General features: G+C 41.4%; 31 protein-coding genes across 31 annotated transcripts; 13 read left to right on the forward strand and 18 right to left on the reverse strand.

The window, feature by feature from the left end:
• Nucleotides 1-51,213: 51,213 nt before the first annotated feature.
• Nucleotides 51,214-51,950, forward strand: MCYG_07949 (uncharacterized protein; the record flags this gene model as incomplete). Its single annotated transcript, XM_002842820.1, has 3 exons — nt 51,214-51,276; nt 51,397-51,513; nt 51,546-51,950. 3 exons carry the CDS (start codon nt 51,214-51,216, stop codon nt 51,948-51,950), a joined length of 585 nt encoding a protein of 194 aa, XP_002842866.1.
• A 104-nt stretch (nt 51,951-52,054) lies between these two features.
• Nucleotides 52,055-52,928, reverse strand: MCYG_07950 (uncharacterized protein; the record flags this gene model as incomplete). The annotated part of the gene is made up of 3 exons (XM_002842821.1): nt 52,055-52,234; nt 52,292-52,648; nt 52,722-52,928. The coding sequence occupies 3 exons, from the start codon at nt 52,926-52,928 to the stop codon at nt 52,055-52,057; spliced, it is 744 nt and encodes a 247-aa protein (XP_002842867.1).
• Nucleotides 52,929-53,628: 700 nt separating this feature from the next.
• Nucleotides 53,629-54,414, forward strand: MCYG_07951 (uncharacterized protein; the record flags this gene model as incomplete). The annotated part of the gene is made up of 1 exon (XM_002842822.1): nt 53,629-54,414. The coding sequence occupies one exon, from the start codon at nt 53,629-53,631 to the stop codon at nt 54,412-54,414; it is 786 nt and encodes a 261-aa protein (XP_002842868.1).
• Nucleotides 54,415-55,526: 1,112 nt separating this feature from the next.
• On the forward strand, nt 55,527-57,245 carry MCYG_07952 (oligopeptide transporter; the record flags this gene model as incomplete). Its single annotated transcript, XM_002842823.1, has 3 exons — nt 55,527-55,817; nt 55,844-56,199; nt 56,252-57,245. The coding sequence occupies 3 exons, from the start codon at nt 55,527-55,529 to the stop codon at nt 57,243-57,245; spliced, it is 1,641 nt and encodes a 546-aa protein (XP_002842869.1).
• Nucleotides 57,246-57,943: 698 nt separating this feature from the next.
• Nucleotides 57,944-59,551, reverse strand: MCYG_07953 (conserved hypothetical protein; the record flags this gene model as incomplete). Its single annotated transcript, XM_002842824.1, has 2 exons — nt 57,944-59,050; nt 59,105-59,551. 2 exons carry the CDS (start codon nt 59,549-59,551, stop codon nt 57,944-57,946), a joined length of 1,554 nt encoding a protein of 517 aa, XP_002842870.1.
• Nucleotides 59,552-60,261: 710 nt separating this feature from the next.
• MCYG_07954 (uncharacterized protein) lies at nt 60,262-61,137 on the forward strand (the record flags this gene model as incomplete). Its single annotated transcript, XM_002842825.1, has 1 exon — nt 60,262-61,137. One exon carries the CDS (start codon nt 60,262-60,264, stop codon nt 61,135-61,137), a length of 876 nt encoding a protein of 291 aa, XP_002842871.1.
• Nucleotides 61,138-61,642: 505 nt separating this feature from the next.
• Nucleotides 61,643-62,084, reverse strand: MCYG_07955 (uncharacterized protein; the record flags this gene model as incomplete). The annotated part of the gene is made up of 2 exons (XM_002842826.1): nt 61,643-61,815; nt 61,844-62,084. 2 exons carry the CDS (start codon nt 62,082-62,084, stop codon nt 61,643-61,645), a joined length of 414 nt encoding a protein of 137 aa, XP_002842872.1.
• A 484-nt stretch (nt 62,085-62,568) lies between these two features.
• Nucleotides 62,569-62,972, reverse strand: MCYG_07956 (uncharacterized protein; the record flags this gene model as incomplete). Its single annotated transcript, XM_002842827.1, has 2 exons — nt 62,569-62,672; nt 62,723-62,972. The coding sequence occupies 2 exons, from the start codon at nt 62,970-62,972 to the stop codon at nt 62,569-62,571; spliced, it is 354 nt and encodes a 117-aa protein (XP_002842873.1).
• Nucleotides 62,973-63,434: 462 nt separating this feature from the next.
• MCYG_07957 (conserved hypothetical protein) lies at nt 63,435-64,091 on the forward strand (the record flags this gene model as incomplete). Its single annotated transcript, XM_002842828.1, has 3 exons — nt 63,435-63,599; nt 63,652-63,932; nt 63,983-64,091. The coding sequence occupies 3 exons, from the start codon at nt 63,435-63,437 to the stop codon at nt 64,089-64,091; spliced, it is 555 nt and encodes a 184-aa protein (XP_002842874.1).
• A 205-nt stretch (nt 64,092-64,296) lies between these two features.
• Nucleotides 64,297-65,106, reverse strand: MCYG_07958 (conserved hypothetical protein; the record flags this gene model as incomplete). Its single annotated transcript, XM_002842829.1, has 1 exon — nt 64,297-65,106. One exon carries the CDS (start codon nt 65,104-65,106, stop codon nt 64,297-64,299), a length of 810 nt encoding a protein of 269 aa, XP_002842875.1.
• Nucleotides 65,107-65,555: 449 nt separating this feature from the next.
• On the reverse strand, nt 65,556-71,632 carry MCYG_07959 (Ab1-133; the record flags this gene model as incomplete). Its single annotated transcript, XM_002842830.1, has 6 exons — nt 65,556-65,681; nt 65,746-67,185; nt 67,239-67,527; nt 67,702-69,525; nt 69,576-70,152; nt 70,267-71,632. The coding sequence occupies 6 exons, from the start codon at nt 71,630-71,632 to the stop codon at nt 65,556-65,558; spliced, it is 5,622 nt and encodes a 1,873-aa protein (XP_002842876.1).
• A 1,078-nt stretch (nt 71,633-72,710) lies between these two features.
• Nucleotides 72,711-73,750, reverse strand: MCYG_07960 (uncharacterized protein; the record flags this gene model as incomplete). The annotated part of the gene is made up of 3 exons (XM_002842831.1): nt 72,711-72,824; nt 72,856-73,140; nt 73,217-73,750. The coding sequence occupies 3 exons, from the start codon at nt 73,748-73,750 to the stop codon at nt 72,711-72,713; spliced, it is 933 nt and encodes a 310-aa protein (XP_002842877.1).
• Nucleotides 73,751-74,302: 552 nt separating this feature from the next.
• On the reverse strand, nt 74,303-75,681 carry MCYG_07961 (pen c 1; the record flags this gene model as incomplete). The annotated part of the gene is made up of 4 exons (XM_002842832.1): nt 74,303-74,544; nt 74,604-74,709; nt 74,761-75,303; nt 75,370-75,681. The coding sequence occupies 4 exons, from the start codon at nt 75,679-75,681 to the stop codon at nt 74,303-74,305; spliced, it is 1,203 nt and encodes a 400-aa protein (XP_002842878.1).
• A 566-nt stretch (nt 75,682-76,247) lies between these two features.
• On the reverse strand, nt 76,248-77,146 carry MCYG_07962 (conserved hypothetical protein; the record flags this gene model as incomplete). Its single annotated transcript, XM_002842833.1, has 3 exons — nt 76,248-76,331; nt 76,467-76,542; nt 76,797-77,146. The coding sequence occupies 3 exons, from the start codon at nt 77,144-77,146 to the stop codon at nt 76,248-76,250; spliced, it is 510 nt and encodes a 169-aa protein (XP_002842879.1).
• Nucleotides 77,147-77,834: 688 nt separating this feature from the next.
• On the reverse strand, nt 77,835-78,725 carry MCYG_07963 (V-SNARE; the record flags this gene model as incomplete). The annotated part of the gene is made up of 2 exons (XM_002842834.1): nt 77,835-78,468; nt 78,532-78,725. 2 exons carry the CDS (start codon nt 78,723-78,725, stop codon nt 77,835-77,837), a joined length of 828 nt encoding a protein of 275 aa, XP_002842880.1.
• Nucleotides 78,726-79,159: 434 nt separating this feature from the next.
• On the forward strand, nt 79,160-80,841 carry MCYG_07964 (TRAF-type zinc finger protein; the record flags this gene model as incomplete). The annotated part of the gene is made up of 4 exons (XM_002842835.1): nt 79,160-79,170; nt 79,397-79,913; nt 80,009-80,114; nt 80,138-80,841. 4 exons carry the CDS (start codon nt 79,160-79,162, stop codon nt 80,839-80,841), a joined length of 1,338 nt encoding a protein of 445 aa, XP_002842881.1.
• A 27-nt stretch (nt 80,842-80,868) lies between these two features.
• MCYG_07965 (uncharacterized protein) lies at nt 80,869-81,356 on the forward strand (the record flags this gene model as incomplete). The annotated part of the gene is made up of 3 exons (XM_002842836.1): nt 80,869-80,986; nt 81,014-81,143; nt 81,191-81,356. 3 exons carry the CDS (start codon nt 80,869-80,871, stop codon nt 81,354-81,356), a joined length of 414 nt encoding a protein of 137 aa, XP_002842882.1.
• A 63-nt stretch (nt 81,357-81,419) lies between these two features.
• On the reverse strand, nt 81,420-82,145 carry MCYG_07966 (uncharacterized protein; the record flags this gene model as incomplete). The annotated part of the gene is made up of 3 exons (XM_002842837.1): nt 81,420-81,708; nt 81,766-81,902; nt 81,957-82,145. The coding sequence occupies 3 exons, from the start codon at nt 82,143-82,145 to the stop codon at nt 81,420-81,422; spliced, it is 615 nt and encodes a 204-aa protein (XP_002842883.1).
• A 596-nt stretch (nt 82,146-82,741) lies between these two features.
• MCYG_07967 (HET-C domain-containing protein HetC) lies at nt 82,742-85,449 on the reverse strand (the record flags this gene model as incomplete). The annotated part of the gene is made up of 4 exons (XM_002842838.1): nt 82,742-84,740; nt 84,805-84,963; nt 85,053-85,200; nt 85,362-85,449. 4 exons carry the CDS (start codon nt 85,447-85,449, stop codon nt 82,742-82,744), a joined length of 2,394 nt encoding a protein of 797 aa, XP_002842884.1.
• Nucleotides 85,450-88,258: 2,809 nt separating this feature from the next.
• Nucleotides 88,259-89,354, forward strand: MCYG_07968 (uncharacterized protein; the record flags this gene model as incomplete). Its single annotated transcript, XM_002842839.1, has 4 exons — nt 88,259-88,411; nt 88,481-88,534; nt 88,593-88,625; nt 88,688-89,354. The coding sequence occupies 4 exons, from the start codon at nt 88,259-88,261 to the stop codon at nt 89,231-89,233; spliced, it is 786 nt and encodes a 261-aa protein (XP_002842885.1).
• A 374-nt stretch (nt 89,355-89,728) lies between these two features.
• On the forward strand, nt 89,729-90,987 carry MCYG_07969 (uncharacterized protein; the record flags this gene model as incomplete). Its single annotated transcript, XM_002842840.1, has 4 exons — nt 89,729-89,904; nt 89,967-90,099; nt 90,134-90,193; nt 90,262-90,987. The coding sequence occupies 4 exons, from the start codon at nt 89,729-89,731 to the stop codon at nt 90,985-90,987; spliced, it is 1,095 nt and encodes a 364-aa protein (XP_002842886.1).
• A 602-nt stretch (nt 90,988-91,589) lies between these two features.
• MCYG_07970 (ankyrin repeat protein) lies at nt 91,590-97,088 on the forward strand (the record flags this gene model as incomplete). The annotated part of the gene is made up of 6 exons (XM_002842841.1): nt 91,590-92,519; nt 92,575-92,820; nt 92,874-93,192; nt 93,247-94,984; nt 95,055-96,040; nt 96,124-97,088. 6 exons carry the CDS (start codon nt 91,590-91,592, stop codon nt 97,086-97,088), a joined length of 5,184 nt encoding a protein of 1,727 aa, XP_002842887.1.
• A 248-nt stretch (nt 97,089-97,336) lies between these two features.
• On the reverse strand, nt 97,337-100,586 carry MCYG_07971 (KapG; the record flags this gene model as incomplete). Its single annotated transcript, XM_002842842.1, has 3 exons — nt 97,337-99,128; nt 99,178-99,707; nt 99,804-100,586. 3 exons carry the CDS (start codon nt 100,584-100,586, stop codon nt 97,337-97,339), a joined length of 3,105 nt encoding a protein of 1,034 aa, XP_002842888.1.
• Nucleotides 100,587-100,947: 361 nt separating this feature from the next.
• MCYG_07972 (RevA) lies at nt 100,948-102,078 on the forward strand (the record flags this gene model as incomplete). Its single annotated transcript, XM_002842843.1, has 2 exons — nt 100,948-100,958; nt 101,247-102,078. 2 exons carry the CDS (start codon nt 100,948-100,950, stop codon nt 102,076-102,078), a joined length of 843 nt encoding a protein of 280 aa, XP_002842889.1.
• A 383-nt stretch (nt 102,079-102,461) lies between these two features.
• Nucleotides 102,462-105,197, reverse strand: MCYG_07973 (IBR domain containing protein; the record flags this gene model as incomplete). The annotated part of the gene is made up of 5 exons (XM_002842844.1): nt 102,462-103,368; nt 103,501-104,128; nt 104,183-104,457; nt 104,701-105,151; nt 105,182-105,197. The coding sequence occupies 5 exons, from the start codon at nt 105,195-105,197 to the stop codon at nt 102,462-102,464; spliced, it is 2,277 nt and encodes a 758-aa protein (XP_002842890.1).
• A 969-nt stretch (nt 105,198-106,166) lies between these two features.
• Nucleotides 106,167-107,080, forward strand: MCYG_07974 (conserved hypothetical protein; the record flags this gene model as incomplete). Its single annotated transcript, XM_002842845.1, has 6 exons — nt 106,167-106,212; nt 106,297-106,400; nt 106,438-106,510; nt 106,539-106,610; nt 106,710-106,774; nt 106,829-107,080. 6 exons carry the CDS (start codon nt 106,167-106,169, stop codon nt 107,078-107,080), a joined length of 612 nt encoding a protein of 203 aa, XP_002842891.1.
• Nucleotides 107,081-108,269: 1,189 nt separating this feature from the next.
• MCYG_07975 (conserved hypothetical protein) lies at nt 108,270-109,463 on the forward strand (the record flags this gene model as incomplete). Its single annotated transcript, XM_002842846.1, has 1 exon — nt 108,270-109,463. The coding sequence occupies one exon, from the start codon at nt 108,270-108,272 to the stop codon at nt 109,461-109,463; it is 1,194 nt and encodes a 397-aa protein (XP_002842892.1).
• A 444-nt stretch (nt 109,464-109,907) lies between these two features.
• MCYG_07976 (conserved hypothetical protein) lies at nt 109,908-111,099 on the reverse strand (the record flags this gene model as incomplete). Its single annotated transcript, XM_002842847.1, has 3 exons — nt 109,908-109,991; nt 110,042-110,208; nt 110,265-111,099. The coding sequence occupies 3 exons, from the start codon at nt 111,097-111,099 to the stop codon at nt 109,908-109,910; spliced, it is 1,086 nt and encodes a 361-aa protein (XP_002842893.1).
• Nucleotides 111,100-111,869: 770 nt separating this feature from the next.
• MCYG_07977 (mannan polymerase II complex ANP1 subunit) lies at nt 111,870-113,560 on the reverse strand (the record flags this gene model as incomplete). Its single annotated transcript, XM_002842848.1, has 3 exons — nt 111,870-112,313; nt 112,362-112,681; nt 112,738-113,560. 3 exons carry the CDS (start codon nt 113,558-113,560, stop codon nt 111,870-111,872), a joined length of 1,587 nt encoding a protein of 528 aa, XP_002842894.1.
• A 727-nt stretch (nt 113,561-114,287) lies between these two features.
• On the reverse strand, nt 114,288-115,583 carry MCYG_07978 (GU4 nucleic-binding protein 1; the record flags this gene model as incomplete). Its single annotated transcript, XM_002842849.1, has 1 exon — nt 114,288-115,583. The coding sequence occupies one exon, from the start codon at nt 115,581-115,583 to the stop codon at nt 114,288-114,290; it is 1,296 nt and encodes a 431-aa protein (XP_002842895.1).
• A 558-nt stretch (nt 115,584-116,141) lies between these two features.
• Nucleotides 116,142-117,623, reverse strand: MCYG_07979 (aspartyl protease 3; the record flags this gene model as incomplete). Its single annotated transcript, XM_002842850.1, has 3 exons — nt 116,142-116,269; nt 116,325-117,097; nt 117,232-117,623. 3 exons carry the CDS (start codon nt 117,621-117,623, stop codon nt 116,142-116,144), a joined length of 1,293 nt encoding a protein of 430 aa, XP_002842896.1.
• Between the last annotated feature and the right edge of the window lie 12,166 nt (nt 117,624-129,789).

Here is a 129,789-nt window from a genome sequence, read left to right on the forward strand (position 1 = left end):
TAGAGGAAAATAGATATAAAGGAAATTTTAGCCGTAGCCTTTAGCTACTTATATAGGAGAGTAAGGAGGGAGAAGGTATAAAAGGGAGACCTCGATAAGTAGAAGGTAGGGTACTATCTACGAATAATGTTAGAATCTATCTAGCGAAGACCTTACTAGATAACTTCTAGCGAGTCTATAGAATAAGGTATATAAGTACCAATAAGGCCGGTCTAGCGATACTATTACTAGACGGCTCCTAGCGAGTCTATAGAATAAGGTATATAAGTACCAATAAGGCCGATCTAGCGATACTATCACTAGACGGCCCCTATTAAGCCTACTATATAGAGTATACTATGCGCATAGGTAATAATAGAGCCTATCTATAGAAGTCTTTACTAGATAGCTCCTATTAAAATATTCGTAGCGAGTATAGTAGATATCGAGAAGGCTCTAAAGGTAAAGCTACGGATAGATTCTAGAACGAAGCTACTACTATAGTATTACGAGTACCTAGATATATTTAACTAGAAGGTAGTAGAAACGCTATCCCTATATAGATTAGGTATCGATTATAAGATCGAGCTAGTCGAATAGGACGAACGGGGAAATAAGCTAAAGATTCCCTAGGGCCCCCTCTATAATATATCTAGAGGCGAGCTATTAGTACTTCGGAAAACCCTTACGGAACTATTAGAGAAAGGGTTTATCCGCGTAAGTAACTTACCTGCGGCCGCCCCTATACTATTTACTAAGAAGCTAGGAGGAGGACTAAGGTTCTATATTAACTATAGGGGCCTAAATAAGATTACCCGAAAGGATAGATACTCTCTTCCTCTAATAAATAAGATACTATAGCGGATTTCGAAGGCGAAATAGTTTACTAAGCTTAATATAATTACTACCTTTTACTAGCTTCGGATAGCGGAAGGATCGGAATAGATAACGGCGTTTAAAATATAGTACGGCCTATATAAATAGCTTATAACTCTATTTAGTCTAACTAATATACCGAGTATATTCTAACGATATATTAACTAAGTACTATAGGACTTCCTAAACGAATTCGTATTAGCCTATATTAACGATATCTTAATTTTTATAGAAGGGCCCCTCGAGGAATATAGAGCGTAAGTAAAGAGAGTACTCTAGAAACTAAGAGAGGTAGAACTATCTATCGATATTAATAAAAGTAAATTTAAAGTTACTTCTACTAAGTATCTCGGGTTTATTATTAATACTAAAGAAGGAATTAAGATAGACTCTATAAAGGTTAACGCTATTCTAGACTAGTAAGTACTATAATCGGTAAAAAAGGTACGAGGGTTTCTAGGGTTCGTAAACTTTTATTAAAGATTTATAAAGGACTTCTTAAGGATAGCGGCCCCCTTAATAGAACTTACTAAGAAGGATACCGAGTTTAAGTAGATATTAGAGGCTAATACGGCCTTTAATAAACTTAAAAAGAAATTTATAGCCGAGTCTATCCTTTTATAATTTAACCCGAAATAGAAGACTATATTAGAAACTAACTCTTCTGAATATATAGTAAGAGGTACCTTAATATAGTATAATAATAAGGGCCTTCTTCGCCCCTATACCTTCTACTTAAAAAGGAACTCCTCGACCGAGTATAACTATAAGATTTATAATAAGGAACTACTCGTAGTTATTTAGTACTTAGAAGAATAGAAAATAGAACTTCTAGTAGTTAGCTCTTTTAGAATTCTAATAAACTATAAGAACTTAGAGTACTTTATAACGGTCTAATAGCTAATAGAGCGATAGATAAGATAGATAGAATTCCTAAGCTAGTTTAACTTTAAGATAATCTATCGGCTAGAGATTCTAAACTCGATAGTAGATACGCTCTCGCGGAGGGAGTAGAATATATCTAAAGATATATTAGACGAACGGTTGGCCTATAGAGAGATAAAACTACTAAAGGATAAATAGATTAATATAAGTAATAGTAGTAAAGAAGACCTCCCTAGTATTAGTATTAAGCTCTCCGCGAAGTCTAAAGTATATATACTACCTATAGCGCCTAATAGTAGGCTATTAAGGTACCCTAGTAATAGTATTATACCCTTTAGAACTAGAGGCTATTACTAGACTGGCCTTAAGACCGACGAACTACGGAGTATTTAGAAGAATATACGGAGAAATAACCCCGTTATACTAGTACTAGAATAAGCGGTATAGGAGAAGAGAGCGAGATTCTCCGTCTACCTCGGGGTAAAGGTATTAATAATAGAGTACTCTCTAGTACTAAATGGCGAACTACTCTAAAGAGGGAGGAGGTAGGTACCTAATAGCGAACTACTATAGATAAGAATAGTATAAAATACCTACGACTCTATACTTAGTAGCTACCTAGGAAGAGAGGTTATAACCGCCCTAGTAGGTAGATAATTCTACTAGCTAGGCTATATAAGAGATATTAGATAATTCCTATAGAACTACGCGACTTATAGAGCCTTAAACTCCTAGAAGAATCGAAGATAAGGATTACTTAAGCCTCTATCCGTACCGGATAGATTATAGAGTAAACTCTCTATAGACTTTATTATTAACCTCCTAAAGAGCTAGCGCTATACTACTCTATTAGTAATAATAGATAGGCTAAATAAAGAGGTTATACTAGAACCTTACGAGAAGATAGACGCCGATACCGTCGCTAAAATCTTTATTAGAACGATATATAGATAGCACGGACTACTATAGGCTATAATTACGGATTATAGAATATAGTTTACCGGAGTACTTTAGACTCGAATCTATTAAGTCCTAGAGATAAGGAGGTATCTATCGACCGTATAGTACCCGGAGATAGACGATTCTACTAAGAGGATAAACTAGATAGTAGAGGCCTACCTACGGAAGTATATAAACTACCTATAGGATGACTAGTATAACTAGCTCCCCTTAGTAGAGCTTGCGATTAATAACCGAGATACGGCGGCTACGGGCGTATCCTCCTTCTTCCTAGAGTATAGGTACTATCTAGACGTAGTAGATTTTCTAGAAGGCCTAACGGTAGGAGCTTCTAACTTAAGGAGCTCTATCTAATAAGCAGACGCCATCTTATATAAGCTAAAGTTAACTAGCGAATAGGTATAGGCTTTAATAGCGGCCGCCTAATAGGAGCAATAGGATTTTATAAATAGGTTTAGGGACCTAGGTACGTAGTACGAAGTAGGGGATTATATATAGCTAGATTTACGGAATATTAAGACGGACCGACCCTCTAAGAAGCTTGACGCGAAATACGGAAAGTTTAAAGTCTTAGAGAGAATTAGAAGCTATACTTACCGCTTAAATACCCCCGAGACGATATATAATATATTCTATATAAATCTACTCCGTCCTATAGCCTTAGATCTACTACCTTCGTAGCGAGTATAGGCCTAGCGACTATCTAGAATAGTTAGCAAGAACGGGGAGCCTAAAGAATTCGAGGTCGACTAGATAGTAAAGGAACGGACTAGAAAGGGATAATAATAGCTACTAGTAAAGTAGACGGGCTAGAATAAGCTAATCTAGGAACTAGCCTCGGCGCTATAGGAGACCGCCGCCCTCGACGCTTTTAAAGCGAGAACTAGAAGGGGGGCGTAATATAAGGGGTTAGACCCCTATTTCCTTCTTGGGTCACTACGCGCTCCGTAATTAACGAGGTAGTAAGGCCTATCTAGAGATACTATTACTAGACTCCCCCTTTTACTCTCGCGTACGTGACCCTTAATACGGTTATATAACCTCAACGCCTAGAGCTATAGCTCTATCCCCTATCACCGACTTCCTTCCTTTTCCCCTTTCTTCTTCTTCCCCATGTGTTTTGTCTTCGACTTACGGATACCCTTAGTTAGTTGAATAGAACTCTCTTCGGCCGTTAACAATAATAAAGAGTTCCTACTAAATATCTAGAAATTTATCTTCGAATACCTCGTTAACCTTAACTAGGTATTACTTCTAATTAAACTAGCCGGTAGATCTATATTCGGTATAAAGTCTTAATTTATTATACCCGGTATTAAGATTATAGGATAGATATATAATAGTAAAGGCTATAAGCTCGAAGCTAGTAAAGTTACGAAAATAGTTAATTAGCCGATTCTAAATAATATAGTCGAGCTCCGCGTATTTATTAAAATAGTAGTATACTTCTAAATACTAATATAGTATTTCTAGATTAAAGCGGAGCCTCTATATAGACTAATCCGGAAAAATATTAAATATATATAGGGAAAGGAGTAATAGTAGGTATTTAATACTATTAAGAAAGAACTTAGTATATTCCCGGCCGTAGTCTCTATTAACTATAATCTATAACTAAATAGTATTATAGTTATCGTTAATATAAATAAATACGGGTAGAGAGTAGTCCTAATATAACTAAGAGATAAGGTATAGTACTCTACTAGGTATAAATTCGGTATATAGTCTAATACTAAATAAGTATATAATACTAGTAAACGGGAATATTAAGCTATTCTTAAAGTATTTAAGAAGTTTAGGAACTAGCTATACGGGGTACCTTTTATACTAAAGATTAATATTTATATATTAGTAGCCTAATTAAATAGAACGGCTTCTAATCTACTAGGAGTACTTATTACTAGCTAGATTATATAGATTAGGCTCTTCGACTTTATAGTTAAATATATACCTAGAAAGAAGTATACTACTACTAATAGCCTATCGAGAAGAACTACCGGCGAGGGAGAGTAAGAGGCTAAAAAATAAGATATTAATAACTTTATAATTAATAAGCTAGACTATATAGTAGTTCGAGTCCTAGTAGGATAGATAGACTAATTAGAATACCTAAGAATATTATATAGCTCCTATAATAATAAATATAAATATATAGCCTAATACTTTACTATATTAGAATAGCTAAAAGGAATATATAGAAGAGACTATTATATATTTAGAAAGAAGGCTATAAAGTTCGTCCTCGAAGATATATACCTCTTCTATAGATCTAAATATAGAATACTAATACGTAGAGTAATATATAATAATACTAATAAATAGACGATACTTCGGTAACTATATAAGGAAATAAGTTACTAAGGTAGAGAAGGAATCTATTCCTATCTAGTAAAAAGATATTAGTAGCCTACTATATATAAAGACGTGTCCGTATATATACGCTCCTACTATAACTACTAAATAAGAGACCCGACCTAGGAAGCCGAGGCCCTATACCTAATATAGACTAGAGCTCTATAGAGAAAAATTAGAATCGACGTTATATATATACTAGCCGATAACGGTAAGAACTTCCTTATTACTATTAGATATAACTTCTCTAGATAGATTAAAGCTAAGGCCTTAGTAAAAGCTATATCTATAGTAATAGCTAAATTTATCTAGGAAGATATTATAACAAAATAGGGTATACCGACTATAATTATTATAGACAGCGGACTAGAAACGAGAGCTAATATAGAAACTTTACTAGTAAAATATATAATATATAGAATTACTATCTCGGTATATAACCCTTAGACTAATAGAATAATTAAAGTAGAATATAAGCCTATTATAAACGCATTATTAAAAATAATAAATAGAAAAGGTAAAGGATAGATAAACTACCTCCCTATAGTACTTATAGTCGACTAGGTAACTACTAAAAGATCTATAGGAATATTACTATACCGAGTTATTACTAGCTAGAAAGTAGTCCTACCGATCGATCTTAAGGTACCTATATAGATAGTATTACCGTAGAATAACGTTACTAATACTTCTAAACTTCTAGAAATACGAGCTAAGTAAATCGAATATTAAGATTAGGATATTAATAAGGCTACGTTCTATCTAGAACGAATAAGAAAAACGAATACTAAATAGTATAACGAATACTATTGAGTTCGTAATAAGTACCTAGTAGAGGATAAAATAGTCCTACTATATAATACCAAAGCTAGTAAAGATATATTAAAGTTTAAAAAGCTAAATTATAAATAGCTCGGTCTATACTATATCTACGAAGTCCTCTATAATAGAGTATATCGGCTAAAGGAAATAGACGGTACCCTTATTACTAAAACTTATAACGGTAACCGGCTTAAGAAATATTACTTCTAGCCTTATAATAAGTAACTTATTAAGCTCGAACTAGGCGAAGAAGATAATATCTACTAGTAAGAACGGGAATAAGGAAGAAGAACTAGAGTGGCTAGAAAGGAACTAATAAAAGCTATAAATAAGGAGACTATAGCGGATACTAAGGAAGAGGAGGAAACTAATAGTAAAGAAAATATCGGTAGTAATAACGTTAAAGAGACCGAAGAAGATAATAGTAAATAGATTCTAGATAAATAGAATATAGCCGTTATAATCTAACTAGTATATACTAGGGGCCGGTATAACAAAAAGGGGGGGAAGAGATATATATATAGATATAAAATACTACATCTATTTAAAAAATATAAAAAGCTTATATCCAATATTGACGGCAATTGCCGTAAGTATAACGGGAATTATCTATTTAAATATACTAACTTTTATATATTAAAAATTTTCCTATATTAAAAATTCTTCTTCTTTACGTATTTATATATTTATTCTAAGAACGCCGAAGTATATAGTAAAGATATAGTAAGCTCCGATTAGACGAATAAGTAGAATAATAGACGAAGTAGAAATATCTAGATAATAGAATAGAGAACTAGTACTAAAGGGGGAGAGATAGAACGTAGTAGGTAAAGTATTCTAGTCTTTCGAAGATGCGCTTTCCTATATTAAGTCTCTAAATTAGTAGAACTAGTACGTATAGTACTTTAGCCTACTAAATACCCTAATAGGTCTAAAGGAATAGAGTAAGAACCTTATCGCTAGACTCTTCTAATATATAGAAACTACCTAGTTCTAGACCTCTATTATTACTTAGAAGGAATATAAAGAGTAATAGGTAGAACCTAAGCGTATTATTCGAACTATTAAGAGCCGCGAAGCCGAGATAGTAAAAATAAAAGGACTCGTAGCTAAGAAATAGAGCTAGGAATAAACTAAAGTACTCTAGTAATTTATCTAATCTAAATAGATAGCCGAACGCGTTAGAAAGATAGTTAATAAAAATATAGGATTCAATAAAGTAAGAGAAAGGCTTAACTGGGCTATATTTAACTAAATAAATACTCTAGAAGTAGGCTACCGAAGGCTTATTAGTATTATATCTTTAGATATTAACAGACTTAACCTAGAGTAGAGCTTCGTCCCGCTAACGGCTAAGGAACTCGAATAGTCTAGTATTGAAATTAGACCTAATGGCTTTATTAGAAAGAAATAGAATACCTTAGAAGACGAACTAGGACTAGCTACCCTATTCTAGTAGAATAAGGCCGAGGCTAATACCTTTATACCTATTAACCGAAGAGTAAGATTAAGAAGTATATTAGCCTAACTACTAGATATAACGCCTATATAGTCCTACGGAAATAGAAGAGAATATACTAGAATAACTAGTAAACCCGCCCAAGCCTTAAACGCCGATAAAGAATAAGTTAAGCTTATAATAATTAAGGAACTAGGAGCCGTACTAGAAGACGACGTTCCTAGCGATAATATTAAAGTTCTGGGCGGGTTGGGCCGATAGTCGACCGACTAATCAGAGGCTATATTAATTAACTAGCGACTACTAGCTAATCCCGCCAGCTAATTAGAGCTAAGTATAAAAGACGATTCCTTGGCGGCCACTATTATCGAAGTAGACCTCGACTAGGAGATAGGAATATTAAATAATAATACTATAATAAAGAGCGCTAAATATATATATAGTTACTAGTAGGTTAGTAAGTCTTTACTCGCCGATATCTAGAACCCGAAGCCGCTAAATAATATTAAAGCCCTATAGCTACTAATAAGAATATATAAAGCCGCCGAATTAGGTTATATCTATTATATCTACCGAAAACTAATAGTATCAAAGCTCGGTCTCTAGACCCGCGGACTAAAAGATAATTAAATAACTAAACGATTAGGTACTATCTATAAATAGTATAATAATCTCGATAAGCTAAAGACTAACTATAAGACGTATATATAGTTTAGAAGAGATAGCTAGTCTATAAGACCTAAAGATACCCTAGGTATCTATATATACCCCCTAGGAAATATAGTAGTTAATATTACGTTCTAGAAAGGCTAGTCTAAGTTATTCCTTAAGGCTTACAATATCGATAAAGTAAAAATAAAGCCTAAGATTCTAGAAGAGACGTAGAGCCAAGATAGAAATATAGTTATCCCCGGCCTTATAAATTAGTAGAATATAAAATATAATAAACTATAGTATAACTATCTTATAAGTATTATAGAGAAAGTACGATTAGAATACGATATATATCTATAGTACTAGCGTCTTATTAACGAAAAATCTAACTACGACTAGCTTAGATTTATATACTTTTCCCTAGGCTAATAGCTTATACGTTAAGATATTATCTACTATATATAGTACGTTACCTTGCGCCTAGACTATATATATTAATTTATCTCGTATCCCTACTACGCTAAATATATCTAACTAGGAGACTCTACCGCTTTCCGCTATATTGATATTAATATACCTAATTTCCTCCGGAATAGAAGAGGTAGAAATATAATCTAAGGCTCCCTCTTACTAGATAACGAAGCCGCCTCTAACTATATAGAGATTATTCCTAGTATATACTGAATAATAGGCGACTAGTAGACTAGGGTAGAGAAATAAGGTCTTAATTTAGATAGCTTCGTTTATCGAATTACTAGTATAATATTTATTAAGAAGGACGCTTCGGACTTTAAGACTAACTAGATAGATATTCTATACTAAGTAGGAGATATCCGTATTACTGATCTAAAGCTCCCTTATAGTTCTAAAGGATCTACTAAGGCTATTAGACGGACTATACTACTATAGCTCGTAAAAATATAGGAAGATCACAAGAGCCTAGAGACTATTAAGGCCGGGACCTAGTTCTAACTATTAGTAGTATACCGAGACCTAATACTCGAATCTACCTTACTAAGTAGCCTTTCGAATAGATATATATTAGTCCTATATATATTTCTAGCTACTATTTAACTCTCTAGGTTAAGAGCTATCTCTAATACTTTAGTAGGACGAGTTAAATAGATAAATCTAGTAGTTACTACTAAATTACGCCTACTATTCTCTAGTAACTACGAGGTAATATAAGTATTTATCTTTAACTAGCGTCTAAATATAATAAAAGCCTTCTATAAAGCCTTCGAGGCTATAATTATAGCTAAGAATAAAATCTTTAGAAAGTTCTCCTATATTAAGGCTAGAGAGAATAGGACTCTTGGCGAGCTACCTACTCCGGCCGATATATTAGAAGAGCTACGCGAGATACTAACCTCTAATACTAATAGACCTCTATAATAGAATTACTACTAATATATTATATACCCGTACTTACCTATAGTTATATTAATTTTTCCTTATTCCTTATATTAACTTATAAGCTACCGCTAATATATATATATAAATACTAAAAGCTCCCCTACTATTTTTTTTCTTTCTATATTAAAAACTCTATTTTAACTACCGATTAGTATAACGTTATCTAATATTCTAATATATACTAGCCTCGCTAGCCGATTTAACTCGTTACTAATTATTACCTTCCCTTATATATAAGTCCTTTTTACTATATAAATTTCCTTTATTTAAAAAACGTTTACTCCTAGACCGAATATATAAGCCCAAGATTCCTATATATATGTTCCGTTAATATATACTAGGGGCCGGTATATTCGAAGGGGGGAGGTTATATAATAAAGAACTCGCTATACTCTCCGGGTTAACTATTATTCCGGTAATCGGAGTAGATATACTTTCTTCTACTTGGCCTCGGCCTACCTTTTTATATCCCATATATATATATAGATCTACTTACTACTTATTATTAATATATATATATTCGGGCTTATTCTTGAGCATTAAGTAGCGGCTACGCGGGCTTTAATATATTACAATCTGAAGCTAATAAAAGCTTAATACCGTGTTGCTCTATATTATACCGTTGATTTGTTGGAATATATATCAGATGTTGATGTTGATGTTGATGTTGATACCTATTTCACCACCCATCTCGACGAGCTATATCTATATGATATAGCGACACCATTTACACCACCTCACTAACTCTTCCGGATATATAGTAGAAGATACATTAATATAGTATAATAACGAGGGCCTTCTTCGCCCCTACGCCTTCTACTTAAAAAGGAACTCCCCGACCGAGTATAACTATAAGATTTATAATAAGGAACTACTCGTAGTTATCCGATACTTAGAAGAATAGAAAGTAGAACTTCTAGTAGTTAGCTCTTTTAGAATTCTAATAGACTATAAGAACTTGGAGTACTTTATAATAGTCCGACGGCTAATAGAGTAATAGATAAGATAGATAGAATTCCTAAACCGGTTTAATTTTAAGATAATCTATTAGCTAGGGATTCTAAACTCGATAGTAGACGTACTCTTATAGAGGGAGTAGAATATACCTAAAGATATATTAGACGAATAGTTAGTCTATAGAGAGATAAAACTATTAAAGGATAAATAGATTAATATAAGTAATAGTAGTAAAGAGGACCTCCCTAGTATTAGTATTAAGCTCTCCGCGAAGCCCGAAGTATATATACTACCTATAGCGCCTAATAGTAGACTATTAAGGTACTCTAGTAATAGTATTACGCCCTCTAGAACTAGAGGCTATTACTAGACTAGTCTTAAGATCGACGAACTATAGAGTATTTAGAAGAATATACGGAGAAATAACCTCGTTATACTAGTACTAGAATAAGTAGTACGGGAGAAGAGAGTAAGATTCCCTATCTACCTCGGGGTAAAGGTATCGATAATAGAGTACTCTCTAGTACTAAATGGCGAACTACTCTAGAGAGGGAGGAGGTAGATATCTAATAGCGAACTACTATAGATAAGAATAGTATAAGATGCCTATAACTCTATACTTAGTAGTTACCTAGGAAGAGAGGTTATAACCGCCCTAGTAGGTAGATAATTCTACTAGCTAGGCTACGCGAGAGATATTAGATAGTTCCTATAGAACTACGCGACCTATAGAGCCTTAAACTCCTAGAAGGACTAAAGATAAGGATTATTTAAGCCCCTATCTATACTAGATAGATTATAGAGTAAACTCTCTATAGACTTTATTATTAACCTTCTAAAGAGCTAGCGCTATACTACTTTATTAGTAATAATAGATAGGCCAAGTAAAGGGGTTATACTAGAACCTTATAAGAAGATAGACGCCGATACTATTACTAAGATCTTTATTAGGATAATATATAGGTAATACGGACTACTACGGGCTATAGTTATAGATCGCGGAATATAGTTTACTAGAGTACTTTAGACTTAGATCTATTAAGTCCTAGGGATAAGAAGGCGCCTATCGACTACGTAGTGCCCGAAGACGGACGATTCTACTAAGAGGATAAATTAGATAGTAGAGGCCTACCTATAGAAGTACGTAAACTACTTATAGGACGACTAGTACGACTAGCTCCCCTTAGTAGAGCTTGCGATTAATAACCGAGATATAGCGGCTACGGGCGTATCCCCCTTCTTTTTAGAGTATAGGTACTATCTAGATATAGTAGATTTTCCGGAAGACCTAACGGTAGGAGCTTCTAACTTAAGGAGCCCTATCTAACGAGCGGACGCTATCTTATATAAGCTAAAGTTAATTAGCGAATAGATATAGGCTTTAATAGCGGCCGCCTAATAGAAGTAATAGAATTTTATAAATAGATTTAGGGACCTAGGTATATAGTACGAAGTAGGGGATTATATATAGCTAGATTTATAGAATATTAAGATAGATCGACTCTCTAAGAAGCTTAATACAAAATATAGAAAGTTTAGAGTTTTAGAGAGGATCGGAAGCTACGCTTACCGCCTAGATACCCCTAAGACGATATATAATATATTCTATATAAATCTACTCCGTTCTATAGCCTTAGATCTACTACCTTTATAGTGAGTATAGGCCTAGCGACTATCTAGAATAGTTAGCGAGGACGGGGAGCCCGAAGAATTCGAGGTCGACTAAATAATAAAGGAACGGACTAGAAAGGGATAATAGTAGCTACTAGTAAAGTAGACGGGCTAGAATAAGCTAATCTAGGAACTAGCCTCGGCGCTATAGGAGACCGCTATCCTCGACGCTTTTAAAGTAAGAACTAGAAGGGGGGCGTAATATAAGGGGTTAGACCTCTATTCCCTTCTTAAGTTACCGCGCGCTCTTAGACTAGGGCCGAGTCCGGGTTTTTTACCCGGACCGGCCCGGTCCGACCCGGCCGGGTCGAGTCGGTATTAGGCTTTTTTTAGACTCGGTCCGACCCGGCGAGCCGGGTTAAGGCTTAGAACCCGGCCCGTCGAGTCGGGTTGAGGCTTAAAATATTCTAACTCTCTGAATAGGGAAGCTAAGTAAATAAGAATAGAATCTTTAGAAAGCTCTATTAATTCTCTATTAAATAAGGTTATTAATAGTTTAATACTATTTAAATTAAGCTCTCTAGCTAAATTTAAAAGAAAGTATACTATTTTTAGAACTATATCTTAATATAAAGCTAGAGCCTCTAATACTAATAATTTTAAAACGTAAATAGCCTTATTTTATAGAGAATTAATAGAGCTTTTAAATAATAATATTTTTATTCGCCTAGCCTTCCTATTTAGGAAGATATTACTATTAGTAATAGAAAGTTAAAAACCCGGGTTTTTTGCCCGACTCGATGTGAGGCCGTTAGGCTATAGGTACTGCAATACTAAAGAATATAGCAACTAATGGAATATAAGAAGGTAGAGTGCCGTTGATAATAGAACTAATCGCTGACTTCCTTATATTAGAAGCCGCGATATACTTCTTATATATAAAGGTATAGAATTAGAGCAAGGGCTAGTTACGTGGTTATTACCTAATATAATATATAACTAAGTATAACAGTTGCCTCCCCTTTTTATATAGTGATGTCCTTAGTACTAAATTTCAATATATTTATATATATATTGTGCCGTTATATCGAGCCTTATTAAAGATAATATTATCTTATAAGAAATAGCGTCGTATACTCTTATATACTAACGTAATAGGTTTATATAACGTCGATTAGGCTAATATTAGAATCTTTTAACGAAATTGACTATCTTCCTTATAACTCACGGGCAAGAAAGACTTTTTAACTTAGTTTTTTCGCTATATACCTCTACCTCTTCTCCTTCCTCTTCTTAGTTATTAATCACGTGCCTTCGGGCGTATTTTCTTCGTGTGTGCCTCCTCTACTACTATATCTAGCAATACCTCCACTACTATTAGGTATATAATTGAATTTACAAGATATAGTAATATATCTTGTAATATTCGATATATTAGCGATATTCTAGCGTTCTATATAGTCCCTATACCTTGGGATACCTTAAGATACCCTAAGATACCCTAAGATACCCTTTAATTTTATATTATTTTCGAGGATTAGAGCAAAATACGATATAGTAGCTATTATTATACGCAATATACTCTATATACTAATAGGAACTATAGGAATACCCTATATAAGCGGTATTTTTACTACTTTCGGGGCCTAGGCGCAGTCTATATACCTACTAGATATAAGAGCACTTATGCCCATTATCAACAGAGTGGCCGCAAGTACGAGCCGGTATATATTCTAGAGTATTTTATGGGTTTTGTTATAGGGAAGTATTTACTAATATTAGTCTAGATAGAGGATACTCCCGAGATATAGGAGTTTGTTAATCTACGGGTAGCATTATGGTCTCTAAAGGAGACGAATTCTAAGGTCTCTAATAACCTAGAGCGTCAGTTTTTGTAAGGGGTTGGACCCCTATTCCCTTCTTGAGTCACCGCGCGCTCCGTAATTAACGAGGCAGTAAGGCCTATCTGGAGATACTATCACTAGACTCCCCCTTTTACTCTTGCGTATGTGACCCTTAATACGATTACATGACCTTAACGCCTGGAGCTATAGCTCCATCCCCTATCACCGACTTCCTTCCTTTTCCCCTTTCTTCTTCTTCTTCCCTATGTGTTTTGTCTTCGACTTACGGATACCCTTAGTTAGTTAAATAGAACTCTCTTTGGCCGTTAATATTATAAAACACATCATTATATTGGTTATATTAGTTATATTGGATATATTGATCATATTGGATATATTGGTTATATTGAATATATTGGTTATATTGGATATATTGGTTACATTGGACACATTGGGTATATCGAGTACATAGAAGATATTAGAAATATTGGTATAGGAATATTAGAATAGAAGATTAGAACGTAATAGATATAGCGGAAGGCCAACGTCAGGGCTAGGAGAATAATAGAAATAGATAGTAGAATAGTAACTAGCTACCGAGTTAGTTAGGAGCTTTTCTAGAGTAGTAGAGTACCCTTATAGAGAGGCAGACGGAGTAGATTAGAACCTTAATAGCGTAGCTAGCTACGCTAAGAGAGAGAGTATAGAAGTAGGGGATACCCCTAATAGTATATCTTACCCCCTAAGCCTTACTAGCCCCCTTAATATAGATACTACTATACCCTAATCGACTAAAACCCGCCTTACTAAACGCGGAGAAGTTTAGTAGAGAAAGACTATTAGACTATCTATTATAGAGGATAGAAGTTAACGCTAAACTTATAGTAGATAGGGAGTTAATTAGAGGCTCTAGCTAGCGAGTATAGTATATTTTCTCCCAACTAGAAGGAGTAGTAGTAAGGAGAGTCCTTCTCTAGGTAGAGTATAATTAGTACGACCTAAGCTAGTTTATACTAGTATATTTCTATATTTACCTAGACTACCTTTTCGTCGACCTAGCTCGATAGGAGAAGGCTAGGCGGCGGGTATATACTATACGCTAAGGGAAGCGAGTACTAGTTAAGTTTCTTATAGAATTTAATTAAGTTATTATAGAAGTAGAAGGCTATACTTAGGACAATATAGCAAAGATAGGAGTACTATAGATAGCCCTAGACTCTAAGCTTCTAGAGTATATAATTAGAGTAGATACCCCCAAGTCCTATAAGGACTACTACTCCTTCCTTAGGCGAATAGATAATAAATCTAGAGAGATATAGCGAGTAGTCTAGGCCTAGCGCATCGGGCTCTAAGGTTATAGAGTATAGAGCTCTTAGAACTAGTAGCTCCGCGCTCTCGCCCTAGCGGTCCCTCGAGGGGACCCTATAGATATTAATAGTACCGCCTAGAAGCTAGCTCGCCGTACTAAGTAGGCGTCGCCTAAAGAGAGGGAAAAGTGTAGATAGAGCCGTAGATACCTACGCTATAGAGGCGTAGGCTACTTCGTCGTAGCTTGCCCTTACCTACTACTACGCCTAATAATATAGGTTATAGATATAACCCCGACGGCGTCGAGACTACTACTAGACCTAGAAGAGGAGAAGGATACTAACTACTCGAGCTAGAGAAAAGACTAGCTTCTATATTAAAGCGTATATAGGAGCCCCGAGAAGATATACTATAAGAATAGTAAAGGTTCTAGAAAGGAAAGATAGAAAGTCTATATATTATTATAGATACTATAGTAAATTAAACCGCTATAGCTAGAACTATAATAGATACTAGCTATAGAGCCTATAGAGTAATAATATTAGCCTTTACTAGGAAGTAGTATATTAAGTATATTCTAATTATACTACGTATATTCTCTAATATAAATAGACCGACGGGTAAGACGATAATAGAAGTAGGGTATATAACCCTAGATATTATAGGTAACTAATAGGAGCGTATATTTATATATATTCTGCCGCGGGTAGTAGGGTACAATATTATATTAGGAAGGGGTTAGATAGCGGATTAGGACGCCTTATTAGAAAAATAGACGAGGATATTGGTTTTTAATCGAATAAGGGTTAGAGTAGAGGTAGGGGATATATAGAGGAAAATAGATATAAAGGAAATTTTAGCTATAACCTTTAGCTACTTATATAGGAGAGTAAGGAGGGAGAAGGCGTAAAAGGGAGACCTCGATAAGTAGGAGGTAGAGTACTGTCCACGAATAACGTCAGAATCTATCTAGCGAAGACCTCACTAGATAGCTCCTAGTGAGTCTATAGGATAAAGTATATAAGCACTAATAAGGCCGGTCTAGCGATACTATTACTAGACGGCTCCTAGCGAGTCTATAGAATAAAGTATATAAGCACTAATAAGGCCGATCTGGCGATACTATTACTAGATAGCCCCTATCGAGCCCACTATATAGAGTACGCTATATATATAGATAATAATAGAGCCTATCTATAGAAGTCTTTACTAGATAGCTTCTATCGAAATATTCGTAGCGAGTATAGCGAATATTAAGAAGGCTCTAAAGGTAAAGCCACGGACGGATTCTAGAACGAAGCTACCGCCGTAGTATTATAAGTATCTAGACGTATTTAACCAGAAGGTAGCAGAAACGCTATCCCTATATAGACTAGGTATCGATTACGAGATCGAGCTAGTCGAATAGAATAAACGGGGAAATAAGCTAAAGATCCCCTAAAGCCCCCTCTATAATATATCTAGAGGCGAGCTATTAGTACTTTAGAAAACCCTTACGGAACTACTAGAGAAAGAGTTTATTCGCGTAAGTAACTTATCTACAGCCGCCCCTATACTATTTACTAAGAAGCTAGAAGGAGGACTAAGGTTCTATATTAACTATAGGGGCCTAAATAAGATCACCCGGAAGGATAGATACCTCCTTCTTCTAATAAATAAGATACTATAGCGGATTTCGAAGGTAAAATAGTTCACTAAGCTCGATATAATTACTACCTTTTATTAGCTTTAAATAGCGGAAGGATTAGAATAGATAACGACGTTTAGAATATAGTATAGCCTATACGAATAGCTCGTAACCCTATTTAGTCTAGCTAATATACTAAGTATATTCTAACGATATATTAACTAGATACTATAGGACTTCCTAGACGAATTTATATTAGCCTATATTAACGATATCTTAATTTTTATAGAAGGGCCCCTCGAGGAATATAGAGCGTAAATAAAGAGAGTACTTTAGAAACTAAGAGAGGTAGGACTATCTATCGATATTAATAAGAGCGAATTCGAAGTTACTTCTATTAAGTATCTTAGGTTTATTATTAATACTAAAGAAGGAATTAAGATAGACCTCGCGAAGATTAACGCTATTCTAGATTAATAAGTATTATAATTAGTAAAAGGGGTATAAGGGTTTCTAGAGTTCGTAAACTTTTATTAGAGATTTATAAAGGACTTCTTAAGGATAGCGGCCCCCTTAATAGAACTTACTAAAAAGGATACTAAGTTTAAGTAGACGTTAGAGGCTAATATAGCCTTTAATAAACTTAAGAAGAAATTTATAGCTAAGTCTACCCTTTTATAATTTAACTCGGAATAGAAGACTATAATAGAAACTAACTCTTCCGGATATATAGTAGGAGGCACCTTAATATAGTACGATAACGAGGGCCTTCTTCGCCTCTACGCCTTCTACTTAAAAAGGAACTCCTCGGTCGAGTATAACTACGAGATCTATAATAAGGAACTACTCGTAGTTATTCGGTACTTAGAAGAATAGAAAGTAGAACTCTTAGTAGTTAGCTCTTTTAGAATTCTAATAGACTATAAGAACTTGGAGTACTTTATAATAGTCCGACGGCTAATAGAGTAATAGATAAGATAGGTAGAATTCCTAAGCCGGTTTAACTTTAAGATAATCTATTAACTAGGGATTCTAAACTCGATAGTAGATACGCTCTCGTAGAGGGAGTAGAATATATTTAAAGATATATTAGACGAATAGTTAGCCTATAGAGAGATAAAACTACTAAAGGATAAATAGATTAATATAAGTAATAGTAGTAAAGAGAACCTCCCTAGTATTAGTATTAAGCTCTCCGCGAAGCCCGAAGTATATATACTACTTATAGCGCCTAATAGTAGGCTATTAAGGTACCCTAGTAATAGTATTACGCCCTCTAGAACTAGAGGCTATTACTAGACTAGCCTTAAGACCGACGAATTATAGAGTATTTAGAAGAATATACGGAGAAATAACCCTATTATACTAGTACTAGAATAAGTAATACGGGAGAAGAGAGCGAGGTTCTTTATCTACTTCGAGGTAAAGGTATCGATAATAGAGTACTCTCTAGTACTAAATAGCGAACTACTCTAGAGAGGGAGGAGGTAGATACCTAATAGCGAACCACTACGAATAAGAATAATATAAGATACCTACGACTCTATATTTAGTAGCTACCTAGGAAGAGAGGTTATAACCGCCCTAGTAGATAGATAATTCTACTAGCTAGGCTATACGAGAAATATTAGATAGTTCTTATAGAACTACGCGACCTATAGAGCCTTAAACTTCTAGAAGGACTAAAGATAAAGATTACTTAAGCCTCTACCTATACCGAATAGATTATAGAGTAAACTCTCTATAGATTTTATTACTAACCTCCCGAAGAGCTAGCGCTATACTACTCTATTAGTAATAACGGATAGGCTAAGTAAAGGGGTTATACTAGAATCTTACGAGAAGATAGACGCCAATACTATCGCTAAGATCTTTATTAGAACGATATATAGGCGGTACGGACTACTACAGGCTATAGTTATAGATCGCGGAATATAGTTTATCGGAGCGCTTTAGACTCGGATCTATTAAGTCCTAGAGATAAGAAGGCGCCTATTAACTACGTAGTACCCGGAGACAGACAATTCTACTAAGAGGATAAACTAGATAGTAGAGGCCTACCTACGGAAGTATATAAACTACCTATAGAACGACTAGTACGACTAGCTCCCCTTAGTAAAGCTCGTAATTAATAACTAAGATACGGCGGCTATAGGCGTATCCCCCTTCTTCCTAGAGTATAGGTACTATCTAGACGTAGTAGATTTTCCGGAAGACCTAACGGTAGAAGCTTCTAACTTAAGGAGCCCTATCTAACGAGCGGACGCTATCTTATATAAGCTAAAGTCAACTAGCGAATAAGTATAGGCTTTAATAGCGGCCGCCTAATAGAAGCAATAGGATTTTATAAATAGATTTAGGGACCTAGGCACGTAGTACGAAGTAGAGGATTATATATAGCTAGATTTGCGGAATATTAAGACGGATCGACCCTCTAAGAAGCTTGACGAAAAATATAGAAAGTTTAGAGTCTTAGAGAGGATCGGAAGCTACGCTTACCGCCTAGATACCCCCGAGACGATATATAATATATTCTATATAAATCTACTCCGTTCTATAGCCTTAGACCTACTACCTTCGTAGCGAGTATAGGTCTAGTAACTACCTAGAATAGTTAGCGAGGACGGGGAGCTCGAAGAATTTAAGGTCGACCAGATAGTAAAGGAATAGACTAGAAAGGGATAACGGTAGCTACTAGTAAAGTAGACGGGCTAGGATAAGCTAACCTAGGAACTAGCCTCGGCGCTATAGAAGACCGCCGCCCTTAACGCTTTCGAAGCAAGAACCAGAAGGGGGGCGTAATATAAGGGGTTAGACCCCTATTCCCTTCTCGAGTTACCGCGCGCTCTATAATTAACGAGGTAATAAGGCCTATCTGGAGATACTATTACTAGACTCCCCCTTTTACTCTTACATACGTGACCCTTAACACGGTTATATAACCTCAACGCCTGGAGCTATAGCTCCATCCCCTATCACCGACTTCCTTCCTTTTCCCCTTTCTTCTTCTTCTTCCCTATGTGTTTTGTCTTCGACTTACGGATACCCTTAGTTAGTTGAATAGAACTCTCTTCGGCCGTTAACAGTTTTTCCGGGCTTAGTGGGCGGTTCGGGAGCCCTATACGGCCTATAGGGCCCAGTCTACGAGGGTAGGTAGTCTGGCTCGAGCCAGTAATGCCCGAATAAAAGCGTTAATATAGGATAGGATATCCCTAGTCCCTCGCCTTAAGAGTAAGGATTTAAATCATTTTCTGGCGGCAAATACCCTATATTGGGGCCCTATCGACTAGGAGGGGCTAGAGGAGGAACAGTTGGTAAGGAAAGGTACCGAATAGTACGAGACTTTAGAGAAAGTAGCGGAGTAGGTAGTTTCCTTTATTTTTTCTTTTATTTCTTATTCCCTAAGTATATAAGGCGTTAATATCGGTTTGCTCGGGAGGTCCGGGCTAATTAGCCCCGGGCTTTAATATATAATAGTAATTTTTTTACGAGGAATGGTACTTTAGTAGCCTCGAGATAGCTTAAATCTAAGATAAGCAATAATTCTAAAAAGGCTATAATTCTTCTCTTTTTTTTTTTTTTTTTTGAGATATTCTTTATTTAGTAGCGTATTACAGTTTCCCGTACAGTAATTTCCGTAATTAGCTCCGATAGTCGCTTAAGAGATAGAGAAGCTAGTCTTTAATATTTAGTTATCGTCGCTTTTTACGAGCTAGAGCATTCGCTAGTCTCTCTACCTTCTATTACTTAAAAATCGCAAAAGCTTTAGTATCTTATATATATTCTAATAGCTCTAGAGTATCCTCTGAGGGGCCCTAGCCTTTCTAACGAATATAGTACCCGAGTACTTCCCCTTTTTTATTAACTTTCTTGCTTAGAATTTCTTCTATAAGCCATTCTTCTTCCCTATCTATAAGTTCCGGTCCCGGGGGTAGTGTTTTCCCCTCTCTTCTATAATATTTCTCTAATAAAGAGATATAAAAGACTAGGTAGATATTCTTATAGGCCGGTATAAGCTATAGCTTATAGAATTAGCTTCCCCAAGTTTCTATTATCTAAAATAGACCTAGGAACTTATAATTAAGCTTTCTAGTTGATCTAATTATTCGTAGATTTTTTCTATTTAATAGAACCTAATCGCCTATATTAAATTTGGTCGGTAAGTACTTTATATTATAATACTTTTTCTAGTCCTCTCTAGCCTTTTTAAGCCGTAATAGGAGTATTTATCTTATTTCGCTTAGCGACTTTGCGCGGTTTGCTACCTAGATAACTCGAGGTATTCCGGGAATATTTATATCGATTTATAGTTCTAGTAGATAGCCTATTAGAGATACTAATAGTGCTTTACCCGTAGACGTATAACTAGATTAGTTATAGATAAATTACACTATTAGTAACTAGCTTACTTAGTTATCCTAGTTAAAGTTAGTAAAATATCGTAGGTAATACTCTAGAGTTTAATTCTAACGCTTAGTCTAACTATCTATTTATGGATAGAAGGTAGTAGAAAGCCTTCTTTTTGCGCCTAGATAGAAGTATAGGGCTAACTAGAACTTACTAGTAAATAAGGTTCCTCTATTAGAAACTAGGTTAGCTAGCATACTAAAATAACTAATAACGTACTTGAATATTAGATATCCTAAGCCTTTAGTAGTAGTATCCTTTGTGTAAGGAATATATAGAGCTAGCTTAGTTAGAATATCTACTATTACAAGAATGGCGTCATAGGTTTTACCTTTATAGCTAGACGGTAGTAGACCCGTTATAAAATCTAGTATAATAGTCTTAAAGGGCTTACTTAGTAAAGGGATAGTACTAAGTTTACTATACTATTTATATCTTCTAGGCTTTACCTATTAGTAAACGTCGTAGGTCTATACGTAGTTTAAGATATTAGAAGATAAGCCTTACTAATAGTACTTATTTCTAATAGCCTTAGTAGTTTTCTTAACCCTAAAATAACCCCCCTATAGGTTATCGTAGTTAATACGTAGTATTTCCGCTATAAGCGCGGGCTAATAAGGAATATAAGCCTTCTTATCTCTACGTAAAATATCGTAGGAATTAATAGACTAGGAGTAACTATTAGTATTTAATACGCCCGAATTCCGTAATTCGCTCCTATATTCTAATATATAAGGGTCCTATAATTAAATCCTCTAGAGTATTAAATTAAAAGATTTAGGTATATTAGTATATACTATTTCGCCTACTAGAGCGCGTATAATTAGTAGGCGTAGTACGAGGTAGAGCCTAGGAAGACCTCTATTACTATTAGTAGTTCTTTAATACTATTTAGTATTAGAAAGGGAGTATATATCGCGATCTTGGGAAGGAACTACGTAATATACTACGGTACTAGATAGGCTAGACTTAGAATTAAGCGGCGAGGGGTTTTACTTATTAAGTACCTAAAGCTATCTTACTAGGGGCGTTATATCCTTATAGGCGTCTAATACCTACCCCTATTCTATAGAGTACCTTAATTTCTACTATAGGGTTAGTAGAAGGATTTCTCCGTTATAGAAATTAGTATAGTTAGCTTGGCGACTAGGTGCGTTAGCGGGGTTAGATTTCCCCGGGCGGTATAGTAAGACGAAGTTATAGGTACTAAGAGCCTCCGCCTATCTTCCCTACCTTCTATTAAGCGCTTTAGTCGTTATAAATTACTTTAGGTTAATATAGTTAGAGAAGACTTCTACTAGGTATTAGCTTCCTTCTAAGTAATAACGCTAGTATTTAAAAGATACTACTATAGCTAGGAGCTCCTAGTCGTAGGTATTATATCTATATTTGGCGTCTATTAATTTCCGTAACTAGAAGGTAACTAGGTACTAGAGCTTATTATCTTATAGCTATAATAGTATAGTAGATATTATAAAAGTAGATATATTAGATTTAATTCGGATATACTGGGCCGGATTAAAATATATAAGAAGTAGTGCGTATATAAAGTGCGTTTTAAGCTCTTAAAACGCGCGATTTACTTCCAGAGTCTACCGAAAAGGTAGTTTTTTCTCTCTTTTCTTATAGCCCTTTATTAGATTAAATATTAGTACTACGATACAAGAATAAGACCTTATAAATCGTCTATAGAAATTAGTAAACCCTAGAAATAATTAGACTTCCCTAATATTCTTCGGTATAAGCTATTCTAGAATCGTCGATATTTGGTTATATTCTATTTTAATACCCTATAGGCTTATAACGAAGCCTAGGAAGGATATTTTTATTTTTTTAAACTTATACTTAGAAGCTTTTATATATAGATATATCTTAGTAAGTCGCTTAAAAATAGTAGTGATATACGCACGATACTCCTTAAGTATATCTAAGAAGATAAGGATATTATCTAGATAGACTAGATAGAATTAGTTAAGGAGGTCTGCGAATACCTCGTTAATATAGGCCTAGAATATTGCTAGAGTATTTACGAGGCTAAAAGGTATTATATAATATTCGAAGTAGCTATAACGGGTATAAAATATAGTTTTCTAATAGTCTTCTACGCGAATTAGTATACGTATATAAGTATCTTTAAGATTAAGTTTAGAAAAGAATTTTACTAGTAATAGCTAGTCTAATATTTCGCTAATAAGAGGTAGTAGATATCGATTCTTAAGAGTAATCTTATTAAGGCCTCGATAGTCTATATATAGTCTTAGCCCGCCGTCTTTCTTCGGGACGAATAGAATAGGGGCACCGGCTAAGCTTTTTAAGGGTTAAATCTAGCCTTTATTAATTGCGTTAATAATATAGCCCCTAAGCGTTACTAACTCCTTTTAGGATAGATTATAAATCGGCATAAAGAGTAGCGTCTTCTCTAGTTCGAGGTCGATATAGTATTTAATATCTAGAGGTACTAGGGCGTTATCCGCGCTATTTTCCTTAAAAAGGTAAGTATATTACTAAATATAGCTAGATATAATAAGCTTTTTACTCCTATCGCTACTTAAAGTATTTTAAATACTCGAGATATTCGTACTTTAAAGTACGGGAGAGATATAGGTAAAATAGGTATTAGCTCTAGTTAGAACCTCTATAGTAGCGTCCTCTACTTCGATAATCTAAGCCTTATTTTCTTATATAGTTTGATATATAAAGGTACTATTATTCTAATCTATATCGGGATTAATTACTTTAAGCTATAGAAAGCCGAGAATTATATTATATCCTTCTAAAGATAGAAGTACCTAAAATTCATATATAGAAATACGCGAGTTACTACCTTAGTCTAGAGCGGCGATTAAAAGGGAGTATTTTCTAAAGTAATATATATAGCGGCCTTTAACTAATTTAATTAATTTAATAGTACTAGATATTAGTTCTAGTCTATTATCGGTAGCCTAGAACTACTATATATAGTTTACTTCGGCGCCGGAGTCTATAAGTATATTTATTAGTTTATTACCCTTAGGTATTTTAACCTATAGTAGTACTAGAAAGGATAGTAAAGATAAGTCCTATCGGCTAAAAGGTAAGTTAGCAGTCTTAGCGACGGCTAGAACTCGCCTTAAATATTTTTTATCTTTTTCGTATCTAGTAGACTTTCCGTCTTTTACTCCTTTTCTACCTACTATAGTCTATACTTTTTATTACTATAGCCCGGGCTATATAGCCGGTATCGTCCTTTCTATTCCTTTTAGTTATCGGACTTATTGGTATTATTATAGTCTTCCTATTTCCTTTTCTAGGGCTTTGATTTCGTATCTTTTTTAGGACGGGAACTCAACGTAGAGTATTTTGCGGAATCTCTATTACTAAAGCCGCGATTTGCTTCTATAGTCTAAGAGGTCGTCGTAGTTCCTTTTTAAAGTTTGTCCCTTTATTCCTTAAGGTTATCTTCTACCTTATCTAGTTAGTAGACTAGGTCCTCGTAGGTAAGGTCGTCGATATTAATAGTATATTTACTAAATTCGGCTCGAATAGAATCGAGTACTTTATTTAGTAGATACGACTTTCGGTATTCCTCTATATAGAGCGTTCTAAGGCGGCCCTTAAGAAGTTCTAAATACGTAGCGAAGTTATAGACTAACTAATATTTCTTTTACCTAGTATATAGATAGGAGCGGTCTACTTCGTTAGCGGATCGTTTCGGGTCCCCTATCTATATCTAGAGCTAGTAAACGAATTCGGTCTAGTTTAGTAAGCTTACTAGGTTCCTAGAATAAAGCTACTAGCGGCTTAGGAGCTAGTTATCGAAATATAGTACTACTTTTAGAACCTTTCTATTATTATAGCTATAGAAATAGGCGCTATAATATACGTAGATGTAAGGGGTTGGACCCCTATTCCCTTCTCGGGTCACCGCGCGCTCCGTAATCGACGAGGCAGCAAGGCCTGTCTGGAGATGCCATCACCAGACTCCCCCTTTTTACTCTCGCGCACGTGACCCTTAACACGGTTATATGACCTCAACGCCTGAAGCTATAGCTCTATCCCCCTTCACCGACTTCCTTCCTTTTCCCCTTTCTTCTTCTTCCCTATGTGTTTTATCTTCGACTTACGGATACCCTTAGTTAGTTGAATAGAACTCTCTTCGGCCGTTAACATTACAAAACACATCCTTATATTGGTCTTATTGGTTATATTGGTTACATTGGACACATTGGTCATATTGGATACATTGGTTATATTGGACACATTGGTTATATTGGACACATTGGTTATATTGGACACATTGGGTACATCGAGTACACAGAAGATATTGGAAACATTGGTATAGGAATATTGGAATAGAAGATTAGAACGCAATAGATACAGCGGAAGGCTAAGGTCAGGGCTAGGAGAATAATAGAAATAGATAGTAGAATAGTAACCAGCCACCGAGTTGGTTAGGAGCTTTTCTAGAGTAGCAGAGTACCCTTATAGAGAGGTAGACGGAGCAGATCAGAACCTTAATAGCGTAGCTAGCCACGCTAAGAGAGAGGGTATAGGAGTAGGGGACACCCCTAGTAGTATATCTCACCCCCTAAGCCTCACCGGCCCCCTCGATACAGACACTACCATACCCTGATCGGCCAAAACCCGCCTTACTAAACGCGGAGAAGTTTAGTAGAGAAAGACTATTAGACTATCTATTATAGAGGATAGAAGTTAACGCTAAACTTATAGTAGATAGGGAGTTAATTGGGGGCCCTAGCCAGCGAGTATAGTATATTTTCTCCCGACTAGAAGGAGTAGTAGCGAGGAGAGTCCTTCCCTAGGTAGAGCGCAACTAGTACGACCCAAGCTAGTTTACACTAGCATATTTCTATGCTTACCTGGACTACCTTTTCGTCGACCTAGCTCAGTAGGAGAAGGCTAGGCGGCGGGTATACACTATACGCCAAGGGAAGTGAGTACTAGCTGAGTTTCTTGTAGAATTTGATCAAGTTATTATAGAAGTAGGAGGCTATACTTGGGACGATATAGCAAAGATAGAAGCACTATAGATAGCCCTAGACCCTAAGCTCCTAGAGTATATGATTAGAGTAGATACCCCCGAGTCCTACGAGGACTACTACTTCCTCCTTAGGCGAACGGATAATAGGTCTAGAGAGGTATAGCGAGTAGCCTAGGCCTAGCGCATCGGGCTCTAAGGTTATAGAGCATAGAGCTCTTAGAACTAGCAGCCCCGCGCTCTCGCCCTAGCGGTCCCTCGAGGGGACCCTATGGATATTGATAGCACCGCCTAGAAGCCAGCTCGCTGTACTAAGTAGGCGTCGCCTAAAGAGAGGGAAAAGCGTAGGCAGGGCCGTAGGTGCCTACGCTACGGAGGCGTAGGCCACTTCATCGCAGCTTGCCCTTACCTGCCGCTACGCCCAACAACACAGGTCACAGATATAACCCCGGCGGCGTCGGGACCACCGCTAGACCTAGAAGAGGAGGAGGACGCCAACTACTTGGGCTAGGGAAAAGACTAGCTCCTATATTAAAGCGCATATAGGAGCCCCGAGAAGATATACTACAAGAATAGTAAAGGTTCTAGAAAGGAAAGATAGAAAGTCTATATATCGTTGTAGATACTATAGTAAATCAAACCACTATAGCTAGAACTATAATAGATACTAGCTATAGAGCCTATAGAGTAATAATATTAGCCTTTATTAGAAAGTAGCGTATTAAGCGTATTCTAATCATACCACGTATACTCTCCGGTATAAATAGACCGACGGGCGAGACGATAACAGAAGTAGGGTACATGACCCTAGATATCGCGGGCAACCGACAGGAGCGTATATTTATATATATCCTGCCGCGGGCAGCAGGGTACGACATTATATTAGAAAGAGGTTAGATAGCAGATCAGGACGCCTCATTAGAAAAACAGACGAGGACATTGGTTTTTAATCGGACAGGGGTTAGAGTAGAGGTAGGGGACATATAGAGGAAAATAGATATAAAGGAAATTTCAGCCGCAGCCTTTAGCTACTTATATAGGAGAGCAAGGAGGGAGAAGGCGCAAAAGGGAGACCTCGATAAGCAGGAGGCAGGATGCCGTCTACGAACAACGTTAGAATCTATCTGGCGAAGACCTTACTAGACGGCTCCCAGCGAGTCTATAGGACAAGGTACACAAGCACCAACAAGGCCGGTCTGGCGATGCCATCACCAGACGGCTCCCAGCGAGTCTATAGGACAAGGTGCACAAGCACCAACAAGGCCGGTCTGGCGATGCCATCACCAGACGGCCCCTATCGAGCCCACTACACAGAGTACGCTATACGCATAGGTAATAATAGAGCCTATCTGTAGAAGTCTCACCAGACAGCTCCTATCGAAATATTCGCAGCGAGCATAGCGGACATCGAGAAGGCTCTAAAGGTAAAGCCACAGACGGATCCCAGAACGAAGCTACCGCCGTAGTATTACAAGTACCTGGACGTGTTCGACCAGAAGGTAGCAGAAACGCTGTCCCCACATAGACCAGGCATCGATTACAAGATCGAGCTAGTCGAATAGGACAAACGGGGAAATAAGCTAAAGATCCTCTAGGGCCCCCTCTATAATATATCCAGAGGCGAGCTATTAGTACTTCGGAAAACCCTTACGGAACTACTAGAGAAAGGGTTTATCCGCGTAAGCAACTCACCTGCGGCCGCCCCTATACTATTTACCAAGAAGCCAGGAGGAGGACTAAGGTTCTGCATTAACTATAGGGGCCTAAACAAGATCACCCGGAAGGATAGATACCCCCTTCCTCTAATAAATAAGATACTATAGCGGATTTCGAAGGCGAAATAGTTCACTAAGCTCGATATAATTACTACCTTTTACTAGCTTCGGATAGCGGAAGGATCGGAATAGATAACGGCGTTTAGGACACAGTACGGCCTATACGAATAGCTCGTAACCCCATTTAGTCTAGCTAATACACTAAGCATATTCTAACGATATATCAACTAGGTACTACAGGACTTCCTGGACGAATTCGTATCAGCCTATATTAACGATATCTTGATTTTCATAGAAGGGCCCCTCGAGGAATATAGAGCGCAGGTAAAGAGAGTGCTCTAGAAACTAAGAGAGGCAGGACTATCTATCGATATTAATAAGAGTAAATTCGAAGTTACTTCTACTAAGTATCTCGGGTTTATTATCGATACTAAAGAAGGAATTAAGATAGACCCCGCGAAGGTTAACGCTATTCTAAATTAGTAAGTACCGTAATCGGTAAAAGGGGTACGAGGGTTCCTAGGGTTCGCAAACTTTTATCGGAGATTTATAAAGGACTTCTTAAGGATAGCAGCCCCCTTAACGGAACTTACTAAGAAGGATACCGAGTTTAAGTAGACGTTAGAGGCTGATGCGGCCTTTAATAAACTTAAGAAGAAATTTGTAGCCGAGCCTACCCTTTTATAATTTAACCCAGAATAGGAGACTATACTAGAAACTGACTCTTCCGGATATATAGTAGGAGGCACCTTAATATAGTACGATAACGAGGGCCTTCTTCGCCCCTACGCCTTCTACTTAAAAAGGAACTCCCCGGCCGAGTATAACTACGAGATCTATAATAAGGAACTACTCGTAGTTATCCGGTACTTAGAAAAATAGAAAGCGGAACTCCTAGTAGTTAGCTCTTTTAGAATTCTAATAAACTATAAGAACTTGGAGTACTTTATAACGGTCCGACGGCTAATAGAGCGATAGATAAAATAGGTAGAATTTCTAAATTGGTTTAACTTCAAGATAATCTATCGGCTAGAGATTCTAAACTTAATAGCAGACACGCTCTCGCGGAGGGAGTAGGATATACCTAAAGATATATTAGACGAACGGTTGGCCTATAGAGAGATAAAACTACTAAAGGATAAATAGATCGATATAAGTAATAGTAGTAAAGAGGACCTCCCTAGTATTAGTATTAAGCTCTCCGCGAAGCCCGAAGTATATATACTACCTATAGCGCCTAATAGTAGGCTATTAAGGTACCCTAGTAATAGTATTACGCCCTCTAGAACTAGAGGCTATTACTAGACTAGCCTTGAGACCGACGAACTACGGAGTATTTGGGAGAACGTACGGAGAAATGACCCCGTTATACTAGTACTGGAATAAGCGGTACGGGAGAAGAGAGCGAGGTTCCCTATCTACCTCGGGGTAAAGGTATCGATAACGGAGTACTCTCTAGCACCAAATGGTAAACTACTCTAGAGAGGGAGGAGGTAGATACCCGATAGCGAACTACTACGGACAAGAATAGTACAAGATACCCACGACTCTATGCTTAGTGGCCACCTAGGAAGAGAGGTTATAACTGCCCTAGTAGGTAGACAATTCTACTGGCCAGGCTACGCGAGAGATATTAGATAGTTCCTACAGAATTGCGCGACCTATAGAGCCTCAAACTCCTAGAAGGACTAAAGATAAGGATTACTTAAGCCCCTACCCGTACCGGATAGATTGTAGAGTAAACTCTCTATAGACTTTATTACTAACCTCCCGAAGAGCTAGCGCTGCACTACCTTATTAGTAATAATAGATAGGCTAAGTAAAGGGGTTATACTAGAACCTTATGAGAAGATAGACGCCGATACTATCGCTAAGATCTTTATTAGGACGATATATAGGCGGCATAGACTACTATAGGCTATAGTTACGAATTGTAGAACGTAGTTTACCGAAGCGCTTTAGACTCGGATCTATTAAGTCCTAGGGATAAGGAGGCGCCTATCGACTGCGTGGTACCCGGAGACGGACGGTTTCACTAAGAGGATAAACTAGATAGTAGAGGCCTACCTACGGAAGTACGTGAACTACCTATAGGACGACTAGTACGACTAGCTCCCCTTAATAGAGCTCGCGATTAATAACCAAGATACGGCGGCTACGGGCGTATCCCCCTTCTTCCTAGAGTATAGGTACTATCTAGACGTGGTGGATTTTCCGGAAGACCTGATAGTAGGAGCTTCTAACTCAAGGAGCCCTATCTAACGAGCGGACGCCATCTTATATAAGCTGAAGTCAACTGGCGAATAGGCATAGGCTTCAATAGCAGCCGCCCAACAGGAGCAACAGGATTTTATGAATAGGTTTAGGGACCTAGGCACGCAGTACGAAGTAGGGGATTATATATAGCTAGATTTGCGGAATATCAAGATAGACCGACCCTCTAAGAAGCTTGACGCGAAATACGGAAAGTTTAGAGTCTTAGAGAGGATTGGAAGCTACACTTATCGCCTAGATACCCCCGGGACGATATATAATGTATTCTATATAAATCTACTCCGTCCTATAGCCTTAGACCTACTACCTTCGCAGCGAGTACAGGCCTAGCGACTACCTAGGATAGTTGGCGAGGACGGGGAGCCCGAAGAATTCGAGGTCGACTAGATAGTAAAGGAACGGACTAGAAAGGGATAACGGTAGCTACTAGTGAAGTAGACGGGCTAGGACAAGCTAACCTAGGAACTAGCCTCGGCGCTATAGGAGACCGCCGCCCTTAACGCTTTCGAAGCGAGAACTAGAAGGGGGGCATAATATAAGGGGTTGGACCCCTATTCCCTTCTTAGGTCACCGCGCGCTCCGTAATCGACGAGGTAGTAAGGCCTATCTAGAGATACTATTACTAGACTCCCCCTTTTTACTCTCGCGTACGTGACTCTTAACACGATTATATAACCTTAACGCCTAAAGCTATAGCTCTATCCCCCTTTACCGACTTCCTTCCTTTTCCCCTTTCTTCTTCTTCCCTATGTGTTTTGTCTTCGACTTACGGATACCCTTAGTTAGTTGAATAGAACTCTCTTCGGCCGTTAACAGTAGAATACTTAAGCCTTAGCTAGAAATTCTTCGTATTCTTTAGTACTATTACCTTTAAACTTCTTATTAGATTTCCTTATTAAAGTAGAGACCGTAGTAGTTAACTTAGTAATATTAGTCTACTATATTAGTAGTTCCGCGATTCGTATAGGTATATTATATAATATAGTACTAGGTCTTACTAGTATTTAAATTATTTAATCTAGTATTTTGAGGCCTTCGAAAAGTAGTCTACGAGCGTTTTAGTTATATATAGTTACGTAATTTTAACTTAGACGGGTAGTATTTTCTATTCCCTATATTATACGCGAGCTATTTTCTACTTGTTCCGCTTTAATCTAACGATCTATAGAATTTCCCTCTATAACTAAGTAATTTACTCCCTATTATATTAATTTATTATAGGCCGTCGAATCTTCAACGCGGAGGGCTAGTTTTAATAGTATATGGGAACGGATTATAAGCGGTAAGAGATCCTCTATATATAAGGCTAACCCCCTAATTTATAGTCTATCTTATTTAGTAGTCGATATTCGAGTCTATAGACCGCGTAGTACTACTTATAATAGTTCGTTTAATTTAAATAGATCGGTAGATATATTTTACTAGATTTAAGATTATAACTAAGTAATATACTTAATATAGAGTCAAGTAGTCCTTTTATCTATAGATTTATTTATATAGTATATAGTTTTATCTATAGTATTTTACTTATTTACTATAGGTAATTGAGCGAGTTACTCTAGTAATTCCTATACCTATAATTCGGCTTTAGTATTCTACCTCGATAGGCCTAGTTCGGGTCTTATAGTAGTATTTTACTTATTAGTCTCTAGAGAATAAGCTATATACTCTTATTACTATAGGGCTATAAGTTCGGTCTAAAGCTTCTAAAGCTATTTATATTTTTTTAAATAGTTAAGTTCGTGATTTATTTCTACGATTTAGCGGTTAAGGTTATTATCTTTATCTATAGTATTCCGGAGTAAGAATATATAGCTTTCTAGAGTAAGTAATAGTTTCGGTATATCTTACGCGTTTTTAGTAGTAGATCTAGTTATTTACTCCGAGGTATCTTACTTAGTAGAAGCGAGCTATAGATCTAGTATAGGATTATCGCTTTAAGTAATACTCGTTTAACGACGTATTTATAGTACTATATTACTTTAATAAAGGAATACCCTCTTTATTAGAGCGATTAGAACTATAAGGCCGTTAGGCTATAGATACTATAATACTAAAGAATATAGTAATTAATAGAATATAAGAAGGTAGAGTGCCGTTAATAATAGAACTAATCGCTAACTTCCTTATATTGGAAGCCGCGATATGCTTCTTATATATAAAGGTGTAGAATTAGGGCAAGGGCTAGTCACGTGGTTATTACCTAATACAACACATGACTGAGCATGACACTCGACGCGGTCCGGCCTGGCCCGACCTATACTAAGAATTTATTAGTACCGACCCGATCGGGTCGGTAGTTTAAAGGCCAAAACTCGGCCCGACCCGGTATCGACCCCAGTCTAAATCTCTATAATATATACTAGGTTATTAGCGTAGTATTCCTCAAGTACTCGGCAGAATATAGAATAGAAGAGATATAGTATATCCCTATAGTTACCTATATACCCTATATAGTCTATCTTCTCTTTAATATAATTAAGTATTCTAGTAGCTATAGCAATATATTCTAGGCGTAAGTTTAGAAGCCGAATACTCTAATTAGAGTTATAAATAAGATAAGTATATATTATAAAATCCCCTATACTATTTATAAATAGTATACTAGTTAATAGTTATATAAAATATAGCTTTAGTATAGCTACTATAGTAGCTATATAAGACCCCCTAAAAGTTATAAAATTATTACTCTTAATAATAATATAACTAAAGCGATATCTAGTAGCGTTATTATAGTTAATAAAAGTCCCTTTAATAAAAAACCCTTTCCTTATAGGGCCTTTGAGTAAAATATCTTAAATAGATACTACTTATTAAGATATCTATAAGAGATTATTAGATATTAATAATAAAGTAGTATCTTCTAGATAAGTTATAGTAGTATTCGAATCCTTAAATAGGGGATATAAATTATAATATTTATATATTAAGTTATCGTTTTCTATAGTATAATAGCTAACGATAAAAATAATATATACTTTATCTAGTTAGGTATAATAGGAAGGATCTAATATATATCAATATATAATTATATCTCTAAAGGTAGTATTAGAGATAGAATACTTATTAAATATTATATTACTATATATCGTTTCGTATAATAACCCTATAAAATAGATATTAAGAAGGCCTAGAGGTAATAAATAATAGACTAACTATTAATAGTAAACTTCTCCTAGTAATATATATATAAGAGTCGGCCTCTCCCTATATACTTTATTACTAGATAATTATAGACCAAACTCGTATACTATATAAATAAGGTAAAGGGTATAAAGAATATTATTATCTAGACCTTCGCTATTACTAAGGATACTAACTTTAATTACTAGTCGATATTAATATTAATAGCTAAATATATTTTACTTATACTATAATATTAAGCTAACTACTCTATCCTAATTAACTATTAGAGGTAATCTATAACTACTCTACTCTTCCTACTTATCCCCCGGGGTATTAGATATTTAGATATTATCTAAATTATATTATATTTTAAATATTAGTAACCGACGTATTAACTAAGATTAAAGATTAAATAGTAGAGAATATATACTAAGTATAGATTTAGTACTACGAATATTATCCTCGGATAATATTCTCTCTACCTAAGAACTACTACTACTTAGTAGATTAGTATAAAAATATACGCGCTTTATAAAAAAGCTCTATACTTTCGCGGATTTAATAGTATAATTAATAGAATATTAGAAAGAAACTTATAGAATTAAGTATACGTAATAAAAATTCTCTACTAAAGGTATTTTTTTACCTTTAATTACTTTATCTATATTATTATCGAAGTATTAGGGTATATCTATTATAATCTATAGTATTATATTTATTATAATAATATAGCTTTGAATAAAGAGTATATCTCTTACTATATTTTTAATAGGGAGTAATTCTAGGACTTCTATTAGTAGTTTAATAATATTCTAATCTATAAGCTAGGGGTAGATTATCGGCGCGCTCTAGTTTAAGAATAAGAAGAGAATATCTCGAGGAGAGGGGGTACTAATAGACTACTACGAGTTATATAATTACGTAGTAAAAGTCTAATTCTTAGCTATCTAAAGGGTTTTATATCTCTATAGAATTAGCTTTATAGAATATAATACTCGGCGTAGCTCGCTAGTATAATAATATAATAGATATTCGATAATTAATAGATTATTTTTATAGAATTACTCCCCGTATAAGGCTAGTTTAATAAGTTTAACTCCTTTAGGGTTTCTTTTTATTATTTCTAGGGGGGCTTTATTATTCTATTATATAGGCTTTATCTCTAAAATAAGAGATATAGCTTACCTTAGTTAAGGTACTAAATATTATCCGTAGCTAAGGTAAGAAAGTATCTTAACTAATATAAACCTTATTACCCTTAATCTATAGTAAGAATATAAGATAAATTATAATAGATTAAGGGATAGTATATTTATCTTATTCGGTTAAGAAGACTATTTAGGTATTTAAAACTTTAAATTCCTCCTATACTAAAGTATCTCTCCTCTAGAGTCCTTAAAGTAAGGGAGAAGTTAGAAAAAGAATTAATAGAGAAAAGAGAAGCTCTATAGCTTAAGATTAAGAATACGAATATTTTTAAACTAAAGTAGAATTTTATTATAGGAGAAAAATTAAACTTTTTTATTTTTAACTATTCCTAATATAGACTAATATATTCTGTCCTTAGATAATATTCTACTTCTCTAGTAGTCTTTTAAGAGATACTTTAGAAGCCTTTAGGCGTTTTATAGATATTACTCCGAGAAGTATTAATACTAAATTACTAGGGCTATAACCCCGCTTACCTCGAGGTAAGTTATATTAGCTTAAAGTAGTAGACGGGGGTATAATATTTATAATTAACAATTATTACGTAGGCCCTTAGGAAAAACTAGTTAAGGTATTTAGAGGTCTTAAATAGGGAGTCCTTAGTCGATTTATATAGCTAATTAAATCACTATCCTTATTATTACTAATAAAGCTAACTATAAAACGGGGTATAATATTAGACGAGGTCTCTTCTTTAAATTCCCTTAATTTATATTCTTTACTCTTCTATTACTAGAAATCTTTATATACCTTATATAGGGTAAGGTATAATAAAAAGAGCTATAATATTAACTTAGATATCGTTTTAGAAAATAATCTCCCTTAATAATAATAGTAGATATCCCTTATACTATTAAAAACTCTCTCTACTCTAACTAAGGAAGTAGAGATAGTAAGGGTATCTCTAATAATTCGTACTAGAGTCGGAAAATTAGAAGACCTTTTACTCTAAAACTCTAAGATATCTATTTTTATATTAATTATTCCTTTTATATAGCTACCTATATTAGTATCTTATTATTCTTTATTAATCTAGGGTATATTTACTAACTTATCCTTTTATAGATAAGTATTTACCTTATTTAACTTTAAATTATCCTAACTTACTAGTATATCCTCGTTAAGGAGATTAATAATTTAAGTAACTCTACTTTTTTAGCTTAAATAATTAGTAGTATTATATTATAATTTGCCGATTAATTATTAGGTTATATTACTATACTATTAATATTCTTACTCTAAGTACTCCTTATATATATTAGCTTAAGGTACTTAATTATCGGACTTAAGTTAGAATACTAAGTAAAATAACTTAAGTTTCGTCAATAGCTAGAGAATAGTTAAAATAGCGTATAGATAACTATAAGAATTCTCTATATTACTATAATACTTACGTAGCTTACCTAATACTACTTCTAGGGTAGTCGCTATAGCGGTCTTCTACTAATACCCCTATTTCTATATAAGTTTCCTTTTTATACCTTCTAAGTAATTAAAGAGTTAATCGTATATAGTAAAGACTAACTATATTATTATACTATAGGACTTAGTAATTATATAGGTATATTTAGTAAATAGGAAAGTAATCTTAATTAGGTACTTAACCTATAACTACTTATTAGTATTTATTCGAAGTAGCCGAAGTTTCTATTTACTTTAATTATTCTAGCTTAATAATAAAAACTTATTAATATAAACTCTTAGCTCGTACGCTCGGACTAGTATATTATATATTAAGTTCTAGTAGGTACGAATATCTTACTTAAGTAGATAAGGTATATTATATAGTTAGGGCTAGAGTTAATTAAGCTATAACTAGCGGAACTTTGCGCGTTACTAAGGACTTATATTAATAAAGACTATTAACTTCTATATCTATTATTCTATATTAGTCCTTTATTTAATAATACTAGTTAGAGGCAATATTATTTATAGATAATATCGCCCTTTATACCTTTACTAGAGTACTTAATACCGTCTCTCCGTAAATATCCTTAATATTACGAAATATAGTATTATTCTAGTTCTTAACTAGCTTATTATTTATAGGAGTAATATTAAGAGCTTTTAATATCTCGCCTAAAGAGAGCTAGATAACGTATAATAGATAGGGGACCTAGATTAAATTCGAGCGCTAAGTAAATATTAAAGATTATAGTAGATCGATTATTAATCTAAGAGCGATAAAGAGAGTTCTATTATTTAATATATTATTAGTAGTAATACTATATATATAAGCTTTAATATTATAGAAAGTTAGTAATTTTATAACTATATCTTTTAGATTCTCCCCTAAATATATAGTTATTATTAATAGAAAGCTAAGTAAAACCTTATAGAACTTCTAGTTAGTATTAATAAAATATATAATTACTACTATAAAGGACTATTGAAATAGACTTATCTAGTAATTAAGAGATAGAGATATACGGGTATTCTTAGAAAGTTTATAAAAAATCTACTATTAAGATTTAACGTTTATCTTTTATATAGTAGCGGTAAGACTCTTTCTAGTAGAGATTTTCGCTAAAGGACGAAGTATATAAACTATTTACTAGAAAAATAAATTTTTAATAATATAGAATAGTAGGCGGCTAGTATATATTATCTTAATAAGGACTTCTTTAAAGGTACTAAATAAATATATATTAACCTAATATATAAAACTTATAATCTAATAATAGATTATTAGTTAATTTTAAGCTCTAACTCTAAGTATTACTCTAGTTATATAATAGCTTAATAAGGAGGGGTTAAACTTATATCTACTAATTAGCTTATTTTCGGTTTATTCGATACTATAATTAGATATAACTTATAGCTTTTATTAATATTAAGATAACGCTTTATTAATAGGTATTTATTTATTATACTTATTAAGTCTTTTATAATAGAGGGATATATAAGCTCTATATTATACTATAAGTAAATAACGCGGGGACCTCTATCTAATACTTATACGATTTAGAAGAACTATTTCTAAGTATTAGACCTTCTCTTACTTATATTCTATAATATAATAGAGTTATATTTACTACTACTTTAAAGTATACTATATTTTATTAACTTCTACTATATCTAAAAGGACTCCTATAGAGTAGAGGTATCTATTAAATATTATACGAATTTATTTTACCTTCTATATAAGGGAAGGTAGGGAGGCGGAGTAATAGGCGGTATTTATAAACTCTAAAAGTTATTAGTAGGAGGATCTATACTACTAGAGGGTATATAAAAGGATAAATCTATATTATAGAAATAAGTATAGGATAATAAATATAAATATTTATTAAATATATATAGTATCTTAAGTAAAGAAAAAGTTATATATAATTTATATTTACTTTATTATCTAAATATAGTTATTTATTTATTTATAAGATTTCTTTTTTTAAAATAAATATTCTAAAAAAATATATATTACTTTACTATAGAATAATATACTTCTTCTATATATAATAGAGAGATAGAGAATATTAATATCTATACTCCCTATCCCTTATTCTTATAATATAGAAAATAAAATATTATTATATTATCTATAGTAACCGCCGATTAATAGCTACTACTATACTATTAATATAATAATATATACTTAACTTAACTCGATTTAACTTATTTTATAAAGTAATATCTTATCTAAAGAGTAATAACTTTTTCTATTTCTAGTCTAATTAAGTTTAACTACTAATTCGGCCCTCTATCTTAAACTTAAACTATAGTAGCCCCTTCCTCCTTATATAATATAGCTTATCTTCCTCTCTCTACTAATATTATAACAACTAAATCTCTTCTAACCTACTAGATATAATAGTATTTAAGAATAAAATATTATTTATACTTAAAACGCCTAAGGGGACTAAGGACTAGGCTAGCTCTAATACTCTTCTCTATAATTAGATATTTAGTACTATTATTAATATCTTCGAGTATTATAGCGATATAGTACTTAATATATCTATATTTAAGCTCCGTACTATCTTAATAGAGAAATATAGATAGGACTCTAAGTTAATATATAACTTATAGAACTAAGATAGAGAGATATATTTACTATATTACGATCTAATAGTTCTATTTATATAATAGCTAGTAATAAATATAGATCTATATAGTATAAAGTAATATAATCTAACTAAAGGATTAACTAGTAATAATAAAAGAGAGAATAAGAGAGTTCTATTAGTATAACTTTAATATCGCTAGTATATAGTTTAATCTAATAGTTCTAGATTTAGAGGTTATAAAGATTATTATAGAAGTATTTAAGGACCTAAATAGAAAGGGGAATTATACTATTAAGATTAACTACTAGAAGATAATAGATAGACTATTTAAGATATATAGTTTCCTATAGAAGAAGATACGAATAATCTCTAGTATAGTTAATAAACTAAATAAATTACTATAGGAGGATATTAGAAAGGAGATAGCTAATAAGTAGCGCCTTAATAGTATAGTAGTAGATAATATCTAAACCTATATTATTCGAAAGGGGGGACGGGATCTTCTTAAATATCTACTAGTAGACAAGAAGCTTACTATAAATACTTCTACTAGAATAGACTTAGAGAATATATCTCTACTAGTAGACTATCTAGATACCTTTAATATCTTAAATAGAATCTCTTTTAATATAAGTCTTGCTCGTAGTCTAGATTATTATACTTAGATTATATATAAAATTATTATAGAAGTATTTAAGAACTAAAGTTATATAGAGAATTATATAGTAAGATATAGGATAGATAGTAATATTATTTATAGATAGTATCTTACTAAAAATAGAAACTCGGTATTAATAAAGAAAAATAAGTTAAAATATATTAAAGTATAATATATTTTAATATTATAATAGAGCCTAATATTAACGACTCTAGAATTTATATATTATTATAATATAAGGTTATATATATACTATAGGCTAATATATATAATTAGAAAAATTAGAGAATAATCTTATCTTATTTAAGGTTACTTCTAAAAGGGATCTTATATAATTATATAAGGAATTATTACTATAAGTAAACTCCTATTATTTTAGCTTAATATTATATATTTTAAAACTTAAGATAACTCCCTTGTATAGTATATATATATATATAGAGTAAGCCCCAACTATTTTATTATCTATAGATAAGAACTCGTACTAGTCCTAATTTAGATAAGCTCGAAAAATATCTTTTTAAACGTCTAAGTAACCTTACTTTAAACTATCTTAAGTTATAGTTTAGTAACTACCTAGAACTACTAAATATATTAAATTTCTTATATTTACTTCGTTTTTTCTCTACTAAACTACCCTTAGTAAGTATATTATCCTCTAAAATATTATTATTCGAAGTTTTAGCTTCGAATTACTTAAAATAGTAGTATTCTAGCTAATTAGATAGCTACTATAGATCTTATACTAATTTTTTTTTCTTATCTAGGGATAATATTAGAATAGTCCCGCGGCTACGAAAAGTAGATATAGACCTATCTACTTAAGCCTAATATAACTTAGCGTAATAGATAAATCCTCTAGATATCTTTATTATTAAGCTAGCTATTAAAAATACTAACTTCTATAGAGATTAGGCTCTTATCTATAGTTATATCTAGAACTATAATAATACTAGTAAGCTTTAGTCTATTATTATATTACTAGACGATATTTTTAATAAATATAGATAGTTAAGAGGTGTAAGGGGTTGGACCCCTATTCCCTTCTCGGGTCACCGCGCGCTCCGTAATCGACGAGGCAGCAAGGCCTGTCTGGAGATACTATCACCAGACTCCCTCTTTTTACTCTCGCGTACGTGACCCTTAATACGGTTATATAACCTCAACGCCTGAAGCTATAGCTCTATCCCCCTTCACCGACTTCCTTCCTTTTCCCCTTTCTTCTTCTTCCCTATGTATTTTGTCTTCGACTTACGGATACCCTTAGTTAGTTAAATAGAACTCTCTTCGGCCGTTAATATTATAAAATATATCCTTATATTGGTCTTATTAGTTATATTGGTTACATTGGACACATTGGTCATATTGGATATATTGGTTATATTGGACACATTGGTTATATTAGACACATTGGTTATATTGGATATATTGGGTACATCAAGTATATAGAAGATATTAGAAATATTGGTATAGGAATATTAGAATAGAAGATTAGAACGCAATAGATATAGCGGAAGGCCAACGTTAGGGCTAGGAGAATAATAGAAATAGATAGTAGAATAGTAACTAGCTACCGAGTTAGTTAGGAGCTTTTCTAGAGTAGTAGAGTACCCTTATAGAGAGGCAGACGGAGTAGATCAGAACCTTAATAGCGCAGCTAGCCACGCTAAGAGAGAGGGTATAGGAGTAGGGGATACCCCTAGTAGTATATCTTATCCCCTATGCCTCACTAGTCCCCTCAATATAGATACTACCACACCCTAATCGGCCAAAACCCGCCTTACTAAACGCGGAGAAGTTTAGTAGAGAAAGACTATTAGACTATCTATCATAAAGAATAGAAGTTAACGCTAAACTTATAGTAGATAGAGAGTTAATTAGGGGCCCTAGCCAGCGAGTATAGTATATTTTCTCCCGACTAGAAGGAGTAGCAGCAAGGAGAGTCCTTCCCTAGATAGAGCGCAACCAGTACGACCCAAGCTAGTTTACACCAGTATATTTCTATACTTACCTGGACTACCTTTTCGTCGACCCAGCTCGGCAGGAGAAGACTAGGCGGCGGGTATATACTATACGCCAAGGGAAGCGAGCACTAGCTGAGTTTCTTACAGAATTTGATCAAGTTATTATAGAAGCAGGAGGCCACACTTGGGATAATATAGTAAAGATAGGAGTACTACAAATAGCCCTAGACCCTAAGCTCCTAAAGTATATAATTGGAGTAGATACCCCCGAGTTCTACGAGGACTACTACTCCCTTCTTAGGCGAACGGATAATAGGTCTAGAGAGGTATAGTAAGTGGCCTAGGCCTAGCGCATCGGGCTCCAAGGTTATAGAGTATAGAGCTCTTAGAACTAGTAGCCCCACGCTCTCGCCCCAGCGGTCCCTCGAGGGGACCCTATAGATATTAATAGCACCGCCCAGAAGCCAGCTCGCCGTACTAAGTGGGCGTCGCCTAAAGAGAGGGAAAAGCGTAGGCAGGGCCGTAGGTACCTACGCTGCGGAGGCGTAGGCCACTTCGTCGCAGCTTGCCCTTACCTGCCGCCACGCCCAACAATATAGGTCATAGATGTGACCCCGGCGGCGTCGGGACCACCGCCAGACCTAGAAGAGGAGGAGGACGCCAACTACTCGGGCTAGGGAAAAGACTAGCTCCTATATTAAAGCGCATATAGGAGCCCCGAGAAGATATACTATAAGAATAGTAAAGGTTCTAGAAAGGAAAGATAGAAAGTCCACACATCGTTATAGATACTATAGTGAATTAAACCGCTATAGCTAGAACTATAATAGATACTAGCTATAGAGCCTATAGAGTAATAATATTAGCCTTTACTAAGAAGTAGCGTATTAAGCGTATTCTAATCACACCACGTGTACTCTCCGGTGTGAATAGACCGACGGGCGAGACAATAACAGAAGTAGGGTACATGACCCTAGATATCGCGGGCAACCGACAGGAGCGTGTGTTTATATATATCCTGCCGCGGGCAGCAGGGTACGACATTATATTGGGAAGGGGTTGGATGGCGGATTAGGACGCCTTATTAGAAAAACAGACGAGGACATTGGTTTTTAATCGGACAGGGGTTAGAGTAGAGGTAGGGGACATGCAGAGGAAAATAGATATAAAGGAAATTTCAGCCGCAGCCTTTAGCTGCTTATACAGGAGAGCAAGGAGGGAGAAGGCGTAAAAGGGAGACCTCGATGAGCAGGAGGCAGGGTGCCGTCCACGAACAACGTCAGAATCTATCTGGCGAAGACCTCACCAGACGGCTCCCAGCGAGTCTGTAGGACAAGGTGCACAAGCACCAACAAGGCCGGTCTGGCGATGCCATCACCAGACGGCTCCCAGCGAGTCTGTAGGACAAGGTGCATAAGCACCAACAAGGCCGGTCTGGCGATGCCATCACCAGACGGCCCCTATCGAGCCCACTGCACAGAGTACGCTGTGCGCACAGGTGACAATAGAGCCTATCTGTGGAAGTCTTCACCAGACAGCTCCTGTCGAAATATTCGCAGCGAGCATAGCGGACATCGAGAAGGCTCTAAAGGTAAAGCCACGGACGGATCCTAGAACGAAGCTACCGCCGCAGTATTACGAGTACCTGGACGTGTTCGACTAGAAGGTAGCAGAAACGCTATCCCCATATAGACCAGGCATCGATCACGAGATCGAGCTAGTCGAACAGGACGAACGGGGAAATAAGCCAAAGATCCTCTAGGGCCCCCTCTATAATATATCTAGAGGCGAGCTATTAGTACTTCGGAAAACCCTTACGGAACTACTAGAGAAAGGGTTTATCCGCGTGAGCAACTTACCTACGGCCGCCCCTGTACTGTTTGCCAAGAAGCTAGGAGGAGGACTGAGGTTCTGCGTTAACTATAGGGGCCTAAATAAGATTACCCGGAAGGATAGATACCCCCTTCCTCTAATAAATAAGACACTATAGCGGATTTCAAAGGCGAAATAGTTTACTAAGCTCGATATAATTGCTGCCTTTTACCAGCTTCGGATAGCGGAAGGATTAGAATAGATAATGGCGTTTAGGACACGGTATAGCCTATACGAATGGCTCGTAACCCCATTTGGTCTAGCTAATATACTAAGCACATTCTAACGATATATTAACTAGGTACTACGGGACTTCCTGGACGAATTCGTATCAGCCTATATTAACGATATCTTGATTTTTATAGAAGGGCCCCTCGAGGAACATAGAGCGCAAGTAAAGAGAGTATTCTAGAAACTAAGAGAGGTAGGACTACCTATCGATATTAATAAGAGCGAATTCGAAGTTACTTCTACTAAGTATCTTAGGTTTATTATCGATACTAAAGAAGGAATTAAGATAGACCCCGCGAAGGTTAACGCTATTTTAAACTAGTAAGCACTACAATTAGTAAAAGGGGTACGAGGGTTCCTAGGGTTCGTAAACTTTTATTGGAGATTTATAAAGGACTTCTCAAGGATAGCGGCCCCCTTAACGGAACTTACTAAGAAGGATACCGAGTTTAAGTAGACGTTAGAGGCTAATGCGGCCTTTAATAAACTTAAGAAGAAATTTATAGCCGAGCCTACCCTTTTATAATTTAACCCGGAATAGGAGACTATACTAGAAACTAACTCTTCCGGATATATGGTAGGAGGCACCTTAATATAGTACAACAACGAGGGCCTTCTTCACCCCTGCGCCTTCTACTTAAAAAGGAACTCCCCGGCCGAGTATAACTACGAGATCTATAATAAGGAACTACTCGTAGTTATTTAGTACTTAGAAGAATAGGAAGCGGAACTCCTAGTAGTTAGCTCTTTTAGAATTCTAATAAACTATAAGAACTTAGAGTACTTTATAACGGTCCGACGGCTAATAGAGCGACAGATAAAATAGGCAGAATTCCTAAGCTAGTTTAACTTTAAGATAATCTATTAGCTAGGGATTCTAAACTCGATAGTAGATGCGCTCTTACGGAGGGAGTAGAATATACCTAAAGATATATTAGACGAACAGTTAGCCTATAGAGAGGTAAAACTACTAAAGGATAAATAGATTAATATAAGTAATAGTAGTAAAGAGGACCTCCCTAGTATTAGTATTAAGCTCTCCGCGAAGCCCGAAGTATATATACTACCTATAGTACCTAATAGTAGGCTATTAAGGCACTCTAGTAATAGTATTACGCCCTCTAGAACTAGAGGCCATTACTAGACTAGCCTTGAGACCGATAAACTACGGAGTATTTAGAAGAACGCACGGAGAAATAACCCCGTTATACTAGCACTAGAATAAGCGGTATAGGAGAAGAGAGTAAGGTTCCCCGTCTACCTCGGGGTAAAGGTATCAATAATAGAGTACTCTCTAGCACCAAACGGCGAACTACTCTAAAGAGGGAGGAGGTAGATACCCGATAGCGAACTACTACGGATAAGAATAGTATAAGATACCCACAACTCTATACTTAGTAGCTACCTAGGAAGAGAGGTTATAACCGCCCTAGTAGGTAGATAATTCTACTAGCTAGGCTACGCGAGAGATATTAGATAGTTCCTACAGAACTACGCGACCTATAGAGCCTTAAACTCCTAGAAGGACCGAAGATAAGGATTACTTAAGCCCCTACCCGTATTAGATAAATTATAGAGTAAACTCTCTATAGACTTTATTACTAACCTCCCGAAGAGCTAGCGCTATACTACTCTATTAGTAATAATAGATAGGCTAAGTAAAGGGGTTATACTAGAACCTTGCGAGAAGATAGATACCGATACTATTACTAAGATCTTTATTAGGACGATATATAGGCGGTATAGACTACCACGGGCTATAGTTATAGATTATAGAATATAGTTTATCGGAGCGCTTTAGACTCAGATCTATTAAGTCCTAGAGATAAGGAGGCGTCTATCGACCGCGTAGTACCCGAAGATAGACGGTTCTACTAAGAGGATAAACTAGATAGTAGAGGCCTACTTATAGAAGTACGTGAACTACCTATAGGACGACTAGCACGACTAGCTCCCCTTAGTAAAGCTCGCGATTAATAATTGAGATACGGCAGCTATAGGCGTGTCCCCCTTCTTCCTAGAGTATAGGTACTATCTAGATATAGTAGATTTTCCGGAAGACCTAATAGCAGGAGCTTCTAACTCAAGGAGCCCTATCTAATAAGCGGATGCTATCTTATATAAGCTAAAGTTAACTAGCGAATAGGCATAGGCTTCAATAGCGGCCGCCTAATAGAAGCAACAGGATTTTGTGAATAGGTTTAGGGACCTAGGCACGTAGTACGAAGTAGGGGATTATATATAGCTAGATTTACGGAATATTAAGACGGACCGACCCTCTAAGAAGCTTAACGCGAAATATAGAAAGTTTAGAGTTTTAGAGAGGATTAGAAGCCACGCTTATCGCCTAGATACCCCTAGGACGATATATAATATATTCTATATAAATCTACTCCGTTCTATAGTCTTAGACCTACTACCTTCGTAGCAAGTATAGGCCTAGTAACTACCTAGAATAGTTAGCGAGGACGGGGAGTCTGAAGAATTCGAGGTCGACTAAATAGTAAAAGAACGGACTAGAAAGGGATAATAGCAGCTACTAGTAAAGTAGACGGGCTAGGATAAGCTAACCTAGGAACTAGCCTCGGCGCTATAGGAGACCGCCGCCCTCGACGCTTTCGAAGCGAGAACTAGAAGGGGGGTATAATATAAGGGGTTAGACCCCTATTCCCTTCTCGGGTCACCGCGCGCTCCGTAATTAACAAGGTAGTAAGGCCTATCTAGAGATACTATTACTAGATTCCCCCTTTTTACTCTCGTATACGTGACCCTTAACACGGTTATATAACCTTAACGCCTAAAGCTATAGCTCTATCCCCCTTCACCGACTTCCTTCCTTTTCCCCTTTCTTCTTCTTCCCTATATATTTTGTCTTCGACTTACGGATACCCTTAGTTAGTTAAATAGAACTCTCTTCGGCCGTTAACAAGAGGATAGTATTAGTAGTCTATAAGATCTAGTATCGTACCTTCGAAACCTACTAGAAATCTACCTTTTCTAAATATTATTAAATTTATCTAGTCTATTAAGGGTAATACTATAGCCTATAATATAATCTACGATAAAAATACGGAACTAAATAGAGTACTTATCTAATAGATATTTAGTATTAGACTCAATATAAAACGAATAAATAATCTTTATAGAATTATTACTATAGTTAATATTCTTATAAAGATTATTAATAAGTATTCTATATAATTCGACGAATTTAAGGTAATATCTACTCTTCTAAGTAACGAAGATCTTTATTATACTTATACTCTTTTATAGATATAGTCTCGAAATAATAAAGATAGTTATAAGCTAATAAAAATAGCTATATCTAAACTTTAAATAAATACTAAGAAATCTATATACTACTTTATAGATACCGAGCCTATTATACTTATAATATTATTTAAGGATAATATTACAAGACTCGATAAAAGCCTTCTTTTTAAATATAATCTACCTTCTAGGCCCCCTTCTAACTCTAAGTTATATAACTAGCTAGATATAGAAGCTTTTTTTAGTAATATTAAAGCCGGATTATCCGCCCCGGTCGATAATAATAATATATAAGACTTTTCTAAGATAGTAAAAGGTCTATCTAAATTATCTATAATTAAGAAGGCTTCTTTTAGAAAGTATACTATAAAATACTTCTATATTATAAAAGATACGTAGCCTAATTTTTATATTAGAATAAAACTACCTAAAGATATAAAGTCTACTAAAATTAAAGTAATTTTAAGAGAAGTAAATCGATCTACTATATTAAGTAAAGAATTAAAGAATATTTATATAAATAATACTTATATAAAAAAGATATATAGTAATATTATTCGAGGATAATATTCTCTCTCTTTCCTAGATAGTACTAATATAGAATATAGATTAATATAATTAAGAATAGTACTAGAAGCTATAAGGATTCTAATAATATACTCTCTAATCTTCCTATAAATATTAATTTCGAAGACTAAGAATTTAATAATAATAGAGAAGAAGTATTTCTTAAACTATAGAATTCTCTTAAGTATACTAATATAAAAATACTTAATTAAGATAATACTATAGAAATACTAGGTATTAATTATAAAACTTAAGAGTTATTCTTCGACCTAACTAGTTTATTAATATTATTACCTTATTAATTAATAGATATTAGTACTATATTAAAGTATAAGCGAGAAGTATTTAAATATTATTAAAAGGGATAGCTAGTAATTATATTAGGTCTACTTATAGATAATATAGAACTTAGAAAAATAATCAAAGTTCTAATAACTATTTTAAAGGCTATATAGTAAGGCTTTTAGATAAATAGTAAAGAGTTTATTTATTTAGATATAATATTATTATATATTCTATTATAAACTATAATAGAATAGTAGTTAGATATTTAGAAGTATTTTAAAAATACTCTATATATATTCTTTATTAGTAGTTTATTTTAGAATATAAGTAATCTAATATATACGACTATATATATATTAGTAGAGTAGTTTAAGACCGCTATACTTATACTATACTAATCTACCCTTTATAGTAGTAAAGAGTAATAGAGCTATATAATCTTTATTATATTATACTAGATAATAGTAAAGTATACCTTAATATTAAAAACTAAGTATAAGACTATACTAGTAGAAAATAAGAGTATAGAAGCTATAACTATATCTATTAAAAACTAGATACTAATTATAGATAAATTATATCTATAATCTTTAGTTAAATAATTTTATACTCTATAACTAAAAACCTCTACTATAGGTAGTAAAGAAGAAGATAAAGATCTCTAGAAAGAATTAATAAAATTTAATATATTTCTTTAGATTTATATTAGTTACTTCGCCGAACTATTTTATTATATTATTATTAATAAAGGATATATTATAAGATATCTAAAGTCTATAATTTTATAAGTTATAAAGCTTCTTAAATTTAACTTCCTCTAGATTATTACTACTATATCTCTATTAAATAAAATCTATAACTTTTATAGATATACTTATCTTTTTTATAATAATAACTAGAAACTTAAACTTTTAGACGACTTTAAATAGAGACTAACTCTAAATAAGTAAGTATTTTTTTAATAATAGTTTAGTCGATATTATCCGCGGATAATATCGGCTCCCTAATACCCTTTCTTATAATTATAGTAATTAATATTATATATTATATAAATAGATTTACTACTACTATAATTTAATATAAGAAGTTAGAACTATTAAATCCTCTCTATATCTATCGATTAGCTATTAATAGATATATTAGTACTCTAGATATAGCTATAATAATACTAATATTATTAATATTATATATAATCCGAAGAATAGCTATAAGTTATATTAATAGTATACTAATTAAGTTAGCTATCCCTAGAAAGTATATTAATACTATAGTATTAAAGATAATATATAGAGAATAGTAGTAATATTATAATATATATTAGAAAACTATAGACTTTAGGATATATATAAGTATCCCGGACTTTAAGAAGGGTAGTATAGATTCTTAAAAAATTAAGCTACTATTATATAGTAGCTTTTTTATAACTTTTTCTATTTTTTATAATAGATTCGGAGTATTAAATACTCTATTAAGTAGCTTAAGTAAATTACTTATATAATTATATATAGGACTAGACTATTTTTTAAGAAATATTTATTCTATTATTAATACTTAGTATTATATTCTATATAGCTAGATAGATAGAGCTATTAAATTTTTAAATTTTTTACCTTTATTAAGATATATACTACCTCTCTTATATAAGCTTATCAATACTACTAATAAGTAAGTAGTAATCTATATATAAAATCTAATAACTTACTAGATTCTATTTATATTTTATCTTAATTAGAGATAGAATTATACTTAGTTATATATAGATATAGCCTAGTTATAATAGAATATAACGATAAACTCTTTTAATAATATTAAATCTAGTCTAAGAATTCTTATTATAACTTACTAAGTAGAGAGTTTTAGCCTTAATCTATAATTATTTAGCTATTACTATATAATTATAGTTAAGATATCGAGGAACTTAAATATACTAGTATAAGTAGAGGCTTATTTAGTAAAAATTAGGTAATAGTATAAAGTATATATCTAGTACTTATTTACTAATTATATATTTTACTAATATTAGATATTTAATTTTACTAGGAAAGCTATTTTAGATATTAGTATATAGCTAGAGGGGATAGTCTTAAATACCTTAAAACTTAATATTAATAATATTAATAAATTTGTAGAAAATATCCTTCGTCTAACGCTTAGTTAGAAGGATAATAACTTATTTCTTACTTAGAATAGTATATATAATCTAGATATAAAGAACTTAATATTAAAGTAATATTATTAGGAGTATAAATATATAGAAGCTAGATTACTTTAAAAATAGAATTCTACTTTAACTATAAAAGATATTATCTAAGGATAATATTATAATAAATAAGATAAGGTAGAGGAATAAAAGGAATAAGAGAAATAAAAGGAATAAGAGGAATAAGGGAAAGATAAATAAGTAGAACTAAGTAAGCGAAAGAAACGGCCTATAGTTTCTAGAGATACGCCCCTAAAGGGTAAAGATAAAAAATATAGAGCTAGTAGTTAGAGTTAGCTATAATAAGGTAAATATTCTATTTTAATACTCTATAGATAGTCTTACTAACTATTCTTTATAGATACTAAGGGTAAAACCTCTAACTATAAGATATAGAGTACTTTATACTTTCTTTAATATTATCTAAGAGTAGTATATAATAAGTCTCTTTTATTATATTTTTATAACTTTATATTTTATTTTTAATATTTAAGAGAGATAGATATTACTAGTAAATATTATCTATTAGATAGCTCCTTTACTTAGTAGATAGATAGTAGCTTCTCTTAACTTCTTTATTATATTTTTATATTTTTATATTTATATCGGGCGGTATAGCTCTTTTAAATTATTCTATATAAATTTAATTAGTTACTTGGGAGAATAAGATCTAATATATTAATTATTTATATTTCTTTAGTATACTAATATAATAATATAATTAATAGCTTATATAATATTATAGAAATAATAATATAATAAAGGATATAAATAACTAATTAATACTAATTATTTTTTAGTCTAGTATATTATATCTTAGTAAACCTAGTTCTAACCCGAGACTAACTTAACCTAATAAAATCGAGTCTAGATAGGAAATTATTTAGTATTAACCCGGTCGAGTCGGTACTTGAAGGCCAAAAACTCAGACCGACCCGGTACCGACCCCAGTCTAAATACCATTCGACCAAAAGATCATACATAGTGATGACGCTCGTCATCTCTGGTCGCTGCACTGCTTATATGCTTGATGTTTGGATGCCACGTGACGTGGGCTTGGTGGGCGCATGCCGCGCTGGCATAACATATGGGTTATACTTGTTTAGAACTAATTACTAACTCTTGGAAGAGAGCAGTGGGCAGAGATATATATATATATACATAAGTGGCTTAGTAAGCCTTAGTAGGAGCTTAGTCATGAGTAGGGCGGACTCTACCAGCATGACAAGTATATTGGTGTCAAATGGGTGCTGAACTAGGGTCTCATAACCTCTCGGAGGCTGAAGGGGGAACACGTGACCGCAGCCTCTGCAAGACACAACGGAGCAGCAAAATAATGCCTCAGCAACCAAATGAGCACGGGAAAAGGTGATAAATAGGCGTAGAATTGGATGATGATGATGGACCGAAGGTCCAGAGGCTATACTACGGCTATTTATCTATAGAGGACAAAGGGCCGTCGGCCGGCTGGTGCCTAAGCGAGATGAGGCAGGGGGTGGCGGCAGTGGCGTATCGCTTATTCCGATACGCTGGCCAAACACTATCAAGCTACATCTCCCGCTATCTTATTTCATTGCCAATTAAGTTGCTTCGCCGAACCCGCGGTCTACATTACATGAAACACCTCTCAAATCTTCACTATGGGCGTCATAAAATATACCATCGAACGGGGCAGTGGCGACTTCCTTACTAAAAATGACGTGGTGAAGACAGAACACTCGTGCTATTTTTACGATGGTACAAACCAAAAGGATTATTATAAAGGAGAGCAGTGAGTTTTACGGTACTCATCGTCCAGTTTTGTATTATCTAACTAGATCTAGTACGAGAATCACATGAAACTGTCGCAGACAAACGCTGGAAAGACACTAGGTATGGACTTGATTAAGAAGATGGAAGATGATTATCGACAACAGGTGGAGGAGCTTCGCCAGCTTCAAGTGAGCAAGATGAGGAGTGATGAGATGCAGAGGAAAGCACAGAAGAGCATGAGAGGGAACTTTCGCGCATGAGGGAGAAGCTCGAGATAACTAGCCGGGAGATGATTGAACGGATGAACCGAGAGCTTGCGGTCAGGGAGAAGAAGCTTAGGAATGAGATGCAGCGGCGGCAGCGCGAGCAGGAAGAGGCATACGCCTGGAGAGAAAAGCAACTCCGTCAAGAGAGAGAGAGGTTAGATGATGATGATTCCGATAATGATGGTTCCGACGATGATGATTATGATTCTTCTTCTTCTTCTTCTTCTTCTGATGATGATGATGATGATGATGATTTCAATATGGAATTGGCTCGTCTTCCGTATCACTCCAACGGAAGAAGGACCGTACGCAGAGGCGATGACCGCAGGCGTGCTACAGTCGGAATACCGTACGAATAACTACAATATTATAGTTTGAATAGATAAGAAATATTACTTGTCTTTTTATAAAATATTACTTGTCTTTTTATAAAAAATGATTCTTGTTTTTAAACGTTACATGATCACTTTTCTAGTACAAACAGCTGACCACATCTCTCGACAACGCTTTCCACGGTTTCCTCATAAGTAGCGTGGAATAAACCACTCCACTCGATGTAATAGGACTCCATGCAGGGGTCCTTAAGGACCCTAGCAAATTCTTCATAGGATTCATAAGCATGAGTATTGTGGGTAACGACGTACTAATAGATATATTAGTAAATAATAATCTATTTTAGTTATAGATAGAGATATAATACCTTCTTCAAATTTCGAATTGTCTTCCAATATTTGCTCTGGATATTGAATTTCCTAAAGTCTTTTCCCTTCAAGTCCGCAGCTCGCTGGCTAAGTCTGTGGGTAGAGAAGTCGTGGTTATCTACCTGGGGCGTCTTTTTAGAACTTGCTGGTGTATCCTTTGGCGATATTTTCTTCACAAGTTCTATCAACATATTTCCTATGAAGAGATTTGCCTTTTGTTGTAAGTAGATTTTTTTGTCTCTCTCTAGAGCTGATATTTTCTCAAGAAAGATTTGGTTGTTATCGAGAACGGTCTGATGTTGTTCCTCTAGTATGCGATTTGTTTCAGTCAATTTATTGTTTTGAATTTGTAGGTCCTAATAGTTTATAGGTTAGTATTTATCACTTTAGTAGAGAATAAAAATCAATAAAAGAATTATAGATGCTTACATTGTATCGAGCGCTGAAACTTCTCACTACCGGCGAAAGAGGTATTATTGCCGTAGGGTTACTGCGCTGGTAATACTCGTTGGTCGTTTCAAAATCGCGTACCGGGGGCTGCAATCGTATTCTTCGTTCTTCTAAACTGTCAACTCCTAGTTTCCGTTTCAATATGCCCATCGAATAGTCGCTAGTTATGTATTCTAGTGCCGACATCGTCTCGCCGTTTGCCCTAGGTGGCGTTAACTCAACAGTAATAAAAGGATCCATCGCAGCTGAATAGATGATTGTTAGACAACTTACAATGAGGACTTGCGATCGTTAAGAAGTTATGGGGACTTGCGGAGGGGAAAAGCTTTTCAATAGATATAGAAGGGACGTTTTTTACGCGTGTTGAAGGGGAAGGGATTGTACGTGTGAGAGGAAATGAAGAATAGCTGATTATAATATTACGTCACGAAGTGAGTCACCAATCACGTGAGTGGTTAGCGTGAGGGCGCTTAATATTGTATGGTAAGTGAAGCGACTATTTACGATCACGAATTTATCACTTTATAGAGTAATCTCTATAGAATAACAAGCAGAAACTAAGCACACTCAGTCCCTGCTCCAAGGCAGGCCGCCTTCTGACTGCGGCCAGGCCAGCTTCTGATCACCTATTTAACCAACAACTGTTAACCTACCCTGTTCACCACAGCTTCTGATCAAAGACAAACCTCGATCGCTTTCTCTAAATACGCTGCAGCAGCCTATTCACCAAGAATAACTGCTAGGATACCCTGTTTACTACAGCTTCGTATCATATATCAGATCTCAGTAACCTTCCTTGAAGTTACACTACAGGTAAGACATTCGTTGGGGAGAGGTCAGTTTGAAGGCCGTTGAGAGATTAACTATAGTAATATATAGAGGGAAAATGGCTACCGGCAATGCAGGCAATGCAGACCTACCCACCGATGATACTCTAGACCAGTTGGTCGACACTAATCGCCACATTCTGTCACCAGAAGGAGTGTCCGCGGCAATGCGGAGAGAATTTGTTGATATTATCCGGCCTATTAAACTAAATCTATGTCCAACCGAGGACGTTACCGATACCGATATTACTCGCTTTTTAGCGAGGGTCTTCCAGCAATGGACAACAAGGAGACCACACTCCAAGCCTGGAAAGATATGGGCACAGGCGTCATTTGAAGATACAGCTGTAGAGATTGGTACACTTACAAGATATTTACCAACTTCAGCTACTACAAAAGCTGACCGTGCTAATGTATACGACCGGGAGCCCCCTGGCTCTCAGACTAACAACTCTCGAAAGCGGGGTGCACCTATATTTATTCGGGCAGTTATGAATGACGGCCTCGACTCAGTGAACTTTCAGTTTTTAGACGAGAACTCTAAGATGGTATCCGGGAAGCAAGGAATATACTTCTCTGAGCTAGACAAGGCAGATATATACTTCTTAGCCATGGAACGCCATGATGCCTACTACGCTGGCAGAGTTCACGAATATAATCAGGCTATTGGGGTATTCCTTGCACGAAACCGCCTCCAATTCTGGAGGCAAGGAAATCCCGTGTATACGAGGCCTGAGGAGCCGCAAAACCTCATCATTCAGTTTGACCTCTGCCGAAATCTCGGCAAACATAGAGAGCAAGCGCTCGCAAAATTGCGGGCTTTGCCCGCGCCAAGTTATCAATGAAAAAAGGGTGGCCATTAAGAGGCAGACAGCGGAGAATCCGCCGGGATCATCACTCGAATCTTTTGACTATTTTAGATAACTATTTCATATATTCAAGGTACCCATTTATCCATATTGTTTCTTTCCTTTCTTTTCTATTGTAAAGTGCAAAAAGGTTAAGAATATTGGCCTCCAGAGGCCCCTAACAAAATAAAACCACATTTTTTAGCAAAGATAAAAAGCACTAAATATGTTACAGATCTACAGAAGCAAGATCTACAGAAGCAAGACCTACAGGCGAATATCTAATATATTCCCTATAAAATATCGAGTACATGATGTTATATTGGTAGTTGCCGCTGAAGCCCTGCTGTAGTGAGGGGTAGGATCGAATCACTAAGAGGAGGGTTGGGAAGTCGGGTATATTTTCCAGGATTTGAGCACTGATGCGTAGCTCCAATGGAAGAGTATTCAGGCCTGGCTCCATGATGAGATGATGTAGACTTGCGCGTAGGAGTACGTGACTGAGCTCATATAGTATAAGATGGGCGTAAAGGAGGAGCCAGGCGCCACAAATATATATATTGAAGCTTAGCCACCTCCAGACCATCGTGAACGCCACTCGGCCTAAGCCGCCTGCGCCCCTCCAGGGAGAGTTCTGTGCTATAGATAGATATAGCCTTGAACGGGCGAGAGTAGTAGGGAACGCCGCAAATGCGGCATTAAATTTTTCTCCTTTTTGGCTTAGTGTATAACGTGACTCTCTATACTCTGTACTCTAACATAATTCATTAATAGACAGGACAACGCCGTAGATGCGGCATGAAATTTCTCTTTCGCCCCAGCCTTGTGCGGAACGTGATGAAGTACAGCGATATGACTGGTAAGCCAGCAGAAGAGGGGCCAGACGCCAAGTCTTGGCAGACGCAGGGTTAGAGCAAGGGGGTTAAAGCGGCGAGGTAGGCCGTCTATATCGTCGCGCGCTAGTGGGAGACGCCTTCCCTGATTAGGAACGCTATACCGGATCAGGGAATTTGGTGAGGTCCAGGAGTACGGAGTACAAATTCTTGTTTCTGTTTCTCTTGCACACATTTGGATCTTATAACACTGGCAGTCGCTTGCATTCTTTTAACATGTCGAACTCGGAGCCAAGGATAGAAACATTTGTTGCAAATGACAGTACTCCACTTTTATCGGCCACACCTGATGAAGAAGAGGCCGACAGGATTATTTACGATGGTCTAAGGAGGGTTTCGGGTTCCTTCCCACTTTCAGTGTGGCTTATTGCGACTATCGAGCTTTGCGAAAGATTTGCCTACTTTGGAATTCTTGGCCCGCTGCAAAACTATATCCAGAATTCCGGGAACGATCCTCCGCAACCTGGTGGAATCGGTATGCAACGCTTCGGCCAGCTGTTTACGATTGTCTGACATGAATAGGACTTTGACAGGCTTATGCTACGACGATAAATCAAATGTTCATGCTTTGGTGTTTCATTACTCCAATAATGGGCGCTATAGTCGCAGAACAGAACTTTGGACGAGTGAGGACTATAGTATACTCTTCTGCGATTTATAGCTGCGGATTGGCAACCCTATTTCTATCCTCATTACCCGTTGCTAGAGATATTGGTGTGCCATTTCTGGGGCTGTCTGTGTCTTTATTTCTGATTGGCATCGGCGCCGGCGGTATTAAGACGAACGTTAGCTCCTTGATTGCAGAACAATACACTGGCCCCCAAGAACGCATTCTCGTGCTTGACTCAGGGGAAAAAGTCGTTATCGACAGAGATCTGACTCTTCAAAGGTTTGTCCCACGAAACTATCATTTTATCATTTTAGAGACTGATAGTATCAAGGATATTCACAATGTTCTTCTTATATATTAATGTGGGTTCTCTTGCCTCCCTCGCCTCTACGACAATAGAACAGAAGTACGGCTTCTCTGTTGCGTTTGCCCTACCAACAATAGTGTTCCTTATTGGGCTCATAATTCTGCTGACAAGCAAAGATCAATATGTTAGCCACGCGCCTGACAATTCTTTAATAACCAAAGCATGTCGAGTGATCTGGATTGCTGTTAAAAACAAATGCAGCCTTGAACATGCACGACTGACCCATCAAGCGGAGGAAGGTTCAACAGAAATGCCTCCGTGGGATGACCTTTTCATCGACGACTTAGGATGTGCATTATCTGCTTGCAAAGTTTTTCTACTCTATCCCTTTTACTGGGCTGCCTACTCTCAGCTTTTAACAAACTTCATTTCTCAAGCTGCCACTATGGAGACGCACGGCCTTCCGAATGATGCGATGACAAGCATAGATCCTCTCGTTACCCTCATTCTATTACCTATCCTTGATCGGTTTATATTTCCTCTACTTCGAAGCCTTGGAGCATCTGTTCGCCATATTGATAGAATGGCACTGGGGTTTTTATTCTGCGGCATATCCATGTTATATGCTGCCTTTATCCAACGATCTATCTACGCAGCACCGCCTTGCTATGACCACCCGCGATCAAAAGACTGTATGGGTGGGAAGTTCCCTAATCAGGTCTCTGTATTCCTTCAAATTCCTGCTTATGTATTGGTCGCCCTTTCAGAGATCCTTGCATCTGTGGCAGGTATTGAATACGCATATACAAAGGCACCGAAGTCGATGAAATCATTGGTAATGGCCGTGTATCTATCAACTGTGTCAGCTGGGGCATTGGTAGCTATGACAGTTTCACCATTGACGGTGGATCCGAGATTGACTTGGATGTATGTCACGCTTGGGATAGAAACTCTGGTGGCTGGTGCCGTCCTTTGGGTTGCTGCGATGCGGATGTGGTTTGAAAAAAGAAAGCGATAGGGCTCATGGCTACGGGTAATGATAGAGGCTGTGTAGAGCGTTGGGTCCTGCAACTGACGTGGCGGTGTCATCTAATGTTTATTTCAAGAATATAATATCAGACTTGAAATAAATGCCGCAGACCCCTGCAAGGATGGGACAGGAATACTCGCGGCGCATTGCGGAGTAACTAATTAACACTGCATATGCTGGTGCCCGGCTACTTGCGAAAGCACATATAATACCCTATTTATAGATTGGTGTTGCGATACAATATATAAGACTCCGAAAGTTCTACCACCAGAGGCTCTAACAACCTTACCACATAAGAAAAAGACAGAAAACAACCCTAAATAATCGAACTTGATCCGTTGACTTTGCAGGTTAGAATCCTCCGAATACAAGGCTTATCTTTGCACATTGCTAACAGAACCAGTACCAGTGATCGCCAACATAGCACGGAACATGGCCGATAAGCCAGGTGAATTGAAGAGCAAGGGAAAGGGTAAGGAAAAGGACCAGGAGAGCTATGTGGGAGAAGCATCCTATGGAGTCATGGATCAGCATCCGAGTTACACGCCGTTATATCTTCTGGAAAAGGGTCGCAGGATTAACGGAAGGAAATCCACGGCAATATGGCGTTGCAAGACTTGACGATGAACCAAGGAGGTGCAAGTAACATGAGAGGTCAGGGAAGCCAAACATAAGAATAGCAGGTTCTAGTGTTCTGGCACATTAAAAGCGTCACGAAGTTTTTTATCGTATTCCTCCTTTTCCTTCACCTTTCGTTTGAAAATATCGTGGGTATTAAATGCCCAATGGTACATCATCACAAGGCCGTATTGATCGTCGCTGTATTTGCCATGTCCAAGTCTTCCTTGGATTTTATCGATAAATAGATGGAAGATGGCGGTAGGGCTTTGTATGGCAAGCGAATACCAAAATGTGCCCCTCTCCCATCCTTTTGACATAATTGTCGATAGTCGCAGTTCCGTAAGATAGCTATTGTCTTCCTGCAATAGGATTAGTATAAATTCTGTCCATACCCCTTTGTATTTATTCTCATCAATAGTAGTAATGGATTGGCTTGTAAGCCAATAAGGTGGGTGAACCATCTCAACTGGTAGAGAACATCCCCATTCAAGATCCACAAGCGAGGTAATATTCCACTCCTGATCAACAAAAATATTACTCTGGTGGAGATCGGTAAGGGAGAATATAAATGGACCTCGACGTAGTTCTTGTCGGAAGAAAAGAGGAATAGAAACGCGCATTGCTGTAAGAGTTGTTACTTGCTGAATATAGTCAGAGCCATCATTTATAGCATTTGGTTGATAAAGAAGGCGATTATTATGAAGGCTAACTATATCGGTAAGATAGGAATCAGAAGTTGAGTACGTATAGTTACGTAGTATATTTGTCGGAATATATTCATTCTCTAGCTCTTGAATTTCAAGAGTTAGTGGCCAGTTTGATAAGATAATAAGGCCGTTATTATCAATAATGAATGACCCGATACGAGGTAAGGGAGTATGGCTAAGGCTCAATAGTATACGAGCGAGGCTGCGAAATAGAGTAGCCCTTAACGCGGTATTGTTTGAATTTTGGAGCCAAGTATCCGAGAGCATTCTTCCTTGATTTGGCTCAATATATTCTATTAGAATATATCCGGGGCCTGGGCCTGCTGGGGCTGTAGGTGAGTGGCGGATATACCGGGATAGAATTGCGTGTTGAGGCCATATAAATCTGCCAACCCATATAAAGACCTGGCGACGCAGATAGTGATAGCACCTAGCAAAGAATGGTAAATTATCTATTGCAGTAAACTGTGGTTTATTAGCTGCATATACATATAATTTAATAATGATGGATAGACCTACCGATTCGCCCGAGGACAGTGAGAATCCGTAAAGCCGTGGAATAGGAATACTGGGATGCTTTTCCTGGAGCCATGCATATGTACCGGCCTCACACCTAATCTTTTCATCAGCATTTCCTGGCCGGAATGTTTCGCCAATCTTGTATGGAAGAGGTATTCGAAGTAGAACGCGATTTCCAGGCTGCTCCCTCGACCAGTCTCGGATAGTAACTGGGATACATAGGTTAAAGCTACCCTGGAACCAATTTGCTGAATCTGCTATATCGCATTTCCCAGGGTCAATGTTCAAATGGTGGGAGATAACTCCCTTTATCCATGTAGCTCTACCAACCAGCTCAGCAATAAATTGGTTTTGCTTCTCGAAGTATCCAAGTCGGTGAAGGATATTGATTTCCTTATCCTTGGCAGCAGAGTAGGTAATCTCTTCTTGGAGAAGACGTCGTTTCATGATTGCGATCGTTCTCAGAGAATAACCGTGGATGGATGGAGAAGAATGTACAATCGCGCTTTGGTCGTTTGAGAAAGGTTGTTCCCCTGCCAAGACAATCTGGGGATGAAGTCACGAGACTGTCTATTAAGTAAGCAAAACGGTTTCACCTTGACCCCTTGAGCTCTACATAGTACAACCGCAAGCAACTATCGACCTATTACTCGATCTCAGGCTGGCTGCACGCCTCGAAACACAACTGCACACCCTTTATATTCCACGGACTCTGACTCCAACTCCCAGCAAGCAGCTCCCGGACGGAAGCAAAACGTAAGCGAGTTAACGGCGTCGCTACGTGAACAACAGCTATAGGAAGGTAGAGGGAACCAGAGAAGCTATAGGCAGCATACCCCGGCATTTTGAATGCAAAAAATGCTTACTCGGCCTTAATCTGGATAAAGACGCCCAAATATAGAGGCACATACCGCGATACCAGCTCTTTTGCGAAGGTCTCCTCACTTCATGTCTGATAGAACGGGTGAATGCCATCCCTAGTGAGCTTTTATAATGGATGATTACCAGAGCCTCGTCGTGGCTCAATTCTTCGAATCACTGCCAAATCTCTCCCAGGAATCGTGTCACCAGTTCGCCTTGCACCACATTGCCCCAATTCTTCATCCTAACACTACCAGCAAGGTAGATATATCCGACCCAGCCCTTTCCAGGGAAGCATGAGCTATACCGTTATATTACATACTCATTTCATGGACGTAAATCACCGTATTGCCGTCCAGTTCCGAAGCGACAAGCAAGACCTTTTCGGAGTCATCGAAGCTAGCCACATTCATGGACCTATGGTACCCCTGGTAACATACCAGGGCATGTATGAAGGGCTCTTTGTGTATACATCGCCTTTTGTAGAAGGGACACCTTATATCAGTGTCTTGATGTCTTCCGAGGATTTTCAACTGCCTCTTCAGAAGAAGATGGCGACTGTCCTGGACCTTGCAGACCTCGTCACTCGAGGAGCCAGAACGAACACTGCTGTATTTGACACTGCTCTATCCGACCTTACTTCTACTATTGAGAGAATCCAATATATGGCCAATAATTATATTTTTCGACATACAACCCTCAGAAACAAAATTTTTGCTTGTATCAGCAAGCTCTTACTACAGCTACCCAATCTTACTACCCTCCCCGTCACCCTTACCCACCAGGATCTCGCCCCATTCAATTACCTTATCGACGACCCTACGGGTCGGGTGCAGGCTGTACTAGACTGGGATGGTGCTCTTTACCTCCCAGTTGGGTCGAATTTCCATTTTATAGAAAGCCTTTTCGGGTTCATGACCCCAAGAGGTTGGCAAGACACAGAAGACCGACAGGAACTAGAGACAGCGTTTTATGATCGGGTTCTGGCTAATCTTGCCGCGCAAGGGTTTGAAGGAATAACAAAAGAGCAACTGGAGTCGCAAAAGGCGATTGGGATGTTAATATATGGTGTGGAGCGACTTCTCAAGTTTAAAGACGAGCGAGCCGAGCACTATCTAGATGGATACCTTCGAGGTTTATCTTTCATGAATGGATCCTTGTTGTCGTATTAGAGCAGTACTTGATGGGACCTTGGTGCGTTGAAGCTTCAGAGTATGCTTATCCGAAAGGCTACAGTATTAAGAGCCATTCAGAAAGTAACAAGGAATGGCCGCGCGGATCTCGCACAAAATCAAGTTACTGAGGTTTCGATGTGGTAGTATGTGCTAAATTTTCTACTTCTGCAGGTATAGCGAAACGAACACTCAGGGGGCATCATCGCAAAAGATGTACCTAAACAAGCGAGGTAGAGGATATTCCCAATGATTTGCAAAACTACGACTCTTCTCCGGCAACATCTACCAGCGGCATAACCTTGTCCACATGCTCCGTATAGGGCTTTGAGTCCTGAAACATTTTGTGGTTGCCAGAGTTCATAGGGGCACAGACATTATTCCCTTTGCACTCAACAACCCCATTTCATTGGTATGGAAGCTCCATCCAGTGATGACAGGTTCACTCGTTTCAATATTTTGTTCGGAGGGAAGGCGAAGAGGAACACTGATGGTGCCACGCCCACTAGGATGTGTGAACTCGATGAAATCCTCTGTCGGAAGGGTTCGGAATGATTGAGATTCGTTTCTCTAAACTGTGAGCTTTGAGAAACTCAGCGAGGTCTGAAGCGAAAGCTGGATCGAGCTCAATGCCTGGAACAGTCCATTTTGGCTGAGGAACCACAAGTTGGGCGTAATCTTGACAATTATTACTATGTATGCAAACTTTGTTTGCCATAGAGTGGCTGGCATTTGCCGTAGGATATCTCGCGAGAGAGTATTGTATACTCCTCATCACCTGGCCATCTTAATGTAGAGACAGTAAATTGTCGAAACTCGCTTTGGAACCGATACCATAGCCTTTCAACGGGGGTAAGAAGTTGTAACCTTCCTTCGCTCTTCTCTTTGCGATATTGGAGTTTTAAAAGTCGTAAAAACTCGTCTCCAAGCGGAAGCTTTCTCGCCATCTCATCTGCATGAACTTCGTCACGAGCTCTCTGCTCAGAGTTTTTAAGTTCTAGAAGTAATACTTTAAATTTTTTAAGTATCCTATAGCCGCTCTAAAACCCTAGTGTCATGCCACGCAGCATGTACATCAAGTGGCATTCCAACATCAAAGCATATAAGTAGTGCAGCGACCAGAGATGACGAGCGTCATCACTGTGTATGATCTTTTGGTCGAATGGCATATGCTGTACCATCGCTGCCGGCATACTGCCATTACACCTAGCCACGCGTTCATATTGCTCCTTTCGGCCATCACTCACTCCAAAGCAAAGGAGTGATTCACGGCAGTTAAGATTAGTGTCCGGAGTTCCCTTGCCATTAAAGGTGGCGGTAGTTTCAACCCACTCATTCAATACTTGACGACTCCAACATATTGTACGAGTTAAAACATTGAAACAAATTCTCCCATTAAAACAGAGCTTTGAAGAAGAGACGGTCCTATACTCATGTATTAACCGGTTTGCTGAAATCTGGGGTTGGGAGCGGCTTCCCCTGCTCATAGGCAATATCAGCGTCGTCATCGTATGGTATAGAAGGACCTTTGTAAGCTATAAAAATACATTAGTTAAAATCTTTAAGGTAATAAGAGGTAACTTACGTGGTATGCTAGATGTTCTAAAAAGTTCTTCTCTTTCTTCCTCGGACATAGCTTTAAAATAAGTAGTCAGCGACTGGCTATCTAGCGTCTTCAAGTAGTCGCGGTCTATCTTTGGACGAGGTTTTGAGCTAGTCGTGTCAGTAGTGTTGGAGGTTGTAGTCGTGTCAGGGCTGTTGGAGCTCGTAGAAGGCGACACTACTTTCTCATCGCTAGCCGACTCCGCCGGTGAGGAAGAGGTGGTTTTGGGCATGGCCAAGTATGATAAACGCGCCTTGAAGGGTGTAACAGTGATATAGGAGTTGGTTGTTTGCTTTAACTGGTGCTCTCTACTTTAAAGCAGATAGAAAGCGAGAGAGTCGGGATGATGGCCGGATGCCTCGGGCTGTCGGGAGAACATTAATGCGAGAGCGTGACCGAGTTAAAGCGGCGAGATGGATCGTTTATAACAGCATCAGGCGGCTTACTCGCTATACCGGATCGGGGAATTTGGTGAGCTAGCGGCTCCCTAGCAGTTGATGAGAACTGTACGTTTACATTTTATTCCATCTCAAAGGAGAGAGTTGTGCGTCGTGTTTACAGCCTTGATAGCTGATGTTGGTCTCTCTGTCAAAGATGCCAGGGTGGATGTTCACGTGCCAAACAATCCGTTCCCCTTGTCGATACCCCGCCGCTATGCTCAACGGTCTTTCATACCATAGAGCCAGTGTCCGACATGTCGCTCTCTGTTGAGATGGTTCAGGGGACGGAGAAGTCCTGGATAGACCTTTCTAACTCGTCGGGAAAGCTCGCGGCGCTATATGCGATCCAGGATTGTGGATATATTGTACTGAAAGCAGCAGCAAACACTGGATCGATAGAAGAAGCCAGGGACAACGAGGTGAGATATTCCCCATCGATGGTATTCAATTTAGCCTAATCCATAGCAATAGTATACTAAAGCTCTCCTCTCTGAAACACGGAATGGTGATTTTCAACCTAGCCATCCCGGATATATACCTGCCTATCGGCTTAAGGACCCCAACATCAAGATGAACCGGTCACGATTTTGGAGAGAACAGGCAATGTCTAGAGATCCAAAAGAACTTAATTACATCATGTGCTACCATCTATTTGGAGGCAGTCACGACATGTGGGAATGGGAATATGATAAGGGACTATGGGAGGAAGAGACGGGAGAAACTGAAGTGGTTCAAGCTGCTGGTGGAGACCTGTATGTCTTTTGCGCCGGATCAAAGAAGACCTTGACTGATTGTCTCTCAGAATCATCTGCAATGGCTGGTTACCCCAACGACCCCCAAAGCCGCAAGGGACGAAAGACGCTTTTGTTGTGAGCTATCGATGGAAGGGTTTCCACCAGGAAACCCAATGATACACCGGAGGAGTTGCAGATACCTCATTTACGTCCATCGAAAGTATTATTAGTAGCAATTTATAGCAGATGGGTGCATAGCGGTGCATTTAAAAGGATTTAATAAACTACTGGAGTTAGCAGACGCTTCCAGGGGCTGGCCGTACGACCCAGATGCTGCGTATGTACCGGCTCGAGCAGTTGACGAGCAGTTCTCATAAGCCAGTCAGAGTAGAGCATCTACATCTGCGAGAAATGTCTGCGCAACACTGCTCAAATTCTCCCTCCTGATCGAGTACGTTCCTGTAGCAACTTCATATTTCACCTGTTCCACATCACCCTGTAGGACTAGCCAGCAGGGAAAAAGAAAGCCTCCGACCTCCCAGCCTACTCGGGAGGCAGCATCAGGGAACACATCTAGACCACTTCCTCTATCACAACCTTGGGCCGTAAATGAGTCCTCATACGATGTTTGCCATGCATAGTAGTAGAAGGGTGCCAACGTAGGATATCGCTCCTCGATTGTTTCTTCATCAACATGTGCCTCGCCAGGCGGATTATGAGGCCAACGGGTATCGTACCAGAGGAACGACGTCTGCCAGTCTGGGACCAACCGGTAATGATAGAGTTGGCCGATTCCTCCTCGCACTCGACGATTCGGGCTCTGGCCTGCGGTAATCTCGATGGTGGTGCAGCCTGTATCGCCGTTATTATGGACGATAAGCCGTAAGCCGTATGCTGTCTTGAATAAAAGACGCCCATTATCCGGGCAATACCGCGCAGGGAAGGGTTGTCTCCAAAGACTCAAGACACTTTGCGTACATTTCCACAGAATCGCTTTAAGAGCTGTTAACCCAGGCAGACATGTGGGTTTATAGGGGGGAAGTCTGGTGCTCTCCGGATTCTGGTCGAGAATGCTGCTCTTTCGATGCCATGAGAGCTTGCCTTCCCGGCGGCTCGATTGATCAGGATCGAGGATGACTCCTGGCTGAGCCTGGGATATGAACACCTCTAGAGGTCGCAGTGGAGTTGTCATGTCTGCCGCTGTTTGGTCAAGGCAATGTCGTGGTTGTCGTGATTGTATTAACTATTCAAGTCGTGATTATATATAATATTGAAGTTAGTCGACGAGAGGCTGGCATTGTGAAGACTGCCCGGAACCTGAAGGCCCTCCTGATCCAGGTATAGAGGTCTCCTAATATAAGGATCTATTGTTACTCAACATAGTGTGCTAAGAGAGGTTTTACAATTATACTTCTATGTACGCGCGCATCCTGCCTCTGTCATAGAGCTGCTAGAAAAGACCAAGGTGGCAGTCGATAAGTAGTATATTGTAGATTATTTTTATCCTGATATATCTGGAGGGTACTGGCGATGATAACAGGAGTACCCAGGATATTACACTACCATCTGACTGCTTGTTGCTCTCGATGGCCATGGCTAATAGGCTGAGGCAGCGTTCCAACTACTATCTCTGCTAAGTGTTTAATTCTCCATCTCTGTTGCGCGAGTCACTCCACTGACTGCGGTGTGATGTTGTCCACCGATAGATGCGCCGCATTCAGGGCAGCGGGCCAGCTCCATAGGCATGCCACACTCTCCGATGACAAACTAGAAAGGAGTCAGTAAGATGAAGCTGCCACGTTATCACGATTTCGATGCGGTGCCAACTTACAGGGTGCCCGTTCGCACAGTTATACCAATGACCGGAGTGAGTCGCAATACCACGGGGACCGCTGAGCATCGCAGCCTTGATCGCTTCTTTCTCGGCAGAAGTGACTTCTTCATACCATTCTTTCTTCATGGAGGCTATCGATTCTTCGACAATGGCACGCAAGCCCTCAGCGTTGTGGAAGCGGAGTTGGCAGATCTCATGAGCCTTCTCCAGCATCTGCTTTGCCGTGCCGATATACGCTTCAGCTGCGTCCAGGTTTGTTTTGCTAGATCGGCAGAGGTACTCGAATGAGCGTGCGATGCTTGCATAGAAAAGAGACGCTTCAACGGCCAGCTTTGGGAGGTTTTGGATTTCGCATTCCGCGGCGAACTTCTTGCATACTTCGAGAAATGGCGGTGCAAGTGTACCAGGAGACTTGCCGGGGCGTTCGATAGGAATCGACCCCAATCCCTTGGAAATGATGAATTTATTGTCAATGATGAGGTACTCCGTCTTGATCTGCGCCATCAGGCCGCCCATAGTAATCTGGCTGTCACGCGAAAGGGGCAGGGCTACCTCATCAGACAAATTCAGGTTTGCTAATTGGATGTCGACCGACAACCCGGAAGCAGTAACTCTTCTTGCGGCATGAATCGTCGCCTCGTGGAGTTTCTGCGCTGGCTGGCATTTGTCGGCAAAAGCATTCTGAAATGCTACAACGGCTTTCACGAGCTTTTTGGCTTCTTCATTTCCCTCACGGAATGATTGGTTGATAGATAAAGCTTGGGCTGGCGTTAAAGGACGGTCAGATTCAGTAGCTTGCTCCATAGCCTTCTCCCTAGTTTTATGTTGCCGTTTTTGCAATTTGTCAATCCGCCGCTCTAACTCTCGGAGCCCGTCTCTCCCACTCGAGAGAAACCGTTTGGACATCTCATCAATGACGGCTCGATTGACGACCCTATTATATCTCTGTGTTGCAAATTGTCTTACCGAGCATTTGCAGTCTGGGCAGAAAGGAACAGATTGTGCCAAAGCCGTGGATATATCTTTGAGCCCAGTAAACTCCCCTTCTGCATCAAGTTCATAAACCTCGCCCATGCTCATAAGGCCATCCAGAGATTCTGCGGTGAAAAAGTGACCACACCCAAGCACAACTATCGGGCTCTCGTCAACGTCGATTTCCCCGTAGGATTTCATCTCAAGGAAGTCCACTCTGGCGTCAAGTCTAGCGGAGCATTTCTGGCAATAGCCTTCTGCACATTCTTCACCACAAATTCCTGGACATTGGTGTCCGCACGAAAGAGTTTTAGAGCAACGTTTGTTGCATGGAAGGCGGTTGCATGGTGCAGCACAGGGCATTCCACAGCCTCCTTTATGCTCACAGGACCAGGTGCAGCTCTCTATACAGGGCGCACAGGGTTCATGGCAGCGTAGTGGGCATTGAGAATGAGAGCATTTAACCTATACCTGTTAGCATTGGACTTAAATGTCACGCACAAAAAAGATAGACTTACTTCACATGGTGACAAGCACGGCCCACAATCAGTACCGTTATGACATGTCCTGGGACACGTATGGTTGCAGGCTCCGAAGCGTCTTCCACAGATGTTGGTACACTCCTGGTGTTTCTCTTTCTTGTAGCATTTGCTACAAGTCCCGGGGCAGCGGTGGCCACAAGACAAGGATTCCTCACACTTTGTCGGACACTGGAAAGTTGAGGATGACACATCCCGAGAGCAGGGAACTTCAACAATATGATTGCATCCTGGGACTTGCTTCTGGACACGGACACTGCAAACGATGCTATTAATGTCCCGCAGTCGGTAGCAAGGAACTGCATCTTTAGTGTGATTGCACGGAAGAAGTACATTGTCGATCTTTATCATGCAGAGTCCACAATCCTCCCCACAAGTTTGCTTTTGACAGCTATGATTGCATGGAGAATGCAGTCGCTGACAAGGCTGTGGACATTTAAACACTTCGTGCATGCTGTCCGAGTGACATCGGGCTAAACATTTATGGCCACAGGTGGTCAAACGCCTATCGCAAGGCAATTGGCATCCACCTTCCGGACTGAATTTCTCAAAGTCTAGAGGCTCGGAGACTCGCATAACTGTATCCATATGTCGAGAGCAGCAGAGTCCAATCTCCTTTCCAACCGAATGGCTGGCTTCAAGTAATCCAAGGACATGAGCCCACATTGGTATGTTCGAGTAAGTGTCGGCATTCCCGATCAAATACATGCCATGTTGAGCACGGCTGAGAAGGACGTTGATGCGATTTGTCGTTCTGAGAAATCCTACTTTTTTCTCCTTATTGCTTCGTACTAGTGAGATGATTATGATTTTACTTTCCTCTCCTTGAAAGTTGTCAACGGTTGCTATACGAAGGAACTCGCTAAGTTTCTTCTTCGTAAGTGGTCTTATCTGTCTTTTCGTAACATCTCTCAGATCTTCTTCTAACGGGGAGTCTTCGTCGAACCCATCCTTCGCTAGTGTCTCTTGGTCCCGATCACTTAGCACAATTTCAAAATCGTTCCGCAGTTTTGTTCTTAGTTTTTGCAATTGTCCTGTATACGGCGTTAAAACTGCAATATCTCTGCTGTTATAGACGCCTTGCCGAACAATATGACGAACGAGAGAATGTGTCATGTCCACTTCCCAATCGTTACTATGTGACTTTTGGTGCCGATCTGTACCTGCAGAATTTTCCATATTCTCATGATCTAGCCAGAAAACATTATGTCGCATACCGACGACATCAGGAAAGGTTTTTGTAGATGGATGGTCAATAAGGCGAGGGTAGAGGGTCTCCCGGATCAAAGTAGATATTTCAGGGCGCATACGTCTTTGTGTGTCTAATTGTGCTACTGGGAATGGAGTTCGTCCGGGCTCCCCAACCGAGAGTCGTTCAAACTGGCTCCGGTCAAGCTGGTACAGTCCTCCTTGCTTGCTTTCAAGCGATAGTCCATAATTGTTGATCTGTGGGCGTAGTTGTTGGTGATCGCCTATTTGGATGAAATGCTCGACACTGGGCAGTAAGGCTGATATCATATGGGGTTCCATGACCTCTCCGGCTTCTTCACAGATAACCACTTTGCTTCGTATATGCCGAAGAACCGAAATTCTTTTGGCAAGCCCCGTTGTGGTGACGCCAATAACATCCGCAGTCTCGAGAACTCTTCTGTCAACCTCGTCGTGTATTCCGCCTAAGTGTTCGTAATGCTTATGGGAATCATCCACAAGCTCAAACAATTGATCGGTATTGATTTCGTGAAGCTCTTGCATCCAAAATTCAATTAAGAGCTGCCTTTCACGAACCGCCAGATTGAAGATGCTCTCGGTGTTAGCACGGATCAGGCTTTCGCGGATAATGGTATCCTCGTCTGATGAGAATCTTTCCCTAAACTGTTGTGGTGTTGAACCCTTGCCCCAGATGTCAAATGGGTCTTTACCCATAGTCTCGTAACCATCCTCATCATACTGGGAAAATTGTGAAAATATACGTGGGTATCGCTCTTTGATATGATTCTTGAGGTGGTTCCAGTTGCGTCTCTTCTGCATAGGACGTAAGGAGGCGAGTAGTTTTGTAATATTGGGCTCGTTGTTCCTAAGAGCCCCATACGTTTTGGCAGCTAGATACCGTTCGGTCTTCGTCTTCCCTTCGCTCTGTGACACAATACGAAGGTTTTTACCCTCCAGAACCTTTGACTTGCTCTGGCCTCCAATCCGGATGATCTTCTCTACGCCGGCTTGTACAAGTTCCTCGAGAAACTGATCCAAGGCATGATTCGTGTAGCATCTAGCGAAAAGTTAGCCATTATCCCTTGAGCAATAAGATTAGCAGCTTACACGACTACTACAGGTCCTAATTTGGATTTCTTCTTACAGGCCAAAAGAACCCTCATAAGACGGATACCAATAAACGATTTACCCGTACCCGGTGGACCTTGTATAAAAGCATACTCGCGCGTCAAAGCCGCCGCGAGTGCTTGACACTGGCCGTGGTCAAGCGTGGTCCGAGTTTCAAGCTCACGAATAACGGCACTATCACCAGGCGAAGAATCAGGGCTGAAGGAAAATCGGTCACTCTCCCTAGTGAGAATAGAATCCAGTGGAAAAGAATAGCCTCGACCACGAGCATAAAGTGGCGGGGGAATAAGTGCTGGTCCTCCTGAGGTTGTAGCAATTTCGGGTAAAATCCACTGTTGGAACGGTAGATAACTAGAACGTTGCAAGTCCTGGAGGGTTTTCAAAATAGGCATGAATGTAGCAGGTATTATTCCTGGAAATTCAATCAGAATTCCGTTTATACCCCGGCAGCTTAATTCAGTTAATAACCCAAAATTTGCCTGGTTGCGAGTGGCCAGCTTGGTGTTGATTGTTGAAATGTATTCGTGTGATCCTAAGTTGAAAGCTGCATTGGGATCTGTATCTTTCTTACTCACTGTAAGGAACAAGATGGAAGGCCTGCCAGAGATAATAGTGACAAAACACAGAAGAATACCTTCTTCAAGGCGTTTTGAGTCTTCCCACCACTTACATCTATTAGATGCAGACTTCCCTCGAAGAACAGGAAGCTGGCTGAATGAGACTTGGGCTTCGATGCCTTCTTTTTGTTTAAAGGTGACATAGCGGATATGGGCATTGGGGTATGCGTATGCTCGCATATCCCCAAGTGGGAGCTTCCAGTTCTTAAGCAATGACGTATCATCACCGATAGCATGTATCAATATCCCAAGAGCTCCTTTTAATTCTCCAAAAGTGTCATGCCGAAGAAGGCGGAATAATGTATCTATGTGACGCTCTGCGGCATTTGTGATGAAGTGAGGCTGATCGCGATCAGTCGTTGGTAAATAGTCTGGCTGGTCACTGCGGATCTCTTCTTCTGTTGGAAAGATCTTGATCTTTGTTATATCGGCATTGTCATTATCATGGCGTGTGCCTGGTATGATGATAGGTCGTGGATATGATGATTTAACGGTGGTAGAAACTCCATCAACCGTGAGGACCTCGGTCTCCTTGTCTTTTAGAAGACCAGTAGCCCGTCCAATTCGAGCTCGAAGCTCAGTAATGCCAACCTGAACCCCAGAAGACTTTGCGTCAAACTCAAGGACTGCTGCAACTTTTTCCAAAGAATCAACCAATTTTGGTATGTCATCGTGGTAGATAGCTCGTTGCTCTCTCTTCAGGAGCTCACGCAATGCAATTCCCATAGCAATAAGTGTAGTTTCAGTGGTGGTTTTCGATACTGTAGAGTCGCCGTAAGCCATCTCGAGATTATTGCAAAGGCGAAGAAAGAATTCCACTGCTCTTTGGCCATTGGCCCCGCTGATGAAGTTATACAGCCCTCCAACAGCTGTATCAACAGATAAACAGTCTAGAATAGCAGGATGTGTGATAACTGAAAGGAAAGGTTGCGAGAGATCAACGAAGGTTTGATATCCACTACCATGAGATCTCATACTCAAAAGAGTTTGAATATGTTCGCGGCCATAGTAGTCATCAGATTCCAGGTCTCGTGGAAGCATTTGTTTCCAGTTTCGATCAAACCCATCTAAGATGTCGAGGGCACCAGTCCATAGGCGTTTGATAGTAGCGATATCATTCGTTATTGGAGGATTCTTGATGATTTTCTTCCATGAATTATAGTTCTCTCTCTCTCTTCTTCCTGTTGGAGAATCTGAGTTTTCCTTGGTTTGCTCTTTGCTGGAATTTGATATATCGTGGGAATAAGTGCACTTATCACCATAAGGACATTTTTTTCCATGTTCGATGAATCGACAGAGCTTGTTTTTAGCTTCCCCCTTCTCCGGCCTGTTGTATTTTTTATTTTCTTCTTTTTCCGGGCCCTTTTTGTGAGGCTTGCCCATCCACCGCCTGGCAGCAGGCCTGCCTGGAGTCGCCATAGGGTACGCCGTTCACCTAAGCCGATGTAAAAGCGGTTAGCCGAACTGGCAGATGCGGAAGATATCCAGTCAGAAGCTGAAGGAGGAGGATAAGAGCATGAAAAGAAAACTCACTTCGTGTGGTGCTTATAGATATTCTAAGTTTAAAGCCTTAACTTTGCTTTGTATGTCGGTAGCGGAACTTCCCAGAGTTTAGCGTATTGCTAGCAGCGTTCGTTCATGCGTGGAGCTTCTTCCCTTGTTTCTCGGATTTATCGTGCAGGACGGAGTAGAAGACGAGGCCTCATATTTATATCCCCCACCACCACCTACTTTCATGTCACTGTAATTTTTAATGCACTTACAGGACCATACACAAGCTGGCCAGATATATATGTCACCAGCAGATACTATTGGCGACTGGTAGCAAACGGGAGCAAGCAGTTTTGTTGAAAATTACCGCCTGCCGAGACGATCAATTACAGCTTGTATTTTATAGCCCCGCCTGCTCAGCTCTGCTGACTAAGTGTTACTCTGGGTCGCCAGGCAACAAAGGATATTTTGATGCTGAGCAGTACAAGCTCTTCCTAGTAAATGAGCCACTGCTTCAAATACTCAGGAGTGAATCTTGCTGTTGCAAGGCGTCCATGATTGACATCGATGACGAGGATTGCCCGTTCACCATCCTTGACATGACTAGTTGAAGTCACTAGCATGGCAATGCCTTTTTTTCTAATTGAACATATAGCCTCCATTCTCTGGAAGCTGTTCTTTGGCCCTGATCGGAAAGCTCACTGTCGTATAGGAGGCAAACGCGATGGCCTCTGCGTGGGTGGCGATATTTTCGTCTCTCAACCTCCAACTGGACAGCCTGTACACTTGGTAGGTGACTGCCTAATAATGCTCTTTCAAGCACAGTCTCCGGCTAAGAATCACTGCTTGCTGAGCATATATATTGGTATATCCACGCAACGGGTGGCTGAGTGTGTATATTTTGAAATCCCAGTGGAGATGTCTGGATAGCCGCTGGTCGATTCATTGCAACCACAAGTTGTAGCGCGGTAGACACGGTTATAATAGAACCCATTTACAAGTTCTTTCATTGGGAATATTCAGAAACAGGGTCTGGCAAAGGAAACTGTTCCCGGTCCACGCGCACTCCAGGCATGTAGAATAATGACGGGTCGAGGTTTAGCGCCGGGTATTCGGGCGCCTATATCACAAAAGGAGCTCCAACGCATAACCAACTTGCGGCTGGCCTCAAAGAGTGCGTATGTGTTTTCAACTCCCTCGTCGCCTGGTATATCTATCCAGGGCGCAATGTTGTACTCGGGATTGTGCCACGAGCTGATTATCGCATATTTAGCGAAGCTGCACGGGAGTATGCTTGTTTCAGAGAAGTCAATAATGGTGACACGTCCGTCGTCGCTGATAATGAAGTTTCCAGGATGGATATCCGAAAAGCAGAAGACCATGGGTTCGTTAGAGAGCCCTTTCAATCGCAGTTTAGATCTTGCTTTTTCCAAAAACTACACATATCTATGAGTATGATGTTTTGAAATACCTAGGAGCAGATATACGTTAAGGATATTGAGTAATACGTACCACATTGAGATGCTGCTCGAGCTGATCAGTGTTTTGGTAGCGCCGAGGGGCCTCCAGATCCAGGAACATGATATGACTAAAAACTCCATTATCAAAGGCAGACGGGGGAGCCTTTGGGGGAATGGGAATGCGCAGCAACTCCTGTACGCCCGCAGCCATGTGTCGGTATACCGCCTCTCTCTCCGCTGGGACAGAAGTGGACTCGAGTATCTGGGTTCCAGTCCTACCATGAATATACTCCATAACAATATAGGTGACATAGTCGGCCTCAAAGGCGTGGTAAACCGCTGGAACAGCAACAGGAGACCGTAGTCGCAGGAGCTCTTGCCGAGCCAGGGCTAGAGCATGAACTTCATTCCACGTAACTCCATTGCCATACTTGATCCAACACACGGGCCTATCATCGGACGGATAGGCAAGACCCCTAAGAGTTCGACGCCCTCGTTTTGTGCAAACGGCGATGATCTCGGCAGTCGTTGGGAGCTTGACACCAGCAGGCGGGTCTATGCCCCGAAATTCTCTGGACACAGACATGTGGGATGAGGGTGGGTTACCTGGCAGGACTAGTAAACGTAGCGGGCTTCAGAAGAAAGCATCAAAAGAGTCAAGGGATGGAGTCTGTATTCTAGGTGTTTGCCATCAAGAAGACAAGTTCTAAACTCCGGCGGAGGCTCTTTGTTGGATTAGTCATGGCCTAAAGTCCCGACACTTTGCCCCATTATATAAGCATGCGGGAACCGTTGGCTAACCTTAAGCTTAACCTGCACCCCGCCAAGTTGCTAAATAACCACTAGTTATATACGGGAGGCCTCTGTATAACCAGATTATCTGGTGGGCAAGTTATAACAAACTCTAACCTGCGCCTTGTACTTAAGCGTAGTTAAGGGAGGTTAGGTGTAGAAAAACTTGCGACGAGGAAGAGAGAGAGAGAAAGTTGCTAGCCATAAGAATATTGAGTATCTATAGATACTGGCAGTAACTAGTACTATATAGAGCTATATGATCCTGTGAATGAAGCATAATACAAGTACTCATAATTCGTAGAAGCCTTGAAATAGTCAAACACTGACGTGTTGGAATAATTGTCTACTGACCGCTGCCGTTGTAGAGAAGCTTGTTGGTGGTGCTGCTACCTGGGTTCTGCACGGGACCAGAAGCCACCTTGATAAGCTCCGCACAGAGATCAGCCGGAGCAATGCCCTTGGAAGCCATGAGTGTAGCACCAACACCGCCAACATGTGGAGCAGCCATGGAGGTTCCCGACATGACCCCGGTGGAGTTGTTAGGGGTAGCGGAGGTGATTCCTTGGCCGGGAGCATAAATTTTCACTATATTAATGATTAGATAAAGATCCAAGAATCGTAAATGGTGGTAAAGGGAGAATTACCAACTGATCCGTAGTTAGAGAACTTTGCCTTATCGTCCCTGATGGTGGTAGCGGCAGCACAGCACACCCCTTCAGCGGAAGCGGGACTCTTGTTGGTAGCATCTTGCTATGTGGGCGTTAGAATGTGATAAAATGTGAATGTGGAGGGCTGACGTACGTTGTCATTACCAGCTGCGACGGAAACAAATATTCCGGCCTTTGCGGTCTTAGTGACTGCCTGGTTGGCTGCTACCACTTTTCCACCACTGATAGACAAATTCAAGACAGCCTTTCCGATGATATTCTTCTTGGTGGCGTCTTCAACACACCACTCGAGAGCTTTCATGATGTTACTCCATAGCCCAGCACCATAGTCATTAAGAGCCTTCACAGCAACTACGTTTGCATTCTTAGCAAGACCGTATTTAGTTCCGGTAGCAGTGGCTGCGGTGTGCGTTCCATGGCCCTGGCGATCATTGTCTTTAGTACCGTTGACAACATTGGTACCCCAGACGGCACGGCCACCGAAGTCGGGGTGGTGGATATCAATCCCGGTGTCAACTCCATAGAAAGTGATACCCTTTCCTGCCCTTTCATCGTACACATAATCACGGGTGCCGTTATGGCGATGAGAGACTCTTCCAAGTCCCCAGGACGGTGCATCCTTTTGGGTGACAAAACCGCTGATGTAAACATAGCGATCATGCTCAACGAAGTCGACCTATGCCATGCGTCCGGTTAATATACCTCGATAGTGCTTCTCGATTAGGTTTCGAGCTTCGCTCACCTTGTCGTTATTAAGGATCTCATCAAGAGTTTCCTGATGGAAAGATCCGCTGTACGCATGCCATCCGTTGATCTTGTATGAATATTTGAAACCGTTTAGGCCGTCAGCACCTCGCCTGCTAACACTCTCACCGTGAAGGTCGGTAGCCCACGTCACATGGGAATCAAATTCAGCAGATGTGACAGAGTCTTTCATAACCACAAGGTAGGAGTTTGGGACAACATCCTTATCATTCGGGGAGCTAAGAAGCCTTGCAGCATCGACAGCTGATAAGGCAGCAAATGCCGTCAAAATCACCTTGAAAAGGGCCATGATGTAAAATCAAAGTGGTTCAGGTTACGACAAAGATATGGCTTGGGTCATGGTGGTTGGGTATATAGTATATATAGCAGAATATTCTGATATGTAAGAGGCCCGGCTTTCGAGAATCTTGGGAAGTTCTTAGGGAAATTTACTCCAGGCCAAAGCAACATTAAAATATGCGTGATTAACCGTCCATCCTCGTATCAGATATGAGTGTGGAATATAAAAGCATAGGCTATTTTGATGCCTTCCATGCAATTGAGTCCTCGCGTTTTTGCATTAATCTCAATCACCATACGATGATCGGCCAGGATATCCCAGGCTGGGACACATCTTAGATAGCAAATTGCCCACTGACCACTGGATCGCCATTTTCACTGCTGTACACAGAAGGGTCAGGCCAATCTGGAAGAACTCTTGCTCTGGAGGTATTGGGAACTGCAACGAGAAACCCTTCAAACTCCATTTCGCTGCCGTGTATCCATAGTTTGTTGCAAGACGCCTTTCCGAGGGAGTCATATAAAGGCCATAGACCTTGCATTTCTCGAGGTGGTTCCGCTTAAAATCATACGGAGTTATCCTCTTGTCGACAAGAGCTCGTTAGTTGTGCCAATGCAAAGTTTCTCCGCCGCGGGAAGGTAATTTTGATATGTACTATACTATGTATGAGGTTCTAGGTTAGGTTAGCACGCGTATTTTATACTTCATATTTAGCCTATTAAATAAGCATACGCTAACCTGGTTGGGAACCGCATATCACAACGCCTTCATTCCATAAAGCCGTGGGAATTCACCAAGTCCAACCGTGCTGACAGTGCTTGATAGACTGCGCAGCGAGAAGAAACCGGACCAGCATCCTTTGGGTTAGGGCTAGTTATCGATATGGCGATGTTAAGGCGATGCGACGTTGCTGGCAATCGAGATAAGGACATTGACTGATCCTAGGAGAGCAACACGGGAGCAACAGGACTTTCTGAAGGGCTGTCCTGTAATATAACGAAGATAGGATAGATTTCCGAATGCACAGCTACTTCTTTAATCGAACTTTGATAGACTGCGCTATAATCTTATCCCAGTAGCGTAGCCAGAGGTCCGCTCACTGCAAAACTTGAGCATCTCTCAACGCATTTATGGCTTCACCAGTCCATTCTTGACATCGACGAATTGGCTCCAGGGGAGATAGCCTCTTTGCGCCTTCGAACTGCTTTTTGGGAGGCGGAATACTTTCGCATATACTCTGGATTCGACTGTAACTGGCATGCGTAACAGTGCCAATCCCTCGCTTGCTAATGAACGAGGCTGAGCTTTCAGGTTCGTTTTCGGGTCTCTGCTCGAAGGACATGCCGTTCTGTATATTTCCTGTAACCTGGAATAAATGGCCAGTCTTTTCGCCGGATTCATTGGTCTCGACAAAGATGGCGTGGTGGTTGCGGGGGAGACCGCCAGAGACGATGAGGTAGACAGGATACGACATCTTGCGGTGGGCTTTCAGGGTATCAAGAATAAAGTAACAATATTATCTATACGTCGTCGTCAGTTGTTCGGTGTGAATGTAGAGCGTAAGTTCCAAGTTAGCATGGCATGCTAGTACTTTTAGGATGGTGGCTGAAAATAGATAGTTTTTCCCAACTACCAACGTCAAGCAAAGTTGACAGTGGAGGGCGATGCACAATTAGCAGACACAACAAGGCCATAATTATCATCGAATAATCGACTAAGCTATTGGACATTTTAGAGTATGATCGCATCTTAGCAATTGTATCATACTAGAAGAGCCTCGCGTCATAAGTGCAAATTTAGGGATTAAAATGGTTAATTCAATAGAGCTAGTAATAGGAATTCTGTGTGATGAAACGAACCGAGCTAACATACGTTGCTATGAAAGGTATATATATGCGCGAGTAATGGACAATAGAAAGGAACAGACAAAAAGAAAGAGATATGTACGGTGTAGAGTAACGCCAGTTATTTTCCCAAGATAACACCCTAAAACGACAAAGGAAAGGCCAGCTAGGGCCATAAGCTTATAGTAGGCAATGCACTCCAAGATATATGGTAATAAAACAAGAAACAAGCAAAGTGGGCAAGGTAGCTAGGCAACTATCCTTGGATTTCGTGGGAAGCGTCAATGAGAGACAGAACAGAAAAACGACATAGATCGATCACTTAAGAATCACGATCAAGATCACCAGCACAATGATCAAGCCGATGATGGTCATCAGGCTCTTGTTTCCCTTGGACTTTTCTCTGAACCTGCCAAGGCTCCTTCGTGCGCCATCCAGTCGCCCCTGATGTCTATCAACATGGCCATCCATGTCATCTAGAAGTGCAACTTGGCCCTCCAGCTCATCCCCAATCTGGATACTAAGCTGGTGCTGACGCCCAATCGACTCGCCCAGCCGGTCCAAGTGGTCATCTTGCTCCTGCATAACCTGAGCGTGATAATTATGGATATCCTGGTTCGTAGCCTCAGAAGGGTCAAAACCAGGTTGTGGCGAGTCAGAGTATGGCCTGAGTAGGGCTTCGCGGTTAGGATCATGTTCTTCCGCACTTGCGGTTAATGTGTCCGTGAAACGAACAGATTTAGAGACCGGGTGCTGCGGTGTGGGGTGTTTGAGGATCGACGGAGTGCTGCTAGCACGAATAAAGTCTTCAGCCAATTCGGCATTGTTTGGCTGGACGGATGATGGGGCTAGTGCAGATGGGTTGTTCTCGTCGCCCCCGTGGAACTGTCGTGAGAGATCCTCGTACTGGGCTCTTAAAGAGCTGGTTTGTTCTTTGAAATCATTTGACGACCTATGGGGGGGGGAATATTAGTGGAAATTACGTTACAATGAAGCGATATTGCGAGGTGCTTACGAATCTCCAGCTGCGACCAGCCTCTGGACCTCCCTTTCGGCTGATTCCAGGCCCTCTCGCAATGACTCTAGAGAGCGGGATATCTCTCCATCCTGTGCGTTGGGTTCAAGTTCAAGGGATATCGCCCTTTGTCGCTCCAGCAGAGAGAGCTTTATGTGATCCGCCAGAAGGAAAAGCTGAGATGGATTGCTCATGGTCGATAAACAGGCTGGAATGTTTTGGACCTTATAAATCGTCAATATCCAAGAGAAATAGCTTGTACTGTTCCGCAGAGTGTATAAGTAGAATCGGTAGAGCTAGCTTTGGCTATTGAACCAGAATAACCAGTGCCCTCAATCTCATCTTCTGTTCTATCTATCAAAAAAGTCCAGAGTCCCAATGAAGTTGATGCCTTGGAACTCTTCCTGAAGTCGATATTGACTTTATGCACGGGCCAATCCCATTCAAGATTTCACGTGATAATATATGACTAATAAAACTTGGCAATACACTAACCCAAAATGGGAAGGTTCATCATTTGCGTGCCGCATATCACATGACAAATATGACTAAGCAATATCACGTGTAATTTGGCTGTTTGATCATCTTGAAAGTCGGCAATTTTGTTGGTTTTGATACATCGAGAACGATGACGGCGATGTCAGTGAACCATTCAAACACCGCAGCTTTGCTTCCGGAACCTCGTTCTGATGGCAGACGGGGATACACCTATGCTCCTCTGGGACTGATCCCTTCAACCGCCTGAATTCCTACCGAAGCTGCCTGAACCAGCAAACAACAACCCCCCGCTAGTCACCCCTCGGGTTTACACGTTCGAGAACGCCGTTCACATTTCTGACCGCAGCGCCGAGCTGAGAGAATACAGTATGGAGCCTGACACTTGCGACATCTCCATAGACCTTAGGTCTCTCGAAGCTGTGTCTGAATATAATACGAATCTGATGTGTCTGGTCTGCCATTGCCCGTTCATCACACCAACAAGGCTAAGATGCGACCACATCTTTTGCCGGTCTTGCCTGGATGCCTGTATCAAGTCCTCGAGTGACCTGAATCAGTTCACTCAACCAAGTGAATTCCTCTGTCCTACCTGCCGCACACCAACAAACGCGACCTACACGACCGTGCCGCGACTTATCGTTGCCATGTGTGATGATATACTGGTAAAGTGTCCATATCATGCCGAGGGCTGCGCCGAGACCATCCAGCGTGGACACGCGCAAGTTCATGTGAACAAATACTGCGAGTACCGTTGGATGCCTTGTCCGGATGCGCAGTGTGATAAAAAGATACGAAAGAAGGACCTGGGTTCGGAAAGCCGATGTTTGCATACTCTTGTTGACTGCGGGCAGTGTGGGGAGTCTGTTATGGAACTTGATTTTGAGGTTTGTGCCTACAGCTCCTATGCGGTCTTGGCATGACCGTGGCTAACGAGTGCTTTATCTTCAGGAACATACTACAAACTTGTGTCCACGAATAGAATCGATATGTCCTGATTGTGGGGAGGCATTCTTCAAAATCCATCATAAAGACCACGAAGAGAATTGTTCGAAGGCTACTGCACTATGTAGTGCTTCAAAATATGGGTGTGTGACACGATTGCCAAAAGCTGAGCTCGAGGAGCACGAACAATCCTGCCCACTAGCCAGGCTAGGACCGTACCTCGAAAATCAAGCGGCAAAGCTCGAAACCATGGACTCCACCATCCGACAGCTGAAACAACAGAATTCCCTTCTCGAAGACAGCATTGCTAGCCTGCGGTCTGCACTCGCACAGTCGACTTCTCGCCCTCCATCAAGAGTGCAATTGGCTGCAAATGTTGGGAATGAAACCACTAGCCTTCCATTACCCGACCCACACAGGAGCGCTTCTCCATCGAGAGACGCTCGCTCAACATCCCCGTCGGCTAACTCCTCAGCTCCCTACCATAACAATACAACCACGTACCTCCTTTCAATCCACGAGGCCCTGCGGGAGGAGGTGCTGCAGCTTACCACAACAGTCGCAGACCTTGAAGCACGTACAAATATATCGATGATGAATGATAATCTTCGTGTGAGGGAAGACATGGCCCATCTCACCGCCGGACTTAACACGGTCAGGATGCAGGTCCACCTGCTCATGAACTCTCGACTACACCACAACCAGAGGACGCCCATCAACGCTCGTGCTTCTTCAGCTGCCGGCAGCAGTACTAATGGAGGAAGTGTGGAAGGCCCCTCTGGACAAACCAGGATTTCCACGACCGCCGGACTCGAGCCACAGAGAGGCCGACGACCAAGCGATAGTGGCTGGGAAGGGACGAAACTATGAACACATTTACTTTTCCATCAACGAATTATGGGCACTGACGAGTTTTTCTTATTTCATTTTCCGGCTGGGCTGGCGCAAGAAGTTCCCCCTGTATATCGATTTCATGGAATTGGGGCTTTGTACTTGGTGTATTATAGCATTCGCGGTAATATTTAATAGCGAGCACGCATAGCAATCAGGGCTAGATTTGCCATGTTATACTGCACTACATGCATTACTATGACGATAACTATGGAAGAGCGGAAGCTATCGATACCATCGTCCCTAGCGATCATCGAACGATCGACGCCACGAGCCGTGCCGCCTCTTAATATCATCCACATGGTGGAACAAGCCTTTACTATGTAAGCTTATCTCCTTTTAGCCGGTTGTCATCGTATATCTCTATGCCTGCAGCAGAAACGAAAGATCTATTAATAATTACTGGTACTCTATCTCTTGCATCAGAAGTAAAGAGTAATGATCAAGCAGTCATTCCACACGTTATTAAGATATCGTCATGCAGCCCTGAATAAGCATCACAAACCAAACAAGTATATACAGTGGTAAAAGCCCTTTAATCCCTAAGATAAAGCTCCCTAGAGAGCCAACATGACACCCACAACGGCAGCACCGCCGACAAGAGCCAAGTTAGACATGCCCGTCGACTTGGGGGCGCCGTTCGGCTTCCCAGTCTCCTGCGGCTTTCCAGTCTCCTTCGCCAGCTTCTCTGCTCCAGATGTGATGATGACGGGGGCGGGAGCAACTTCTGATCCGGTAATAGTGGAAGTAAATGCTGAACTCGTGCTGGTCCCAGCGATAGCGACAAAGTACGATGCGCTACAGATGGCAGTCTGCGGTTTAACGGTACATCCGATTTGGATGGAGCTGGTTCAAAGCGTGTTAGCATGACAAACTCAGCAGAGTAAAGAAAAAGAGACATACGTGGTGATGCCGTTGTACGTATCCAGAGTGTCGTATCCAATAGTGTCGCTACCGTAGGTGAAGGTCTGCTGAAATTCAGTCTTGCAGGCCTCTTCTACAGGGGCGATGCAGGCGGCGATAGTAGTCAACGGAGGTTTCTGGCGTAGGGTCAGTTATCTTTCCTTCCTCTGTCAAGGAAAAAGAAGACTTACAATTTCAATCACTGATGCATATAAATGAACAGGGTCCGAGTCATCTGCCCCTATAGGGCCATATGGCATGGTGATGGTAGTATAGGAAGCAGAAGCGGGAGTGCTGGCGGTGGAGGAAGAAGAGGCAGCGGCAGCGGCAGCAAGGCCGAGATGCGCAAAGAGGGACAGGAAAAGGGCAGATTTGGCCATCATAGCTAGCGATAGACTGCAAGGGCAACGAGAGTGCCGGTTATACTAGTTACTGGTAAGTTATGAAGTTGAGAATAACGCAGCAGCAAAACCGGGAAGAAACGCTTCTTTTTATAGCAAAATCCTCCAGGACGAACTGCGGAACCACGGAGATAACTTACTACAGGACTCAGGGGTCTCCGGCGCTTCGCTAATGACTATTTATACAACTGTTGGAAGTGTCGGCATCCATCCACAGTGTGGTAAAAAAACGGTCTTATTTTACGATGAAACAATTTGAGCAAAGAATCCTCGGGCCCACAGAGAAAAGCAATAAAAAACGATTAGTTGCTCGCTTAGAGAGAAATCCCTGGTTGATACATGTTATTGTAGCATTATCGTAAGCATGCGAGTTACATGCGGTGCGACGTGAAAGAAAAGGCCCTCCTCACAACTGTTGGTTTGAATGTTTGTTTGTGGCATGACAAGTTTGGCTGCTTGGCCCCTTTTCAGCCTCAGGGCCTGCTCGTTTTTCCCGGCTATTTTCCGTAGCCTCCACATTCATACCCCCGTTTCCGTGCTTTCTCCGAGTATTAGAGTCTGTACATGGATCATGGCTAGTACTGTCGAGGGTGGCTGTACCCGCTGTTGCTGCCTGGGCCATAGTAGTAGTCATAAGTATGTGCTCCCTCGCTAGGTGGTTGGTAGACGGCACCCTCTCCCTGCTGGTGATAGTGCTCATATCCCGCAGGAGGGGCCATTTCGGGCTGGGGCGTTGTGCTTCTTGATGCCGGGTGCACTTCTGGTGCGATACCCCTGCTGTTTTCGTCGCCTAGGTCCCTTTTCCGGCCCCCTGATCCTGACAGGAATCCCCCTATTTTGCCTATATTTGACGCACCTGGGATGGGAAGATGAGACAACTTATCCCATGGGATAGATGACGCTGCCGTTGAGTGGCTGTGGCCTCCTGATTGCTGTGGGTGGGAGCCGCCTGATCCTGCGAAGCCTGCGAGAGCAGAGAGACCCGGTATGTTCGATAGTGGGTTATTACTACTATGAGAGCTACCACCACCACCACCCTGGTGAGGATACGACTGTCCGTATGGTTGCGAGTTGTAGCTCTGTTGAGGCGGTTGATGAGCTTGGTGGTGATACATTGGTTGCTGAGCACCGACTGTGTTGCCGTATCCATGTCCAGACCCATGACTGTGACTGTTTCCATGCAAATGAGGGTTTCCTCCTTTGTGGTTCTTCCCTTCTCTCACGCTCTGTGCGTTGAGGATTGTATCCAGGCTTGCGCCACCGTCAGGTCGAGAACGTGCCCAGTTCTGCACCGCCTCGAACATCGTCCGATGCGCTTCGTTGTTCATGTCTCGTAGCGCTGGGTGGTGGAATACTCTCATGCAGTCGGCGAGCACATCGTCAACCGGGATATCGACGTGCTGCCACGCATACATCACTCGGGGCACTACATACTTCAGGATCGCAGCCGCGACGTGTCCGGCCGGCTCGTTGAGAATATTGGAGAAGTGGTCCTTTGAAAGAAGAGAATGGGTCGGGTCGGTGCACATGGGATCTGTCCATGGCTCATACTGATGTTGTTCAGATGTGCTGATGACCCCAGACGATCCGGTCTGTAGCTGGGAAGTTGCCACTTTTATAAGCGGCCGGATGAAGGGAGACAGGAGGGAGAAAACGAAGACGCTCAGTGTATCTGTAATCTTGTCCACAAGAGACTCTAGACCAGGAATCTTCGACACGACGGCAGAGATTCTCCTCACAACGTTGTCTCTGAAGACGAGGATCGGGTAGATCTGAGAAACCGTCTTTTGAGGGTCAATACTGGGCAAGCCACCCGGTCCAGCAGCCCGAGAGGTTTGATCAAATCCACCGGTCGCACCGTACGTTTGTCCGTCATTTACACCTCTAGAGGCTCCTCCGTATCCGTACCCGGCGCTGTTGTTAGCCTGTGCCTGTGCCTGAGACTGAGCCTTCAACTTCTCAGCTTCAGCAATAAGATCACCCATTCCGGGGACCTTGGACAGTAGGCTCGTCAGAGTGTTTACTGAGCCAGTAGTGGCGCTTCCCACCTCTGCATTCTCGAGCGTGTTGTCCAGCTCGTTGATCTCAGACTGCGTAACATGGTCGGAAGCCTCACCCAGCACTGAGTGAAGGAAATCAACCATGCCAAAGGTGCCAGTTACAAGTGGGAAGATATGTTTACCACGAATGTTCATCATTGTGTTGGTTCCCGTGTGCGGGAAGACATTGAGCATGCCCATCTCCCGCAGTACAAGCTCACAGTAATTTGTATGGGCGCCAAAGTCCTCCAGCGTATGCAACCCTTGACCAAGACAGCGCAGAGCTTCGTACAAATCCTCATCTTTACCCTTACGCAAATGGCCTCCGTTGATGTACTGTCTAGCAAAATGGATGCTGCGTGCGAAACTGTATTTCACGTACCCGGCACTCGTAGCCCAGTTTCCTCGTTCGTTGGCAATGTAATTCTTCATACCAGTCTCACGGTCAATATCTAGTTCGACTTGCTGGACAGGACCGCGTAAGCGAGGATCGTACTGTCTTGCATCTGCATCATCGGCATAGCCTTTTGGATTACTGCGGATAGATATTAGCAAGATACTCCAAACCATCAACCAGGTCTCTCTAGATCAAGGCATACTCGATGTGCTCTTCCGGTCGATACACGCCAAGTCGTTCAGAAGTGACTTCAAATTCGGCGGTGGCATATCCGAATGTCATGAAGGACAAGACCCATACAAGAATACGCACAGTGTCTGATTGCACACTTTTCAGCGTCCCGACATCAACAGCTTGCGAGCTGTAAAAGAAGCACAGTCAGTAATGACAAAATTAACAAGTAGACGAAATCTCCTGATCGAGAGGAACTGCACATAACTAAAGACTCACTAATCTCGTAGCCAGTTTCCAAAGTACACCCTCTTCACCATGTTCGTGGTCCATTTGTGACCTTTGATGAATGCAAGGGTCTTGATAACATCTTCGATATCTCCATGACGCCAATTCTTGCCCTCGATGGCTGAGACAGATGCAATATCTAGTGACAGGGCATATCAATGTCAATAATGTGTGCCAACCCACGCAATGAGGGGTTTGGTTTGATAAGAGATTTTGATATCGGGAACATCAGGAAGGCGACGATATAATTCTCTGAGGTCTATCTCTCTCTCTCGTAAAATTGCAGGGATTATTGCTCACTTCCAGCTCCAAAGGCCTCTACTCTCGCTGGCAAGACGACGAGCAAGACGGCGATAAGCAAAATTGTGGTGGTGGGGTTGAATCCCATGTTGATGCCCTGACGGTGATGGAACCAACCAAGAAATAAACAGCTGTTATACCTGAAAATAGATAATGATAGTGACGCCGAATGTAATATCCCGTAAAAAAACAAAAGGGATCGTAGCTGTTTGGTTATGGTCAAAAAGGCGTAGATGTTGATGGTTCGTACTTTTGGTGGCTTGGAGGTTGCGGGCATAAAAAGTAACGATGCATAAACTGGCTGGCGCTAATATTGATTGGCTGAGGTTTCAGTAGTTAATTTATAACGGGCTATTATTGGGTAAATAAGTGGCTGGGTATGTTTTCTTTTTTTTATTGGTCAATTTATCATCAAAAGATTTATTCACATCTTTTAAACACCTTTTGAATATCAACATCTTTGACCACAAAACATCGTATTGAGGATGGAGGTTTGAGTTTGGTCTGATGTCTTCTGGTTGGCATAATATTCGCCCAGCATGAAAGGGCGTTCAGTTGTCTCCTGTTTTTCTCTCCACAACCAGCGTCTTCTGTTTTTTTCCATGCAGCAACAGTTTGGAGTGCTATCAAGGTCGGCATCAAGGTCTCAATTCTAGTAACAGCAGTGTACATCAAAAGATAACGCTGCATCAAGATCTCGGGATATTTCACGGATGAGCAAACGGATCACCGGCGGGTCTGCACATCCCCTGGAGAAAGTACGATATCTGCGCTCTCACGGTGTCGATCATCTTGTTCATATGCAAGATAATCAATCGGAATCAGTATCAAACTTCGTGTTTTTGGACTATTCTCTATAAATACTGTATAGAGCTGAGCTGGTAGCCTGGAAGGGCGCAACTGGTACACGAAAAATGCTCATTCTTGATACCACGGACACTTGAATACGCAGAATTGCATAGCTCCAAGACCCCATCTCCTTCAATCAAGGTAGATCTCTTACCTCACCATCGCCATTCTCTGTGATGTATGGCCTATTGGAGACATGGCGCTCTCGTCTTCTCCGCCCTTCGCATTACTTGCACACCTTAACCGTGCACATCACTATCAGATGGAGGCATAATGCCGTGAGAACACCAGATGCATGTAATATTATTTGCCTAAAGAGGAAAATGGTTTCAGCTTGGAGCAGAACGGCTGCTGAACCCAGCCTGGTAAATCCGATAGAGATAGAAACAGAGAATCGAGCAAAGGGGGTTTCTCAAGAAACATAAATACCCCCTTCCATCCCACAGCCAAACAATCCAATCCATCCAGCTCGGGTCTTCGGTACAAAAGCCTTTCCGCTTCAAAAACAACTCAAACATCAAACCAAGATGCAGTTCACCAAGCTTGCCACTATCCTCCTCGTCTCCCTTATGGGAAGCGCTGCCATCGCCGCCCCAGCCACCAACAACGCTGCCGTCGATGCTGCCGCTGATGCTACCCCCGCTGTTGAGAAGCGTGGATTCGGCTGCCCCTTCAACGAGAATGAGTGCCATGCCCACGTAAGTTATACTGCCTGCCTTTGACCTCGCCGAGCTTGGACTGACAGATATTTCCATAGTGCCTTTCCATTGGGCGCAAGTTCGGCTTCTGCGCTGGCCCCTTGAGAGCGTGAGTTACATATATGAAGATGACCCCGTTCATGGCTAGTGGGCACGAGCTAACAATATTTAGCACCTGCACCTGTGGCAAGCAGTAAATAATGACAACCCATACCTCCATCCTTATATTCTCAGTGCTTGAAATAGCTATGGATATGGTCTCGTATCGCAAACAGGATCCAGAGGCTCGGCTGTTACCGGAAATTTGAGGGAAACATGGAAGAACAAGAGTTATTTGCTCAACCATATTGTCTGCACTCTTTTTATTACGTTCTCTGTCATTCTTTTTATCCAGATAGATTGGTGTAGTTAGGTAGCTTGATCAACTACTTTCTTACCATTTAATTCTGTCGGACTATTATTTTCTCAGCTATATCTTGAAGTAGGATTCTAGCACCTCTAAAGGCTGAAATTACGTAGTATAAACCCTTACATGATGACCTTTAGCTTGTCCTTTTAAGGAATAACTTATGAGTGTAGAGTTCGATGGAGAGAGTGTAGTGGTGCTCCTGAATGAAATACCATGCATGGCATTCAGAGGCTTTATCGACTGAACCATCAGATTTATATCACAAGAATGAGCTATTTCACGTGAAGATGCTGCATGCCACAGGTCGACTCGGGTCTTCAAATGCCAGACCGGTACCTGATTTGTTGTGACGTCGAACTTTCGCCTTTTAACATTTTTGGCGTAAAAAGATACATTCATTCATCTCATATCAGATGTGTAAGACAGGAACAATTATTTTCGAAGACTTGCCAATTTTTTCCGTCGACCATCCAACAGATAGACAACGCTGTTGAGTCTCGGAACGGTTGGCTCGCGTAGCCAAATGGCCAACCAATTTTGATTATCCAACGTAGGCCTGTATGCATGGGAATCCGGGCTAGCTGGAGGTCCTGCGGGATATACAAATAGTCAAGATGCTATCACATTACCATCCAGTAGTATCCACGGTTGAGCATCGGTGGTAGTTAAAATAATTACGCGTCGAAAGAGACAAATTCACTAGTCAACCAGAGAAGTTGGTTAGCCCGTTTTGAAACAAAGCCTGTTCAACCGAAGTCCCTGATATAGCGAAAAGTGATTTAATTATTATTACCAACAACTCCTGTTCGTCTCAAGTTTGTCTGTAAAGCTTTTTCCTTTCTTTTTTTACACTGCAAAGTATCGCTCAAATATTTACCGTGTCTGCTACCATTCCAGCTTCGGTGTCGCGGCCTCTACCAAAAAAAAAAAAAAAAAGGGACATGAACGCCGACCCTGCCTCAGCTTCTTCAGCGCCCTCGGGTGTCCGCAAGCGTGGGAAGAGGGGTAAGTACTCGAGATGGAAGAACGAAGAAGAGAGACTCTTCAGGCTGCGGACTCAATACCCTACTATGACGTGGAAGGAGTTTCATCGGGTTAATAACTCCCCTGTCCCTAAGTGCGCCCGTCAGCATTGAAACTGATGAAATTTGATATCCATATAGAGATTCTACAGCCATTACACTCCGAGCCCTGGAGTCATATCGTCGAAATATAATGTGAGTTTTTGCATTCTCTTCGTTTGTTGGTGGCAATGCCTGACTCGATTGAACGCAGCATTTATTGAAAGCTGGCTTTACGCTCCCAGAGGTTAGTAGACGCAACTTCATCCGTCAAATCCCTGGTTATGATGTTAAATTAACATTCAAAAGCCGGTATTCCCACCAAGAGACTATACTCCCACGCCAAGTGGTAATTCCATATATAGCGATGATGATGCTGCCACGCACATATCCTTTGAAGCGAACAGCCCTAGCGGCCAGAGATTAGATTATTTTGAGAGGCATTCAGCTAGTGAATCAAAACTAAGGAATCAAGCGGCTCTTCCTATGAAGAGTTATCATAGACCTGGGCCTGTGGACACCGACAGCGACTTTTCAGATACGGGCCCGAGGAATGGCAGGAATCGACCGCTACGAAAACCTCGGAGTGGCGGTTTTGTTACCATCAATGGGGGGTCAGAGACGTCCAACGCGGAGAAATTGAAGATCGAGAAGCAACTAAAAGACGTCGAAGTTGTTGCTAGAGAGATCAAGGCTGCCTGGGAAGACGTCCGTCTAGCGATTCGCGATGTCATGTTCGTCGAGCAGTGGGACAGAGGTGGAATGGGACCCAAAACATCTGCGCTCGAGAGTACAATTGACAGGCTCATCGAGAAATCAGCGACCAGCGAGCCTGCCACTTCGACGAACACCTAAATATCTATATATATTGATACCATTGTAACTAGTTTTTCCTGTTCGTTTACTCGCTCTTGTAGTTAACAGTCAACCAAATCCTTTGGTCAAATAGCTACCAAATACCAATCAAATTCTGTACCGTCAACGAAACCCCCCAAAACCTGGCCAAACATGATAAATCATCTTGACTCGTCTGTTACCGCATCAGCTCGTGCATAAACTGATGCAAACACTCGACTCATCAACCAAATATTCCCTTCTTACATCCGTCAATTGAAATCTGTTCATTTTTTACCCCTTGAGAAGACGAGATCACATGACCTCGTCCGAAAAAAGAAAAAGAAAGAAAAAAGAAAAAAATATCAAAACAAATCACAAAAAGTGGAAGAAACAAAAAAGTTGCATGAACGAGGACAAGAAGAACATCTCGCGTATCTCGCGTCTCCGGTATATCACATCGTCGAGATAGCTCGAGTCCTTTCGATAGAGCTGTGTGCTGAAAGCTACGGAGAGATGTGCGATTCCCCGGCGCCACAGCCTGCCACGGCGAGCGGCAGCGGTAAGAAGCAGCGCGGAGAGCGATGGGGGGAGCAAGAGGACGCGAGATTTGTGAATCTCAGGATTGAGAATCCTGATATGTCGTGGGAAGAGTTTCAAAGGGTTCATACCTCCTACCCAGTTCTCGCAAGGTTAGCCGTCCGGATGTATCAGTCCAACTAATACTAACTAATTTGGATCTCTCTGCCTGTAGAAATTCTTCCCTCATCGTACAACAGCGGCTTTACTGTGGAGGCATTCGACCGTTAGTTCCCGGGTTTCCCGCGTGTTCTACTTTACCAGAGCTTCTACTTTTGATTCGGAGTCGGGATGCTCTGCTGTATAAGGTCCAATTGGTCTAACTTTGCCAAACAAAAATAGGTCCTGAGGGCGAGGATTGAACAGAAAAAGGCATCGGTTAGAGATGCAGCCTCTGGTGCGGTTAGTGCATTGTATACTTTCTGGTGAAGATTGGTTCCAAAGACTGATACCGTACATGAGTTAAAAAGGCAGCATCATCTTTCCAAGAACGCGAGACCATTTCTCCCTTCACTGAAAGTGACGATGACTCGGCGAGCCATATTTCATTTGAACCAGGCCGTTCACTTCGCCATCAGCGGGCTTATACGGAGAAGCCAGGGGACGAGCCAAGCACGAAGAGACGCCGGACCCTCCCGGCAAGGGCACGTCGTAGGCCCGTTCGTTTGGGTTATGAGGATGATACTCTGCCGCCGGAAGATGACAGGCTGGTCAAACTGCTGGACATGCTCAGCGCGGACGACTTTGCTAAAATCTATCAGAGGGCAAAAGCCTGTGTCGCAGAGACTAAGCGAGCTGAAACCGCGCTTCGCCAGAATACCGAGCTGGAACGTCGACTAAAGGAGACAGAGGCCGAGCTGCGAGAGCTTACGGACCGGATGAAAAATGATAATAAGAAGAATGACCAAGTGATGGAAGACCGGAAGGATATCAAGTACGAAGGCATTGACGTGGAGCTTACGGCAATGGACGACGACTCCAAAGCAAAGGTCAAAACTGCTTGGGACATCATTCATTCGAAGGTGCGCGACACCTTTACTCTTCGACAATGGGACGAGGCAGGCATGGGCCCTGCAGTGAATACAATCCAGCAAGTTATCGATAAACTCCTGGAGACGTCAGCTACAACAGCCCCAAACGGACATCCTGGGGAAGATGCCACCACCAATCAAAAGTCCCCTCTAATTGGAAATTGAAATTGAGCTCTGTCGACTGGGAGTTTTTTTTTTTTTTATCGCATTCTGTTTCTTGGTTTCCGGAGTATTTGGTTAGATTCTCGTTCAGCAAGTTGTATATATAATTTCAGCGCACATCAACTACCCCCAATTTTGAATTGATTGGAATCGCGGAACTTCGGCGTTTTTCTCCTCGATGGCCCCTTTCGATATAAACTTGGCTTGCCAGGAAGTGTAAGCGAGTGAGGCTCAGGCGGTTGTCTCAAGTCGCATCGTCGCGCCCTATCATCGCCCTTGAACAACTTCAAAACTGGGCCCTTCCCAGGCAGCAATGCCGCCAACACCCTCGTCCTCCATCCTTCACCAAGGCAGCTCTTTGCTTGCGTCGATGCATAAAGCGAATCGACTCTGTCTTCGGTCATATCACGTGTGTTGCTGCCTTGATCTAAATCCACTGATCCCCGTATCATCGCCGGCCGCGGGAAGATATATAAGAGGCCTGCTGCTCGACGGGATGAGAGAGAAGAATCATCTCATATGGCCTTTTATTCCCGTTCAATTTATCCATTGAGAAATAAATTTGCCTTGACCGTTTCGTTGAACCATCTTTGTGGCATCCAACAATGTCTTCTATACCATCCCTTCCCCAGCTGCCAGCGAAACACTCCAGCTTTTTAAGCTACATCGACGCGAACGGTAATAAGCCCATCGATGAGCTACTCAAGCCCTACAATGAGTACGACTCGGTGCTGCGTCAGGTTTTCGCCCAGGAGCCTTCTAATCCCATCCTGGCAGACAACTACATCAATGTTGTGCCATTGTATGGTGCCAATGGTGCAGCCGACCTTCGTGTTCAAGCTAGAGACTTGAGCTCCGAGCCAAAGGAAGTCTGTGAAAGGTATCTTTTACCTCTCAAGGACGAGGATCGGAAGCCTAATGGCTCCCCTGCCATTGTGACTACATTGAAGGAGTTCCAAACCAATTTTAACCTCTTCTCCGAGAGCTCCTTGAGCGATCTTGACTGGAACAATGTCGTCGCTGCGGGAAGCTCAGTTGTGTCGGCTCTCCTTCCTGTGCCAGAAGAGTATAGCGAATCGAAACGACAGCTACGCCATTTCTACCACGAAAAGTTTGCTCCTGCATCTGATGTTGATTTGTTCATCTACGGGCTTGACGAGGAACAGGCAATCGAGAAGATTAAACAAATTGAGCGCAAAATCAAGGACTCTATCTTATATGAGACTACATCGGTTCGAACAAAGAATACCATCACCATTGTCTCCCAGTACCCTACCCGCCATGTCCAGGTAGTTCTACGGATATACAAGTCGATTTCGGAAATCATCACTGGCTTTGATGTTGATTGCTCTTGTGTGGCATACGATGGCAAAAATGTCTATGCTGCTCCTCGCGCGGTTGCTGCTCTGGTCACTCAGACAAACCAAATCGACCTTACAAGACGTTCACCATCTTACGAGAACCGTTTATCAAAGTACTCACATCGTGGGTTTGAAGTCTACTGGCCTCAGCTAGATAGATCCCGCATTGACCCTGTAAGCATCCTCTGAGCCCTACACCAACGACAAATGAACTAACTTTGATCGTCAGACAATATTTGAACGGAGCTTTATGAGGACAACTGGCTTGGCTCGGCTCCTTGTTTTAGAACGGTTGCCGACATCAAGAGACCGAGAGCAGTACATGGAACAGCGGCGCAGGGAGCGTGGTCGCCCTCCTCAGACCAATGGCTTCTATCGAAATATTCGAAAATTAAGGGGTAATATCAAGAATAATTGGGAAGATGAAGTAGCGGAATGGGTGGATGCAGAAGAAATCTCCGACTACCATACAATTGTAAGGTTGATGATTCAAGCTAATGCCAAATATGCATACTCACTCTGCTATAGACAATCCCCTACGGAGAAAAATTCCATGCACGGAAAATTGAGAAACTACTCTATACCCATGACCTACTGCTAAACGCCGAGTGGAACAACCAGAAACGAGAGGTTACACTTCACCGTCACCCTGTGTTCTTTGGGAACGTTGAGGATATCATCCAAGACTGCTGTGGCTCATGCCCAAAGCCAACCACCCCTGAAGAAGAGGAGGTATGGGGAAAGGAAAGCAAAATCTACATTTCGGGAGACGTCTCTTTTATCAAAGATGACCCAGGCAGGCAAGCAATAGGAAGTTTCAACCCAATCACCGAAACAGACTGGACAGGTACATACACACCTATACGAAACCTTACTCTAACTAGCTAACAATTGATCACAGATATGGCTTATATCGGAAACACTACTCGCCTCTTCCAAGCAATTGCCGATGATGACATTGAAGCGGTGCGTGAATGGCTTGCACTGGAGGGCGCGGACCCAAATCGCCGTGATCATACCGGAAGAACTCCTTTGCATCTGGCGACAATGATTTCTACTCCAGAGATTGTACAGTGTCTTGTCGACCATGGTGCAAGGCTGATTGCACGTCTTGCGGATGGACGCATGGCTTTGCACCTTGCAGCGGAGCGCGGAAACGTTGAGATTATCCGTATCCTACTCCATAAGAGCGAAGAGAATGAAGAAGCGGAAGAAGCGAAAAAGGACCAGCAGCGTACGGCTACGAAAGATACCCAGAGCGAGAATGAAGACGTCGAGATGGAAGATTCCGACAACGTGGTGGTTGTGAACGAAGATCCCGAGAACTCTGACGATGATAAAATGTCCTTGGTGACTGGCTCTTTTGTCGACGTTAAGAAGGAAGATGCGAAAATAGGAGAAGAAGATAACGTCCCTGATGACGAGAAAGCATCTGAACCTGACATTATAGATATCAACACCATAGCTTGGGACAGCGGGTCCACACCTTTGCATCTTGCTATCATCCATGGCCATGCGGACGCTGTGAAGGAGCTTGTTTCTTCATTTGGAGCGGACGTACTCCTTCCCATAAAGCTCTCCGAACAAAATTATCGCGGTCCACGATCAATTCTTCCTCTAACTTTGCCCCTTAACCTGTCCTCTGATCAGGCGGCTGTCATGACAGAGACACTTCTTAAGCTGGGTGCTACTGCGGCACAAGCTGATTTCAGTGGAAGAACCCCCTTACACTACTTTGCGGCCTCTTCCTACCCAAGGCTTTTTGATACCCTCTCAAAACATGACCCTTCCGCTATCAGGAGGGCAATTGACCACTTAGCTGTCGAAGATGCTTACCATAGTCCCTACGCTGAATCGGCATTAACGGTTGCTCTGAATTCAAAGGCTCCGGGTATCGTTGGGAAACTACTCGACTTCGGAGCCTCTCCAGATATCAACTTCAGCAAATATATGAAAGCCGCTCTGCTTCAGAACGACGCTCTAAAAAACCAAGATGCAAAACAAAACCAAAACAACTTCCAACAAAATGTTACGCAACCAATAGTTACTGCTATAATGACAGATCAACCGTTAGTCGCCATACAGTTGTTAGAACATGGAGCCGACCCAAACACCCTCTCTACGCTTGGATATAGGATTCTGGGAAGTAACTATGCAAGCGACCCGGGAGAGTCGCTATTAGACCTCGTGGTTATGAAGATTTGTCATTTGCGAGAGTATAATGAAAGGTTTGACCAAAAGGCAGTCACTCCCTTAGAAAGTGATGAAACTTATCTGGCAGCGTATGCAGAGGGCAGCTACCAAATGTGTTTTGTTAAAGAACGTCTTGCCAGAGAGAAGGTCCATATAAAGAGGCAACAGAAGCAGTACGAAAAGTCAATGAAAGAAGCTGAGAATCGCAAAGGTCTGAAAGAGAAGGATTGTGCGGTTAAGGCACTCCTGCACGATTTCGAAACTCTCGAATCCGAGCTCGTTACGAAAGGGGCCAAGAAGTTCAATGAACTACACCCAAGCGCCCGATACCCCGAAAGACCTCCCGTTAGGGGTTATGAAGGTTGGAAGCCAGAACCATTTAAGATTGAATTCAATTTCAGTACACCTGATCTTTCGGACGGTAGGAAGGAGGGCTATATAAAACTGTAAGTTTTAACATGCTCATAGAGTCTGTTTCTACCCCCTGGATATTTGTTGCTGCTAATAACTTGATAGATTCGAAGCAGCATGGTCAGGCGACTTAGAAACCATCAAGTCTTTAACACTGGAGATGTGGGGTCCTAACAAGGAAATGTCACCTCTCGTAATCGCTGTGGACGAGCGAATGGGGGGTTCTTCTCCCTTTTCATTAGCACTTCTCCGCGGCCACTTCGATGTTGCAAAGGCCATTCTTCAAATAGTTCGAGCACAGTACAAACCAAAGGCTACTGCTCAACAGACCTACCGCATGGAGTCTGACGATGAGAGTGATAGATCCGACAACGAAGAATCAGACGAAGGGCTTCGCATTACGGGTGAGAGTGTATGCGATGAACTAACCATTGACAACATTGGTGAAGTGGCGACGCAGGCAGAGAGTGATATTTCACCTCTTCAAGTCTTACGATTGGGCTGCAGAGCCGGCCTTATTATGGGTCCCAACGCCAACAAACCGTCTTTCGGCCGCCCTAATCTTTTCAGTTTTGCCATAGAGCAGGACAACCTTGCATTGCTAAGGTTCCTTCTGGATCTTGGACAGTCTGAAATTGTTAGTGGCGCTGAAGATGGTCCTTACGAGTTACTGTCTGCCGCCGACTTCAGCGACGCAATACGTGATGGGCAGCCCCGATGCCTTGCTGAAGTCATTAGTCGGACGGGAGCCCAACTCCCACTGAACAAGTTTGTGGAAGAAAGTGGGATTACTCTTAAAAGAAAACCAAAATATTACCAAGGCCTATCGATCGACGGGAAGAAGCGTGAAGACTGGGCTGCAGCTGCAGGGCAAAGTGTTCCTGTACTCAAGAACAACGAATCGGAGATACCTCTTCTTCGGGCTGCACTCTCTGGGAAAGTAGCCAATGTAGAGTGGTTCCTCAGTACAGCCCCAAAGAGACATTACATGGAATACGCAAATTCCAACAAGCAGGATAAGCGGCTGAGAAAGTTAGCACAGATGCCCGATGGCATCGATGGATTTATTGAACGATGGCTAACTTCAAGAAGTGAGTTCTTATATTCTGTTTGTTGTAACTGCTGAATGTTGATTGATATTGGTTACAATTGGGACTAACTCTGAGGCGTTTAGATGAGCTTCTCCTTCACTGTGCTATTATGGCTAGTGAAACTGACGAGGCCGTGAAGCTTGTTCACTACATTGTAGAGAATGTCCCCAACTGCCTTGAAAGAAAATCATCCAATGGATACACGCCATTGCTCCTAGCTTTTTCCAAGCGGAGAGCCCTCTTTGCTAAAGTGCTCATTGAAGCTGGAGCCAACCTCGAAGCTCGCGATGTACTGGGTAATAACATTCTCCATTTACTATTCCGACCCAATAACGAATTCTCTACTTCCGAGACGGGTTTCGAGGAGCTACTTAGCTTGATAGATCCTAGCCTGGTTGCTTCACTTCTTAGCTGTCGCTCCTCAGATGACCCCGGAGCACTTACACCTTTCGCTTCTTGGATTCATATCTTAACCAGGCACAACAGGGTGGACGACAAGACCGTTGGGCTCACCAAGAAATTACTTGACTTTGCCGAACCAACAGGGCAAAGTCATCTCGAACTGCTTGATGGTTCTGGAAACGCACCTATTCATAGAGCTGTTAGGGCTCCAGTACCACGTCTAGTCAGACTGATGCTGGAGCGCCGCCCAAGCCTTCTCACTATAGAGAATTCAACAGGAAGCACTCCTATGGAACTCGCAAGGGATGCATGGGCCACCAAAGTCACAACAAACCCTCCAAGGTTGCCCTCGCGCGTGTTCCATAGGTGGCAAAGACCTAATGCTCCAGCCATTATTGGCCGAGACCCCGAATCATTCGTTCCTGGGGAGAATGACACAAACGATGAAACGCGCTCAAATGTTGAATTAGTTTACGACATATGCCTTGAGATATCGGCTAAGCAAAATCAAAGAAAGAGGAAGCTGGTTAGCCTCCTTGAGGCCAACGAGGTTGCAAAACGAGTGGAGAGACGGTTAAGGCCAATGTATACGTATAGGAGAAATTCCGAAGAGGATGAAGTTTCTCGGTGGCACAACAAGTATTGATGGATCGCTTGAGTCCAAGTGTTAGGGGTGTAAATCATTTTAAGCCAATAATTATATAGTAATTCTTACCCAATATAAGTTTTGATTACTTACCTTCGGCTCTACAGTCTACCTACGAGTAACATAAATACTCCAAAACACAGGTAGGGTAATATTGTATTTCATTGCTGTCTTAAAATCTTGTTGGGCATTTCGTTAAGTCATGTATTGCATCATGGAAATTAAAAGGAGTAGGAAGTGTGTGTATCTCAAGAGGACAAGCTCTGTAGTCTGCCTTGTTCAGCTGGAGTGAGCGCAGAGAAAATCTCCTGGAATCTAGGTGTAGAAGCAGTTTCGGTGAAGAACTGTGTCAAAAACGCCTGTGTCTCGTCATCTCTCTGTCGTGTAGCGAGTGCTCCAGCATCTCCTTCAGCGCCGTAGCTCATCAACTCCTGCTTCGTGATGCCGAGGCCCAAATCCAGGAAGTCATTTTTAGTTGGGAGGTCTTCCCAGTCATCGTTCTCATCGTCGCTTTCGAGATCTTCCAGTTGGTTTCCTGAGAGGCCGGCAGCGCCTCGGATATCTCTAGCCCCCGATGCGGAAGACAGCTCTTCAATAAGGACTTTGATAATTTTCAACGGCGCCGGGATAATGGTATATCGATCTGGGTTCTTGCGGGATTGAGACCGGGTCTTGATTCTGCCTGTATCTTGAATGATGAGCTCGCCTTTGACTTGTATTTCCGCGATACGGGGGTCGTCAAGTTGGTAGAGTTTAGATAGAGCAATAACATTCTGTCTAATCTCGTCGTATCCGGCGAAAGTGACGGAGTTCTCGAGCCATTTAGCCAAGACGACATGGAGACCAGATTGACCGTTGATGTCGAGCTGGGCGAGGAAGTCAATGACGTCTCGGGTATTGACGAGGGATAAGCGAGCGAAGACAAGGATAAGGCTTTGAATCAGCTGGGCCTTTTCCGCAGTGGCCAGTCGCTGGGCAACAGCGCGTAGAAGCTGAGGTAGGTATGGGCCTAGCTTCTCTGCACCGGCCTTCTCGACCAACTCTGCGGCAAGCTCGCCGACCTCGGATGCAGCATTATCGTCCACTGCAGAGCCAAGGAGACGGTCGATAATAAACAAAACTGTTTCGATTGCACCCTTTCCGGTCTGTGGGTCTTGCCAGGCAAAGAACTGATTTGGATCACGCTCCAGCATATGCTTGACGGCTAGGGTTGCGGAGGGAAGAAGTTCACTATCACCAGATCCGAGCAGCAGGCGATTCAACTTTGGCATTACAGTTGCAATCAGTCCCTGTGGGAGCGGCTGCAGACCATTTTCAGCAAGAGCTCGTAAAAGGTCGGTGGCCAAGTTTGTCAACGAATTCTCCTGTGTAATATTTCCAACATCAAGAGCGCCAGTCAAAGGAGGAAGTACTTTCTCGCACAAGCTAACATACGCATCCGATCCCTGAGCAGCGATGTGCTGGACGATTTGTTCAAACGTTTCGGTCACAATCATGGCTAGCTGGAAGTTCCCTGCACCAGCACTGGCGATGTTGAAAAGGACATCCAATGCAGTCGAAGTGAGAACGATGTTAGCGTCAACCAGGATGGTGTCGCGTAACGTATCTGCTAAGGTGAATTTAAGATCATCTCCTTCGGAGAAATCACGAAGGTCGTGGCTAGAAATAAAGTCTGCAAGTATCGACAGCACGGGTACCTGGAAAGGTGCTGCCGTCGCTTGAGGGAGGGCAGGCAAGAAGTCTTGCAGGACTCGAATGCAGGAGACTTTAACGACCTCCGATGGGTCATCTCGAATAGCCTGGACAGCGGCTTCAAGATACGGCACTGCGGATTGATAGAATCCTTCTCCGGCAGTCTGTGCAAGAATACCTGCAACAAGGTAGCCTCTGGAACGAAGGAAAACCTCATCCTGCTGGATGCAAAACTTGACGAACTCGTTGAAACTGCTGGCTAGGTCGGCAGAAATGGTTTGATCCACATCACTGAGGTCTCGAAGTAGCTGGTTGAGAATAAACAGAGCAGCTTCACGGTATTTCCATCTAAAAAGGTGTAAGTTATAATAATGAAAGTCTTGTGGGGGTGACATACCCAGTACTGGGATCCGCGAAGAGGGAGTTGGTGTACGAAAGTAGGCCGTCAACAGCAGCACGCTTCAGCCATTCTCCGAGTCTGATGACAAGGTCACCACCGCAGGTTCTAGGAGTGTAGTTGGCTGTAACGGAGGTTTCCTCGGAAAGGTACAGGTTGACATCGATATCCCAGAGGCCTTCTTCTTCGGTGGTGATCTGGGCGTAAGACACGACTAGCTTCATCATCTCTGGCAACCAGCTTGAAGAGGAGGCGGTAGCTCCAGCAAGCTTTAACTGGTTCTCCAGTTCAATTCTGACAGGCGGTGCGCGAAGCAAGGCTTGTAAGAGGTCTAGTTCCTCCAGAACCAAAAAGTCAAGTGTGTATGGAAGGTTATCTGCATCCTCGAGACGGCCCTGTCTCTCGTCGTGAATATAGAGCTGCTGATATGCGTCTTGGATGGTGGTCAACTCGGTCCAGATGGTGTGGAAGAGTGTGGTGCTCTTGGTTGTAAGTAAGGCGGGCAGGACAGTTCGGACTTTCATAATAGTCTATAATTCCAAGTGTTAGTAACGGTCCAGCATATAGATAAGTCGGAATTCTTTTTGCAAACATGCCTTGACAACTTGTGATTTCAGGGCAATGACACCGCGCCACTGCTGCGGGATAGGGGCGTCTGTGGCCTCCTCCTCCTCTGAGGGCATGGCTGGGAGCGGCTCCTTGATGGTAGCAATGAAGAACGGCAACCATCCATCGAGAGCCTCGTCCATAAACTGTCTGACCTCGATCTTGTGCTGCTCGATGACCATCTCCAGAGTATCCAAGCAGGCTCTGAAGGTCGAAACGGCAAGTGCCCGCAATATCGGTTTGCGCGAGGTATTAGTCGCAACGTTGAACACCGTCGACACCAGCTCTCTAGCCACCTTGAAGAACTGTTCTTCACTGAATCCTGTCTCCACCAGGTCGGACAGGACCTTCAGGGCGCCGTGGAGCTGGACATCTGTGCTGTTGGGGATAATCTGCAGCAGCGTCGGCAGTATCTCGGGCCAGTCTTCCGGGAAATCAGCACTGGCGATGCGGCTGACGACCAGACTGGCTGAGGTCTTGACCTTGCGGTCATCCTGCTCTGGCGAGGTAGCTAGCTCGAGCAGAACGCGTCTGAGATGTGCCTTGTTCGCGTCGTTGACCAGGACCTGGCCCTTGAAATCATCGAGCTGCGAGGACCATGCTGAATTGATGAAGGTACGCAGAACAACGAGAGCAGACTGTCGCAGAGGAACGGGAACCGAGCTATGTGATGCTATCGAGGCGAGGGACAGGGGGAAGTTCTCGTTCGAATAGAGGCTCTGTAGGCGTAGCTCAGCGTTCTTTCGAGTGTCTGCGGCGGCGTTTTGGGTATCAGAGAGAAGCTGGAGGAGCTCTTGATCCATGATGACGCCCTGTAAGCCGTTCACAAGCAAGCTGAGAAAGAGACGGTCGAGTTGACCTGCTGGTTGTCTGCGAACCGCGATGTTGTTTTTTTGTTGTAATTCGCGATGTGAAGAAATATTTTATATGGCGAGTTTCCCTTTTAGGCGGGGTCAACTAGTCAAGTGTCAAAGAGCTCGACATAAAAGAAAAAAAATATTAATAAATATATAAAAATAAAATAAAAGATGTTAATGTAGATAGACAATAGATATAAGATAGAGTGAACATTTGGATGTATTATTTGGTCAGTTATGGGCTTCTATAGGCAGCATTTAATGTGTTCAATTCAATGCTGTGGTCTATCAAATTCATCTTTATAGAATGAATGGATCGTAGTTAGCAGTGTACGTCATTCTCTATATTATTTACAGTATTCATGGCATCCATAGCATTCATATAGGCTGTAGCTGTTGTTCCAATACATGTATAGATGTTGATATCAGTTCTATAGTTGTTGACTTGACAGACCCAAGTATTCACACAGCAAGGTCAAGATCTCCCAGCCATCTTCAGCAAGCAGTAATATAGCATCCTCTCTCTTATTTCACCTTTTCTCTTCACATCATCTTCTTTGCTTCAGATGTTTTCTTCGTCTTTTTCTTTTGCTGTTTTATATCTAGTGGTCACGTGATTGCTCTATTCAAAACATCCCAAAAACACGAAGACGAAGACGAAGAAGAAGACGAAGAACAAAGAGAGGAAGAAGTGAGACGGAGAAACGCTGCCATGGCAGAGACAGGTAGCCGCCCAGAGACTTACGCCGCCCTGGCCGCTTCTCTCTCCTCGTTTCTCGCCGTCAGCATACACCAGATACTCTTCCTGCGCTCTATATACCCCCAGCCCACCTTCTTGTCAGTCAGACAGTTCAACCAGCCAGTTCGCCAGTCAAGGCATCCCAAGGTCTGTAGCTGGGTTAACGATGCCTGTGCCGCTGTCGAGACACAGCTGCTCAAATCGACCGTTGCCTCGGTAGCAGTTGTCATCCTGTCGGTCTCATCAAACAGGCCCATGGAGAAGTACACCTTTGACCTGTCTCAGATCCCCAAAGTGGCGCGCGGAGACATACATACTCCCTTCGAGAGCTCCAGGAAGAAACAGCAGCAGGGAGATGCAGGTGTCATACCGCAGGTTGATCTGGAGGCGCAGTTCCGTGCCGTCCTTCATCGACTGTCCTCTGCCTGCGCGAGGCTAGCTCCCTTACCGCCAGACGAGGAGTATCTGCCTACCCTACACATCGTCCTACGGCCGGACGCTGAGGCGCCAGCTGGCATGGACAAGGACGACCAGCAATGGATAGCTGCTGAGCCGGAGTCTGGGCATACCGGTGATCGATCGAAAGCATCCCGTGCAAAGACGGTACCTGTCCGCACCGTTGATGCGGGAGAGATGAAGCTCGAGGTCTGGATTGAAGAAGCTAGTACCAAGTTCGACCTTACCAGCAGTGCCCATTAGCTGTCTTCAATAAATTAAAATATATGGATAATTTTTAATTAACCGTGGCAATATATCTATTAACCCGTTATACAACCCTGTCCGTGAACCGTTACCCCAAAAAATGCTCAAATGTATAGAAGAATGCCACGCCAACTGAAGAAAAGATATAGAAAAGATACATACTTGGGCAAAAATAACCGAACCCAAGTTGCAATGAGAAAGGCAAAGGGGAACTAGAAGATGGTAGGGGAGGGCTTTCACCAGGCCAAGAGGTGTATTAGATCAAAAATATACCCAACCAAACAGCACAAGAACGCCGTTACCTTAACATCGCCTCGTGTCTAAATGCAGAAAATAATAAAAACATGCTAGTGAAGAAAATATCGCCAAAACCTGCTATGTCAACGCCGAGCTTGGGGATGTGGATTGTGATGGCCACCGTGTCGAGCATGTTGATGAGTAGCATAATAAATGGCTTGAGCATTCTGGTCTGCATGAGGTTGCGCCGCTCCATTTCTGTTTCCAGCATTGTCAGGGACGCGGTGGTTGGGGTTACGTGCAGGCAGAGGAGGATCAGGAAAATATATCTGTCGTCCGTTGTCATCATAATATCGCGCCTCCTCCGGATTATTATTAATAACGGGGTGTCCTTGATATTGAATGACTGGTATCCCTGGTGGTGGCGGTTGGGGTACATAGCCATATCTCTCATACCAGAACGGCTGTGGAAGAGCACCATGGGCGGTATCCCACGCTGTCGGTAAAACACCTACCCTTCCTACGACTTGGAACTGTACCGGTCGCTGCGCTTCTACTACCCCTCCTTCTGCCACCGCTGCTATCTCCGGGCGTTGAGCGTTCTGTGGCTCGGGCACTGCCACCGCTGCTGCCGCCAGGTGCCGGAAATTGGGTGGTTCAAGTGCTGCTGGGTATCGGAAGTTCAGTGGTTCAAGCGCCACCCTTGCTGGTGCTGCTGGGGGTCGGACGTTCGGTTCAGGCGCTGCCTGCGCGCCAAGTTGTTGTTGGTTTTGAAGCCGCCCATCATCACGTCTATTGTTCTGAGCTTGCTGCGGCGCCTGCTGGTGCACGGCATCATGGAGAACTGGTACCTGCGGTTGCCGTGGTGGTAAGCCAAATCTGTTCCAGTCGGCCTCATCAATAAGATGATGACGAAATGGCAAGGGAGCACTACGAGTTTCAGTAGATGAAGGGGGTTTGACGCCAATATCCTCTTCTCTAAGTTCTGGGTTCTCCTTTAGAACTTTGTCAACCGCCGTTCGGTGCGCCTTGGTTAGTTCGTCATGATGCCTACTTATCGGCAAATAAGTATCATGGAGTAAGCATTTGCTTGAGCCCGCCATTTCAGCAAAGTGCTTATATCCGCTCTTCGTAATGTTCTGTTTGCAAACATAACACATAACTGTCCTGCATTTGGCACACCACATCTTGTTGCATCCATATTCTTTGATAATCGGGGTTTTGCATTTTTCATTGGGGCAGATGCGGATAATGGCTTCACTCATAGCCTCTTCGATCTTCTGCCTTATGGGTACATGTTTTTCCTTCTCCATCTCCTGGCAGGTCTTTGGAATATGCGAAACTCTATGGCACTTTCGGCAACTAACCCTCATACATTCGGGCTTCAGGCAGCGGAATTCACGGTTTTCCTCAATTGGCGGGTATATCGCTTTATAGTCACAGAATGGACATTCTTCAAGGTCCTCCAGACCGGCTTTGTCTATCTCTTCGCGTTGTTGGAGATCAGAAAGTTTTTTCATCAAAGTGCCTCCGATTGATTTGACCAAATGGTCCTTGCTGAAATTTGCCTTACACCCACTCATGTCCATGCACTGGATATCGTACTTCATCATTCCAATCTGAATTTCGGCGTTGAATTTAATGCATTTCCAGCAAAACGGGTGGGCTTCTGTGGCGGTGCAAGTTATCGTCCGGTTAAGTGGAGTATCGGTATAGCAGCAATGGCATTCAATCAGCCCGCCTGTGGCAGTATGGTAGGCAAGATTCTGATCTTCTAGCTTCAAATGCCGCTCCTTGGCGGCCCGCGCCACTACAGAAATATCAGCTATATTCAGCAAGCAAAAATCAGGGGGGATTATAGTACTAGTGCGACGCGTCCGCTCCGCTCTGGCGTCCTGGATCTCTAAATGTGTGTCTTTGGTCTGGTGCTTAGCCACTTCTTTCGTAAGGGAAGCTATTGCTTTCGAGTTCTTAAAACCAGGTTCCTTTGTATAAGGTTTGGGATTCAAGGTCTCATATGTAGCTTCCTTCTTGTCTAGTTCCAGGTATGCGTTATACAGACAACCATTATTCATATTTATGAGATCGACGATATAAGGCATAGGTACCAGAGGGAAGTCAAGCTTCAAAAGAGATTTACTGGACAGAGTTAGTAAGGTTGTGCTCCAATATATAGCGGGAACAGTGAAGGCTGAGCGGTGATATAATGACTTTCTCCAGGGTAATCTCCAGGATATCAAAGTGCATATGTCTAAGTTTAGAGACCCTTCACTGCGAGAAAACAAACCGAAATAGTTATAGGGAGTCGGAGATGGTGTAAGTCCTGGAAGGGGGTTTTTCTAAAAAGCGAACAAGCTGAAAGAGAAACAATTCGGAACTTACCAGCATTTCCAATAGCGTGTATCTCTCTTGACTTGATCGCCATAGCCCCATCGAGTCTTCTTGCCTTTGTCCTCGGCTAGTTTACGCCTTTTTGAATCATTTTTGGTAGGGTAAGCCTCCTTCTGAAGGATGGCATCGACCATGGCTTCTTCACATATACGTATTTTCCTCGCTAACATGTCTTGGTAGAGGGTAGTAAGATATCGAGGGCATATGTCCGGGAACAAGGTAAAGATGTTCTTTAAGCCTGTCTGGGTCAATCCCGACTTCGAGGTCTTATTATCACCCCGGTCAGGGACTAGGAGGCTAATAAGGAAACCCATACCATCATCGTCGTGACTCTCCGATGAAGAGGCCCCTCTGCCACCAAAGCCAGGCGGGCCATAACCATCGTCGAACGACAGATGCTTCCGCTTCATCTCGTTTTCAATAGAATTTTTTGACCATTGGCCTGCCCTGCGTGTTAATCGAGTCAACTTACGAATAGCTCTGTGCATGATGAAGGGTAATAAAAAACTGATAAGAAAATATATAATATGGAATACAAGATATAAAATAGCAGAGATGGTAAGATAAGAAGACTCCGAACGTAATACTGCATAATATAGTGCGCATAGACTATAGCAAAACCAGGAGTGCCCAGACGGAAGTAGATAGTAGGGAAATAAAGTAGACTGTCCAACTCCGCCCTTGAGAGAGCGGACTGAAGACTGTAATATGCCCACGAATGAAAGGGAAAAAGAAAACAAATTACCTTGCGAGAGAAATGTGAGAGTACCAGTCAGGTTTCCGGTCTTCGGCTGCTAAGACGTCAATCAACTAGAAGAAGGTTGCGCCGGTAACGCTGAAGGTTACTTCAGCAGGTTCCTCTAGCTCTAGAAGAGTCTAGCCGCCCGGAAATGATGCAACGGGAGCAGAAAACAGGAACTTAGGGCCGAGTTGCTCTACAGTCGAGTCCTGATAAACAACAGATGGTTCCTTTATGCCCAAATTGCGGCACAGCGTTGGGGTGTTTGGAGGTGTTCATCTGTAGAAAGTGTCTTAAGAGACATCCACGCTGCTGATATATACCATACAGCCAGTGAATTCGCCCAGTGGAATATCCGGTTTCAGCCTCTCTACGGAGTATCCCTTCACTTCTGCTTTTCTGGTCTTCTTCTTCTTTGTAGTTCGTTGATTTTCTATTTTTCTCGACGTTGGGTGGTTTATGCCAAGACTTTACCGCCCGCGCTAGTCTAATAATAGATTATATAATATTAGGTAAGCTGTTCCAGTCATGTGATGTTGCTCGGTCCATCTACTAGCTTACGTAATGATAACCAAGAAAAGTTGATGTTGAAGTATTAATATAAGGATACAGTAGAAGACACCGAAGCCAAGCTAGTGATGGTTTATATCAAGCATCGGGGAGCCTGAGGGACCGGAATACTGTGTCAACGTTCGTTGGCTGCCCTGGATGGGAGAAAATGTGGGACAAAATACCTAAACATCATCCAAAGGACTTCAATGTTTGCCTCGCAAGGTGAGCCCAATCTAAAACGCTACCTTATAATCCATATTCTCATGGCTTACCTCTTAGAACCAGAAATAAGTGAGTTCCGGAGTCGACCTTCTACCTGTTATTGAATACCAAACAAGATTTCCAAGAGTCTCGTCATCCTCGTGTGCATACCGATGAAAGTGAAGAGGAGAATACCTTAGCGACAGATTGCTTCCTTTTATCAGAAATAACCCGAGTATACCGATTGGAGCGCTAGCAGGGAACTGGATACATATAGGTACTTTATTTCGGAGTCACTCGGCTACTATGGTTATACTAATGGCCATACTATGTATAGATTTGAAGCCTGACAATGTGACTATAAATTATAAGCAAGATAGACAGGGCCAACCCTTGCTAGAGAGGGGCGGTACGAGGTAACCAGTAACCCGGGCTGCTCACTGAAGACGAAAGTGACGAGCTTCGATTTACAGAAGGCATATAAAGTAGGTAACGTAATGTGGCGTAGCCTTGAAGCTCAGACGAGCCAGGGGGTTCGGTAAGGCATCCGACGTGCTTTACTACGGCCTTATGGTGAGTAAATATAATGGATGTATATTTAAACATCAGCGGCTGATGAGTATTTAGAGCCTCTTCGTAAAATGGCTACGTCCAGACTCTGCGCAATTGCAAAAGAATAGAGTCGACCCCGAACTGGAGATGATGAGCCGATTGATATCTTCGGCTATGCCGACAGAGCTAGTGACGCATATCCAGGATGAGGACTGGGGTAATGTCATGATGACCATGTCAGAAGTAACAATGTTTACAGAAGGGCAGAAAGATTACCCAAACCTTGACACCAAGGCCCAAACAGGTCTTACCCAATACTGCATCTGAATCCCGCCAAAAGAGTTGGCCATGGAAGATGCCTTGGAGGACTGCTGGTGGGGACAGGCTATGCAAAAGGCCTACCACTTACAGGCTCTGGAGAGGCAACACTTTCTTTTTAAGACGAGGCATAAGCTAGTAGGAGTTGTGTAAGTCTAGTCCCTCCACCGTCCCCATGTCAACCCCAAGGTGCTAACTACCAAGTCTTAATCGTAATCACGGCTCCGGGCTCCTGGACCAATGCAATATTAATGACAAACATGAGACAGCAGCCTTTTATATGCATGGCTACATAGTATTACATGTACATGCCGCTGGCAACAATGATGAGATATCATTTGATAGCAAGTGATCACGCTGCATAACTATCTGCCGCCTCAACCAACATCAAAACAGTTTACTAGTGGTAATACGGCGCCGTAAGACCGTGGTACATCCGAGAAAAAAGCCCCGGTGGTCGCGTCACGGGACCCGCTAGTGGTTCCGATCCCAGGAGAGGCTGGAATCTCGAAAGGTTTGATTATGCGGTCATCGGGCCCTATGGGAAGGTACCTGGCATCCCCATACAAATCGTGAGGGGCAATAGGTACCCTTCCATCTCTCCCTCTGGGCCGACGAGTATTCTCCACCACACCCGCTTCCACCAGCTTTTCACGGATGTCTTCGCTTCCAGACGGCAGTTTGATCCATGCGGAAGAAGGCAAAACCCGTATTAACACTCCCACGGATTTCGATTAAGGCGAGGGGGTGGTCAAAAAAGGGCGTGGCCAGGGCTAAGGAATTGGGGGGCGGAGGGAGAACGGGGGTATATTTATACAAACGCTTGCTTTTTAGGGGCCATGCTTCGGCGTTCCCAGCCAAAGAACATCATGCAAACAAAGGCAGATGCTGAATAAAGTCCCAGCAGCTTACTTTTCTTTCTAGTTCTTGGGTTTAAACACTTCCATCAACTTCCAGGCGTTTATATACACCAGGTTGCTTCCTTCCCACACACCCTGGCTGCCAATCTGTGCAACCTGTCCAACAGTAAATAAAAGGCAGAACAAGCTTCCCGTTTCCTCCAGATCTTGCAACAGGGGGCGTGCAGAAAATAACTCATCAACCTGTTTTTGAAGAACGAGATATACGAAAAGACAGAGAGAAAGAGAGAAAAAGGAGAAAGAAAGACGCAAAAGGATTTAAACTGCAAACCGGAACCATGGGCTCACTCGATCATCACCTCCTAAACGCCGACTCCCCTGATATCGCCCTCGTAGTGGCCACCCCGGCTGAGAGAATCGAGAGTATAAGGGCAAACGGGCTTTCGTGGAAAGGTCCCTTGACGATGGATGAGTATATTGCTCGTGAAGACTTTTTGATACAGCAGGACATGGTCAAGGATGGCTGGATGACATGTTGGGTCCTGGTTGACCGCACCCTGCCGCCAGACGAGCGTCCTATTTTGAGCAGCTGCGAGTCGATCGCCAAACGTGCGTTCCTTGCATATAACGGGAATATCGAGACGGTCATCACCCATGGAATCGGGAGCGTGTACTGCCGGCCAGAGCACCGGGGACGCGGGTACGCTAAGCGGATGATCATAGAGCTGTCCAAGATACTAGACACATGGCAGCAGGAAAAGGGGCAGCCATGTCTCTTCTCTGTCTTGTACTCGGATATCGGCAAGTCCTTCTATGCCGCACACGGATGGCACCCGTACCCTTCGTCCCATTTTACGCTTGCACCGGAGGCTGTCCATTCGGGAGTCAACGGAACTGCAAATGGCAGTGTAAACGGCAGAACCAAGGGAGTCGACATGAGTATTGTCAAGGATATGTCCCGGGAGGACGTCCTCAGATACATGTGCTCCGAGCCAGTGATGGAGCAACACAAACAGAAGCTAAAAGAGGCGTCCAAGGGATCCAAGGCGGTCGTGGCCTTCCCACCAGACTTTGCCCACATGTCCTGGCACTGGGCCCGTGATGAGTTCTATTCCCGGATCCTCCGTCCAGAGAAAGGGGAGATTCTAGTCAAAGGTGCAGCAGTTCCGAGCCGCAATGTGTTCATGACCTGGAACCGAAAGTACGGAGCCACGCAAAAGGATAGCACGCTGTACATCCTTCGAACTCAGTATGAGGAGCCAACGTCCGCGGCAGAGAGACAAGCCACTGTCGAAGCTCTGGCTGCCGTCTTGCAGCGTGCCCGTGCGGAAGCTCAGGAATGGAACGTTGACCACGTCGAGATCTGGAACCCGTCTGCGCTGGTCAAGGAAGCCATCCTGACGGCTGATTCGAAGGCAGTCGAAGTCCACAGGGAGAAGGACAGCATCCCGTGCCTAAAATGGGATGGCAGCAAGTATGAGTATGGAGATAACGTCGACTGGATGTGGAATGAAAGATATGGCTGGTGTTGAAGTGATGAATCTTCTTTAAACTTAACGACCGGTATCGGATTTTTTTTTGACAACTTATTAAACTGCTGGGCTGGGCTGGACTGGGCTGAGATTGGGCGCTGGAGATATAATGCCGCCCCATCATCCATTTCCTTGTTTTTTCCCTGTTTCTATACTTTATATTCATATCACCTCAAGGGTACGCAAAGTGTATCGCAAGATACCAGGGGCGGATTGGCGGTCAACGTCAATATCTCTTTTTTTTTCATGTGTTTCCTTGTGTCCTTTTTTCTTTCTTTTTTTTTTTTTTTGGTTTCTTTTAAACGATGGCATTTGATTAGACAAGCGCAGAAAGCAGAAGTGCTATAGAGGTTATGAGAAGCCGTTTCATTTGTTATACGCGGAAAGGGGGGCAAATGGTGCTCAAATGTGTCCATGTCATCCGTTCGTGTTGTGTACTAATAACTATGACTTGGCTGGAAACAGATAGTCGTCGACTCTGGCTGGCGATAGCAGGATTTCTGCAGCCGGCAGCTTCATGTTAGCATTCTATCATATACATGTGTTATGTAGCATCATATAGTAGAGTAAGACAATACCTTCAAATTGTCGATGCGTGCATCTGCTCGCCATTGTTCTGGCAGGAGATCCTTCCAGTCACTGGTGTACGTTTCAAGATTGAGTATGGCCGTAGGCGTGGAGGTAGATGCCTCCAGGATGACCTCCCCGGTCCAAGAAGCCGTCTTATTCTGGTCAAAATTTGCCCCTAGAATGTTCATTAGCAGAGGAGTACCATTGCCAGCAGCAAAGGAAGAAACATACACTTCAACACTCTATCGATATCAGGCGAATCATCCACGAGTCTGCGCACGATAGCATCAAATAGGGACCTGGGAAACGGATACTCATCTATAACCGTATGTTCCGCCTCCTCGATGACCGCACTCCACAGGTCGTCGACAAGGAACTGCCTGCCCAGGTCGATACCGTGCAGCGTCGCTCCTTCAACCATCTTCTCCCACGCCATCAGCTTTGCCCTGGCAGAGGGCCGATGGCATCCGATGGCACCGGACTCCTTGTTCTTGTACACGAATGCACAGATGTCCGTCCAGGCGCGTTCACACTCCACGACGGAAAAGGGTATATCTGCAAACACCTTTAAGCGTTCCTGCATGATCTCCGCCACGGACAGCGGGTGGTCGTCGTCTTCCGTCCGCTCGTCGATGCGGATGTCACTCTCGTCGTAGATGGGGAGAGCAGCCAGGAGCGGCAGGAGGGCAGAGTTGGTGCTGGTGTTGGCATCCATGGCTTGGACTTCAAGCGTGGACTTGCACTGCGCGATGGAAGTGATGTTTTCTTCTCCCTGGGGCTTGATCAAGAGTATCGAATTGGAGGAGTTGACTTGTCGTAGCGAGAAGGTCTTTGTAGGCGTACACAGGTTCACGAAGTCTGATGTAGATGTAGATGGAGACGTAGATGGCGTGGACGACTTCAAGGAGAGCCTATGACGGTCAGCCTGGGTTCTCGACAGCAAGGACAAACCGGTCTGTACGTACTCTGGAGGGTTTTCTGATTCCAGCAGCTCAAGCAGCTCAGACGGAAGCTCGAGGAGTCTGAATTGCTGTTGTGGTTGTGTCTGCGTGAGGCGAACGTCCATCACTCTGCTGGCCGGACTTAGCTCTCTACCATGGCCCCGGAGGATCGCGAGGGTGTATGCGACTGCTTGACGGCCGTGGCAGAGGAGAAATCTCGTCTGCCTTGATAGTGGGATCAATAAGGCTGTCTGTCTTTTGGCTCTTCGTGGCGTTGGGACTTTTTTTGCGCTGCTTTCTTTTCTTTTCTTTTGGCGGGGTTTTTTTTTTCTGGTACATACAAGGCAAAACAGCTTATTATTTAATACTGAAGGCACTTTGTAAGCATCTTATTATTATTCTCTGGTTCGGTAAGCTTGTGGTTGTATAGGCTTGTAGAAGTGGTATGTGTTGTAGATGTTGTAGTAGGAGGGCAGAAGTCGACGAAGATGCTGGACGAGACAACAAAGAGACCAAAAGACTACGTAGATGTACACGAGAGAAGCAAGGAAAAGAACAGCTTGAAGATGTAGCAGACGAGCCCGAGGAAAGAAAAGTAGACCATCTAGTACATGGCTAAAAAGGGAGAATCGACTTGCAATGGTATGCATCACACTGCAGGATCACCGATATAAAAAGATATATAGCTGGTAATAGAGAGTAGAAGAAGAGAAGAAGAAGAAGAAGAAGCCAGAAATGTCAATTGTCATTTTTTGGTAGAAGAGCCTGTTCGATAGATTAGTTTGCCGTCGAGTGGAAAAGGGGGTATATAGGGGCAAAGCTCACAGGTCTATCATCGAGGTCTAGCAGGAGGAAGAGGAAGAAAGAAAGAAAAAACAAATTCATGCGAGAAGAATCATTCCGGCTTCTTCTTCTCGTCTTTGGCCTTGTCTCCAGGCTTCTCCTTGTCTGCCTCCTTTTCCTTGGGAGGGAGAAGCTGAGCCTTCTTGTCGTCCTGCTTCTCTACAGCTTCTTTGCCATTACTGCTGGACCCCTGCTGTTTTTCCTTGGCTGCCTTCTCCTTAGCGGCCTCCTTCTCCTTGAGCTCCTGCTGGTTCTTGTCCTTTTGCATGATGTCGTGGACGGCCGACTTGTCCTTTTCGGACTCGATGCTGGGGTCCTTGAACTGCTCTTTGATCTTCTTGGCCTTCTCCTTCTTCTCCTTCTCCTCTGCCTCCCGCTGCTTGCGTTCCTTCTCCATCTCTTTCATGTGTCGGAGGTCGTCGACACTAGGCTCGTATAGATGCCAGATCGTGTAGTGTGGGAGGCCCACGACGGAGAACTTCATCCGTTTCGACATCTACATGAGTTAGTACTAGTTGCAGTGTTCAAGGGTACGAGGACTGACCTTGCCAAAAGCCTCTGTCTCGGCGTGCTTCTCGAAGGAAAAGGCAGGAAAGTGGACGCCGGCGCGGAAGACCTTGGCCTTGGCCAGGATGCTGACTCCGCCGACGCCATCGATCTCCATCTCCATGTCCGGGTCGCCAAAGGGGTCGCGGAGGTAGGCCAGATGCGGCCTCCAGGTGGCGTACTCGGCGTATCCCTCGACGATGACGGCGTCCTCGTCGAGCGTGTCCGCCAGGGCCAGGGCCGTCTCGGACTCCTGCCACGAGTTCAGGTCGTACGGCTGCTCGCCTCCCAGCCAGTCCGGCAGCGGCCTCCATACATCTGTAGAAGTTAGTATAAAACATTAAAATTCAGTATATATGAGTAAGGCCACTTACTCGGGACGATGACATCTTTGTTGTGACGCATGAGGTCCTCGAGGATGGTAAAAGGGGCGGTCTCGACGTCAGCGTCTCGCCAGTAGACCCAGCTGTGCGTCGGACGCAGGGTGGCACTGAGCAGCCAGTTCCTCGCCTGGGCCATGAGCTTCCGCCTGGACGCCTGGGCGGCGAAACCATGCCTGCTCTCGACGTCCTGGTTGACCTTTTGCCCAAAGTCCTTCTCGATGACGGAGATCTCGCCGTAGGGCTGCTTGGGGTCCGGGTCGCTCTGCAGCTCCTCCAGCAGCCTGGTGAGCAGGCCGGAGGTGTCGTCCTTGGAGTCTGAGACCAGGAAGGCCAGGTCGATCAGGTGGTGAGGGTAGGTGAAGTTCCGCAGGTGGGAGAAGAACATGGGCAGATGGGGGGCGGCGTCTCGCAGGGGGGTGCAGAGCAGCACACGCTCCTCCCTCTCCCACCCCCTGGGCGTGCCCTCGACGTTCGACAGGTCGTAGTACCGCACCGTCTCGAGCTGGAAGTCGTCTGTGGCAGCGAAGAGGCCGAGTGAGGCTGCTCCTATCAGGGTAGGGCGCCACGACGGGAAGAGGAAGAGCAGCAGGCATGTCGAGAGGGCGCCTACGACGAGGAGACGCTGGAGCAGGGCCCGTCGCCGTCGAAGAGCTGGCTGCGAACGAGGTTGGAATCTATCTCTATCAGCACCTTGTCTTCTCTTCTTCTCTTGCAGTCGTGTATTTCCATACCTATGGGGAGAGATGGAAAAGGTACCGCTCTCCCGCTTGGGGGTAGCGGTATAGCCATTGGAGAAGGCCGAATGCCTGTTCATGTCTCCGCGAGCAGCATGTGTGTGTCTCCCTTGACGCTGGTATGGTTCTTCCTCCCGCGCTGAAGACGCTGCGAGTGTCCGTCTTGCAGTCGAAGCAGCAAAGAAGCAGTAAAAAAAGAAGATCCAAGTTTTTCCCCCTGGACGAAGTTGAAGAAGAAGAAAAAAGCCAAGCAGGAAAATCGTCAAGGGGCGAAGAAGATGACGAAGCGTCGCAGGTTTCGCCTTTGGCGCTTTCAACAGCTCAATGTATGCTGATTATTGATATTGAGGAGACGAAGATGAAGATATTTATGAGCAGCGAGTGAGACAGTCGAGTGTCTTTCTCTTCTTCGCTTTACTGGCTTTGCTGCTCAGCTTGTTTCAGGATCATCTTTCATCCGCGGTTGTAGAAGTATAGAGTATAGAGTATAGAGTATAGAGTATAGAGTATAGAAGTAGAGGAGATGAAGTAAGAGATGAAGTAGAAGAGAATAAGGAGAGTAAGTAGAATAGGAGTGTCTGCGTCCTCTGTGTCTTCTTACTATGCTAATAATGAACACCGTGGCAGATCGTCAGGGCCAGGATGAAGATGATCACGGCAGAGAGAATACGAGTTATGGAGTATATAGACAGTAGACGGGATGAGACTGTCAGTACAGGAGGCATGGTGCTGTGTGAAGTGCATGGCTGATAGACATCTATAAGACGTACTCCGTAGACATATCTTATTCTTATTGACTCAAGGTATCTACCTAACAGTAGCACCGGCAAGGCTCTTGACGGTGCAGACGCCTCCAGACTTGACCATCAGCCTGCCCAGCGGCGGTTTCGACCCGGCCGTCTCGCTCACCTGGGGCACGGCGGCGCTCTCGAACACAACCTCGAGCCCGTCAGTGGTGGTGAAGCCCGGCTGGAAGGTCTCCCACATCTTCTTCTTCGGGTTCAGCTGCTTCTCCGGCTCGGCTTCGTCCCAGCCCTCGAAGAAGACCCGCTCGCCCGCCTCTGCGCCCTCCGGCGGGCAGACCAGCTCGACGGGGCCGCCGTGGGAGTCGTCGCCGTCGTTACCGGCGCGTGGAGAGGCTGCCAGCACCATGGCGGCAGACTTGACGCCTCGCATCGTCACCGGCTTCAGGTTGCAGACCGTCACCACCTTGCGGCCCTGCATCTCGGCCAGGGGCACGAGGCCGTTGAGGCCAGAGCAGACGGTCCGCACGGTCAGCCCGGTCTCTTCGTCCAGCTGCGTGTTGTCTGAACCGGGGGCGTCGCCGCACGCTATCGTCGACACGTACAGCGAGTCTGCGTTGGGGTGGTTGACCGCCCGTAGGATGTGGCCGACCCGTAGGTCGATAACGCAGGGGGACATGGGTGCAGCCGGCGCCGGAGCAGCCTTCTGTCGAGGCTGCTTCTCCTTCTTGACCTTCTTCTCCTCCTTGTTATTCTTCGTCTCTCCGGCCTCCTTGGTCTTCCCAACGACAACAGTAGTCTCCTCGCCCGTGGCACCCTTCTTCTCCTTCTTGACCTTCTTCTCCTCCTTTGGCGCCGCAGCCGGCTTAGGCACCGCAATCACATTGTCCAGATCAACAACCACCTTCTCCTCCGCCGGTATCTCCAGCCCAAACAGCTCCGCGTTCTGCACAAAGTCCACATGCCGCACGATGTGATGGTACCCGTCCTCCCCCGTCCGCTGCTCAGCACTCCACTTCTCCACCACGGGCGCAAGCGTAGCATACACGGCTACGTCCAGCACAGAGGGCTTGACGCCCAACATCGTCGTCCGCATGGCAAGATGCGCGTTGAGCGTCTTCAACTGCTCGTCCAACCCTGACTGTTCCGCCCCGTCCTTTAGACTGTCGGCCAGCTTGGTGATGACGGGCAGCCATGACTCGATATCTGCCTTCTCAGCGTCGGAGAAGAGCACGGTAGGGAAGATGAGAGGCGAGAGCGTGTGCAGGTTTACCTCCGTCGCCTGCGAGGGCACCGCCTTGGGGTATGAGCGGTACAGGAGCGAGAGGAGCGAGGACGTCGGTGCCGATGCCGTCGCCATGCTGGCTGAGTCGAGGAACGGTGCTCTAGGCGCTTGTATAGCTGGTATTCTCGCTGCTCTTGGTGGTGCTCTTGATGCTGGTGATGCTCGAGTGACTCTGATGGCTCGCGGGGTCGCTGAGGCCCGCAGAAGAGACGGGATGAAGCCTGGGGGCGGCAGCTTGAAGACCTGACACTCTCAGACACGCTGAGCTCGGTGTATCCGTTTGTAAGACGATATTCTTTTAATTGTTCTTCTCTTCGTCTTTTCTTCTTCTTTCCTTCTTTTCTTCTTTTCTGTTGATTCAAAAAGTTTTTGTGAGGGGCCTGATTATGTAAGCAGATATACACAAAGTAGTAGATGTAGATGTATAGATGATGAAGATGTATAGATGATGAAGATGTATAGATGATGAAGATGTATAGATGATGAAGATGTATAGATGATGAAGATGTATAGATGATGAAGATGTATAGATGATGAAGATGTACTGATAGTGACAGGTAGATATTATTTAATTATTCTATGTTCGTAAGTACATGTACCAAACTACGTGAAAGAGTGTAATGCAATGCTAGTCTAAGCATGGGGAGCGAGAGAGACGGAGGGACCGCGGTAGTCGAAGACGACGAAGAGGGCCTTGAAGAAGACGTCTCCCAGTATCTGGATGCCGCCGGCGTTGTTGGACTGCAGCCCACCGTAGCATACTACATTAACGTCAGTAACCAATGCTCATTCGACCGGTATATAAGAACAACTCACCATCGGTACCATCAGGGCCAGGGCCGTAGTTCTGGAAGGTGAGCAGCGAGCTCGGGATGATGGCCATATGGTCGTGTCCCACGGCCAGGAAGAGAGAGGGCATGGAGGCGTTGCAGGGATAGACCCATCCGGCATAGCGGCTGGCATCGTACCTGGCCCCCTTGACCTGCGCATAGTACGCCTTGACGACCTCCTCGTCCAGGATGAGCAGCGTGGTGCCGGTGTCCAGGATGGCGGTGCCGGTCCCGTTCTCGACCTTCTGGATCTTGTCCAGCTGGCCGACGGAGTAGAGCGCGCTGCTGATCTCCCAGAACCCGTTCTTGTTGTTGACGGGCACGTTGACCAGGTCGCCGGCGTACTTTGTCTTGTCGATGGCGCCGAACTCGTACGAGCCCATCTTGCCCTTTCTGAGCTGGGCGGTGAAGACGGGCTCGTCGAGGTCTTCGGCCAGGTTCTCGAAGAAGGTCTTTTGCTTGTCGGGCCGCACGGTGTTGAGCTTGTTCATGGCCAGCCCGACGAGGCCGTCGGACGACTTGTCGTTCGCCAGAGAGGCGGCGACCTTGGTGGGCAGGCCGATGGCTTGCTTCCTGACGGTTGCGCCGCCGATGTCCATCACGTCGGTGATCACTGGGCCCGAGGCGTGCGACTTGTCACCGTACTTGATGCTGAAGGTCAGGCCGTCCAGCTTGCTGTACGTCTTGGACTTGCGCGGGTCGTACAGGTGGTGGTCCTTTTTGGCCTCCTCGTCATCCATGTCGGTGTTCATCACCCATCTGTATGCATGTTTAGCCTTTGCTCATAAAGTTGTTGCTCATAAGTTGTTGCTCATATAAATTTGTTGCTCATAAAGTTGTTGCTCATATGCATGTATTGATACATGTAGATAAAGACAGGTCATATAACTTACGTGTCGGAAGAGCCGGTGTCAAAGTTCATGATGAACGGCTGGCCACCGATGGTGACGGGGGACAGAAACTGGATATCATGGCTGGTCGGGTTGTTCTCGACCTCGCCCTTCTCGTCTTTGCCGTCGTCTTTGGCTCCGGGGGCGCCTCCAGCGATCTTTGAGTTGCCCTGAAACCGGCTGATGGGCTCAGGCCGGTAGCCATCCATCCCCTGCGTCGACGGGATGCCGTACTTTGCGTATGCTCTCTGCAGGTCTGTTGGTCCATCGCGAGCGTACTCCGCCTCTGACCGGCGCGCCAGGTGGACTGTGAAGCTTCCAGGTTTCTTTCGAGGCGTAGGCTTGCTGAGGGCGAGAGGCAGCAGGACAGCCACCAGCAGCGACGAAAGATGCATCTTGCAGTAGAATAAAAGATGAAATTAAAAGAGAGAAAAGAAGAAGAGAAGTGCTTTTAGCTGTTTGACAGTGAATAGAGAGTGAAAACAATGAGTGAATGGATATAATATCAGGACAATAAACCGCCTGTTGCGGCCCGGACAGCCTTCACAACCAAGTCTATCAATGTATGTACTTTTTGATGGACCGGCCAGGATAACCAACTGCACAGCAGTGAATTGATATAAACAGAAAAATAAAAGAGAGAGATAAAGAGAGAGACAGAGAAACAGAGACCAGACAGGAGGTGCTACCAGGCCCATCCCTGGGGGGGCCGTCTCTGTATCTTTATAAATCTCTCTGCATAAAAAAAACCTCGACTCAAGTGTCAAACAGCTTAAGCTTAGTCTTTTACCCCTTCTTCGCCATCGTTGCTTTTCCCCCCTGAGGCATCAAGTCGATGCATGGAAGAAAGAAGCAAAGAAGAAGCAAAAGAGCGCCCTGCTGGCCAGGCTTTTCATCACGCCCAAGAGAGTTAGAGTTGATGAAAGGTCCCACAAAGCCTGAGGTGTACGGAGAGAATATCGGCTTCTTCCGTCGCCCATTGGGCTTGTCCTATGCTTTGAGCCAGGTTGCAAGCGAGAGGCATGAAACGCTGACGAGTGGACAAGCAGAACAACCGCCGAAGGGATGAAACCAGGGCTTTTCGACTTGGCGCAGGCGATCGCGGTGATTCGGCAGATCGAAGCCAGTGAAACTGACCCTTGGCCCGCAGCAGATCTCTTGTTTCTTTTTTTATCGTGGAAGTTCATGGGCGGGAGATTTCACGGCGGGAGAGGAGATTTCATGGCTGTGGTGGACGGGAGATGTTCGGTCGGGCCCTTGCAGACCTTGCCCGGCGGCTAGACAAGTCGTAAGTAATAAGATGATAAAGGATACAAGGATATCATAGTAAGCAGCGATGCTACAGGCAGAGCGTACAGAGTGCTCCGTAGAGAACGGAGTAAATCGGGGCGTCACCAAAGTGCTGACACCAAATATGTGGCCCCCTTGGTGAGGATTTGGGTAGGGTCGATAGAACTACTTCAACGATGGATAGACGTCTACAGTCTATCAATCGTATAGCGTCGATTCCTAGTTAATATCTCCTGACAGAGCGGTTTCCGGTATATACAAAGATACTGTAAGGCTACCAAGGGGCACACATCCTGCTATTAGAAGAACCTTGTCCTCGCTATGTCATGGCTAGAGGTCACTCATCTATATATACCCTTTAACGTGACTCACCACTAAATGCCCACCACCACTAAATGCCCGCCTAATCTCAACGCTCAACTCGTTCGATTAAGCTATAAATATCGATATATCTTAACGCAATGTAAGTAATAAAGTAAATAAATTATTAAATAACGATAGTAGAGTTCTAAATTATATAGAAAATAGTATAGTTAAGAAAATAAATAAGTATTAGGCTTAATATTTCGCCCCGTACGACTTATACTAGGTTAGAATATAAAAAAGGGTATATAAGGAATAGAATTAATAAAAGTAGCTTTCCGAGGTAATTTTACCTTATTTTCTAATTAGGAAGGTAAAATAGGCCTTAAAGCGTTAATTTAGGCCTTTTTAGCCTTCTTAAATAGTTACTAGGCTTTCTATTTATTAGTCTTATACTACTATTTAATTGTAGCTTATTCGCGCCAAGTAGTAGCCTCTATTTTTACCTTCTCCCGGGCCTCTTTTTATAATTACTACTTTATAAGTCTTTAAGTCTTCTTCTCTATAGCTTTCTAAGCCTTAATATCCTTTTAAATCGTACGTTAAAGCTTTAATTCTTCTACTTAAGTAATTTTATTCTATTTTTTAGCCTCTTCTTCTACTATTTAATCTCTTACTTATTATACCTTCGAAGGGGAAAAAAATTAAGCCTAGTGTTAACGGCCGAAGAGAGTTCTATTTAACTAACTAAGGGTATCCGTAAGTCGAAGACAAAACATATAGAGAAGAAGAAGGAAGGGGAAAGGAAGGAAGTCGGTAATAGGGGATAGAGTTATAGCTCTAGGTATTAAGGTTATATAACCGTATTAAGGGTTATATACGCGAGAGTAAAAAGAGGGGAGTCTAGTAATAGTATCTCTATATTAACGGCCGAAGAGAGTTCTATTCAACTAACTAAGGGTATCCGTAAGTCGAAGACAAAACATATAGAGAAGAAGAAGGAAGAGGAAAGGAAGGAAGTCGATAATAGGGGATAGAGTTATAGCTCTAGGCGTTAAGGTTATATAACTATATTAAGGGTTATATACGCGAGAGTAAAAAGAGGGGAGTCTAGTAATAGTATCTCTAGATAGGCCTTACTACCTTATCGATTACGGAGCGTGCGGTGACCTAAGAAGGGAATAAGGGTCTAACCCCTTATATTACGCCCCCTTTCTAGTTCTCACTTTAAAAGCGTTAAGAGTAGCGGTCTCCTATAGCGCCGAGGCTAGTTCCTAGATTAGCTTATTCTAGCCTATCTACTTTACTAGTAGCTACTATTATCTCTTTCTAGTCTATTCCTTTATTATCTAGTCGACCTCGAATTCTTTAGGCTCCCCGTCCTTACTAACTATTCTAGATAGTCGCTAGGCCTATACTCGCTACAAGAGTAGTAGATCTAAGGCTATAGAACGAAGTAGATTTATATAGAATATATTATATATTATCCTAGGGGTATTTAGGCGATAAGTATAGCTTCTAATCCTCTCTAAGACTCTAAACTTTCTATATTTCGCGTTAAGCTTCTTAGAGGGTCGGTCCGTCTTAATATTCCGCAAATCTAGCTATATATAATCCCCTACTTCGTACTACGTACCTAGGTCCCTAAACCTATTTATAAAATTCTATTACTTCTATTAGGCGGCCGCTATTAAAGTCTATATCTATTCGCTAGTTAACTTTAGCTTATATAAGATAGCGTCCGCTTATTAAATAGGGCTCCTTAAGTTAGAAGCTTCTACCGTTAGATCTTCTAGAAAATCTACTATATCTAGATAGTACTTATACTCTAGGAAGAAGGGGGATACGCCCGTAGCTACCGTATCTCAATTATTAATTGCGAGCTCTACTAAGGGGAGCTAGTTATACTAGTCGTCCTATAGGTAGTTTACGTACTTCTATAGGTAGACCTCTACTATCTAGTTTATCCTCTTAGTAGAACTATCCGTCTCTAGGTACTATATAGTTAATAGATACCTTCTTATCTCTAGGACTTAATAGATTCGAGTCTAAAGCGCTTTAGTAAACTATATTCTATAGTCTATAACTATAGCCTATAGTAGTTCGTACCGCCTATATATTATTCTAATAAAGATCTTAGCGATAGTATTAGTATCTATCTTCTTATAAAGTTCTAGTATAACCCCTTTACTTAGCCTATCTATTATTACTAATAAAGTAGTATAGCGCTAGCTCTTTAGAAGGTTAGTAATAAAGTCTATAGAGAGTTTACTTTATAATCTATCTAGTATAGATAGGGGCTTAAGTAATCCTTATCTTCGATCCTTCTAGAAGTTTAAGGTTCTATAGATCGTATAGTTCTATAAGAACTATCTAATATCCCTTATATAGTCTAGCTAGTAGAATTATCTATCTACTAGAGTAGTTATAATCTCCCTTTCTAGGTAGCTACTAAGTATAGAGTCGTAGGTATCTTATACTATTCTTATCTATAGTAGTTCACTATCGGGTATCTACCTCCTCCCTCTCTAGAGTAGTTCGCCGTTTAGTACTAGAGAGTACTCTATTATTAATACTTTTACCCTAAGGTAGATGGGGAACCTTATTCTCTTCTTCTATACCGCTTATTCTAGTACTAGTATAGCGGGGTTATTTCTCTATACGTTCTTCTAAATACTCTATAGTTCGTCGGTCTTAAGGCTAGTCTAGTAATAGCCTCTAGTTCTAGAGGGCGTAATACTATTACTAGAGTACTTTAATAGCTTACTATTAAATACTATAGGTAGTATATATACTTTAGGCTTCGCGGAGAATATAATACTAATACTAGAGAGGTTCTCTTTACTACTATTACTTATATCGATCTATTTATCCTTTAGTAGTTTTACCTCCTTATAGGCTAACTATTTGTCTAATATATCTTTAAGTATATCCTACTCCCTCCGTAAGAGTATATCTACTAGGTCAAAAGCCTAAGCTTTCTCCTATAGCTAGCAGAGCTATCTATAAGTAATGGGGCGAATGTATTCAATATCGATATTCAAAAAAGATCACGTGACTTGATGACTAAGATGATGACTCAGCATCTATCCAATATGTCGATGACTAAGCACCCATCCAACATATTGATGACTCAGCACCCATTCAACATGTTGATGACTAAGCATTACTATTCAAATATTTTGATGGGGTAAGATGACTAAGCTGCCAAGCCACTAGTTATGCAAGGTTACAAGTATCCAATCAAATGCTCAGAATTCAACCAATCACGTAATTTACAGCAGACCCACAAATACGCACATTTGACCCCTTCTATATATCCACTTTTTGGAATACAATATACTTCGCTTCGCTCCGTAAATTATTAAGTTTAGAATCCCTAGCCGATAGATTATTTTAAAGTTAAATCGGCTTAGGAATTCTATTTATTTTATTTATCGCTCTATTAGCCGTCGGACTATTATAAAGTACTCTAAGTTCTTATAATTTATTAGGATTCTAAAAGAGCTAACTACTAGGAGTTCTACTTTCTATTCTTCTAAGTACTAAATAACTACGAGTAGTTCCTTATTATAGATCTTATAGTTATACTCGATCGGGGAGTTCCTTTTTAAGTAGAAGGCGTAGGGGTAAAGAAGGCCCTTATTATTATACTATATTAAGGTACCTCCTACTATATATCTAGAAGAGTTAGTTTCTAATATAGTCTCCTATTCCGGGTTAAATTATAAAAGGATAGACTTAGCTATAAATTTCTTCTTAAGTTTATTAAAGGCCGTATTAGCCTCTAACGTCTACTTAAACTTGGTATCCTTCCTAGTAAGTTCTATTAGAGGGGCCGCTATCCTTAAGAAGTCCTTTATAAATCTCTAATAAAAGTTTATAAACTCTAGAAACCCTCGTACTCCTTTTACCGATTATAATACTTACTAGTTTAAAATAATATTAATCTTCGTAGAGTCTATTTTAATTCTTTCTTTAGTATTAATAATAAACTCGAGGTACTTAGTAGAAGTAACTTTAAATTCGCTCTTATTAATATTAATAAGTAGTTCTACCTCTTTTAGTTTCTAGAGTACTCTCTTTATCTACGCCCTATATTCCTCGAGGGGCCCTTTAGTAAAAATTAAGATATTATTAATATAGACTAATATAAATTCGTCTAGGAAGTCTTATAGTATCTAATTAATATATTATTAGAATATACTCGATATATTAATTAGACTAAATAGAGTTATAAGCTATTTATATAGGCCGTACTATATTCTAAACGCCGTTATCTATTCTAATTCTTCCGCTATCTAAAGCTAGTAAAAGATAGTAATTATATTAAGCTTAGTAAACTATTTCGCTTTCAAAATCCGCTATAGTATTTTATTTATTAGAGGAAGGGGGTATCTATCTTTTCGGGTAATCTTATTTAGGCCCCTATAGTTAATATAGAACCTTAGTCCTCCTCCTAGCTTCTTAGTAAATAGTATAGAGGCGGCTATAGGTAAGTTATTTACGCGGATAAACCCTTTCTCTAGTAGCTCCGTAAGGGTTTTCCGAAGTACTAATAGTTTGTCTCTAGATATATTATAGAGGGGGCCCTAGGGGATCTTTAGCTTATTTCCCTATTTATTCTATTTAACTAGCTCAATCTTATAATCGATACCTAATCTATATAGGGATAGCGTTTCTACTACCTTCTAGTCGAATATATCTAGATACTCGTAGTACTATAATAGTAGCTTTGTTCTAGAGTCCGTCCGTAGCTTTACCCTTAGAGCCTTTTCGATATCCGCTATACTTACTATAAATATTTTAATAGGAGCTATCTAGTAAAGACTTCCCTAGATAGGCTCTATTGCTAATAGTGCGCATAGCGTACTCTATATAGCGGACTCAATAGGGGCCGTCTGGTGATAGTATCGCCAGACCGGCCTTATTAGTGCTTATATACCCTATTCTACGGACTCGCTAGGAGCCGTCTAGTGAGGTCTTTACTAGATAGGCTCTGATATTATTCGTAGACGGTATTCTGCCTCCCGCTTATCGAGGTCTCCCTTTAGCGCCCTCTCCCTCCTTACTCTCCTATATAAGTAGCTAAAGGCTATAGCTAAAATTTCCTTTATATCTATTTTCCTCTATATATCCCCTACCTCTACTCTAACCTCTATCTGATTAAAAACTAGTATCCTCGTCCGTTTTTCTAATAAGGCGTCCTAATCCGCTATTTAGCCCCTTCCTAATATAATATCGTACTCTACCGCCCGTAGTAGAATATATATAAATATATACTCCTATTAATTACCTATAATATCTAGAGTTATATACTCTACTTCTATTATCGTCTTATCTATCGGTCTATTTATACCGGAGAGTATATATAGTATAATTAGAATATACTTAATATACTACTTCCTAGTAAAGGCTAATATTATTACTCTATAGGCTCTATAGCTAGTATCTATTATAGTTCTAGCTATAGCGGTTTAATTTACTATAGTATTTATAATAATATATAGACTTTCTATTTTTTCCTTCTAAAACCTTTACTATTCTTATAGTATATCTTCTCGGGGCTCCTATATACGCTTTAATATAGAAGCTAGTCTTTTTCCTAGCCCGAGTAGTTAGTATCCTCCTCCTCTTCTAGATTTAGTAGTAGTCCCGACGCCGCCGGGGTTATATCTATAACCTATATTATTAGGTATAGCGGTAGATAAGGGTAAGCTACGACGAAGTAGTCTACGCCTCTATAGCGTAGATACCTACGGCCCTATCTACGCTTTTCCCTCTCTTTAGGCGACGCCTACTTAGTACGGCGAGCTAGCTTCTAGGTAGTACTATTAATATCTATAGGGTCCTCTCGAGGGACTACTAGAGCGAGAGCGTAGGACTACTAGTTCTAAGAGCTCTATATTCTATAACCTTAGAGCCTAATACGCTAGGCCTAGGCCACTCGCTATATCTCTCTAGATCTATTATTCGTTCGCCTAAGGAGGAAGTAGTAGTCCTCGTAGGACTCGGGGGTATCTACTCTAATTATATACTCTAGGAGCTTAGGGTCTAGGGCTATCTATAATACTTCTATCTTTACTATATCGTCCTAAGTATAGCCTCCTACTTCTATAATAACTTAATTAAATTCTATAAGAAACTCAGCTAGTGCTCACTTCCCTTAGTATATAGTATATACCCGCCGCCTAGCCTTCTCCTACTAAGCTAGGTCAACGAAAAGGTAGTCTAGGTAAGTATAGAAATATACTAGTATAAACTAGCTTGAGTCGTACTAGTTACGCTCTACCTAGGGAAGGACTCTCCTTACTACTACTCCTTCTAGTCGGGAGAAAATATACTATACTCGCTGGCTAGGGCCCCTAATTAACTCCCTATCTACTATAAGTTTAGTATTAACTTCTATTCTCTATAATAGATAGTCTAATAGTCTTTCTCTACTAAACTTCTCCGCGTTTAGTAAGGCGGGTTTTAGCCGATTAGGGTATAGTAGTATCTATATTAAGAGGGCCGGTGAGGCTTAGGGGGTAAGATATACTACTAGGGGTATCCCCTACTCCTATACCCTCTCTCTTAGCGTAGCTAGCTACGCTATTAAGGTTCTAATCTACTCCGTCTACCTCTCTATAAGGGTACTCTACTACTCTAGAAAAGCTCCTAACTAACTCGGTAGCTAGTTACTATTCTACTATCTATTTCTATTATTCTCCTAGCCTTAACGTTAGCCTTCTACTATATCTATTGCGTTCTAATCTTCTATTCTAATATTCCTATACTAATATTTCTAATATCTTCTATATACTCGATGTACCCAATATGTCTAATATAACTAATATATCTAATATAACCAATATATCTAATATAACTAATATATCTAATATAACTAATATGTCTAATATAACCAATATAACTAGTATAACTAATAAGACTAATATAATAATATATTTTATAATATTAACGGCCGAAGAGAGTTCTATTTAACTAATTAAGAGTATCCGTAAGTCGAAGACAAAATATATAGAGAAGAAGAAGGAAGGAGAAAGGAAGGAAGTTAGTAATAGGGGATAGAGTTATAGCTCTAGGCGTTAAGGTTATATAACTATATTAAGGGTCACGTGCGCGAGAGTAAAAAGGGGGGAGTCTGGTAATAGTATCTCTAGATAGGCCTTACTACCTCGTCGATTACGGAGCGCGCGGTGACCCGAGAAGGGAATAGGGGTCCAACCCCTTACACTCTAGATAGATCTTACTACCTTATCAATTACGAAGTACGTGGTAATTTAAGAAGGGAATAGAGGTCTAACCCCTTATATTACGCCCCCCTTCTAGTTCTCGCTTCGAAAGCGTTAAGAGTAGTAGTCTTCTATAGCGTCGAGGCTAGTTTCTAGATTAGTTTGTCCTAGTTTATCTACTTTACTAGTAGCTACTATTATTCCTTTCTAGTCTATTCTTTTACTATTTAGTCGACCTTAAATTCTTCGGACTCTCCGTCCTTACTAACTATTCTAAATAGTTACTAGGTCTATACTTACTACGAGGGTAGTAGGTCTAAGGCTATAGGACGAAGTAGATTTATATAGAATATATTATATATCGTCCTAGAGGTATTTAGGCAATAAGTATAGCTTCTAATCCTCTCTAAGACTTTAAACTTTCTATATTTCGCGTTAAGCTTCTTAGAGAGTCGGTCTATCTTAATATTCTATAAATCTAGCTATATATAATCCTCTACTTCGTACTATATACCTAGGTCTCTAAATCTATTTATAAAATTCTATTACTTCTATTAGGCGGCCGCTATTAAAGCCTATATCTATTTGCTAGTTAACTTTAACTTATATAAGATAGCGTCTACTCGTTAGATAGAGCTCCTTAAGTTAGAAGCTTCTACTATTAGGTCTTCTAGAAAATCCACTACGTCTAGATAGTACCTATACTCTAGAAAGAAGGGGGATACGCCTATAGCCGCCGTATCTTAATTATTAATTACGAGCTCTACTAAGAGGAGCTAGTTATATTAGTTATTCTATAGGTAGTTTATATACTTCCGTAGGTAGACCTCTACTATCTAGTTTATCCTCTTAGTAGAACCGTCCGTCTTTAGGTACTAAGTAGTCGATAGGCGCCTCCTTATCTCTAGAACTTAATAGATCTAAGTCTAAAGCGCTCCGATAAATTATATTCTATAGTCTATAACTATAGCTCGTAGTAGTTTATACCGCCTATATATCGTCCTAATAAAGATTTTAGCGATAGTATTAGTATCTATCTTCTTATAAGGTTCTAGTATAACCCCTTTATTTAACCTATTTATTATTACTAATAAAGTAGTATAGTACTAGCTCTTCGGGAGATTAGTAATAAAGTCTATAGAGAGTTTACTCTATAATCTATCTAGTATAGGTAGAGGCTTAAATAATCCTTATCTTTAGTCCTTCTAGGAGTTTAAAACTTTATAGGTCGTATAATTCTATAGGAACTATCTAATATCCCTCGCGTAGCCTAGCTAGTAGAATTATCTATCTACTAGAGTAGTTATAACCTCCCTTTCTAGGTAGCTACTAAGTATAGAGTTATAGGTATCTTATACTATTCTTATCTATAGTAGTTTACTATTAGGTATCTACCTTCTCCCTCTCTAGAGTAGTTCGCTATTTAGTACTAGAGAGTACTCTATTATCGATACTTTTACCCTAAAGTAGATAGGGAACCTTATTCTCTTCTCCTATACCGCTTATTCTAGTACTAATATAGCGGGGTTATTTCTCCATACGTTCTCTTAAATACTCTATAGTTCGTCGGTCTTAAGGCTAGTCTAATAATAGCCTCTAGTTCTAGAGGGCGTAATACTATTACTAGGGTACCTTAATAGCTTACTATTAGGCGCTATAGATAGTATATATACTTTAGGCTTCGTAGAGAACTTAATACTAATACTAGGGAGGTTCTCTTTACTACTATTACTTATATCGATCTATTTATTCTTTAGTAGTTTTACCTCTCTATAGACTAACCGTTCGTCTAATATATCTTTAGGTATATTCTACTCCCTCTATAAGAGCGCGTCTATTATTAAGTTTAGAATCTCTAGCTAATAGATTATCTTAAAGTTAAACTAGCTTAGGAATTCTACCTATTTTATCTATCGCTCTATTAGCCGTTAGACCATTATAAAGTACTCTAAGTTCTTATAGTCTATTAGAATTCTAAAAGAGCTAACTACTAAGAGTTCTACTTCCTATTCTTCTAAGTACTAGATAACTATAAGTAGTTCCTTATTATAGATCTCGTAGTTATACTCGGCTAGGGAGTTCCTTTTTAAGTAGAAGGCGTAGGGGTAAAGAAGGCCCTTATTGTCGTACTATATTAAGGTACCTCCTACTATATATCCGGAAGAGTTAGTTTCTAGTATAGTCTTCTATTCTGGGTTAAATTATAAAAGGGTAGGCTTAGCTATAAATTTCTTCTTAAGTTTATTAAAAGCCGCATTAGCCTCTAATATCTACTTAAACTCGATATCCTTCTTAATAAGTTCTATTAAGGGGGCCACTATCCTTAAGAAGTCCTTTATAAATCTCTAATAAAAGTTTATAAACCCTAGAAACTCTTATACCCTTTTTATTAATTATAGTACTTACTAGTCTAGAATAGCGTTAATCTTTGCGGGGTCTATTTTAATTCCTTCTTTAGTATTAATAATAAACTTAAGATACTTAGTAGAAGTAACTTTAAATTCGCTCTTATTAATATTAATAAATAGTTCTACCTCTCTTAATTTCTAGAGTACTTTCTTTATCTATACTCTATATTCCTCGAGAGGCCCTTCTATAAAAATTAAGATATTATTAATATAGGCTAATATAAATTTATCTAGGAAGTTCTATAGTACTTAGTTAATATATTATTAGAATATATTTAGTATATTAGTTAGACTAAATAGAGTTATAAGCTATTCGTATAGGCTATACTATATTCTAAACGCTATTATCTATTTCGATCCTTCCGCTATCCGAAGCTAGTAAAAGGTAGTAATTATATTAAGCTTAGTAAACTATTTTACCTTCGAAATCCGCTATAGTATCTTATTTATTAAAGGAAGGGGGTATCTATCCTTCCGAGTGATCTTATTTAGGCCCCTATAGTTAACGTAGAACCTTAGTCCTCCTTCTAGCTTCTTAGTAAATAGTATAGGGGCGGCCGCAGGTAAGTTACTTACGCGGATAAACTCTTTCTCTAGTAGTTCTATAAGGGTTTTCCAAAGTACTAATAGCTCGCCTCTAGATATATTATAGAGGGGGCCCTAGGGGATCTTTAGCTTATTTCCCTATTTATTCTATTTAACTAGCTTAATCTTATAATCGATACCTAGTCTATATAGGGATAGCGTTTCTACTACCTTCTAGTTAAATATATCTAGGTACTTATAATACTACGGCGGTAGTTTCGTTCTAGAATCCGTCCGTAGCTTTACCTTTAGAGCCTTCTTAATATCTACTATACTCGCTACGAATATTTCGATAGGAGCTATCTAGTAAAGACTTCTATAGATAGGCTCTATTATTACCTATGCGCATAGTATATTCTATATAGTAGGCTTAATAGGGGCCGTCTAGTAATAGTATCGCTAGATCGGCCTTATTAGTACTTATATACCTTATTCTATAGACTTACTAGGAGCCGTCTAGTAATAATATCGCTAGATCGGCCTTATTAGTACTTATATACTTTGTTCTATAGACTCGCTAGAAGCCGTCTAGTAAAGTCTTCGCTAGATAGATTCTAATATTATTCGTAGATAGTACCCTACCTTCTACTTATCGAGGTCTCCCTTTTGCGCCTTCTCCCTCCTTACTCTCCTATATAAGTAGCTAAAGGCTACGGCTAAAATTTCCTTTATATCTATTTTCCTCTATATATCCCCTACCTCTACTCTAACCCCTATCTAATTAAAAACTAATATCCTCG

Source organism: Microsporum canis, genomic scaffold (genome assembly GCF_000151145.1).
Source record: "Microsporum canis CBS 113480 supercont1.8 genomic scaffold, whole genome shotgun sequence".
NCBI lineage: Eukaryota > Fungi > Ascomycota > Eurotiomycetes > Onygenales > Arthrodermataceae > Microsporum > Microsporum canis.